Below are 110,942 nucleotides of genomic sequence, written 5' to 3' on the forward strand. Positions count from 1 at the left end.
CTTACACATGCACATATAACTGACCTATTTGGAAACAATGATTTTAAAGCATTTTCAGACCTCAAGTAATGCATTTCAAATAATGTATAGCTGAATTAGGTGGGATCCATACTCTACAGTTGTTATTGCTGCATGAAGCAAATCAATAGACTGTAATAGAATTGTTTTTGTTGTGTGTTTAGATGATACTGTAGCTGCTGGAGGTTCATTAAAAAGTGTGTGTGTGTGTGTGTGTGTGTGTGTGTGTGTGTGTGTGTGTGTGTGTGTGTGTGTGTACAGTATGTACAGTGGATGGGACAGTCTCCAAGGCAATTTTATTAGCTTTTGCGGTAGCCAGAGGACAAATTCATGAACAAAAATGCAAGGTTGTGGTTTTTAAATTAAGCCTATTCGTCCAATTGTGTGATGTCCAGAACTTATTTAAAACATAAAACAAGCATGTATATGAAACATTCCAACTTTCAAAGTACATTGTTTTTTTTCAGTATCTAACATTGTCTTGTATGTAAATACATTATGTTAAGAAGAAAATCCATAAAACATCACGCAACAAGCAGCAGATTTCATCTTCATCACAATTTGACAACATATAAAACATACATATTCCATATGCCTGTTAAGACTTCGCACCTGGCATATTAATATGGCGTTTTTAATGATGTAAATTAGAAATTCTAAAGGAAATAATGTAAAAAAAATTCTAAAATGATAGTTTTGAAATAGAAAGACTACGACATGCATTTGAGAGATATATTCACATAATTCGTCAGCAAAATATTGCGAATGAGAGAACAATAAAACCAAGCATCAAACACACCACGTCTTGACAATTCATGTTCAAAGACAAACGTATACAGATACAACAATGTTCATGCACAGTAGGGTAAGTCAATATAACCATATTGTTTTATTTCTACCCTCTGGAGTCACCAATCATGCCACCGTGATGAAATTACATGACTTCTTCATGATGTCACAATTTAAAAATTAAGCACCGTCGAGCTCTGCTGTTAACGTCACAGAACTAAAGTACTGGTTTGAAACGCCATGCCAAAATGTTGATCCAGGAAGTCAAAGTGAATAAACAACTATCAGGTCATATAGGTGAGATTGTGTTGAAAAAAATATAGCAACATGGCATACATTTGTTTTAAGTGGCATACACAGGCAGTAAGAAAAGTATTCAAAAACAGCCAAAATTGCCCAAGACTGAACTTTAATTTATGACTCCATATAGCATCAGACACTTTCAGCTGTACGTTGTTGGAAACAGTTGGGGTTAAGACAGCTAGCATGGAAGTCAGTCACGCTGGCGAGCACAAATAAACAGTGGCGCTGCGAGACCTGCCTGCAGGTTCCTGGTAGGGGTGGGCGACATGGCCCTAAAAGAATATCACGATATTTCAGGCTATTTTTGCGATAATGATATTCTTGACGATATTACGAAATACTTAAAAAGATATAGAAAATATGATTTTTTTTTAGTCTGTATTAATAAATAAAAATCTAAAATGTAGTGTGAAGTGCAAATCTCAACAACAGTTGCCAAATACAAAAAAATGTACTCTTGGCTCTTGAGTATGAGCAAATAATAAAAATAACCATTTAGGGGTTTTGGGGAAATATTTTAATGACATTTTGTAAAGGAGAATAAAGGTTGTTGTATGTTTTATTTAAGGCATCTTATTTTGACAGTCTTCTTGTAAGTTCTGTGGTGGATTCTGTTAACACACTGTGCTCTTATTTTGAAAGCTGCATGTTTTTAGCGACAGAGAGTAAGTAGCTTTTTGTGATTAAAACAACTTTAATTGTTAGCCTTACGCCACTACATCAAGAATTAGGAATGTTGCCAATATCATGATATGCATTTTTTTTAAGCATAAAAAAAATATACTGATATTATCGGGAACGATATAATATGGCACACCCCTAGTTCCTGGTCAGCTACAACAGCAACAGAGAGAGAGAGTTGTTTATAAGAGGACAGTGTGTCAGCGTTGCTCCACTGTTATAGAATAACATTATGTAAAAAATTAAAGCAAACCGGAGCCCTTAGAGCTGCAGCCTCTAGACTTCTGTCGGACTTTACAGTTCCTTATCCAAGCCGTTTCAGCGTGTGAATTCTATGGGCTTAAATTTGTCTCATTAATATCTGTAAACGAATTAGAAATTTGTATTTGTGGATAACAAAACACATGTGCAAATCAAGGCCCTCTGTGCATTTACAGGTATTAATGAGACAAATTTAAGCCCATAGAATTCAGGGTTAACATTACCACCTAAATACTAGCTGAATGAAGAAGACTGAAAACCCTGAAAGCTTCACAGGCCTACTGTGTCTCGTTACAGTTGCTAAATTAGCAGCATAAAGTGGCTGTTTTAAGTACAGGTTTAGAAGGGTCAATTCTTTCTTAACAATGCCTCAGCTGTTTGTTCACTGCTCTGATGGGACTTCATGCGTCAGGTCGGGGTGAATCATCTTTCAGAGTTCAAAAAGACGCTAAGCTGAACATGTAAAGCTTGGACCTTGAAAAGAAGGGACAACTCTCATTGTGCCTTGTGCACCCTGGAGGATCTCACTTTTGAAATAACTTAGATGAGACATGAAGCATTAACCTTATTGCCAAGGAGGATAGGGAAAATTAAGAAAATGGAGAGTAGAAAAGGCATTATAATCCATTCAATAGTTCTGGTGGAAGGGGAGGAGGGGGTCTCATTTATCTTTCCCGAAGATACACGACCAACAATATTTCTGTGGATAAAAACTGGCCCAAAGCCTGGCCTGTTGTGCCTGTGTAAACAAAAAAAGCAAGCCTTAGCATCTTCCCCCCTGCCGTTCACAGGGTGATCAGCAAAAGTGTATCTCTAGAAACTCGCTGTCAGGCAGAATGGATTGTACTTAATTTCCAATAAGGTGCTTAAGAACGATCCCTAATCATGCCTTTAATTAGAATCCCTTGGTCATTAAAGGGAGATAATTCAGTGAAAAATAACTCTGCTCTCTGTGGGAGCAGCAAAGCGGCAGACGGACGAACGGTCTGCTCTGTACACAGGCCAATTCCTCTCCTGAGTGCAGAGTGTCACAGAAAGCCTAACTACGCAGGTTAAAAAATAGCTTTCATGCATCTGACCCTCCTTCTGCTGGGGTAGCCAGCAAAATCTGTAAACCCTTTGCCCAAAAAGAGGCACAATATTTGCTATTTTCTCAATCTGCTTCTCAATATGAGCATGACCTTTTTATTAACATGAAATTCACCAAATTTGAAAGAGTTATTTCATGACATTTTTTTGTATTGTTTGTTTAATCTGCTTACTGGTATGAGCTTGGCAGGAATCAGTATGAACTAGAATTACCACATCACAGTTGTATGCCTCCACTAGTCAGGATCGTTAACATCCATGGTGTCACCAATTCAGTATCTGACCAAATGTCTCTCCTTATGTTCCTGAGCTCTGGGGTTCCAAAATGGAAAGAAAAGTGTTTTGTTTTGTTTTGTTTTTTTGCCGAAGAAAAGAATGTCACAGTGAAGTTGACCTTTGACCTTTTGGATATAAAACATAATTTCTTCATCATGTTATCCTATTATAGGCATTTGTGTAAAATGTCATCATACTTAATGTATGAATTCTTCAGTTACAGCAAGAAACACATCTTGTGAGGTGACAGTGACCTTGACCTTTGACCTATCAAATGCAATCAGTTCATTCTTGAGTCCAACTGGACTTTTTTATGCCAAATTTGAAGAAATTCCCTCCAAGTGTTCCTGAGATATCACGTTTACAAGAATTAGACCGAGGGACAGAAGGCCAACATAATGCCTTTGGTCATGGCTGGCTCAGAGGCATAAAAGGGCACAGATAGATACATTAACAAGACCTAAAACTGCATTGGTATTATTACTTTTAAAGAGGATACTTTTTCCAAACAACAGAGGAAAAGTTTTCTTTTGCAGTTTACTTTTGCATTGCAGTTGTTTTTTAGGTCCACACTACCTGACTTGAGAGCAAAAGTCACAAAAACTTAATTTAGTGCATTATATTTTAGTAGCCTGTTGTATCACCAGCTCAGGGAATGTTGGTAGCACCTGGCTGCAAACTAATTCACAATGGTATTTTTTTTCTGTGCTTTGAATGTAATTAATGTGCCAGAGTGTATAGCAACACATCAAAAAATAGCTTGTTTATTAAAAGAACTAAAACTAAAATGCAGTTGCAGCTATTAAATACAGTAAGACAGATTAATCTGTCATAAATGCCTTGTGTCTATGGTGTGCCAAGTTAATTTAGTTAATAAGTTAGTAAACTACAAAATAAAGACTTCCAAATGAAAATGAGTTATTGGGCTTTTAAATTTCTATTCATTTTATGTGATAATTATTATTAATGTTTGTCTTGTAAAAATGTCACTGGGGCAAAGCAAGTTGAGCATCTCTGTTTGAAACAATTCAGTGATTCTCCTCTGTGTTATATTTTGTGTTACGTATGATCTCTATCACTCGTGTGTCACTATTTTCTCTATTAAATTGTACGTGTTTGTCTTGTTTGTGTGTGCCTGAGATTCAATCTGTCGTGTGTGTGTGTGTGTGTGTGTGTACAGTATGTGGATATATAGTGGTGTGTGATTAATAATCTCCTGACCATTTCATTACAGTAATCAGGCCTGGGATCGGCAGCGGTGGCAGGATGACTTAGAACTCGGGGCCTCGCCTCATTAACTCTCTGTGACCAGCGAACGACACCCTCACGACAAATTGGAATTGCCTCGGCACCCTGACTCAGACTCTTCAGGCTCTTCCGCAGCGACTCTAGTGAAAGTAAAGATAATATCCCTTCTTCCCCTCTAATCCTGTCTCACAATCATACCCGGGATCATGGACCCAAATAACCTGACTCCTATTTCCCAGGAAGCTTTTTGTTCATTTTTAACATCAAAACCACTAATGTGTCATTATAAATATTCATATATTTATCAAGACTGTACTGGTGAACACTGCACCGATTTGTCGTCCTTTCCTACTACTTTACTCTTTATTATGTATGTGTTAAGTAGCATTGTGAACTGACCGCTTTTCTTTCATCTTTTATGCTATTCCACACTGTTAACCCAGAGTTCACTTTTACTTTGTCTCTGCTCCTTTCATTATTGATTTCAATCCATCTTCTCATATGCCAGCCGTTAAATATATTCTCATCTTTACCTCTTTATTTATGTATGCTGGTATTTACCATAAAGGGTCTCCTGCCTGTAATAACCCAGTGACACCTACTTTGAACAGAAGAGATGAAAACAAATACTGTGTTGAAAGCAAAAAAACATCCCTGGTAATATGCTGCATACTGTAGCTGTTAGGAGTTAACAACTGCCTGGAAATGTGGTTTTAAACTCATTAGGCATCACTAACTCCCACTTGTACATTTGAAGTGAGATGTTTTTTTCTGAGCTTGACCCACGTTTGGTGCAAATTTACAGAGCTGTGAAAGAGAAGGAAGCAGTGAGAGTGTCAGTAACGGATATTTGTGCTACTGCATTTGTTAGTGTGGTGTGTGTGTGTGCCCATGTGGTTTGAAATTCACACATTTTAAGACATCTAGATAGAGTGCCCAAGGCTTAAATAATGACCTGCTGTCATCTCCATGCCCTCTGAATCCCCCCTCTTAATCAGCCCCCTCCATGTGCAGCCGAACAATTTAATTAGCTGCCCACCAATGTTGTTATTAAAACTAATAGCAAACATCCTAACCAGGCTCTGATCACATCTTTAGTGTCAATAAATGTTTTAAAATAAATATTACAAAGCTAGCTCACTCAGTGCTGATATGAAGAGATCATGGGAGATCATACCTTGATTGTTTGTTTTTATTCTTCCTGTAAGTCACTTTGGATAAAAGTGTCTGCTAAATGACTAAATGTAAATGAAAAAAACCCTCTGACGTTATGTAAACTGGCCCCTTTTCGTGAAACTATAACAATTGAGAACAAAAAAAAGCTTTTTATGTAACCTCAGAGTCAAGTCATTATCACGGCTACAATCCTGGAAGCATCCAGAGTCGACAGAGCAGGGGGCCTCTAAACCACGACAGCTCAATGTTAAGATCCTGGCTCTGCGTTCCTCTGTTGAAGCTAAATGACCTCCATATTTCCCGTTGTGGATGACACTAATGGGAACCACGCTGTGTCGCACAACTCACCGCCCTGCCTGCCTGCGCTCACTGATCCTCAGCCTGCTGGATTGGTGACTGAGGTCATCTTTTTCTGCGCTGACCACAAGTTGTGAAGCAAAACTTCAATAACCCGCCGGGCTAATGCAATTAGTAGTCAACAACCATATCACTTACACAAGCAATGAGTGCTGCCCAGAGGGAACGAGCGCTGTTCTGGTCTGTGCGTGATAAACAATGAGGTCTCCACAAAAGGGGAATGGCGAGGGAGGGGTGGGGAGAGTAATGCTATGATGTAGCCTTGGTGTTATCAAGTCATCAGTGTGAGGTTATGGTAAGAGAGATAGAAAGAAAGGAAGAAAGGTGAACAGCGTGCGATCATGGGATAGGATGTTATCTCAGGAATTTTGTCAGTTTTGCCCTCACCATCAGCGCTCTGTATCTGATAAACACTCCATAGTTGTGAAGTGTTCACACTGCCGGAGATATGGCACCTTTAAAAGTGTTTTTTCCTGCAATAAAAACATAAAGGGCTGATAAAGAACTGGGAAATCCTGTGGTTTTGCTGTTTCAGGAAGACCTTTTAGAATTATGACCTTTTTTGGTTGCATAAACTGTTCATCAATGGCTGGACTACAAATGTGTTTTTCAACAAGTCCTCCTACTCTTACAATCACATATGTTGTTTGTTCCTACACACTCATAGTACCAATAATCACACATCTACACATCGTCATACCTAAAGTTATTGGTTTTAAACGTGTTTAAGGTTGTAAAATGTATAGTTTATTTTGTGTAAGCTTAGGTACATACATTGAGTTCAAATAACTCAATTTTGACAGAGGATCTCTTTGGTGAAAAGTCAGTTAATGGTTTGACTTGTCCCCCCCCCCCCCCAACCTCCTTCCTACGTGGACTTTGTCGGCATCATATTAACAACAGCCACTAGATGTCACTCTAACAATAAGCTGCTTGTACAGAAAACCTACGGGTCATTTTTTGGGAAGGACAGTCTTGGAAATTTATTCAGGTATGAGGCTGTGAAATGTGTCCAGATTTTGTTTTTTAAGTCAGATACTATATTTTAGATTTGCAAGAATGCACAGCAATTTGTGTTGCTCGGACCAGGAATCATACAATCACTATACATATAGTGAGCAGTTTATAAAACACATAATGGTGCATGTTTATGCAATGCTACATATAATATTTTCCAATATTTCGTTGCATCTTAAAATGTTATATTTTGGTTGTGTTACTGTAACCATTACATAAAAGTACTGTGTTATTTGTGTTTTGGTGAATGCAGGCTGAGTATCCTGAAGTACTAACCGTGGTGGTGGCGGTGGTGAATACATTACACTCTCTTTAGCTATTATATGGGAAAAAACATAAATATCTACGGAAAAGGAAGGAAACCATGACCAAAAAAGGCAACCTCTGCTTTAAGAGCAACATCCAGGGTGTACATCGTCTCGCCTCTCGTTGCGGTTTCACCTTCAACCTGATCACAATCAGCACCTGATGTAATTAATGAGGTGATTAATTACTGGATTGATCCATTGATCAATCAAAAGGCTCCCGGTTAGAAATTGAAATCCTAAGCCCAATGTAATTACTTGGAATATAAGGAGTTTAATTGGATCCTACGCTCAATTTTCGTGAACATTTGTTGTTAATTTGTAGTATGTGTGAACTTTACTCATTGAAATAAGTGTAATAGTACTAATAATTGAAATAACTGCAGTGTGACAACACCAATACCATATAAATAATGAAAAAAAACCCTTACAATCTAAGATTATATTTTATGTCAAAGCTAGATAGATTTACTTTGTTGCCTTTTTGTTTTAGTACAACAAAACTCAACAGCACACTTGGTTCGGGAACTAAAGTCAAACATATGAATCCGCAAGTAGCTTAAGTAGTGGACGGAGCTTGGTCAAAGCTGTCTTGTAACCAGGTGAGAGATTTTGTTAGCACAAGAGCCAAACACAGTCTCCTAGTGAAGCATTGTTGAGTAGTCTGCACTTGTTGCCATAATCTGTTTTTTGTGGAGTTCATACTCTCTGGATAAACTTGAAATTGAAGTTTCCAAAACAAAAGCCTGTTATAGCCTGGGTTCGTTTTGCTTTGCTGGGTTTTCTAGGGACGGTTATTGCTGGTTTTGTTGTCGAACAATCAGTGCTTTGGTGGTCTGATAACAGTGAATGTACCGTAAAGTCTTAGCATGGTAAAGTCGAAGGACAAGTATGAGGGATAAAGTGTGTGACAGTGAAGCCATGATTACAAACACAGGTAGTAAAAACACAAAGGAAAACACAGACACTGAGAGAGAGAGAGAGAGAGAGAGAGAGAGGTGAAATGAGGTAGTGGTGGTGAAGGCTTGGAGCCTGGGAAGGTGACCCTGAGACACAGGCAGCGCTGTTCATTTAGGCAGGCAGGGAGCAGAGCAGTGACAGCCAGCACCAGAGTAGTGGTGGACCCCTGGAGAGAGGCACTGTAGCAGATGGAATAAGAGAATTTAGATTAAACAATCCCACACCGCACAATGTCACCATGTTGATGCTGTTCTCGTCTTAGAGGTGATGTTGGACTCTAGTACCTGAAGGATTTGGGGGGAAATAATTGAATTCTTCTGATATACAGCCTTTTGTGAGGATGCATACACAATTCAAGCTGCAGGGTTTTTTAGGGTAACTGATGGCTAAGCACTGTTAAAGATTAAATAAAACTAAACTACTTTAATTATTGACTGATCACTAAATAATTTTACTAATTTCAATTGTTGAGTCCAAATATTTTTTTTTAATAGAAAAAAACCCCCACCCGTAACAATTTCCCATAGCCTGAGGTGTATTCCTCAATTTGCAATGTTCTTTCTAAATACAAGATATTTAATTTACAATGACACATAAATCAGGAAAAAGCTGGAAAATGTCATTTTTCCGTCTGTTCACAGTGCATTCAAACAAACTGTGGCCTCAGTGGATTCATGGTGTCACACTGTTGTAAGAAGACAGTCAACTAAGCTTTCCAACACATCTCTATCAACATCTGTGGGCAAAATGTCCATATTTTGGCATCAGAAGCATTCTGGTGTCCATTTGTAGTCTGAGTAGTATTGAACTATCACATTTGAGCGTGCTTTGGTTGACTGCAGGTCAACAGTCCATGTGTTGAGAAAACAAGAGTGGGACAGCAGATATCTGTCATCCAGATATACCCAGAAATATCAGCCATTGCCCCCAGAGGGTAAATCTTCGTCAGACCGGTAGCCGATTGGTTCAGTGATGGTCCAACACTTTACTGAACTCATGTTGTCTTCTGCTGTAATCCATGCAATCCCTGGCTTTTCTTATCTGCCTCACAAAGAGTATGTGCATCATTTATTGTGAATCCTCTCAGTGTGGCTAAGTAATTTAAAAGGTGTGCAGGAAAGGTCGACACCACCGGTATCAATTAAAAACTACTTTGTTAGAGAGAGAGGCAATTTCATAATGTAAATTTATTGAAAGCCTATGGCCCGGGGAAAATGTCCGTAAAAAAATAGCAAAAATGGGGTTTCAATATTTCAGAAATTTTAAGGATTGGATCTTAGAGGTAGAATAGATTTCAGATATTTCAGATGTTTGGCAGGGAACAATGGCCCCATGTGGAATCCAATCTGACCATGAAACAAAGGCAGAGTAAGAAAAAGCGTGAGATCAGATTGAGTGTGGACAGGGTTGGCCAAACTCATCATTACTGGGTGCTGGACTTCTAATTTTTCCACCTCAGTCTCATTCTCCATTTCAGGGACTGGCTGCTCAGAGTGTGGCTGCACCAGCGATGTTCCCTCCATTGTGGTTGGACGGCCAGCTGCCTGATGTATTATATCTGCTGATTACCACCCACCACACACACTGATAAGATCCCAGCTGGAACACGACCAGGGCCAGAGTGCCAGCACTCGGCCTGTATGTCTTTTGTGAGCCAGTATCAGCATGCCTGTGCATATGAGCATGTTTGTCTACTCAAACATCAGCACGCCTGAATGTGTTAGTGATGACCACCTGACATCTGCACTTCTCATTTAGGTGGTGTGGGGAAAAAAGGAAATACAAAGGCATATACATAAAACTTCCCCATTGTCAGATGTACCAAAATAAAGATATTTCTAGTAAATTTTGTAAATTTAGATGCATATTTCCGTATAGCTTAACATGAATGTATGTAAGTGAATAAAAATTTTATACATGTAAGTGGAGACTTGAGGAAATAACTTGCTTTTGTCATGTCCATTTTTTCCATGTAACTTTGAACTACTTTGGATATTTTTTTTATTCAAATGTAGGTATTTTTGACATACTTAACTTTTCACTGTGTATTTTTTTTTTAATGTTTATTGTTTAGAGATGGATTTAACCACATTTTTCACCATAGCCCGACAGCCTATTGGTTTTAGAGCAAAACCATTAAATTAATTATTTATTATAATTATAGCAATAATTATTGCTATTGGTGTAAATGTGGGCTGATTAGAAACAAGACATTTTATTATGGAAATTGGTATTGATGTTGTTTTAGTAATACAAAATGAATGATCTGGTATATTAACATCTGATTTAAAACCTTCACATATCAATTTCAGTATCAACCTCAAAAATCCAGTATCTGTCGAGCAATTATTTCTATATACAGTATATGGCTACAGAAATGATTTTTGATTAATTTGAGCCTAAGAAGAACTGACTGGGACTGTAATGTTGCAACATTTGAATAACTTTACTGTTTGGAGTCAGTATGCAAACTCTTTACTGTTGCTGAATTTAAATGGTGTTTAGGTATGTTTAATTATTAAATAATTGTTAAAATAGAACATAATTTCAAAGAGGTCTAACAGAAATAATCTTTACAACAAACTACTATATCTTATGATATTATGGATTGGCCCTTTTAGGGTTCTTATAAGAAATAATCTCAACCCTTCAGGGTTGCAACAGTTTAGCTCAATACTGTCTTCATCTCTCATGTCAATATGTGAAATGGTAACAGTTATTAACTTAACAACTGACACAAAACGAAGACTGACAGCTTCACTATCAAGTTATATGAAGTAAGCAGATGGTCTCATTGTATCCATTCTGTTTGCTGTTGTTGCGTTCGTTGCGACTACCCAGGCTGCTGAGATCATTTTGCTTTATTATCGCCATCGTTGTGCCTTCTCTTCCTGACAGAGCCATTTTTCAACAAGACACTCTTTTCTAACTAATTCATTTTCCTGAAACAGAATTTATCTCCCATTACACATACAGAAACACAATCATACTTTCTCTTCAATGAAAGAGTGGGGGACTTTGTTGTCAGAGAATGTCTCATCTTTTTTTTTCTTTTTTTCCAATGGCGGGTTCTTGATGATCACCTCTGTATGTAAACTGTCTGAATTTATAATGCGGCACTGACGGATGCATTAATTTTCTTGGCCACTTGTCTGATTCAATATTATGTGTTTATCTGAGAGCGCTGCCTCTTCTTCTCGGTTACAAAACTCCTCTGGGGGAAAAAAAATACTGTGTAAAACTCACCTCAAATGATGCCTGAAAATAGACGTACAGATGTGTATCTCTCCCTTCAGTCTGATGGTGATATGACACTTGTCTGTCACTGAAAGGTATTTTGCCTTTTTCTCCCAATGGGACCATGTGCATATAACTTCTCTGCCACTGATGATGTACACAGAGCTCACTTGAAGAGCATGAACACACACTTACACACACAAACATACATACATTCAAGCACATTAAAGAAAAAAGCATCTACACGCAACACAAATGGCAAAAACAGGTATAGATGGATTTTTTTTGCATCAACAGCCTGAAGCCGTTTTTTCCTCATCTCTCCCCTCATCTCACCTCACCCTCTTCTTCCCCCTCATCTCACTCCATCTTTCCCTCATCCTTCTTTCTGTCTTTCCCCTCATCTCCTGATCCTCCAGAGGGTTCCTCCTGATTCATTATTTCCTGTCAACATGTGTCTCCTGAGGCCCCCCATGCAGCGGAGCCCCTTCTCTAACTTCACTTGAGCTGTTAAACGGGTACACATCCCCTCTTCCTAAACGGCTCAACCCACATGCCCACGCTTTAACTTTTAAACACTTAACAGGTACTTGTTATAGAATAATGTTGAAAGGTTTGTGCTCTTAACACCATGTTATGGTGAAGTGGTGCATATGGCCTTAAAACCCAAGATCTACTGATGACCTATCGACGATTTTTGAGGGCAATTCTCTGTAACAGATGGGTTTTGAAAAGAAAAAAAATCGTTTTCCTGCAGCAAAATTGTAACACATCATATTGCCGTTCTAAAGGCAATTCTCACAGTAGCAGCTACTTGGAAGTGTATAACCGGGTTGCTACATAAGAGGTAGCTTGTGGAATTTGGGCTCATTTAAAAATGGCTTTATCGTCCAAAAAAAGGTTTTCTTGGGAGTACAAAAAGCCACATACAATTAAATAAATGGCAAGCCGACAAAAGAGCCGACCGTGCTTAAAAGGCTACGCATTAGTCTAGAACCTCTCAGTTAATGGGCGTTTTCAACGGGTGCGGACAAAAGGCCTCTGAATAGACAACCAATCAGAGCAACGGAGCCTTTTTTACAATACTGAAATGGCAAAAATGTATCTAAAAAACGCAGGCTGCCATTTTTCCAATAAATTCATTTAATATTTGTGCAGCACTTGAAAGGAAACACAGACACAAAATATACCACCAATTTTAACTTTAATGGAATAGTTACTCAGACTTTTTATTTAACTACATAATCCCTGTACTTGAGTCTTGTTACTTCTTAACCCTGTCTTTGATATACATTTAATGTACATTCAGTGCGTGTATGCACAGAAACTCACAGAAACGAGAACAAACGCCTTACTCTGCAACTTGTTTTTTCGCCCCTGCTACTAGCAGGATCCATCGATTCTGTCACAGCAGCATCAGTCCGTCGTGTCCCAGCCTTTAGCTGGTCTTCACGTCTTCTCTGGAGAGCAGGATTTGAGGACACTAGGAAAGAGAAAGAGAGAGAGAGAGAGAGAGAGAGAGAGAGAAAGAGAGAGAGAGAGCAGATCAAATGTGATTTATCCGGTGTCGGACAGACAGCCAGTAAACTACACATGCTGAAGAGGATCAGGAGGTCACAGAGGGGAAGGTCACAACTGTATAAATACTGACATGGCAGTCCTAGACATGATTGGTGTGTGCAGAATGGACGATGTGGCTGTGAATGCAGTACTTATCTTTTAAAAACTGTGTGATCCACCTACTCGCCTCCTTTTCAGCATTTTTGTATATTCCCAAACCTCTTAATTCACTTAATTTAAGAACACCACGGTAACTTTTCTGTTCATGGTAACATAATCACATCATCATCACATGGAGTTACTTGTCATTTACTAACATGTTGTTGATATGGTTTCTGTGAGTTATGGGCAGTTGCAAAGCAATCTGATGCCAGGTTGTTGGGGTCACACACCTTAATGATCTGACCTGAGACCTTGGACTGTCATGTTGGCAATGAAGGGGTAAAAAAACAGCAGTGGTGCCAGTTTGAAGTGGGTCAGTGCAGTTTGACAGGTCATCATCACATTACACAGAACAGATAAATGTATTGTATTGTCTGCTTATCTTGGGTGTGATACGCTACTATGACTGCATATAGGGGATTAATGCAATTACTTTGAATGTGACATTTCTGTCAGTCAATTCTATAATTATATTATTAGATTTAATCTGAGTATATTCATTCATTTATTCATTAAATCAGTGTTCAGTATGATAATTTTCCTCAGGGGTGACTGAAATGTAAGAAGTCTGGACAGAGAGCATGGGAATAATATATTCAGGCTCTGATTGGGGTTTTGGTTATCAGACACTTCCACTGGGGGAGAAAAAACCTAACTTGTAAAAATGTCACAAAGGTAACAGCGATGCATATTTGGGAAGGGAATATAACAAATTTAGCAGTGTATGAGCAGCCAGATAGTGATTTTACTCACAGCATGTCTTTTGCCAACAGCAAACTAGTAACCCATGTCAACTTGGTCTGTTTCTCAGTTTATTGAGAATTAACTGTTTTAATTTGTTTCTGGTGTGGATAATTGCTATGACTTCCAACTTACCCTCACAAGTACTGTTCAACATTTAACATCTTTATATCCTTTCACATCTGGCATCCAAACTCTTTTCCTCCCTCCCTGCTTCCCACTGTGTCCTAGCAGTCCTGTGGCTGTGAAGGTCAGCCTGTCTCTGCTAACATATGACCCTGACTGACTGCGCTGCCTTTGGGGCGAAAAACCAAAAGAACTGCAGGTGGGTGTGTGAGCGTGTGTGTGCATACTGAACACTTACATGCATGTATTTGTGGGTTCTAATGCATGTGTGTTACATGTTACATACAATTAGGGAGTGAATTAATGGGCAAAAAAAAAAAAAAAAAGAACATCCTTAGCCTTACAATTTTAAAGGGCGATACCAGTGTTGATATTAATATACAATATCAGATAAGAGATCGCTATTGTCAATGTACAAGTACAATGACATTCCTTAGGAGCTCAGTTATAGATTCAATAGAAATATTTACAATCAACATTTTTTATGTGCTGTATGGACTGCCTAGGGTTGCTTTTGTTTGTTTGTTTTGTTTTGTTTCATCATGTCAGCCTGTGCCAAGCGTGTTTTTGCTGGACTGTAGACTTAATTTTCTCTCTAGTATTGTTACTATTATTACTATTATTATGATTATCTTTATTTATGTATCTATTTTTTTTATCGTCTTGTCTGTGTATCCAATTTTATTTTTAAAAAAGAAGTTAAAACTAAGGGAAATGTATTAGCAGGATGGGATGTAAAGTTTTTTTGTTGTGAATACTAATCTAGAACATGTTCAACTGCTGTGTATTGTAAAATATTAATAAAAACTTTACATTTAAAAAAAAATACAATAAAGTGTAGGTAAAACAGTACAAACAGTGCAAGATAAATATACTATACAACAATACTATAAACTACTTACTATAAATACTATAGTACACACAAGAATAGAATATGATATTAATAAGACAGAAAGTGATGGTGCTGCAATGTACTCCTGAGTGTTGACAGTATGTAATGTAAGTTCCAGAGAATTGTCTGACAGTGATATGAGAGAGCATGAAAAAACATTGTTGCACATGAAATAGTGTGGAAAAATATTTCACATTAGGATGAAGGATATCATATATAAGCCAATACTTGTTTTTTTTAACATAAAAAGGAACACTTGACCCCCAAAATGAATATAAATTACTCACCCGGTTACGTCTTGTTCTTGAAGAAAATTTAATTTATCTTGCAGGTCTCCACAGTGAACAAAGAATCTAAAAGCTGAGAAAAATCTTGATGAGTTTTGGTCAATGTAAGCTGCGTTTGACCACAACAAAACTACATGAAAACATCCATTTACAAACTTTATGCGGGTCTGGATGAGTAGTGCACCTGCGCAAGTGTGAGACAGTTTATACAGACATGTTTTAAAAAGTACGATTTTTTGCAAAAGTGCATATGTATGGGAAGTCCTGAGCAGGGGACTGGATAAATAAGACTTGATTATACTGCATGAGTTGTGTGAGAATTTGTAGACGCATGTTTGGACGTTCGCACCACAGCAGTTATGGGGCCTGGAGATATCTGGGCCTCCATTGACAGTTATTACTAGTGTAAGTTTTGTTTATTTTTTATTGTACTGTATATCAGTGTGTGCATTGGCTGAGGGCAGGTGTGAATGTCTGTGTGTTCTCTTTTTTCTTGTTTTAAAGGTTCAAAATAGAAAAAAAATGTGAGCAAGACACTATGTACTGAGTGGGACATATTACAGTTGAAATATAAACTTGTGGGCTCTCTGGTACACCAACTATGTACAGACAGTTTTAAAATTACTTCAGCTAATCTTTGGCATTTCTGTCCTGTATCTCTTGGCATTCACTGGCTGACATTTTTGCCAATTCCAATATATTTCAGTAAAGCTAATATCGGCTGATAATATAATACTGACCTACCAATTCATAGCTCAGGCTCTTATTAAAACCATGGACCAAAGCAGGGGGGAAAAAATCACATCATGGATGAACAATAGCATTGGTTTTATTTTTTACCTGATATGAAAATATAGCTATTATTATAGTATAAAAACTGTAAATGTTATTTTATACATAAATATAGCATTTCATTTTCATAAGGCATACATATTAAATTATTCAAAAACATTTGCTTTACTTTAAAAAGGCCTACTTTGTGACATAACTCTTTACTTTTGGTTTCAAAACTTTAACGCCATTACAAAAAAAAAAAAAAAAGAGTATCTTGTTCACTAATGTTCAACAAATACACTTGTAATAGAACTGTACAAGGCATCGGACAACCTGTTAAAGTCACTGTGTGGGACTCAGAGATGGTATTAATACTCTAATCAGACAACATAGCCTCTCTTTAGAGGAAATTGTGTCCTTGTGCAGGAGGTGTGCAATTGCCACCAGCGAATAAATGGCGTCTTAAATTAAATTAGCCTCCGAGAAGATGACACATTTGGTGCCATGCTGCTCTGGTCCCAGGAGACCCAACGCACAAAGAAACAAATAGTTCAGTGATATCAAGTGAGGACACAAACAGAGCCAACAGCAATCTGCAGGGACAGTCTGAGTATAGAGGACCTACCATACCCATCTTTATCTAAAGAGGTTATACAAACAGCTTCATGTTGTGAGTTTCATGACAATCTTTCAATCTAGAGCCACATGTCAGTATAATTAGGTTTGAACGTTAGGTTTGGATTGTGGGCATTTCTTTTTAAAGCTATACACATACATCACAGATATAATAACTTCTCCATGAGCAGGCAGGTTGTGTAAGCACAGATCTGAGTGATAAAAATTGCATTGCTCTGCTGGACCATGACTGACACACACCCTTCTGTGCCTTTCCTTCCACTTCACTGCCAGACACATTCATGGAAAGACACCAAAATATCAATCAGGTGAGGGAGAAAGAGGACTGTAGAGCTCCGCAGTGCAATATGAGAAAGAATGCTCAGTCCACAGAGCACCTGGCGATAATAAATGCAAACACCTTGTTAGCAGCTTTTGGGGTGATGAATGTATTTTGACTGAAATGTTAATTCCATGCAGAAATAAAGCACCAATCAGATATGAAATTAGGTGGTAAATTCTTGTTAGAAAAGCTTGAGTCTTGCAAACTGTGTAGACATGAAGGTGCAACAAATAGCAATAGACATGTCCTCAGGTATCAGTGATAAATGTAGTTGTTAATAAAAAAATGTTAATTTTTTTTTCCATTTTGAGACACATTGCTTTTTTAATGATCTGCAGTGACAATTTTTTTTTTCCCGGTTTATCTTCAGTAGCCTGATCTGTGTCTCTAGCACTCCCCTGTTAATATGTGGCCCAAAGCTTTAGTGTAAGATGCTTGTGAATGATACAAAGCTGGTTTAAAATCTGCAAAAATTATCTTTAAGCCTCTGAACTGTAAAACCTGATGACTGGTTTGAATAAAAAAAAAAATCCCAAATTGCCCCATTTATCATAGACAGAAACTGTTAAAACAAGCATTATTGTCAGATTTTCAACTTTTCAACTGATTATGTGTGACAAACACTTTTGTCAGTAAAAAATTAAAATACAGATTTTTTATCAACATCTCTTTGTTCAACATGTTTCATTTAAAATGTGGCCAAAATAAACCTTTTTTCACTAACCAAATCCTGTAAAATTAATCAAATCCTGCGCTCTTCAGTACAACTGGGCAGCTTTGATGGATTCTGCTGAGACCAATAATCACATGAAAAATATTCAGTGAATATTAAGGTGAACTGCAGGGTGTTAACACGAAACACAAAGGAGAGATAGATAATGTTAAGATATCATATTTAAAACATGTGTAGCCTCTACATGTATTTTTAAAATATTGGTAAGACTTCCATTTTTTGTAAAATAAATGATTAAATTCAATTCAACCTGCCTAATTTCTTCTTTTTATGATATATGGCATTTTAATAACACAGCACAAAATGCTAACTCTTTCTGCTTCTAGCCATGATTGTACTGTGACCATAGACGTGCAGGACTTGTGTATTACGCCACAATGAGAAGGAAGCTTGGTCCTTAGTTTTAGAGATATCCGTTGCTAGAGAAGTCACAAGTCAGAGGATCACCAAACTCGCCAGGAGTTATCCTCTGGGGATCATAAATGTCTGTACTAAATTTGGTTGGCTGGTATTCCACCTAACCATTGTCAAGATAATTAACTTACCTGTTTGGTCCGCTCGAGCATGAGACAAACAGACCAAAAGGCTGCACGGGATTGCCATCTCCAAAGCCCCTAATGTGACTAAAACTGAACTACACAAATCTAATTAAACATAGAGACATGTCTCCTCCGTAATATTCATTTGTAGAATTTAAACTACAAGTAACCACAAAACTGCTTGCCTCAGGTTTGATTTGACAGTCCATCTCTCAGGATGTGTCTGTAGAGGCCTGGTATATTCTCTAGAGGGTATTTGTTGATCACTGGCACCATTCTGTCATTCAGCAATACAAGTGATTTACCTGAAGACAAAGACTTGAAACAATACAGTCAATGCCCATCAATCTTTCCCTCTGTCACTTTTCTGTTGCTTTAAAGAACTGTATCTACTCCCTACCACCACTTAAAACATTAAAAATGGATATGCAAAGTTTAAAAAAGCAGACAAACAGATAGGGTTCACGAATGCAATTATTTAAATAGAATAGAAAAAGAGAGTAGGAAAGCGACGTAAGTCTAAAAACAGAAAGGGAAATTGAATAAATCTTTTTACAGTAAATACAAAACTGCTTTAAATTTTAAAAAAACCCTGAAATAATGGCCAATGCCTCTCCAACGCCATTGCTAACTGCCATTGCAAAAAAATATGTGGGGTATTTTGCAACATGGACTGGTAATGTTTACCGATTTCCACTGGTTTGAATGACTGTGTTTTGCAGAAAAGCATCATCGTAGTTTCGCTGAACTTTACTCAAGAGGGCGAAAACTGCTTATGCTCTATTGATTTCTCTCTTATTTTTAATTCCCCTCTTCCATTCTGCAGACTCTTCACTTTTTTTCTGCCCATCTGTAAGTCCTGCATTTCCTGCCAATAGATAACAGTTATCTGTGCAATTATTAACAGTGAAGTGATGATCAATAGAGTTAATATAGAATGGTTAAAGAACAAGCAGCCTGATACCCCAAAACACATTAGCATAAGTGGTTTTGAATGCAGGAGCCACCCGGATGACTATTAAATGAGATTGGGGGGTGGGAGATATGGAAATGAATTCTGAGTGTGTGGCTGGTGGCATTACCACCTCCGCTGCCACCTGTCAACACACACACACACACACACACACACACACACACACACACACACACACACACACACACAGACATAAACCGATCACATGACAACACACACAGAAATCAAGGGGAAGAAAATGCATGTAGCCAACACACACATACACACACCAGTCAAACCGCTCTGCCTTACTACCAGTTACTTTGCAGACAGAGCCACCAGTGTGTGTCTGGCCCATCTGCTGAGAGGACAGCAAAATGAGACCATGCAAAAGAGGCAGGAGAGGAGTGGAGAGGGGGATGAGATGAAAGAGTGACAGTAATGTGTTATGCCAGTAACTGTCACTGTTGAGAGAGCATAAAGCATTCTAATTGAATATAACAGAAAACTGATAAACATGCACAGAAAGAGCCTTTTGTGTTCGTGTCTCACAGGTACATATTACTGTAGTACAGAACCATATGAAGTACATGAGCACCTTCTACATGTATACACAGTTTGAACATCTGTAGAGGATCAAGGAACAGAGAAAACTGATGTGTGCATGAAAACAACCAGGCAGCCGGTCTGCATGGCAGAGGTATCAATTGTATGTGTATGAAACTCATATTTACGTTAAGAATAATTCAAACATCATGAAACAAATGCAAAGTATGGAGGAATTGCTTACAAGTAGAAAAAGGCATAAGAGCTGAAATGATGACAACTGCTTTGGTAATCTAATAATTATTTTGTTGGCTGTTCTACAAGAAGCAATAGTGGGGGGAGGGGGGGCAACAATTATCTCATTCAAGCTTCTTCTGTGTTAGGATCTGCAGGTTATCTGTGTTTAATGTCATTGTGGAGTGAATATTGTGAGATACTGAGGACGCCACCTTGGATTCAGGGAAACTGGGATGAAAAGAAAAATCTAATAACAATTTCAAATGTATTAATAATTAAAATAATCAGAATCTAGACCCATACAAGACTTATTTTTATATATTTATATACATTTACATATTTCATTCTTTGAAATACAGTGAAACATGCTACAATACTTCACCAGCGATAAAGTAATGCTTCCGAGAAAACTAGATTATGAGAATATGATGAACTGGAAAGGAATGGGCATTTTGCTGTATTGGCTGTTATTTTTACAGAGCATGCTCTACTTTTTTCCCCCCAGTGTTTGAGCTTGTTTCCACTTTGGAGCATATGTGCAGTCCCTAAAAAAAGTCAAAATGGAGTGCCAGATACATGGGAAATGTTCGTACTGAGAGTGTGAGAGGGAGAGAGGATGTGCTGACAAGGTGAAGGGGGGAAAAAAGACCGAAATAGAGTTGTTTGTGAGTTTATTTTGAGCTCCATTACACCTATTACAGATGAGTATCTGCCCTCCACCCCTCTTCTGAATGCTGAGGATGCAGGTGGCCCACTGAGGAAAGCACCTATTAATCTCTCTCTGGCCATCTACCTATCTGTCTGCCCATTTATTCATCAGCTCATCTGATGACAATCCACCCTGTCCATTCCACTATTCTTCTGCCTCTCCTCCATCTTTCAGATAATCAGTCCATCAACACATCCATCTGTGCACCCATCCAGCAATTCATCTACCCATCCATTTATCTCCCCATCATTCATCCATTTGTCTATCATCTATCCATCCATCCATCCATCCTAACACACATGCTTGCTTCCACCGGTTTCCAGCAGCTCCATGGAGACTGCACTTCAGTTGTTAAAAGTGCCTCGCAGGAATACCAGCTGTATGTTATCCTTACAAATAGACAAACAGAGAAAAGAAGAGCTTTTCCATCAATAAACGACACAAGTTGTAATCACTCCTTGTGACTCAATGGTTCTGGGAAAATGTAAAATACAGCAACAGGGAGAAACAATTAAAAACACTGATAGAAAACAATGTACAGACGCTGTTCTAAGGTGTTAATTACCGGGGGAATCTCGTCTTTGAAATCAATTACCAGCTCAGCGATATGTCCTGTAATTGAAATGGATTGGTTCTCCTGTGTCATGTACAGTAAGACAGTGATTGTGTAAAACTGTTTAGATGAACAGAACACAGCCGAAAATGAAATTCATTGAATGTCCATTTGAGGCTGGTCACTCCACATACAGCAGACCACCATGTAAACATGCCCAGCTTTTCAAAAAATTTACACAATTGTAAGGTTGAGCAAAAAAAACAAACTGAAAAAGGAATAGCATAAATGAATAAAATAATCTCGATATGGACAATTCAATATCATAATTAATCAACTTACCACGGAATCATATCAGGACTATATGACCATATTTCATTGCATATTTTGCACATTTTGGAGATAATTGATAACATCCAGCCAATTGAGGCTAAAAACCAATAAAATTTGTTGGTAAACTTGACAGCCATGATGGTGTAAAAGTCAGTATGAATTGCTAACTCTCTACAGTGGATCAACGTTTAAGGCCTTAAACACATATATGTGTGTATATGTGTGTGTATATATGTGTCTGTGTTTTACTATTTATTGCTTTTATCATTATGCTATTAATAAACTTTTTTTTAACTTTCTTTTAGTTCTTATTTCTTTAATCCAATTTCTTAGGTCCCCTGTTAGATGTCGGGGTAAGCTCTGTGCATATAGGTCACCTAGGAAGTGACTGACACTTTTTTTGTATGCTTCACAGAGCTTAATTTGACAGCATATGTTTCGAATGCCAATTAAAAGTATTAGCATTTGTAAGCTTAAAAATACTTTCTTTTTATGTCAAAGGAACAAGTCTATGACAAAATATGCCAATGGAATTCTGTCAACAGGAGGTCCCTAACAGCAAGTAACCAACAGAGATTTGACAGGAAACGGCTAATCAAGTGTTGTCATACTGATAATTGTCATAAAAACTCATACAGCACACATTTATTGCAGTTTCAGGTGATTAAGTGATCCAAGAGTTAAAATATATGCAGTGTATCATGTTGAACAAGCCTAATAGGCTAGAATAGATTAGATTTAGATTGTTTTTTAAATTGCATCTCTTTTACATCTGTTTTAATAAATACATTTAAATTGAAGGAGCGATTTTAATCTTTCCTTTGTTTATTAAGTTTAAGTTGCCCCCCAAGTTGATATACAGTGTGGCTATTTGTGTGCATCTATCAATGCTAGAGGGATGTTATTTGTTTTTATAATTTTGCCAATATTTTTTCCAAAGAAGCTCAGATTCAGTTTGCAAGACTTTGATGGGTTATCATTTTCTCAGACTTCTCAGGAATTCAGACTTGGTGCCCAAACTCCTGCATTCTGATCTCATCATGAGAAACATTCTTTCTTCACATACCTGAAGCTTTTGACTGCTCGTGTGAATGGTGCTACTGAACATACCATTAAAGCTTGGCGTATCGCTGCTGATTCCAGCCTCTTGTAATAATGTCCCCTGTATAATGATGTACCTCTCCTCATCTTTGGTTTGTTACAAAGCAGGCTCCTCCTTTTGTTCTCCTCCTCCCTCCTTGGTTTTAATGTTTCATAATGTCCAATAACAAGAAGAAAAACAGCAGCTTTGGTTCTTAAGAAAATTATAAAGAATGCCTCCAGAAAGGGGGGTACAGCGAATTTAAATGGAAAATACTTGTACTTGTTCTGTAAAGCAGCAGTGAGCAGTGGCTCTTCATGGCATTACCCTCGGGGGAATAAGAATATCTGTTATTTGCAAGGCTTGCTATTTCAGACAATCAACAAATTATTGAATTCTTATTGATCCGTCCTCTGTCCTCTCAATGGAACATCTGCAACTGTCTGCAGAGGTGGACCACACTGGTATGAAGAGAAACAAATGCAGAGGGAAGAGCTTAGCTGCACGTCATTCTCTGACACCCCTCCAGGCCAACCATTAGCAAGCAAGAGGCAATCACCATTTCATCAATGTTCACGGCACGGCCTCTCCCTCTCCCTCTTTTATTCATGTCTTTTTCCTTTTTAGTTTTGTTTTTCCTCCTCCATTTCTCATTTTCATTCTAATTTCATCACTTCTCTCGCTCTCTGAGCTCTTCTCTCCTTCCCCTTGGTTGACGGTGGTGGTGGACACATCCATCCAAACGCCTCTGTGTGTGTTGATGAATGTTGATTTGAGAGAAGAATACAACCCCGTTGTGTATATGAGTGACTGCCACAGGTGTGTGTGTGTCTCCGAGTTTGTTTGTTTGTTTGCATGTATGTGCAGCCACCTCAGGGTGGCCTGATGCACCCTGATGGCAGTGGAGGAGACTATGGCGTCCAGCAGCGCCGCTGTTATGGCATAATGGAGTATGTATTACTCATTTCTCTCATTACAGGTCTCTATTGCTGTCTTCTCTCACAGACCTCTTAGCGGTGTCTTTCCTAACACACACGCCTATTCACACACAAATACACACCTGTATCCTATCCCCTCCCTTCGTCTCTGAGAGGCTTCACTCACCACCTTATCGGCTTAAACCAGCTCTGACAGTGCTGGCCCCACTCACACACACCTTGTCTCGGGGGCACACCACATTATGAAACAATTACTCCCTTAATTGACAGTTAATTAATCTAAAGTCAATTTGACCTTGCCAGGCTAACCTTGAGATTGAGAGCTGTGGTCGTCGTGACATAGAGGCGAAGAACTGGGTTGATGGTGGGATGGAGGGAGCAGAAGAAGAAGGATGGAGGGAAGTGATAGACTAATGTCGACTTATCTCTACACCAGCGGAGAAATCACTCGCAGTATCTTGTCTGAGTCAAGATAGCAGGGGATATGTTTCTGTGTGTGTGTGTGTGTGTGTGTGTGTGTGTGAGAAACATTACACCTTATCAGACAATTGCCAGCTTATTCTGCTGAGTTGATCATTTAAGTGTTAATTACCCCTCTCATTTGAAAACTCTGCAAAGCTTCGGTGTTCATTCTCTCAGGCAACCATCTTGGCTACTGTGTATGTGTATGTGTGTGTGTGTGTGTGTGTGTGTGTGTGTGTGTGTGTTTGTTTCCAGATGTCTTTACTGGTGAAGTTGCAATTAACAGAAAACTGTCTTGTTTCAGATGTTTGTTTTCTCAGAGTTTGGCTTTATCCTCTCTTGGGTCTATGGTTGTAAAGTGGATTAACAAAACAGTCTCTTCTGCATTAAGTCCTAACTTAAAACACAGAGGCAGGTGACGTTCAGCGATGAAGTCATCATTGTCATGACAATCGCATCCACAATCCACACTCCACAAAATATGATCAGTTTCCAATATGAGTTTGGATTTTCGATGATATGACACCTGCTGCATGCCACTTTATTTGACCCTTTCATGTAGTTACTTTCCATCTATTTCCAATTCACGGAGTACATGGATTCATCACTACCTGCCCTCCATCTGAATTTCGCGCTTCACAGTCAAGATTATTTCTACAAAAGTATTTAATTCAATGGACTAATGAGAAACACAAATAATTCTCATCTTCTTAATGATATCCTACAGAAAGTTTAATTTTCAGGTTACTACATAAAAATATGTGTTGCTTGCTATCATGACATAAATTATAAATTACTTATGCCCTTAGTTAATCCATATAACCCACCCCAGACATCACTGGTGAGAATAAAGGATAAAATGCTGATAAATGTGGGCGTCTGTGGCTCAGATGATAGAGCGCTCATCCACTGATTAAAAGGTTTGTACATGTCGAAGTATTCTTGGGCAAGATACTGAACCCTAAATTGCTCCTGATGCTGCGTTCATCTGTGTGTGAAAGAATTCCTGATGGAGGCAGGTGGCAGCATGTAGGATAACTGGTCACCAGTGTGATTGTGTGTGAGAATGGGTAAATGAGCGCCGTCTGTAGTGTTCAAGAAATTTGAGTAGTCGCAAGACTAGAAAAGCACTACACAAATGCAGTCCATTTACCATTTACAAAACAAATATAAAAAAATATACAAATATAAAACAACACATATACTTGGGCCAGTTTATGTGTTCTCACCAAATATATTTGCATAATACTGCATTCACATTAAAAATGCACTAAGCATAAAATGTCAAGCAATTCCAGAACCACACTGACAAGAGCAATTGTTTATCCAGCTTCAACTTTACATCATCATGGCTGTCAAATTAAAAGTTCAACTTCTTGCCATGCAACCAAACCACAGTAGACAATCAAAACAATATCAGGGCCAACCTCAACACGCAGACCCCATTTACGTTTAGACTCTTCTCTTCACAAATGCCTACACGTTTTCTGTATCAAAATCTATGGCGTGGTGGATAAATTTGTCTCCACTTTGTGTTTCTTTGACAAGACAGAGCTCCAGCTTCATGGCCGACTGAATTTGTGTGATTAAAGACGACAAGCAAAACCATCTGCTTGTCACATCCATCTGTCATCGCCCAGCATTCGCCATCAGCCGCACATCACTCAAAAACAACAGCAAGTCGTGGAAAGACAGAGAGTAAAAGAGAGAAGGGGAGGAGAGGGGGGGGGGGGACATACGCCGCAATGCCTCAGAAAGAGAGAGGGAGCGAGAGGGAGGGAGGGAGGTGAGGAGAAAGGAGGGAGGCTGAAGAGACCGGGAGGTGCAAGAAGAGTGTGACTGAAAGTAAATGAGGGAGTAAGGGTGAAGAGACAGAGCTCAGAGGTGATGGAGAGAGGGCTGAACACAGCAAGAAAAAGGAAGAGACAGATGGAGATTTTCTGCTGTTTTCTGCCGCCCCGCTCTGAGCCAACCTGTTGATGTTTTCCTGTTGTGTTTGATAGTTAGAGCGTCCTGCCAGCTCCCACCAGCCAACGATCGAATCTCACCAGAGCTTTATTCCCTCTGCTTCCCCCACCTGCCATCCTCTCAGCTTCGCCACTGTTTTTTTTACAAAAAATACCATGAAGCATGTAGACAGCTTACGTTCCTTTGACAACAACAGCAAAAAAAAAAAAAATTAACAAAAAAAAAAAGAGACTGAGCTGTTTGCAGACCCACACGTCAACAACATCAAGGGGAAAAGTCTGAAAATATGCATATACATAGCCTTAGAGACCTGCATTTTGTCCCTGTGCATTAAAATCATGCTGTTTTAGTTAAGCTACAGCCATTTTTTTCCTAAAGCTGCCATTGTTATTATTAAACTTTTCTATCAGAATTTCATATTTCTTGCAATTATAAATTTCTTGAATATATGCAGTCCATTTCCCTAAGACTAACCATGATTTTCCCTCTTTAAGTTGAGTCATTGAGACGTTTAAATATTTTGGGATAAGAGATAAAGGCTTCATGATATGTCAAAACATACATAAACTTTTAGTCTATGGAATAAAACATTCGCTTCTGATGGAACAGCAAATTCACATCTTCACATAGTCTGAAGTTCAACTTTGGTTCATTCTGACCTAGGGTTGACCCTACTACTAGTTTTCTCAGTGAGCCAAGATGGAGGACACATTGCTCTTCAGTATACGTTTTTCAGTCGCAAAATCAACATCCAAAACAAATTAAACATACAGAAAACCAGCAAACGTCCGTGTCCGTGTGCATCATATCCTGCACCGCCCAAATTCTGCAAGAATATTAACTCGAGCAGGTAATGGTCACTCATCTGCATTGGTGCATGTATGACTGTGCTTTTATACTGGCAGTTATACAGTATGATGTCACCAATCTCTTCTTAAATATATATAAACACAAAAGTGTGTCCATCAAGCACAGAAACTCACACAGTCCTGAGTGTGAGTGAACCATAGGTGGATAGAGACTTTCTATTTTTCTTATTGTCAGAAAATATCATACCAACAAATACCAAAACCAACAATTTATTCTGGCAGTGTAGTCTATTTTGAGTCAATCCCACCAATATGATTATAGTTAGTCCACAACATATTCACTGTTTGAGTGACATTTGCTGAAAGCAATAATGCTAAGGTACCTTTCCGTTTTTAAATAAATTAAAATTATATAATTTTAAACCCTTTTTTAAAATGGTTTATATTTTTGATAGCAATGAAACAGTTTGGGACTGAAACTCTCCCTGGGAATAAAGAAAGCATGAACAGACATTGCTGGTTTTGATGTTTTCAAGGCATTGGTTGTAAAAAGAAGAAAAATAGAGCCATAATGGACATAACTGGAAAAATCTGTTATATTTGAAAAATGTTTTTACTTACAATAACATCATCCTTTCTTTTAAATCTGAACTAACAAACCCAAACGACCAAAATGACTCTGCATTTCTTAGCAAGCTGAGTCAAGACTATGAATAAGATTAAACTAATCTCTTAAGGAGGTGTTTTTTTATGCAGAGGTGCTTGTTGTTTTAGTGTATTTCTACTTTCTCTCCATGTCTTTCCTCATGATTTCTGTGTCATTCATTCTCCTCTTCCTCTTCTTCCTTTTTAACTCCTCTCACCTCAACAATGTCCTCTCATCCTCAAATAAAAACACAGTCAGCAAAGGGGCCTTTGGGAGTTTGTGGGAAAACCAGCCCTCATCTTTCATCTTCCCATCCTGGCCCTGTTCTTCCCCTCTCCCGTTTCTCTTCCCCTCCTCCTCAGGACTTTTTTGTCTCCTTTTCTCCTCCTCCACCCTTCCTCTCTCTCTCTCCCCCAGCTACTTTCTCTCCATCTTTCTCCCTCTCCCTCCCACCAACTATCTTCGGGATTATCGATTTAGCGTAGGCTGTGATTGAGTCTCACTGGGTGTAATGCAGGCCCTAAGGTGTCTTCTGAATGGAGAGCATCATGAGTTATGGACTAACTATAGTCACTCTTCCACAACACCTGAATCACAGGCAGACACGGTATCACACACACACACACACACACACACACACACACACACACAAACACACACACAGAAACTGATTCCCCAATGCAAACCAACCATTGTGTGCAAAGACAAGGACACACACATTGATCATACTTATCGCTGACACACACATAGAGATGATCCAACACTCATTGTCACCATAACTTCAATTCAAACTGACTTAAAGGTGTCATTTTATAACTTCTTGTGCTTTTGCTCATTTGTATTCACGTAAAATTGCATCTAGCAGTGACCTCTGACTTTTTTCTTTCGTTTTTATTGCAATAAAGGTATGTTTTGCATCCTGTGTAATATTACATCTGTGATTCAACACCATGAACGGCCACAGATGCGCACGGTGTGCAAATGAATCTACAAGAAGACACAAACACAATAATGCCAGAGGTAGAAAAAAAATAACGCTACACTCACCATTTAAATAGAAGAAGGCAAGACAGTTCTGAACAATCTTTGGATAATATCCTTTCAGTCATTAGTGCACTTTGTTGCAGGAAAGGCTCATCCAAGCTCAGTGAAAAGAATCTACAACATTTGCACACTGCAGCTCCATACTATGGTGGTAATACAACTGTAGCTACATTTACTCAGGGTAAAACAAAGAAATATCACCTATATTGTTATATATTGGTCGTTTTAAGGAAACTACCTACAACCCAAATTCCAAAAATGTTAGGATGAGTTGAAAAGTTTGAAAATATTTAATTGTAAATGTACAAAGACAGTATATTTTAACATTCAAACTGATAAATATGTATTTGTGTAAAATACACTCTGAATTTGATCAGGGGAAACTGGTTTGAAATTAAGGATCTCAATCATAGAATTACAGATTTTTTTTTCAATTTGTTTTGGAATAGCCTAATGACCACAGCTAACCGTGCAGTGTCCTATTATTATTTGGGCCTAATGATCTCAATACTTTTAACTTCGCCAAGAAAACATGTTTTCACCTATAGAGTCTATGGGTTTTCACATGAGGCCCTGAAGGCACCATAAGTCAGTGAAGGCAACTAAAGTCGGTAAATGCGGTAATGGCTAGCTAAAGATAAAAAAGTTTGGTAAAGATAAAGTCAGGAAAAGTATTTTCAGCAACTCAGTGACACTTGGCCATACATTCTCTAATAGTTTTCATCCGTGTTACATGAAGGAACAGATTATGGCCGCTTACCTGGTCCCGGGTAACGCTGTGGCTCGGTTTATAAATCCCAACGCCCCCCGGGCAACAGAGGCAGTCGTTAGCCGTCGACATTAGCCGTTGGTTAGCCGTTGACGTTATAGCCGTGGAGGCTATTATTCACTTTCGGAAATTGATTTTTATCAACGAACTCGGCTGTTTTTATTGTTTGTTGCACCTACCTCAACCCAAAATGTTTCCTCAGGGCTGCATTATCTGACTTTTCTGCTAGTTAAAATCACGTCAGTTTTTGTGTTTTTTGAGCATAAACTTCCTGTTACGTTACGTTGACGGTTACGTTCACACCTATGTTGAGGGAATCATAATCTAAGGTTCCGTTTTCCAGATGTGTTAAATAAATGCAATTATTTTGTGTTATTTGTCTATTCAAATAAAGCTTAATTGAACTTAATTCACTTTAGATTACTGTTGCTGGTTTCCTGTTGTCGTTTTTCTTGTCCTGCTTGTTTCCACTATGCTGTTTCTGCCCTGTTTTTGTTATTGTAACTAAGCATAAAGTGTATGCTATCTACATTAAATATTGACCATGCATATGAAGACCTCAAGCACTTCTGGGAACACTCAGCATGGGAAATTATCAGGAGTGGGAGCCCACTTAAGTAAAAATAATAATAAAAAATGAAAAAAGGTTTCCTGTGATTCCTTCCCTAAAGAACAGATGTTCTCTGCAAATTGGTGGACAGGTTTTCTTTCTCTAGGCCTAAATGCTTTCTCACATATTGCATTATGACTGAGGCGCTTCATCAAATACTTAGTAGAGTAAAAACGGGATGTGTAAAAACTAGGCCTACTCAAGTGGTCAGGGGTCAGATTTGACCTGACTTTTTCACACAACATGCTGAACTACCAGGGACACTACATCTATTAATGATGCTAGTTTGGGAGCCTATAATAGGTGTGCATAATTGATTAAAAGGCATTTATTTCAGCATATCGCATTTGCCGCCGATGCCTCCAAATGTACGCTTGCTTTTATCCGTGCATTAACCCTCCCCTCCTCCTCAAGCATTCACCCTGCCCCCAAAAACAAGACGCTCATTGTAATTCGCAAATCCTATTAGGATTGGCCCCAGAGTCGGCCTCTGCTTAGCAAATAAATAATGGTAATGATGATGATCCCTCATCTTGTCACTGGGGCTCTCCCCCGGGGGCCTCACAGTGCAGGTGGAGGGATCCTCTCCTGGCCTAATTGGTTCCAACCCTGCAGTCTTCTCTCCAGCCTTTTCTCCCTCCCTCCCTCACTTTCTCTCTCTCTCTTTCTGGGCCTCAGGACTCTCTCGGTAAACTTGTCTTTCTCTTTATATGTGTGTGTGTCATCACCATCTTTAATTTATTCCTGCACAAGCATGAAATCACACAAATACACCAGCACTTTCGGTCTCTCTGTGCACAAATAACATGGATGGACAGACAGGGCAGAAAATATACACACAGACATCTATGTACTGTACTATGGTAACCGCCTGCCAACATTTTGCCACTGTCTTTCCCTGCAGTGTCATTTTGGCAGCCACTGCATATAAACACTTTGAAATATTTAACTGTGCCAGACAGGAAACTGTTTCCATCTCTTTATCTGTTTATCTAGTCCTTTACTCTGACCCCTGCCCTGCACCGAGCCTATCTCCAACCATCACCGTACCTCATTACAATTCCACTTTAAAAAAAGACACCGTTTTTTAACACACAAGATTGCAAAGTCATTTTGAATGTATGAGTAATGGAGATTAATGATCGTGCAAATCAGATTAGATAATTGAATTTTGGCGCCTCAGTGAAAAATGGATGGAAATAAAAGAGGTGTTATTCTGCAACAGTTATTAAAAGAATCATGTCAAGGATTTAATCTAATGCTTCAGAGGTTCTGTCAGGAAATATGGGATTTGATACAGGTTCACACTATTCCACGCACACTTACACACATCCATGTGTCACAAAAACAGACAGACAGAGAGCAAGACGGTATAAAAAAAAGTTCTAAAAATAAATCTAAGCTTTGTGAAGGGCCTAAAATGTTGTTTTGTTGCTTCGAGGACTGGGAGACGAAGCAGCTTTAGCTCTGGCCCTTTCTGAAACATTTCTCTAAAAATCAATACCTTCTCTGCTAGGCAAAGAGGATCTCTAATATAGTTTTATGTTATTATTTTTCCTCACACATTGCTACATTTCTCAGCGGCTGGCGGAGGAGAAGATGGATTTTCTCTTCGACTGGATGCTAAATGTGATTCTGAATGCGGTGGGTCAATGAGATGATGCAGAGCCTGCACTCTTAAAAAGGGATGCGTCACTTTCTGCACATCCATAAGTGCAGTTTGACACCTCACAAAGTTGTATTACTTTTCAACACTGTATAATGCTGAGCGAACATGTGCTGAAAATTACATGTGATGCATTCAGGAGAGATGTGTGTAAAGTAACAAGCTGCCTCCAACTGGACCCATGGGTATGATACTTAACAACTCAGGATCACAGATTAAGCAGAGGAATACGACGCATTTTCATCACTGAATTTAAAGCAAACCATTGGTGCTAATGACTACATGTCCACATTTAATTGTATGCCCAGAGAATCCCTTAAACACTATGGAAATATGGAATATATTATGATTTCCAGAGACCAAATGAATAATTCCAGCAGCTCACACGGTTATTAAAAGCCATGATCATTAAAATGAAACATAACTAATTTCTCCTCTCGTGCAAGCTTGTGATCCTTTGGCCTGGACAGACTTCACGTTAGCTTCCCATCCGTTATTCACAATAAACACACACTTGGTCTTTGTGCTGTGTGAAGAATTAAAGCTCCATATCCGGTGCAACAGGGACCTCTGTTGGGTAAAATCATCATTACATGTTAAACTCAAAACGTTGTAATTCAGTGTGACATATATTTGTTGCAGAACATGTTGGCTTTACATTAAAAAAAATCAACTTTTTTGATCTACAATTTAAATTCAGATAACATTTTTACCCTCTTTTTTTGACACTTTTTATTGGTGTTGTTAAAAACACCAGAAATACACAATGCACACCTGTTGCACATGTTGCAATGCATATTAAAGCATTTTCTGATGTCTACAGTGTCCGTAAATATTACTGATTGTTGTGAAAATCTGTCACTTTAACATTTCTTTGAAGCATTTGATTGTGAAAGTTACATTTTTGCCCGCTTTAAAATCTAAAAACAGAGGTCCCATGACTCCCTCCTTGCTTTTCTTGTTGTGTAATTGACATGCATCTTTGGCACTGTGAAGAATCTTGACAGGTTATTTCTGACCTCAGAAACAGTGGCAGATTTTTTTTTTTAAATCTCAACGTCAAGCTCCAACTGTGCCCGCTGCCATGGAAACGTGCATGTATAAAATTTGCAGGCTGTCTCTTGAGGATGAAGCAGAGAAGCTCAGTTTTTAAAGTCAAAATGGATGAGAAGTTGTAATGGTGTAAGGTTTCATACATCTGCGGTGTGTTTCGAGGGTTCAAACTTTTGACTTTATTGTGCACCATCAGACATCAACAGCACATAATGATGGACAGAAGTACACACTGAGGCCAATTCAGCGAGGCCTCTTCTTTAAGGTGGCTATGGCTGCAGGGATTGCCACCTGCAGCCAGAGGGCAGTAGGGTAAGGTGGTGATTGAGTGGGTGTGTGATGTCCTGTGCTACTTCTAACAAGTCCTCCAAACAATGCCACCATATAGGTTATTTGAAACCTGGTCTCACAGGAATCCGTGAAATAGCCACGGATTCGCTTAACTCAAAATCTGTGGAATAGCCACGGAATCACTCAAATTTCTGTGAAACTGACATGGATTTCGCTACAATGCAAGTTAATATTTTTTCCTATTGGCTTGTTCCAAGTCATGTGACTTTTAAGGTCCCGGCGGTCAGAACAAAAAACATGGCGGACAGTTCTCTAATTTTTAGTGAAAAAATCAATATTTTGACTTAGTTTCTGCATAAAAATGGATTTTGATCACATTTCTAGCGAGAAATATATGTTTTATTTTCTAAATATTCACTCAGTGAATGTACACGGGATATGACTGTCATTAACTTGCATTGTAGCCAAATCCGTGTCCGTTTAACAGAAATTTGAGTGATTCCGTGGCTATTCCACGGATTTTGAGTTAAGCAAATCCGTGGCTATTTCACGGATTCCTGTGAGACCAGGTTGGTTATTTGTTCCTAAACTCAAATACAACCAGTGGCAGGAAATCCACACGCCCTACATTTATGTGCCTGTCCTCATTATAAAATTGCTGTGAAAACGTGAAACAGTTGCAGTTTGATGACGTTTGGGCGCCACCATGACACGGTCATGGTTTGGCTTATAATATGTAGATTTGTTATGTGACCTCAGCGAACCGACATTAAATAGATTATTTGAGCCTCAGTAGAGATGGAGCGACCACACCCAACCATGGGGGAAACAAACCATCGCTCTCCATTGACTTAGTAGTGAATGAAGGCGTCTCTTTGACAATTTGACAAAAAAAAATGAAAAATTGTCAGAAGCTGCACTATCAACAAGTTAAAGAAACCCAGAAAGGTTTTAAAATCAGATGAACCGAAAATATGAAGTCTTAAGAGGACAAAAGTTGATTTTAGCTAGAGACAGACATTTTGTTCGTACAGCCCATGATTGTCTCAAAGTTAACGAGTTTCTGGATCTCACAGTTTTTCTCATTGTAACTGCTGATGCCGATGCTCATGTCTGTATACGTTTGTATCCACTTTTGTCCTCTTAAAAGTGTTTCTTGCTGTTCAGCAGTTCTTCAGTTCAGCAGTTCAGGTAAAAGAAGAAAACTTCTTTTACCTGTTGGTAATACATTCTACCCCCCAGCAGCTTTTTTACCATTTTTCTGTTTTTTTGCTAGCAGATAAAATTGTAAAGAATGCTCCATCGGTCAATACAAAGTCAATGGAGAGTGAAGGTTTGTTATAAAATCACATATTCCTTTTTTTTTTTTTACTTTTCAATGTTAATTTCATGTCCTTTGTATGAATTTAACCTAAGACACTAAATAAAACTCAAAGTTTACCTGTAGTTTGACTCTAAGTTCGGTTCTCGGTGTGATGTCTCCAGTAAAAATGAAATTCTTGAATTGAACAGATTCATTGCCACAGCATCATGCCATCGACCCCCTCCATGCCCTCGCCCTCTCACCAGTGCACTCGCTACACACACACACACACACACACACACACGCATATATATATATATATATATATATATATATATATAATCCAGCCACTCAAATCCACAAAGATTTTGGCAACCCTCCTCCATCCTGCCTGTCTGGAGTGGCAGGGTCAGGGGGTCGGGGATGACAACATGGCAGCTGTGATATCTTCCAACGCGGTCCCCCGGTCCAAAGCGGCACGAAGCAGAGGCTGTTTCCCAGGAGGAAGTGACCCGTGTCTGAAGGGGTGCTCTGTTGTCCAATCAGAGGACTGCTGAAGCCTGGCAGTGCTACCTGCTCGGGCCGCGCTGCTCCTTCTCCCTCTGACAGACAACAGGGGAGGAAGGAGGCGTGACCAGGCAGCTCATCATCTGCATCCAAACCAAACGCAGATAGTGTGAGGGAGAGGAAACCAGGGAGAGAAAGACACAAATATAAAACAAAGACGTAACGTAACCTAGAATAAGAACAAAAGTATGAGGATTAAATCAATTATTGTGTAAATAACAATTTAGTAGGCAAGATCTAAAGGTAAGACATTTAGATGTATGGAAAAAGAAACCAAGTGAATATGTCTGTCTGTCTGTCTGTCTGTCTGTCTGTCTGTAGCGGTGGAAAGTAACTAAGTACATACATTTTACTCAAGTATTGTCCTTAAGTACAATTTTGAGGAATATGTACTTCACATGAATATTCAAATTTTATGTAACTTCATACTTCTACTTCACTACATTTAGCTGACAGCTTTAGTTACTCTTTTGCTTGAGATTTAACATAAAACATTATCAATTTAAAGTGATTCAACTTTTTTATTTATTATTTTTTTATTAAGCTTCATAACAGTATATTAAGTCGTTAAAATGAGGCCTGTGTTAACTACATTTAAGCACTTCTTACATAAATGCATCAATATAAAATAATTGAAAAATATAGTTAGAATATATAAAACAATGAGTGGTTCCATTCTGCATCACGAGTACTTTTACTTTTGACACTTTAAGTAATTTTTGATGCTGATAATTTTGTACTTTTTCTTGAGTCATTTTTGAATGGAGGACTTGTAGTGTTGGTAGTTTTGTAGAGTGGTATTAGTACTTTTACTTAAGTAATGGAGCTGAATGCCTTTTACACCACTGTTGTGTTATTCAGGCCTGTAGGCACCAGTGGAATGTCTCTTCGGACCTACAGATGCCATTCCCTGCATACCTGATCCCTGAGCTGTCTCTTTACATAGCGAACCTTCACCACAGCTACAGAAAATAGCTCTGCATCCATTTGAAGTCCTGGAAATGCTTCTATCTCATTTGAATGTATCGTTTTGTTCCCCGACATGTGAGGAAACAAAAGAATTCTTCCTTTCTCTATGAACGAGTCCAATAACTAACTGCAAGCAAATTCAGCACAGTCGCCTCTCTCACCTCAGTTTCTTTGAGACACACACACACACACACACACACACACACACACACACACACACACACCTCATTGTAATAGTGAATTCCCTTGAAAAGTTATAATAGTTTTGGATTTTTCATTAAATTTTAGTTTTATTTTCATTGTGATTTTTTGTTTTCAAATTCAATTAGTTTTAATTAGTTTTTAGTCAGTTTGCCAGTTTTAGTTTAGTATTTATGTTTTTGAAATGCTTTAGTTTTAGTTTAGTTTTTATTAGTTTTAGTTTTTTGTAATGGGAGATTAAAAGAGGTCACAGTAAATTTTGCCTTCATTTCCTTTGTCTTATCCATGTTCATTATGTATGAAAAAAGTTGACAATGACGAAAACGAAGGACATTTTCTCTATAATTTTAGTTATTTTGGAACCACACAATACAGTTTCAGTTAATTTTTTAAACTCTCATTTTTGAGAGGACCGGCCAAAATGTCCTCACTTTGCAAAAATGTCCCCACTCTGTTGTTTAAAAATGTGTTCTGGTCCTCACTGTGTAGGAAGTACAAGAACACACACACACACACACACACACAGTATAATGAACACAAAAAATAAATAACTGAGAAAGTTTTGCTTCCGCTGCTGTTGACAAATTGATGGTATTTGACAACCTATGAATGTGAGCGGTCAGCACACCCTGCACATTGTTATCAGCAGGGGCTTACCCACCCATGAGGGGCTCAAAGGCTCTTTAGTGACGACCAAAAATGTCCCGCACGCAGCGAAATTAGAAGAAAAGAGAAAATAAAGGCAGAGGGCAGGGTCACTGCAGACACAGACACCACCACACACTTCGAGTGGGTCATCAGTGATGATTTAGAGGGATTATTCTTGCATCTTCAACCTCTAAGGACATGCAAAATGTGATACCAAATTACTGGTAAAGCAGGCAATAAGAGACATAGAAATCAAGCTGAAAAGATAAATGTGCGTCTTTATGGCAAAATTAATTTCAATCAATTCAAAGTTTGAAAGCAGTAATACATTTTACATTTATATTAATATGATACTAATACTAAAGATACTAATCTTGTAATCTGTAGTTTGACACAATAAATGGCACTAAAAATATGTGAATTTAAAAGCAAGAGATAGTAAATATAAAGCACGTCCTGCAATATTTAAAGTAACTTCGTAGAATACACTAGTGCACCAGTGTGTGTTCAGATCCAAGAAAATTCAAATGTCCTTTTGTCTGGGACCAATAACAAGTGTGGCAGCCACACCAGGTAGTGAAACTGAGATGAAAGCTGGCCGAGGGTTCGATGGAGCTTCTCCTCCTCAAATCTCCTGCAGCAGGTTGGCAGGAAAGAAGCCGAGCTTTCGTCCGGTACTGACCTTCAGGTATCCGTTTACCTCCTCACCCTTCTTCACTACAATCTGTGGACATACACGACAAACACACTCAGATCGGGGAATTTCTTACATGTTTTTTCCAAGTTAAGGCTTATTTTTGTGTTCTGGATTTAGCACTTTAAAATTGTGGATTTGAATTTTACTAATTTTTGATTTGCAGATATTTTAAAGAAGTGGAAAATGCCAAGTTTGGATTCTTTGGTGCTAGAAGAAGAGTAGAAGAAGTAGAAGTAGAAGAAAGCATTGCATGCTGCGAAATAGTTTCCATGTCTTCACAAGAGGAAAAGGAATTTAAGGTTGATGTTCAGGTTAATTTCCAGTGAGGGTGAAATTTTAACAGCCGTGAGGTTCAACAAGGTTACATGTTGGTGACTGAACATAAATCAGTGACACTGCAACATCTGTCTCCTCATGTCAACATGACGTGTGTGTGTGTGTGTGTGTGTATGTGTGTGTGTGTGTGTGTGTGTGTGTGTGTCTATTCATGTCTTTTACAGCTGTCAACACACATGATGGCTGTATTTACGTGAATAACTACACCATGTTGAATTCACTGAACTGGAAAGCTCTGTGTGTTTTCTAATAAAACTCGAATAATCCACTCTGTGAAACCCCTGGAGTAAAGAACTGCACAATTACTGTGTTTGTTTTTTTATTTTGCTTCATCCTTTGGATCAGTGTTTAATAACTATAAGGGTGAATGACACTTCAACAGTCTCCAGTGTCTGTGAGACAGTGGATTAAAGTAGGCTTTAATTAAGCAAATAATCTATAGAGAATTGATTTGAGAACCGGCCAGACAGACAGTGCTTTAGGCTGCATGCTGGCGAGGGCTTTACTGCTGTGTATTTGTGTGTAAAGTAAAGTAAAATGTTTGTGTGTGTGTGTGTGTGTGTGTGTGTGTGTGTGTGTGTGTGTGTGTGTGATGTGCATAAGGATCAACAACCGTCGTCACTGCCATAGGAACGAGTGTTGAGTTTAGAGATAAAACTGAGATTATGAGATTAAGTTTATTCATTGTGGACATTTAATGTTTGGTTCCCTAATCATGCCTGAGCATACTGTATGTGTTTGTGTGTGTGTGTGTGTGTGTGTGTGTGTGTGTGTGTAAACCTGGTCTTTCTTCAGAGTAATCTGGCCCATCTCTCTGTTGCCAACGAAGGAGCGTGTCACCTTGTAGACTCTCTCTCCTGCTCGTACTCTGATGATGTAGTTGGCAGGTATGAAGCCCGTCCTCTCTCCGGTCTTCCCCTGGTGCAGAGAAGATTTTAACAGGGACTGTCACTGACTGTGAACCAGAAGCTCATCACTTAAAAAAAACAGCATTCCAACTTACAAAGCTGCAGATTTTTTTCTGTCCTTTGATTGTCAATAAACTTTACAACTAAAGTACATGAACATTAGAGATGGGTAAAAAAAATCGATACAGCATAGTATTGCAATATTTTGTGTGTTTGCATATCTGTATATGTATAGGAGTTCACGTGTGTAAGCCTGAGACTCGCCTCGCCCCACAACCCAATCAGTTGTGGAATGTCAAAGCAAAAACATAGCAGTTGCCATGGAGACAGCCTTGGTCAGGCTTTCTTGATTGAATTGAATTTTGGGGACACAAAATGCAGTTAAACAGTTAAATCGCAATATAGTGTATCCCAAAACGCTTAAAATCGCAATAATATTGTATCGTGACTCAAGTTTCGGAATAAAATCATATCGTATCCTCAAGACACCCTTATGTTTGTCCATATACATTTCATATCTTTTAAAGAAGCAAACAGGATAAAACAGCACTTTGACGTCCCCTGAGAGTAAAATGAGAAAACAAATGTAGGACTCACCCTCCACCACTCCTCATTCGAGTCATCTATCACTGTGATGCGGTCACCAGGACTAGGGAACAAACAGGATATTAAATATTGAAATATTTATTTCTCTCTCCTCCTTGCAAATACCTGCACATTCCTCTGGTCACAGTTACACAACACACTTTTATGCATGCACAGAAACACTTCTAATACATCTAAAATCTGTACCATATTTACATCATAACATCTTGTCTTAATATCTGGAACTTTTGTTATACTTTTGTCTAATTTGTCACCTGTTTGCACGATGAGACAATCAGGAAAAGAGAGTAAAAGAGATTTAGAGACACACTGAGAGATGTTAGTTGAGGTGCAGCTTACTGAACATCCAGATCGTCTTTCTCGATGGCTTTGAAGCGATACAGAGCCAGATAGTAGTGAGACTGACTGAACACGCCGATCTTCCCCGGCTGCAGCTTTTTACTCTGATGAACACAAACAAACTGCTGACTTCAACGTCACCATTCATTCAGAAAGTTTCTACATCATAGTTGACATCATCATCATCACATCTTCTGACCTTGTCATCAGTAGGAGCCTTGTCTCCTCTTTTGTCTCCTTCTGTGTTTGCTTTAATAGTACCAGTGAATAAAACAAACAAATTATTTTCTTTACATTGTATTTCCATTACTGTAAATAATATGTCAAGTCAAATCAAGTCAAAGTTTATTTATAGAGCACATTTAAAAAAACAACCTCAATTGACCAAAGTGCTGTACAGTTATTAAAATAGAATACATCATACACAAATAGGTATAAATAAAAACAATGAAAAACAATAACATACTAAAAACAGTAAAACAATCAAATAAAATAGAATAAAATAGCAATAAAAGCTCAATCCAAAACAGAGTTAGAGATAAAAAAGACAAATAAAAGGGTAAAAAAGTAAAAAAGAAAGCCAAGGATTCTTGCCTAGCTGGGACTGTATGTGATGCTGTTGCTGATGAAACAACATCAAAATGACATTAAAAGTAAACTTCTACAGGTGCTGCATAAAATAAAATAAAAAAAGCATAAGTAGGACAAAAAAATCGTCTTGTTTTTGTAAAGGACGTTGCTCAGAACAGGCCCTGACCCTGTCCAGAGCTGCTCAGTACACACTCACCTCCTTCACCTCCTCCATCCTCCTGTTTGGGCTGGGACTCATCGTCCTCCATCATCATCATCATCATCTAAACAATTTAAGACAAACAATACAATAATGCATTAAAATACAGCTTATTGTAACACATTTAATAACTGAAAGGCTCCCCCCGCCCCTGTGGCATGTCATAAGTCTGTTCATGTTGTGAAGTGTATTGGGTATGTGCTTATGTTGCTGAGGTTTTCTTCATTGTTTTTTCCTCCTTTCCTCTCCTCACGTAATGCTGTATTTCTTTTCTTTCCTCTCTGTCTCCCTGTCCTGTCCACCTCTGTCATATTGTATGTGTGTTTAGTATACGTTTGGACGGGTTGATGGCTAATTTCATTGTCCTTGTACTTGTTACTCTGTGCAATGACAGTAAAGGAAAATCTGAATCTGAACTCAGCATTAAGAATCAAATTAAAAGAAAAAAAAACGGAAACAGAAGATGTAAGTAAAAACAATGAACAGTTACAGTAAATATAGTTTAAAAACTCAAAAGAAGATTCTACGAATCAAACTGCTGAAGTTAAGTCAAGTTACTGAAAGTTACTTTCAGTGAAATAGTTCAAATGCTACACAATAGTGGAGGAAGTACTCAGATCTTCTTTAAGTAAAAGTAGAACTCACATACCCAGAGGTGGGCAACCTTTACTAACTAAAGAGCCACTGTTGGCCAAAAAGAAGAGAAAATCACGGAATGGAGCCGCAAACCTTATATTGAGCCTAAAATGAAAATTAAACAGCCTAATAAGTCTAAATTAGCCTACCAACATTATTAATAGTCATATTGAGCATTTATTAATATGATTTTGAAAACTAGTCTATCTCGGGGAACTCAAAACTAAACTCAAAGTTGGCAAAATTTAAGGGTTAAGGCGCTGGACCGGAGACTTTCGTAAGCTATGAAGCACATTTTAGTTGACTTAAATGTCAAAACTTTTTTAATATGCTGTAAAAAGGCTATACAATTTTACAATTGAGGAATACAAATAGCTTTTGGTCTACACCATTGATAAATGAACATTTTAATGTAAAAATATGTATATCATTTTTTTGTCTAAGCCACAGGGAGCCCCTGCAGGCGGCCTAAAGAGCCACATGAGGCTCTGGAGCCACAGTTTGGCCACCCCTGCACATACCCCTTTATCAATTCTTAATGTATGTGCCAAATATATGTCACTATTCATTATATAAAGTAGATTTTGTCACAGTTGAACTGTCAAAATTTAGGTTGGTTTGGTCAGCAATCATACGACTACCACTTTGATTGAAGAATTACTTTAACTTATTATTCGAACTGTTCAGTCATCAGTAGATATTTACGTATACTATTCAGTACTGTCAGCTACATGTTTACACTTCTGCCATTGCTTGTCAACTAGTTTTCACACACTCTCACATGACTGTAACATGAAGTGTTCAGGGGTTGCAGGTGACTCATTATGTATCTTTTCAAAAATTATTTTCAAGCACCCCAGGGGTAAAGGTACAGTTGATCTGGAAATCATTGCTTTAAGGCTTCCAGTGGAAACAAAGGCAGTAAAGCTCCACATAAGCTGCTCTACTTATTTCCTTACTTATTAATTTTCTGCAACATCTGTATATTACTAGATTGTTATTATTATTATTGATGCATTTAAGTATCCATCAATTCAGTGTTGCAGCTTTACTTATTGATTAATCTATAATAATACATCAATATTTATAAGTTGACTTAAAATGTGTATTTAAAACCCTGATCTGCAGAATAACTAGTAACTAAAGCTATCACATAAAAGTAATGGAATAAAAAGTGACACATTTGCCTCTGAGATGAAATGAAGTAGAAGTTTAAAGAAGCACAAAATGGAAAAGTACATCTACTAGTAAAATTGTACTTTAAATGTACATTCCACAGCTGATGGTATAAAATATACAGCAGGCAGAAACTTATTATACTAAATATAACCCCATGAAAAATTAACAAATGTAAATTTTGGAAAACTTGACATCCTCCGAGTTGTATTATTAATATTTAAATCTATTTTATTTGTAAACCTTATTTTTGTTTTGATATTTGATTTGACTCCACCTAGGTTTTTTTTTTGTTGTTGTTGTTTTTTGGTGGTTTTTTTTTTATTGCTTTTATTTTTCTACTATCATTCTGTTCTTTCGTGTTGATTTCGAGCATAAATGAACATGTACATTCTTAAAGATTATTTTTTTGGTATTTTTCATGCTTTATTGAAAGTGACAGATAGAAAGGAGGTGACAGAGGGGAGGACATGCGGCAAAGGGAGCACAGGCCGGATTCGAACCCGGCTCCGCCGCAGCAAGGACTCGGCCTTAATGGTAACGTTCTACCAGTGTGAGCCACCGGGACGCCCTCATTCTTCATTTTTGTATGTGAACGAAAGAAAAAAAAACCAATACAGAGAAGTTTGAAAAAGAAAGAGATAAAAGCTTTAAAAGATGAAACGATGGCACCATGTGCACAAATAGCTGTGTGCAGTATGAAGTGTTATCAGTGCCTTCACACTCACATTCTTCTTGTCCTCTGAACCTTTTTTACGCTCCTTGTTGGCCATGATGACACCGATACGCAGCGTCTCAAACACAGGGTCGGTGCGGTTTGACTGTGCTGCCAATCAAACGGCATCAATCAATAAACAAACAGAGAAAACATTAAAGCAGGAGAGTGAGCCGTTCTGACAGGAAGTATTTGACTTTTTTTGATTAAAGTTTGTTCTCATCACTGCACTGCTGATCTAGGTGCCTCTTTCATGTCAAGAATCCAAACCGAAACACAACATCTGGCAGAGAATAAGGTACTTAAATAAATAATTATATAGAAATATAGTTATGTAGAAATGCACACAAGTTGGACTCACAAAAAGGCAGCAGCTGTGAGACTGTGGCATTCTGCTGACTGCTGTAGAGAGGAGAACTGTAGGCTCGTCTGAATCCTGGAGGCTGAGAGAGGAGAGGAAACATTTGAGAGAATCCTCTGCAGAGTCCTCTGCAATTTTGAGAGAAAATTCTCAGCAGTAAATTTTTTGAAAGAATTCTGAAGTAATCTGTTACACCAAGCTCACAATTTTGCCGAAACACTTCTGGAACTCCACGTAGGACTGGCACTGGTGGTGGATGCTGGTTTTGCAGTTCTTACATCGCAACGCAAACTTATTGTTAACTGAAAATAAAATAAAATAAAAATGACACCAGGAAAACACATTCGTTTTAGCATCAGCCCGCATACAGACTCCATTCATTGTGACATGCAGGAAAGACAAAGAGAAGAGACATACATACACACTATCATGCGTGCGCAGACGTCACAAAACTTTGGTTTCTTGCAGTAGTGGTCCTTGAACTTGTGAGGTCTGTCGTTGACTGGTCTGACTGGTTCTGCAGGAGGTGGTTCATCTTTGTCTTCCTCCTCCACCTCCTCGTCGTAGATGAAATATAACTGAAGAGAGGTGAGAAAGGACGTGCAAAATCACAACAGAGAAGAATAAAAGATGGTGGATCATACATGTTAAATACTGAACAGCCATTTAATAACTGAAAGGCTCCCCCCGCCCCTGTGGCATGTCATAAGTCTGTTCATGTTGTTAAGTGTATTGGGTATGTGCTTATGTTGCTGAGTTTTTTTTCATTGTTTTTTCCTCCTTTCCTCTCCTCACGTAATGCTGTATTTCTTTTCTTTCCTCTCTGTCTCCCTGTCCTGTCCACCTCTGTCATATTGTATGTGTGTTTAGTATACGTTTGGACGGGTTGATGGCTAATTTCATTGTCCTTGTACTTGTTACTCTGTGCAATGACAATAAAGGAAAATCTGAATCTGAACTCAGCATTAAGAATCAAATTAAAAGGAAAAAAATCAGAAACAGAAGATGTAAGTAAAAACAATGTACAGTTACAGTAAATATAGTTAAAAAACTCAAAAGAAGATTCTACTAATCAAACTGCTGAAGTTGCTGAACAGCCAACAGACACCTACTTGGGGGTCACTGCACGAAGGTTTCGGGATTTTAAGGAGTGAGAGTCAACTTTTTCCAATATACAGTTGGCCTATATTTCAGAATTTTATTCAACTCTGTGAAAAAAACTAAATTATAGTGTTATTTTTAAACTTTGGATTATAACTTTATATATACATTATGAAATAATTTGAAAGGAAGTAAAGACCTGAATACAAACTATATTTACAGAGCATTTCCTTCTCTGCATAAGAAAAGTGGGTAACGCTTTATATTAAGGTCCTTGTAATAACCATTAATTAACAAGTAATAAGGCCCTTGTAAGTCCTTACAAGATGCTTATTAACATTATTGTGTGTTTATAAGCTTATATAAGTGTTAATAATGGCATTACAAACACCCATGACCCACCCATTATGTCTTTGCCATGCCTTTATTAATCTTATTTTGTTTGCTTATTAATATTAAAATATACTTTATTGCTCATCTATTATAAGTTAACTATAAGCTAACTATGCTTTTTGCAACTACCAGATCTAAAGCGAGAACAATGCCTTATTACTTGTTAATTAATGGTTATTAAGGACCTTATTATAAAGCGTTACCGAAAAGTGTGCAGTTAAAATACCCAAGAAGCTAACAGAATAATGTCCAACCAAGAATTTCCCAAAATAGAAGCCTACAAAGTATTTATGATTGTTGAAAATGTTAGAACATTTTAAAATAACGCCACCACTCCGGTTCACAAATGAAACATCCACAGTTTCCAAAGATTAATGGCATTAATTATAGCTCCTGAAAACAAAAATATAGTTTACTCAAAACACAAAATAAAGCTCAAATTTACAAACTTCATTGCATTCATGGCATCAAAAAACCGCGTGCCCCTCCCGGGCATCTCACCAACAATGGGTTTAACAGCAGATAAGGGCCAACAGTGGTGTTAATCAGAAAGCTGCCAGTATGTTTTGAATCAAGCAAAGTGGAGAACAAACTGACTAAATCTTCTGAAATCTGAAAATATCCAGTTTTGGGGTTTTATTGACTTGTCTTCTTGTGTTTGCCTCTTTATTTAACCCAAACAGTCCCAGTATCCCACCGCCCACAGCCTGGCACATTTATACCACAATGATGCTATTAATACTGAACCCCTGCTGACTGACTCATATGGAGTCTGTCTGTTCACACACAATGCTTCATATCAGCCAGAGACAGATCAATAACGGCTTCACATACACATAAGTCAAAACTAATGTACGTCTTTTCTATTGTACTCAAATGCATTCATTGATTGACACACACACACAAAAACACAGACACACACACACACACACACACACACACACACACACACAGACACACACACACACACATGCACGCGCACACACACACACACACACACACACACAGGCACACGCACACAGACACAGACACAGACACACACAGACACACACACACACACGCACACACACACACACACACACAGGCACACACACACAGACACACACACAGACACAGACACAGACACACAGACACACAGACACACACAGGTGGGATAGACTGATTAGATGGCTTAGATCTCAAAATAGCCTTCAACGGAGACCGACAGAATTCCCACCTGAATGCAACAAAGCTTGACACTGCTACTCCTAAATATACTACAGTCTAGTCAAACAGAGCCATGAAGATGTCTCACACACACACACACACACACACACACACACACACACACACACACACACACACACACACACACACACACACACACACACACACACACACACACAAAGATCTGTACACACACATGCACTCAGAGGGACGCCTGACAGGCTGGACTGGCTCGGCTCTGTCAGTGGCGGGATTAGAGGCTCCCCGTGGACGCCGGTCTGTGGATTTACACTACAATCACTGATAATACCAGGGACAGTTCACACATTACAGCACCGTCACTCTGCAGCTCTATTTAGCTGTCAGGGTTCCTAAACAAACCTCCGACACCGTCTCAGGACTTTCGGCAGCTTAGAGTCGACTCATTCTAACCCACTTTTACAATCTTTCACATATCAAGAGAAAATAAATACAGGACGTGATATCTGTCCAAATGTACTGTATCAAAAAAGTATGAAAATAGACTGAATGAATACAAAATATAAAAAAAGAAAAATACATATATTTCTCCAGTGGTGTTTGACTTTTTTGACAGTTTTTGTCGTCCAGGGCTTACATTCATAAAACTGCTTAAGCCTCCTGTTATGTTTGTTTCTCAGGAACAGCAGTAATGTCCGAGGGTCAATCTGACCCCGGGGCATGTTAAATTATCCAAAAGTGTCAGACAAACATTGTTTATATTTCATCATTAACTCCATTACTAACCATTTCAATTAATATTTAGTGCAGTGTTCTTTAGCTCTCACAGATCATGGTTCAATGAGGATAATTCACTCATTTTCATAAAAATGGATGAAATTAATTTTATGTATATTGGAAAGACCTACATATAAAATAAAGTTTTAAATGATAATTGATTCTTTTAAATTGTATTTTACATTTTAAAATGTAAAATAAATTGTTTTTGCATTTTTGTAGCTTTATTGACAGGAGATATTGAGAGAAAGGGGGAGACAGAAGGGAAGACAGGCATTCAACAACATAAATAAATCTGCCGTTAATTTCTCTCAGTCACTAAATTCCTTTAATAATATGATTTTTCTGATGAGTGTTGCTTTTTTGTGTTGTTTTTTTTCCCATAAATCATTATTTAAAAAAAAAAAAACAACTTAGTGAACTAACTTAACTTACACAGCAATAAAAAAAAATCTTGACAACTTTCAAAAAACATTTGAAAAGCATAACCAAAAATGTTATCAAGTAATTCTTGATATTATAACTATAATTGTACTTCTATGTTATCTGGTGTCACTATAGTTCCTTATTTTTTATTATGTTATCCCAATTACATGTAATCTATTACTGCCCAGTATACATTTCAAGGGACAGATTTCTTGAATGTCGGGGAAATGCATCCAAAACTATCAGCAGGACCAGATACCACTGGAGAGAAAATATGTTTTTTGAAATTTGATGTTTGTGTGCCACATGAGTGTGGTGGATATCGGATGTCTCACCGTGTTGTCCTCCTCTTTCACCACATTATCAGGCAGAGGGGGGTGGTCATGAATATCCACAGAGTCCTTGTCATCCATCCTGTCATCGTCGGGTAGCAAATGTCACACGGAGAAGCAAATGTTGAAATGCAAAAGACAAATATGTGGCTAAGATTTCTCACGGTGGCCTTACTGTATCAATAAAGCCTCAGAGTTCACATTCCAGGGTTTATCTAAAGTATCACTTGTGTAGTTTTCTGACTTCTGATCTGAGACGACATTGCATTGTGAGATTTCACATGTTGTAATTTGATTATTTCCAACAGTGCATTTTCCTCCATCTTTTGTTAACCCTTTATCAGGCAAATTACTATATAATGGTAATGGTAACTTCAGGTAATATTTAGAGAAAAAAGTTGCAAATTTACTAGATTAAAGTGGCAAATCTACAAGAAAAAAAGTCGCAGATTTAAGAGATTTTAAGTGTCAAATCTGCGCGAAAAAAAGTCACAGATTTGCGAGAAAAAAGTGGGAAAAAAGCAACTTTTTTTCTCCCAGATTCACCACTTTGACCCTTAATAGGGCACTCATTGAAATACTTGCAAATTCCAAATTTCAACCCTAGAGAATATTGGAGGGTATTACATACCGCCAGAATGTGTAAAAAAAAAAAAACATACGAAAATAATATTTTGAGAAAAAAGTTTACGAGATTAAAGTGGCAAATCTACTAGAAAAAATGCCCAGATTTATAAGATTTAAAGTGGTGAATGTGGGGGAAACAGTTGCTTTTCCCCCACTTTTTTCTCGTAAATCTGTGACTTTTTTTCTTGTAGGTTTGCCACTTTAATCTAGTAAATTTGCAACTTTTTTCTCGAAATATTACCTGACTCTAACTACCAAATACAGTTTTTTGCCTGATAAAAGGTTAAAGAAGTGATGGAAGAAGCAGTCAGATCTCTAACTTTGGTGAAAGTAGAAATACAAGAGAAAGTAGAAGCACAACATTATTAGTATCAAAATCAACTTTGAGTAGCTCATTATGCAGAATGTTCAATTTCGAGATTTGTTGATTTGAGAATTTATATTATATAACTGTATTATAATTTTTAAAGATTTTTTATCATTTAAATGTAGCAGCTTGTAAAGGTGGAGCTCATTTTTTTAAAGTTATTTTATATACAGCTGGGTTGTGTTATAAATTACATATATTATAACCAATTTGTAAATGTAGCTTCTGTTTTCATCTTTTTTATATATATTTTTAATATATTTTTTCTCTTTGATTTTAAGGTGTTGTTTAATTATCTGAAAATGTTTTTCTGCCCTTTGTCAATAGTCACTGAAGCTTTAAAATAAATGCAGTGAAATAGAAAGTGCAATATTTGCCTCTGAAATACTGTGCAGTAAAAGTATAAAATGACATAAAATAAAAAAATATTGAAGTACCAAAACATTTTACTTAAGTACAGTACCGCTGTCTTTAGGATTATTAAGATTATACAAAGGTAACCTGGCGTTGAAAGTACAAAAGACACAATTATGTGAAATTTTTGCATCAATTATCTACATTAAATTTCAAATTAAAGGTTGCACTTACAGGTCATAATGAGCCATGTTGTCCTCTGGTCAGTTGTAGTTTAGTTCCTCCAGATATCTGGACCACTAGATGGCGCTGGAAACAGAAAACACATCAGCATCACTTCTGTTTCCGTGAAGAGATTCCCAAAAAGTCTTCTGAATTTCCTGAAAATGTGCTAATGATAACAAGAAACTCCTTCTGCTTGGCTTACATTTAATAATCAACCATAAAACTTCATATTAATTCACAGGTCTTCTCATCGGTCAGTTATCAGTGAACAAAGTGCAGCTTTGAACGCTGATGTCTGCTCTGGAGAGGCAACCTGATCTTTGTAAAGTTAAAACAGGACTCACTCGTAACCTGCTACAAGATATATGGCGAACACATCCACGCTGGGGTTAAGAGGCTTTCCCTTCTCAGGTTGCTCTTCATGTTAACATGCAAGAAGAAGAAAACATTCAGTGATCCGAGACCTGGACAGTGCCCTCGTGACATTAGTGAAGGGTTAGAAATGACTCAGGGAGGTTAGATGCAACTGACCGTGAAACTTGAATTCCACTTCTTCTAAAAAAAAAAGTGAGGGGATTCCTTCAGGAGGACTTCCTGCAGCTTCAAACTTCTTCAGACTTTTTCTAGCTTTTTCTACTATTCAGACTTCAACATGCCCAACTCTCCAAATGAGGCTCCAACAGGTGGGAGATTGGGATGAGTAATGCCAGCAGGCCACCCCAGCCCAGCCCTGAGTCTGAATGTGTGTGTGTGTGTGTGTGTGTGTGTGTGACTGGTTGGGACAGCTGAGCACTTTAAAAACAGAGAAGCTCTCCCAGCTGAGTTAGGGAGAGAGAGAAAAAAAAAAAAACTCTGCTTGTTTTCACTCAGCATACTAAAACATCAGATACATATGTTAAATAACTATTTTTTTAGTTATTTATTTACAATTAAACACTTTTATTGATGGAGGCACTCTTGCAAATAACATGTAAACAATGCTTTGTTTCATTTTAACCCTCTAATAAATTAGGATTTTCCTTAACTTATTAAAGCAGGCAACAAGGAAGATCTTAAACCAGCTTTGAATTGAAATCACTAAGCTTGTTTGTCGGGTCTGTCTCCATGGAGATCTTGGTTTTTCCAGATTAGCGTCTATGGATGTCGAGTCACTGCTGGTTGACCTGTTCTGCTCCTGGAAGCACCAGAGGGAAGAGCAAAACTACAGAAGAAGTTATTACATCAACTTAAATCAAAACTTTGGTTTCCTCTCTACTAGTAGGATTTGGATAGTATTCAAAGATCTGCAAAGTCTCATAGAAGAAGTTTTCAGGGCATTCTGCCATAAAGGGGCTGTTTAACCCAAAGCATTAACTTTTCCTAAACTTCATCAAGTAGTTTTGTTGTCTAATTCCAACAGCATTTCTGGCAGAAACCTTGAAAACTGACTTCTCCCATGTGCTTCGCGAGTCCACAACCGTCCAAGGAAATAACTGAAATTAAAATTGGCTCAATCTAGTAGTCAGGAGGGGAATAACACCTCTCCAAAACCCATAGACAGACTCTAATGCATATCAAAGGGACTCTTTTCCAGACTTGGGGGCATGGAGGTGCTCATTATGAACAGACAAGTGATAAATTAGTGGAATAAATGAGTGGAAAACAAAAATTGCGGATGCTTTCATACAGAAAAAACTGCTTGAGGAGCATGAAAAAGGTTTGAATCAGATGCTCTTCACGATATTAACAAAACTAAACACACATTTTGGACTTAAACACCAGACATCTTCCACAGTCATCATCAAAACCCCAAAATGAAGGATTATATCTAAAGTTTAAAGTTAAAAACTTCCAAGGACATGGTATAGTATTCATACACTGTAAAAAATGTTTGTAGAAATTACAGTAAAAAAACTGTCAAATTGCATCAGAAATAGGTCATAAAATTAAACATTGTACATCACCGTAGTATACTTTTAATTACTGTAAATCAAAAAATAGTATAAAACTTTAAATTCTACTGTTATAAACTGTAGAAAACACACAGTTTTGCTGTGTTAAAAGATTATTCAGTATAAATGACAGTTTTTGCTGATATTTACATTTAAATACTTTCACTGTATTTTTTACGGTGAAGTTCTGGCAACCACAGCTGCCGGTATTTTAGCGTAAGTTAAACGGATTTTTTTTTTTACGGTGTATGCACACACGCACATACACACGCAGTGGGTTGTGGCTCAGTGCATCTCAGACTTCAGTCGGCTCCAATAAAGTCAAACAATGAACCACATGACACAGAGGATGTTTTGATAGATTTTTTCTCGACTTTTATATTTTTAAAAACAAACAAAAAATAACAGATTAAATAAAATTTACAGTAGACATATGCAATCATTGTGCACTTTAACTACTTCTTCTGATACTTTCTGCACAGCTGTCAACGAAAAACGCAAACACAATGGGGCGTCGGGGGAGGGGGAGGGGGGGTGGAGCGAGCGGGAGGGATGTGGGACAGTTGTGGGAGAGAGAGGAGAGGACCGAAGAAGTGAGGTAGAGGGCAGTAAGGAGGAAACGAATGTAGGAAAGAGGAGAGGGGGATGAAGAGGAACGGACTAAAGGATAAAGGAAGACCTAAACTTTTTCACTCAGGGGAAAGAAAGAAAAATCACTGAATATATAGATTTCTTTTATTCCTTACATCACTTATATAAATATATTGAATCCCAAAAAACGAAAAAAAGAAAAAAACTTTGAGAAAAAAAAAAAGAAACAGCGCAATACGGAAACCCACAACAGCAGTAAGGCAAACAGAAAGCAAGAGAGGAGAGAGCAGTGAGAGAGTTCATGAGAGGGACAGAGGAGCAGAGAAAGATGGAGGCAGTATGAGACATGAAAGGCGAGAAAAGAGAGAGCGGTGGAGGGAGGGGGAAGCAGAGAGAGTGCGCAACTGTGCGTATGAAAATTTATAAATATGTGAGATTAAGAGACGACTGGGTGACGGAGAGTTGAGGAAGGAGAGAAAGCGTTTTGGCGGGAAAAGGAGGAAAAGGAGGGAGGGTTGGAGCACGGAGGGAGGAGGGAAAGGTTTGACTGAGGTCGACTGTCCAGTGTGTTCTTGTTATGTGCTACGTGACCCTGTTGCCTGCGTTTGTTTGTGTGTGTCTCCTGGTATGTCTGTGTGTGTGTGTGTGTGTGTGTTTGTATGTGTTTTTGTGTAATGGCAGCGCACATTCCACGGCAACAGTGAAACACATGCTCACGTGTCTTGTGTGCTCTTCTGCTATATAAATACAAAACAAAAACAATGAATAAAAACAAACGACAAAATCATATTTGCAACCAAACACCAGCCACCTCATGATTCACACCTTCTTCCCTTTTATACATTTGACACATTATTTAACTCAAGTATTTTTTTTGTTTTGTTTTTAAATTGTACACTAAGAGCAGTCCCCCTCAGTCCTCCTTTCTTTTCCACCACTCCACCGAGAGTCTCTCTTTCTTTCTGTCTCTTTTTCACTTTCTTTCTTTCTTCCCTCCCCCTTCTCTTTTCCTTTCACTGAGAACTGGCTCTCTCCAGCACGCGCAGGTCATAGTTCTTTTTGGCGGCCCTCAGTTTGAAGAGGCTGGCCCCGCTGTTGTTAAGTTTGAAGGAAGCACTCTGGGCAGCCATGGTGCTGGGGAACACTGCCACTACTGTGTAGAGGTGAGCCGGGTCGTTGCTGTCGCCCTTCGCTCCCCCAGCTCCCACGCTGGCCCCGAGCCCAGCGGTGGCTCCCGGCCCAGCAGGCCCCGCACCGGGACAGGGGCCGCAGCCTCCTCGGCCTCCCTGGGGCTCCTTCAGCCACTGGATCTTGGCACCGCACATCGACAGCTGGTTGAAGAGCTTTTCAGCCTCTGGACGTGAAATCCCCTCTGGCAGGTCCGTTACCTCGAGTACTCGACTCACCACTGGGCAAAGAGGAGACACATAAGAGTATTGTGATAGAGTTTAAATGCTTTTGCAAGGATGTGATTTTGATTTTATTTATATTATTTTTTTATTTGTATTTTTTAAAACCATTTCTTTGTTTTTATGTTTTGATGAAAAGAATTGACATGTTTACAAGATGTAGAGCAACATGTATGTGCTGTTTTGTTTTTCTTCAAATAAAAAGTTTAATAACAAAAAAGAGGAGACACAAGATGTTAGCAGGCTGCATCCTTACAGAAGCTGCTGCTGGGGAACCAAATTTCATTTTCAACTACACCGATTACGAAAACAAGATAAATATTGTGCCCCATTCTGTTTCACAATGATGTTCTCGTTTTCTCTTTCGTTATAAATCCAGAGCACCTCTTTTCCGTAAGTTACAGTTACACTTTTGCACGTTCCTCTCAGTTACTGACTAGGATTTACTGAAAATAGGTTCCTAAAATTTCAAATATATGCTAAGAAGTTTTCAACAGGTTGTGGCAGTGCTCTGCAACATATCAAATGTAGTTTATTTTGGGTAATTCCTGATACAAAAAAGTGCACAAATGTTTTAACACAGTTCATCATTTGTTTTGTTGTTTAGATCAAATGTATTCAATATTTTTACATTATAATATATATATATATATATATATTGTATATACATATATAGAAAATATTTGTTTTTATTTGTTTCTTTCAATCTAATTGAATTTTTTATTGATTATTTTTTCGTTATACACGTGTGTGTGTGTGTGTGTGTGTGTGTCAGCTTGACATTTAATGTCCAAGAAAAACTGTTATAAAGACAAGTATTTTTTGTTTTTCTGTTCAGTGAATGCATGGATGTTACCAAAGTCAATCGAATAATTGTGATCAATAATCATGATCTCAATAATGACTAAAATAATACTGTTATGATTTCTCCTACCTGAAGCACCTGTTAGAGACATGATATGTGCGTTTGCTCGTCTGTTACTGCTGAAGATTTTTTGCAACATACAGTGTTTTGGGGATTATGATTGCAGGGCCCGGGGGCCTGCAGGATACTCCAAAGGAAATCCAATTTGGCGTTTTTTCAATGGCTGTAGAACTGCAGTGCTGCGAGCATGTCAGTAAACTCTCAGCAACTCATGCTCTATTTAAATGCATCAGCACCAGATAGAGGAGTTTGTGAGAGAAATAATACCAGAAAATCAGCAACAAAGACCAACTGATGTAATGTATAAATGCTCTGCTGCCCTCTAGTATCTACTTTCACACGTGCGTCTGGAAAAACAGCCAAGGTGTTCAGATGAGAACAGAGAGAACCTCTTAATTTAAAATTCTCAGGTTAAGGTCTTTGAAAATACAAGATCACGGTTCTTCAACATGTTAGTATTATTACTGTCAGTATAAATACACTGTGTATACCATGATATAATATATACATTTTAATATATATTTATCTGTATACAGCTGTCAAATATTTATAGTTGTCAAATATCTATGTTTGCCTTTGTTCAGCTTTGTGGTCCTTGTTTTTAGGATAAATATGTTGACATACTTAATTGGCCAATAAATCAGATTCTGAATATAACACTTGCAGAAAATGTGACGTTAACACTGGTAGATGTTGCTCTGTTCGGTGATGATGCATCTCTAACTTACCAACATCAGTGGTGCCGAGATCTGTTGATGCAGATTTGAGTGTCTGTTTTTTCCCTCGTGCCCCGTGTTTCATTACTTGGCCCTGAACACATCGTGACACAGATATTATGAGACATTCAACAATGCAGTTCCACGACAAGACACTAGATGACAGTAGAAGCACTCAGTTAGTCTTTGGTAACTGGAAACACAAACAGTTGCAACATACAGTTCAGTATCTTATGATTTCCATTTAAAATGAATGTAACTTTATTACCGCTTGGTTATACAACATAGTGCAAAGAAAGATTAAAAAATATATATCTACATTCACAGGAACAAGACATTCTGTGCTATTCCAACTATTTTAACACCTTTATTACACTATAAAACAAATTACATCAAATACACAATACATTGTATTCTTCATGACAAACCAGCAGGGATACAATATGAAACAATCATCTAAAAGTGAGAACTAGCGGCATTGAGTTTCAGGGCCTGTGGAGTTTTCACTGTTTGGTGGTAAATTTCATTAAATTATATTTACAGTGTGGATATCATGATGGCTCAATTTAAGCCAGAAATAAACTGAATTACACAAGCAATACATACTTGAAATGTCTTGCTAGTAAGAGCATGATTAATTATCAGAGAATCCTAATTTCTTGATGAATATTGACTAACTGGAATATCAAGACCAGACAATATGACAGTTTTAAAGGCACAATGAGCAGGATTTTCATAAGAATCACTATATAATTGCTCTCTATCATCACTTATGACCCACTAGAAGTGTGTGGGAGACCTGTATCTGCCGGGACCCTGCTCTCCACCTGGATTTTCTCTCATTTTCGATTCCCAGGTGTTTCTTGCATGTTAATGGTGTCATCTGAGTCGGACGCTCAGACTCGCTGGCTAATTAGATGTTGTTGAGCCCGGAAAAAGGGGCCAACTTTGAATGTTTATAAACAACAACAGACAAAATCTTCTCGTTGTGCCTTTAAAATATAGACAGTTGAGTCATGTTTGTGCTGACCTGATGGGAGCTGTAGGAGGACTGGCCATGCATGAGGGGAGGAGGACACAGACTGTACTGGAGAGGTTGCCCCAACAGAGAGTAGCGTCCGTCACCTAAACAACAGAAACCACAAGTTAAAATCAAAATCCATCCTGGTTTAGAGATTGATTACAGCAATGTAGAGGTAAAGTGAACCTGACCACCACACTAGCCAAGACAGCAACGTAAAAACAGGGTTACAGAAAAAAATTATCTTCCACACAGCAATCAAAAAAGAGATGGATGCTGGATTTAACACATTTAGACTAGATGCAATGTTTGCATTTTCATGATTATCTTGACGTTTTTTAAGACATGTAACTGATAAAATGCAATGGGATTCACAGAAATACACGTGTGGACGGTGAAAGAGGAATAAACAAACAAAACAAAAAATTCTTAACTGTGTACAGTGTAAAAAATTGCTATACTTATTGTAATACTACTGACAGTTTGTTCTATTGAAAATATGGTTGTCACTTTTTTCTTGCTGTGCCACACAGTGTAATACTAATAAAAAATGTTAATGCACTTCAGAGCAACAGCAACGATTTACAGTTGAGGCCAAGAGTTGAAGTTTGGTTTTTCCATGTCCTGCAGAGCCTGAGAAATCTGATAATTCTTCATATTTTTTATGGTATGATTTTTTTTTAATCTTAATGAATGTTAGGGCAAAGGCAATGCTCTACAGTTAAAGCCAATGGTAAAAACATTTAAATGTTTTTTTTATTTTATGTCTATCTGCTACAGAGGCTGAGAAATGAATTATTTAGGAGACAACATTCTGTTCAGGTGGTTTTGAAACAATCCTTAGGTTTTAGAGGTTGCTTTCTACTTAATGGGATAATTAAGGTTAATAAAATTGGTGAAGACTTCACAATCAAGATTTCCTTTTAACACAACTTGGACAGAAAAAGAAAACCTGCAAAGCATCCAAAGCCATTAGAAAGTGTGTTAAAGGGCCTGATGTAGCTCACTTCAAAAGTATTTTATCGACAATCAAATAAAAGAACTGGTGATGTTACCAGGAACGTTACTGATGCAAGAATGTGCAATCATGCATTCCAAACATCAGGACAGTGTATCAGTAAAGGCACTGTGGCTCTGTCTGTAAATATGGGTCAAAGGACAGGGCCGAGGTAAAGCCATGTGTGTGTGTGTACAGGACGTTTGACCAGCAGGCACAGTGCCAGTCATGTGGACCTGCTGAGGTTACTGGCTGAGGGCCGAAAGCCACGTCACAAAGATTTAGAAGGCCGCTGAGGCAAAAGTCTAAGCAGCACACAGCTGTAACAGTAGTCCATGTTTATTTGCGCCTGTACAACCTAGTTATGAATCTATAGTTTCTGGCATCATTTCATACAGTCATCATACTTGTATTTGTACATTTGTTTCTACTTCTGCTGTGTAAGATATCTGTGTACGTCTCTGAACCTTCACCCTTCATGTTCATCCGTACCTTGTGCTGGTCCTCCTGGCCGGGGAAACTGGGAAATGAGGGGTAATGGTCCCAGACCTGGACAGACGCTGCTGACGCTGCCGGAGGGAGACGGGGTGGGAGACTGAGTGGGGGAGGCCAGGGGACTTGTCAGCTGGGTACTGGCCTGGACACAAAAAGGGTAAAAATAGAAGAGGAAAAATTAAGAGAAGCGAAATAAATGAATACTGTGACACATAACTGGTGTTATTCTGATTCCTCCTGTTGACCACCAGAGGGCTGCTAATCAATAAATAAATGTATATAAATGACTATTTGAGTGACAGACTGTATCCGTGTGTACCTGTGGAGTGTTGTCTGGTTTGTAGAGCTCTCCCGGCTTGCTGGGCCTCTGCTCTATGCTGTAGTACTTGCATGGGTTCCACTGGACCAGAGGAGGGTTCTGGGAAGGCTGTGGTCCATTGGGGACACTGAGCTGCATGACCATCACCCCAGGACCAGGAGGCGGTACTCCTGGAAGAGCATACAGAGAGACGTGTAGATGCACAGGTGAGATATGGCATTTATTAGTGACACTAACAGGTCTCTACAGCAGGGAGAGAGCATTGGCATTGCTTTTTACAATCAGGATTTGCATTTAATAAGTTATGAACAGGCAAGTCCCCACGCACACAACATAGCTTTTTCTTTGGTTTATGGCAGGGGTGTCAGACTCAAATACACAATGGGCCAAAATTTAAAACTTAAAGTAAAATAAAATCGCAGGCCAACATTGAACAAATAAACCTTTTAATATATACCAAACATGTTTTGCTTTAACATTAAATATGGAACCAGCAACGCTTATAAACATACAATATATAACTAAATAGTGCAGACATGCAAAATCAAATTTCAAATAAAAAACACATCAATGTCATTAATTTATTAAATAAAAATTAAATAAAAATCGTATGCCTCTTTTCTATTTGCATCCTTCTGATTTAAATATCAAAATAAAGTTTTTCAACAGGTTAATACATTTAAAAACAAAATAACAATAATAAATCTAGTATTAGCGGTAAATGCGCCGTATAATACCGGCGGGTCAGCTTTTATAGTACAATAATAATATAATAATTTGGTATTGCCTCGCGGGCCAAATAAAATTACACTGCGGGCCAAATTTGGCCCGCGGGCCAGAGTTTGACACCCCTGGTTTATGGCCTTTTATCCACGCAAACTGCCTTTTAGGTTATTGAGTTTCTGACAGCCTTCACCCTGGAAGGAATTTTAAAAGTCAATGTTCAGTTTTCTGTGTGGATGTATAGTTTTTGGCTCATAATGTTAGTGTGTACTATTATCTCCTCAGATTACATCACATATGAGGTGACAATTCATGCGAGAGCGGATTTGCCAAAATAGTGCTAGTTTCTAACCTCATTATCAGGACTTTTGTATTTTTACACAAATATGTAGAATTACTCTTCTAATATATTCAGGAATCATCAAACGCGACACAAACCCTGCCGCCCATATATCTGGCATTCTCTCATTAGCTCTTCGGTTGTGTGTGTTTGTTTTAAATAATGCTTGTGTGGATGGGATTTTGAGACGAAAAATACCCGTGTACCTGTTGATTACACCTACTTCAAACAAAAAAAGAACCTGATGATGATTTTATGGCTCCATATTTGAGAAATGTATCCCATTTAATGACCTGCAGGCGAACTGTAATACACACTACTACAACGCCTTCCTTGTTCCCTGATTCAAGATTACAACCTGGCTTGTCTGTCTGTATAAACAACTTCAGCTATCAGATGGCAGAAGATGAGCCAAACATGTAAAACAAACTGCTGATAAAATCTGGAAAATTTAAGAAGGCGTAGAGCCGAGGGCTTTTGTTGATTTGTGTCTCAGGGCAGGGGGAAAGTTTGAAAAACAGAACCTGAAATATAATTTTTAGGGCACATGGCGAACATACATGGGTCTGAAAAAGTGACCAAACGAATTAGTTTCTTAACAGCGAAGTGTACAGCTGAGTCAATGTCACAAACAAGAGCAGAGGGTAAAAGGCTACAGTGACCATTATTACGATCAACATTTACTTAAGGCCGAATGGGAGCACAAGGCCTTTCTGACGTGCAGGTTTTCCACAATTTCTTCAACCATGTTCTTTTTAAAGAAATCGATTTACAAGTTCAACGTGTGAACCCTGTATACCTCTGTACGAACTTTATCCTAAATACCTTTCACCTGATTTGTTAAAAGGAGAGATGCAGGTTAGATATCACTGAATTGCAAAAAAAAAATCCAGACATGAACTTTATAGAATACCCACAAATTAGATCAAATGAATTAAAACAAAATTAAATATAAGAAAGCAAAAATATTTTTTATCTAGTGACCTCTTTTTTTATCTATTTTTATTTATTATTGTTGTTTGCACTTAAAAAAACATACAATCGTTAGGAAATAACAGTACAAGAAACAGTAAAAGAAAATGCAGGAAAGATCAAAAAGCCCAAAGGGCTTATACGCGACCTTCCCTCTTAAACCTATAAGTAACTATACTTTACTTAAATTACATAGCTAGATGAAAATAAAAAATAAAATCAAAATTAAACAAAACAAATACAAAGGTGTAGAACATCTATAGGGATTTTTTGAGCCTGGTCTTAAAATTATTTAAAGAGGAACATGATTCTGTTAGATGTTTTATGTCATTCCACAGCACTGCACCTTGATAAACAAATGAGAATTTGACAACAGCCTCTTGACACCAAGTCTCACCTGAATATTGCTGCTGCAACTGTTGAGGGTTGCAAGGGGACGGCGACTGTGTGATTTGATACTGCTCAGAGGTGGGGGGCTGCAGGTAACCTACTGACGGGCTGCACCATTAAAAACACACAAAAGAGGAGAAAATAAATGCATGGGGAAAAAGGTAATTCAAACAAATATATGGGGTGAGAAACCCACATAACCTTCCCAGAAGATTTAGAAAATAACTGTCACATACACTGTTTACCAAGGTGTCATCTTTAAGTATATCTATGGAAGAAACTTTCTCGTAATAATGACTTAGTGTCTCCCCAAATAATGAGAAAAGTTGTCGACATTATTTATTGTATCACAACACAATGACTATCTCAAAATAATACACTTTCTAAAAGTATTGACAGTAGCACAGAAATAATGAGTCAGTATCTTTTGAGAAAGTTTCTCACTATTTATAAGGTACAATGTCATTACTAAAAGACACTTAAGTCATTATTTTGAAAATGTTTCTGCTTATTTCAAGATACTTATGTCATTATTTCTAAAAAAAGGTTTCTTATTATTTTATGATTCCAAGTCATTATTTCGCAATAAGTCTCTATTTTTTTCTACTAAGTCATTTTATTTTAGAAAGTTTCATTGTAATGACTAACAGGGTTTTTTTTGGGGTTTTTTTTATCCCAGAGGTAAAATTTCAACAGGTTTTATACATAAACATGTCAACACAACAATGCTGCGGCTTAATAAATATGTTTTCTTTAGCGGACGTGTTGGTGAGAAATATGTAGATCCACTCAGAGAAATCACAGATAGATTAACACATTAAGCTTCTCTACTTAATTTAGAAAATCCAAGCCAAATTTTACAATTTGCTGATGACAACTTCACTCATATGAGGAAACGCTCTCACAAAGCTTTGCTGTGCCTAAAGTTTACATTTAATGCACAACATATTTTGAAATCTTTGTCTACTATTGCCAACTACTTTGTATGAATATGATGTATTCAGACATACCTTGTGCTATTCTGCTGTGTGGGTGTGATAACACTGTAGTAGACAGGCATGGGCCCCTGGACAGACTGGCTGACTGGCACCATCACCTGCTGCTGGTACTGCTGCTGCACCACCTGCTGATTTTCATTTCCCACTGGTACCTGGCAAAATGTAAAGGGTCAAGAGAAGAGACATCCAATTACATGGTCATTCTTCTGACTGCTGTCAAGTTAAAAAAAAAAAATTGGAGAAAAGAAGAGAAGACGAACAGAGAGGGATCGACCCGAAGACCTGTCATGATGTTATTTTTACTTTTAATTTGGGTGTTTGAGTGAAGTACTGTGTTTGAAGGCATTGGAACAGTATCTGGTAAAGTTATTAAGTGTTTTGTTCCCCAGATATGACAACTTTTCAAATACATTCTTGTCCTGTAAAACGGTTTCAAATGTTTGATGACTCATCATACAAAAACTTCTGTTTCACAGGGACTTTAACAATATAATGATGTTCATATGGATTGTGAATGCAGTCCTCTTTGTCAGTTAACATACAGAGATGTAAAGTGTAGCCGACAGACTCACTGCAAATAAAACTACACAGACAGAGGGACGGCAGCTTTCTTTAACTCTGAACACATAAATTAATGAGAGCTTCTCTCTGGATCGGACCCGCAAGTCGATTCAAAACTATCTGCTGATCAGACCTACTACTGTGGTTTATGTTGAGCTTGCATTAAATGATGTACATGACTATTGATCATTTAATTTAGTTTGACTCTTTAACATAAACCTTTGTTTTAAGTGTACACCAGATGGAGCTGTTTAACCTGGTAGGATTAGCCACATGTATAAAGACACTGTCCATACCTGATATGATGGCATCTGTGGGTACTGAACCATTATGCTCTGCATTTGTCCTCCCATGCCTGCCCTCTGGGAATTTAGCAGACCAGGGTTTTGGGGCTGCTGCACACCCATCATGCCCTGGTAGCTTGGCTGCTGGCTGGGCATCATGGTCTGAAGACCTGATGACAACAGACAACAATTGGGAGAGAGAAAATAGAGTCGTGATATAAACTGAGAGTACAAGAGAGGAGGAAAAAACTGAGAGTACGGGTAGTTGGGGCTTCGCCTTCGAGAGGGAAATCACAGTACAACAGGACAGAAGTGGAGTTGACTTCAACAACAGAACAAAACAGATTCTGGTGCTGTGAGTTAATCTTTGCTCAAAACTGAGGCAACTTGAATGGTGGCACACAAAAACACTTTTAGTTTTATATACTGTATACTCTGTAAGGTTCACAATACTATAATTTTGAACCTTGATATGATGATAAAATAAGAAAACAATACTTGAAACCTTGTTGGAAAGCACAGAAAAAGGGAAAAATGTCAAAATATGATGTTTTTCCCACCTTTTTTAAAATAAGTTTGTCTGTGCAGCCTGGGGTTGCAAATCTGATTGTGGATCTATTTTTCATTTGACCGTTTTGAAAAGTATTCGTACGTTTGAGAAAATGAATACCTTGATTTCGTTAAAGAAAAAAGAAAAAGAAGAAGATGCTAGCAGCACTTTATTTGTACCAAGTTAAGTCTTAAAACCCAGAACTATTCATAGAAGTACTCAGAGAAAAGGCTGCATTCCAATTACATTTTCAACAATCCCAACAGCAGAAAAACATTTTTTTCTCTGAATAAATCTTGATCACAAAACGTCAATTTCAAATCGGGCAGCAGCGATGGATTGATGTAAGGTCACACTGTCTGCAGTGTTCACATGATGGATCTGGCAGAACTCCACCACCATCCAGAGTCCATTCCAGTTGTCAACAATGTCTATCAGTCTCTTACTGTATAAACACACAGTCAACCTTGACAGGCCCAAATGAAAGATTGGGGGATAAAGCTGTCAGGGTTTTTTCCGTGAAAAAAGAAAGGAGATCTATTTTGGTCCGAGCATATTTGATTTGGCAGAACAATGCAGGTGAAAGGTTGTTTAAAATCAACCTTTCACCTGATCGACTTGTTTTAGGTACATTAAGATCAGGGATGGGCAAATAATTTGCTACTGGTAAGAATATATATTAAAAGTGGGGTAAGTCAAATATAGCTGTAAAAAATTGTAAAAACTCCAATCATTATCTCACTTTTCCATTAATTTTAAACATAAAATACATTCAAACCACAAAAACAATATAGAGCATGTATGTTAAGCAGTAAACCGGCAATTTATTAGCTTTATGTAAAAGTAATAAGTGTTTTTCACAAGGTAACTCAGCGTTTTTTTGTGGAACGCATTTCTGTGCAACTGCGTATGCATGCATGCACATTAGTAAATGGCCTTCAAAATACATGCATTGCGGTTGTTTTGATTTATAACGTGGGCAGGATGTGCCACCTAATGCCCAGGTCTGATTTAGATGGTGCTCCAAATAAGTTAAAAGTTATTTTCCATTTTAACAGCTCTATTCTGATTTCCAGTGACAACACTCTCACTATAAATACTTTATAACACAATAAACACAGTGTGTCTTTGTTAATGAATGATTTAAGATTAATAATATAATGGAAACACTGATATTATATGTATTTATATAGTTTATGTATTTATGTTATTTCTATATCCATCCACTCATTTATATAGAATTGAGGTAGATTTTATGACAGCACAGCACAACAAATTGTACTGACCTGACTGCTGTGTGGGCTGAGGCATGGGTTGTGTGCGCTGGGCAGGATAAGACACCTGGTGGGAGATGGGCTGGGGCACACGGTACTGCTGGCCTGAGCTGGGATACTGACCAGGAGGGTAGTATGACACCTGTATCTGAGGAGAAACAACAACAACAACACAAATATTTAGAGAAAGGATGAGAGATGAATGGTTTGATCAGCTGTTTCCAACTGTTTAATATGAGGTGTAAATACAAGAGAACCTCCTCCTACATTTTCATTAAGAATGCATCATTACTTTTATTCATCCTCATCAGTTGTCAAATACTATCATAGCTCAGTTTAAGCTTATTAAAACCTGCAATGACATGCTTTTTGGCCACTTGGAGGCAGTGGAAACAAGCTCTGAGAACAACATCACCTGATGATTTTAAGTCCAATATTCACCCATCTTTTACCTTCTCAAAGACTACTTTCGCTGCTAAATGGTGCGCCAGTACAGCATCACTAACTTTGTCTGTCTGCTGTGACCAAAAAACGACGACACAGTCGACATATGCCGCATTCCCAGGTCCTTTTCTCCATTTTGTTTTTCAGATAGACCCTGTGGCATTCTCAGCTGATCTCCATAGCGGCACCGCATGAAACTGCCCTCAAATCATCAGTGCAACACTCGATGAATCCTTTCTTTAGCAACCAAACAGAGGAACATCTTTTCTTTGTCAACTGTACGGCATACGGCAATAGACCTATGAGACTGATGACAGTCAATCAAAAAAGGTAGCATAAACCAAAACAATGTCTTGTGGTGTCAAATGATCTGTGGCTTCATTATGACAAGAAACATTTGCAGGAAAGAAGTAATAAAGTTTATAAAATATTGATTGCGGCAGATTTAAGAAAGTGCTTACAAACTCAATCATGTGCTTTTTGGTGAGTGTTCAACAGAAAGCAGTTTCAGAGGTGAAGCGAACAGTGAAGCGTGAACAACTTGCGTCTTATACAACCAGGCTAAATGTAGCATACAGAATCTCAAAACGAGACATCAAATGGACAAACAAGAGGAAGTTGAATGTTAGGAGGATCGATATTTCCTGCCTCCACCTTCATCTGCATACATGACAACATTCGGCCCATCTAGAGGCTGCAGCGGTGTCAATATTTGCACTCCTGTTACACTGTCGACCACCCACACATTGAACAACACAGAGCATCTTCCTTTTCCCAGCCAATGCTGTTTATACAAGTATGGAAATCTAGGAGTGAGGATAAAATAGGAAGGTGTGTTGGGTGATAAAAGGCATGAAAAGACAGCAACTATATAGGTCAGAGCTTGGAACTAAAAACTAAAAGCACAGAAAATTAAAGCTATGAAAGAAAAAACAAAATAGGGGACATAATGGATAAGTTAAAAACGGGTATAACAGCGCAGTTACATGCAAAGTGTGGGTATGCATTAAGATTTATTCAGTAATATAAGTCCCATAAACACACACATCAACGCACTAACATCTACCGCTATGCACTGCTGTCCGAGTACTTTAAAATGAGCATCTGATTCCAGTAAATCGCCTATTCTCCATCACATCTGCTGCCAAAAGAGTCACTCTGCCTCAGTGATGGTATACTTCTTTAGTGTTTGTACGCTCTAATTGAGCTGCTTTAAGGAGATACGCAACACTTTGGCCAATTTAAAAAAGAAATTTAGTCACTTCAGCTATTAAGAACTCTACTAAACAGACCATCTTCCTTTACAACTTGGCCCCAGAGCAACATTACAAGGCCTAATGTCTCCCACAGGGTGTTTAATGGCCAGGTCAATTTAGTTCTCTGTGCTCAAATGAATTATAATAACTACTTTATGGATTCAAGCAGAAGCCTGAGGGAGGGAAGGAAGACTGTGAGTGACAGAGAGTGAGAGAACTCATTATTGTCACCGCCTCTGCAATCGGAAGAATGTGACAGGCGAGCTGACTGACTGAGATCGAGCTTGTTGAGGTGACACACGGCGCTTTGAGTGCGAGGACCAGACTCCCCCACTGGGTGAATCCTGCAACTTCACAGGAATCACATCCCTGATATGTCACGCTAACTCTTTGTGTTTATAAATGAAAGATCTTTGTGGTATTTATGCCATTTATGCAGCACTTGGTAGTCTGTACGGTAACACTTTGTTTTACAAGTTCATAATTTCATCTGAGGTTTTCTGGAAAGGAATACAGGTGCATCTCAATAAATGAGAATATCGCAGAAAAGTTTATTTATGTCAGTAATTCAATTCAAAAAGTGGAAACAACACATTATATGGATCCATTACGCACAGAATGAAACATTTAATGTCTGAATTTATTTAATGTCTTTTCGTTACAATGATTATGGCTTACATTGAATGAAGATCCAAAATTCAGTGTGTCAAAAGTGTGTTTAATATGGAAAGTTGGCCTCTGAAAAGTATGTCCATCTATATGACTCAATACTTGGTTGGGGCTATTTGACTTGAACTACTGGAAATGGACTTTTTCCATTATATTTTAATGTCTTGAGATGCACCTGTATGTTATTTAAAAAATAGTTACTTTAGCAACTTTATAGTAAAGGAAAAAACAGTGTTACACTAGCTCAGCTAGTGTAACTTTGTCTTTCAGTCAGGGCATGGCAGCTCAGACTAACATGCAAAAGCTTAAACTCTTTCTCTGGGCACGCATTGCAATTCATCTCCTTTGGAAGAATTAAAGCTTGGGGTAGATTGGGTCTTTTGGTGTTATTGGAGAAAGAAAAATTGGATTTTCTTGTAGTTGTAGCCTTAAAACCGAGTCCACTACAGCCCACAATAGAAAAAAGTCGGCAGGCCATTCATTTAATTGAATGACTAGTACTTGTTCTGGTTACTGTATGAAGCACATGCATATGCCTTTGCTTGTCTGGTGAGAGGAGTTTGAACAGAGAGCTGAGAACTATAGGAGGGCGGCTTTCTTTTAAAAATTTGGCTTGACCGATGTTTAAAATAAAGCATTACCATTTTTGCAGGGTAGAGAAAGACTGGGGGGACAAAGGGGTGTGAAGCGTCTCCTATGTCATGAACCCTGCATGAGCTTCCATTTTCGTCATTGATTGATACTTGGAAATACAGCATACGCGAGTTGTGATTGTACATTTCCTGTTAATTTTGTAGTCACAAGTGAGAGGCGTACCTGTGCCACAAATGGAAAAATAATAAAAACGACAATGCATTTGATGTGGTGGGTAGAGGCAGTGTGGCTTGCCAATTAAGTTATTATTTCCTTGTACCAGGAAACTATTACTCAATGTAACATTTAACTGTTATTGCGGTTACCTAATTTATCTTGTTTTAGAATGCCAGAAAACCGAGCATCCCCTTATTCAATCAGCAGTTACTTTCATATACACTTTGGCGACTGAAATAGGCTGTTGTGTAACTCTTTGACAAACGTTGGAGTTATCTGATTAAGTGCTGCTAAGAGATGAATCAAGAATCACTCTTATTATTGTTGTTAAGTAACTGTAATGGAAAACCACCGATAACACTGTCATATCACTCATACTACATAAAAGGAAACAATCAAGTTTCATCTCTCTCGGTCTGTATGTTAACACGCTGCGTACCCATCTCCTTCATCAACAAATCTTTACATTAACACTCATTAATATGAGGTGTAAGGAACATGATCCTCCACAGCGGCACAAATCTCAAGTGAGCAAGAACAGTCTGATGAGTGGTGATAGTGTTAGCGTGTTTGAAAAGGATTAAAATCCAAAAAGGAGTAATTAACTCTGTCACAGATGCACATTATAGGTGGAATAAACCACTTGAATTCTTCAAGTACAGGAAGCAGTTCACTCCGTAAGATCAACAACACTCAAGGGCTCTGTTGCCAGAAATTATATGCATAATGTCATCAGTTTTTCTTGGAACAGTGTTTGTCCTCAGCAGTAATGCAGCTCTTCTATTCACAATATATACAGTCGTGACATGAATGCTCGAAAGCAGCAGCTCAACACTTTTTAATGTGGGAACCAGAGAGATAGCAAAGATTGGTCTCACACTTACATCATTCTGCACAGTGACGCGAACAACACCATAGACATTCAACTTAAGTTAACACTTCAAAACAGATTTTAATTGTCCAGTATGGTGGCCCTAGCACAATGAGACATTAGACTCAAGTTTGGTTTATTTCTCGGTCTCCATGTAACTATACTTCCCTGTGAGTTGTGCAAGCCTGCCTTGCAATACAAAAGAGGGGTATGGTATTACAGATTTTTTTGCTGACATGGGGCCAATTACAATTATAGTGATAACACTAAAAAAATGTTTATTATGTGTTAAAGCCAACAAAAAATGCTAAATCGGGCTGTTTTGCTCCCAGAGGCAGGTGAGGTCCCAAAATAATAATGAAAAGTTTCACTGTTATATTACTACTTCTTTATGAGAAATACTGCTTCCATCTGGCAATTTACTGAGAATGCCCATTGAAAAAGAGATAAGGGATGTGCCATTCCGATAATCAGTAATATCGGGCCAAAAACAATGGATCACTGGATATCAGAAGAAAAGAAAAGTATAAACCGATCCGATCCATAAGCTTGAACTATTACGCGGATGCTTCACTAAACTTTGGGCGACCTGCTGTAGAGAGAGATGAGCAGCATGTGTCACGTGATCAGATAAGTGTTATATTGAGGTATTGTTTTGGGTGTATTTTTGATGATTTTTGATGTATTTTTTCTTTAGGGGAGTCGTTGCAAAGTTTGAGCATGATGTTTTTAGATGGCCAAATTTATCAAAGTGGATTCAGAAAAGTGGTTTGAGGGAAGCAAACAACTGAATTGGTATCGGAATCGGCAGATACTTAAGGTTGCCATGTTGTTATCGGTGTGGATGCTCCAGTCCCTAAAAGAGACATAAGCGAGACATTGAGTGAGACTTAAGTGGCGCGTAAGCCTTCTGACATCCAATCCACACTGCCTGTGTTTCATCCCAGCTGCCTGACCACAGCCGTTCCCGGCGAGTGACTGCACCGCTGCTGGCTAACCTGCATTCAACAGGCTGATTGAAAGCAGATGTACTGAACCAAGATAGTTTTCATGTAGGTTCCATGGGAAGAAATAAACAGTGTTTGTAAGTATTGATTAATTAAATGACTGTCAGGACTAAAAGAAATCAATCAAATGAGTTCAAAACGCATAAAGTGGGATATTTGTGTGATCTAGACACACTTGGTAAATGGACCTGCACTTATGTAGCGCTTTTCTAGTCGCTTTGCGACCACTCAAAGCGCTTTACACAACAGACTGCACTCATTCACCCGTTCACACACACATTCATACTGGTGGCTGAGGCTACCCTAAACGGTGCCACCAGCCACCATTGGGAATTCATTCACACACCGATGTATCTTGCTCAAGGAAACTTCTACACGTAGGCTGCCATGGTCAGGGATCGAACCATCAACCCTCCGATCGGGGGGCAACCCACTCTACCAACTGAGCCACAGCCGCCCCAACTTGGCCATAAAGACTCAAAAACTATGCCGATACTTTTAACTTGTGGAGAATGGCGTACCTGTTGAGGTGGAGGGGCCTGCATGTAGCCTTGTGGGGGTGGCGGGGCCTGCATGACGGGTTGGGATGGAGGAGGCGGTGGAGGTGGAGGATGGGGGTGTCCAGTAGCAGGCTGATAGCCAGACGGAGGCTGCATAGGCTGACCAGTGGTAGCCATGATGTAGCTGGTCTGAGGAGGAGGGTGCTGGGACAGCACCGTGGGAGGAGCCTGATACATGGGGGGAGGCTCAGGGTTCTCACTGGAGCCCTGCCGACTCAGCGTCATCTGGCTGAACTGGGGCGCCATCTCTTCTCCCTGAGAGGAATGAGAATGATGAATGATGGTGGATTTGCTAAATACAAGTACAAAATCATTAGTATGAATACAAAGTGCACAGTATTACAAAATATATGATGCAATTAAGCTTTGAAAACCCCACCTGCCCACCAGCAGGGTAGTTGTAGAACAAAAAACATTTTTGAGCCAATGCTTATTAAATAAAAATACAATGTAAGGCCAAAATGCATGTACATGTATGAGGCTTTAGCTGAAAGGCAACATCTTCTACTATCTAAAAATGTGCTTGTTTACAAGTGGCTTAAACTTAACCTATGTCAGTTCAAACAAACTTCAACTGGTCCAACTAAGCAAGTCACTGAATGAACTATGTGCAGATATATAGAGCTATAAGTCATTATCTAAAGTTTTGTATATCAGTAATTAATTCATAGGTCATGAGCTCAAATTGGCTGCAGACCTGTTCCGTATCTCTGTAGGTGCCTCTTGTGAATTTTAAAGCTGTGTTGTCCAACAGAGATCTCATTTTTTGAGTTGTCATTTAAGTTATAATCCTACGAGGTGTGAGGAATGAACTGACATGACTATTAAGGGAACACTGCCACAGAAAATACCAGATGAGAGGATTGATGCTTGATTGCGAGCTTAACCTAAGGACCCAGTTCTGCAGTTGTTGGGTCTTCAAATCTATCTGTGGTTTTCACAGAAAACAAGTGTATATGGCCAACATATCCAAGAGAGCTCCTTTAAAGTTTAAGCCTATACTAAGACTCATCCAGTCATGGGGTAAAACATGTTTAATTTGCTGAACTGGATTAGAGTACCGCAATTTCAATAATTTTATGGATGTATTGAGAAAGCGAAAACACCAAAGTGGAAACACATTAGTTTCATTTTGTCAGAAAGGACGACGTAAAAGATTTTAATAGAATTTTGAAGAAATGTTTTTCAACCCAGTTATATTTTTTCTGGGCTGAGTTTTATTTCAAGTTTTATTCAATAATGGCTCAAATGTATGGAGTGTTTTTTTATTTATTAAGACAAACAGGTTTATTTTCAAAGAAAGTAAAGTTGTGATAAATCACATAAATTAACTATTAACACACATAAAGCAAAAATAATTATCTTGTTCTGAGTTCAGCCTCTCAGGCAGGGACTGATGTACGCAGAGATAAAATACTACCTTAATGGTCCAAAGCAGCATCGACTTAATTCTTCTAAGATTGTGGATGAATACTGAACTAATGTGAATAAGAACAGGGGATGAAAGCGCAAGAGTTTCTAGCAGAATAAAGCGATAGCTAAATGCAGAGTGTGAGGGTGTCAGTAATGCATTCTTTAACTAAGTTAATATTAAGAGATGAAGCTACAATAGGTATCAGTACCATTGTGTACTGCTGGGGAGGAGAAACTGGCAGGAGAACCTGGGGGCAGGAAGGGCTGGAGTAGGAGACAGGCTGAGAGGGCTGCAGAGACGCCACCGGCTATACACACCACCAGAAAAAGGAAGGAAATAAAGAGGCAGAGCACAGAGAGAGAAGAGAGAGTGGAGCAAGCCAGTGAGAGGGAGGGTGTCAGAAGCAGGCGGATAGAAGGGAATAAAGAGAAATGAAGACATAGGAAAGATGTAGGTTAGAACAAAGAGGAAAAGATCTGTTAAAAATCTGTTAATGAACAGATGGATAGAAATGGAAATCACATTTAGTTTCTAAATATTATAGACAAGCAATGAAAATTGTGTCTACAAAGTGAAACAATTACTGATACTCAGAGTGAGGAAATGGCTGTCATTAAATATGGTGTCATTCACTGTCAATAACTTTGATTTAATTACGAAGCCATTCAAAGCGGTAAGCTGGACAGATGATCACAAAAGATGTTTTATTTATTCTATATTGAAAGGGTGTCTTCATTTGTACCGACATGGCTGATATAAATGCCGGATTATGGAGGTACATACCTGAGCAATCATGTGGTTTCCCATAGGGTGTTGCTGTGGGGTGGGCAGCAGGGCGGTCTGAGGTGGGACCTGGGGCTGTGGCTGTTGTGACGGGCAGGGAAGTAGGCTACGGCTAGACTGGGAGGCTGCAGGTGGGGGACACACATCAGGACTGACTAGGGGCAGGCCTAGTGATGCAGAAGAAGACATGAAACCCACAAAGAAATCCATATCAAAATAATTTGGTCATACAGAAAAAATATTAGGGTTTTTATTTCTTGCATTAGCCTCTTCTTTGCAATACGAGTTTATAGACCACTAGAGGGCAAACTCAAGTTACCATTCCAGCAAGAGGTGATGTTGGATCTATAAATCACTTTGATTATTATTTTGTTGAACATGCTTTTACATGTAGTTGGATGTGTTTCCTGTATGATTTAACCTGCAAGGAATTGTTAAACCTCCTACAGAGAGTGTTGCATGTTTGTAGCGTTAATGTTGCTACGCTAGCAGGTTTCTGTTAGTGTTTATAGTTAGTCCAGTTTTACCTACAGGAGTCTCTGACTGCTTGTGTAACAGAGGAAAATCAATTCATGAGTCAATGAGTCAAAAGCGTCTCTTGACGTCTTTACTGCAGAAAGAGCAAGGACTGAATCATCTGTCAGACGGCCAAGAGTAACAGTGTCATGGAATTTCATAAGAAAGCTCAAAAATAAAATGCCAGCTAGAAAAATCATTCTGACTGCTTCCAAGAGCCGGACAGGAGAGGGTTCGTGCTATGCTTGTTTCATTTAAGTATCAAAAATGATAATGAATAGTAAAAGCTTGAGTTTCACTAACAATGCACTAGAAAGACCTAATGTCTCTCCTTTATCCTCATCTTTCTTTCACAGTCCTTACCAGAGCGAGAGCCTTTGCAGCTTCCCTGTGAGCCTTTGTTGCTGCCAAGGCTATCCCCTCTGGTGAGGATGGAGATGCCAGAGAAGCTGCTAGCCTTAGTGACGGGCGGCCGGAGGGTGCGGTTGGAGCTGTCTGAGTCAGTGCTGCTCCAGGGCCGTGGCTCCAGGCACTTCATGTCACTGTCTGTGCTGCTTTGACGACTGCTAGACGCCCGGCTGGAGCTCTCACGGTTCCCTCTGTGAGATGACAGAACAGGGAGGAAGAGGAGAGAGACAAAGAGATGAAATGATGGAGACAAAATGCGGATGGATGCAGGAAAGGGGGGGTGGGGGGGGGGGGGGTGGGGGGTGAAGTAACAGTAGAGTTAAAGCAAGGATAGTTAGGAGGTAGCAAGTGAGATATATGTGGAGAAAGTTAGAAGAGGAGAGAGACAAAAATGTAGATGGGCAGGGTGAGGAATATATAGAAAGGGGAAGGTGTGCACATAGAAGCAGAGAAGAATGTAGGTGGAAACAGAAACAGGACAGTCAAAGACAAAAAAGGATAGAGGGGAGAGCAGAAGAGCACAGTAAGGTCATAAACAGGTAGAGAGGACACACAGTGTGACAGACTTTATTTAGGATGGGGCATTCAACACAGATGCATATTGGCTGGTTCAGTGAAACCACGATACAAAATCAGGCAACAAACCACCAAACAATATTATTTCCAATTTAAAACTTACAACCACACACACATTCACACACCGAACATACACACAAACCCATCTACATAGGAAAACATACATGCAGGGAGGAAAGATGCTCCAGACAATCAACACTGGGGGTTAACAGGATAGGGACACCAGATGAGACAAACTTCCATGAATTCAACACACAAACCATCAAGGACTGGAGACAACATTCACATAACAGACTTTACAGAATGAACACTTGCATACATACATGTTAAACATTTGAATACAGATAAACAGTAACACGTGCACTTAAAATACATTATATTAAAGACAAGAAATGACATAGAAACAAGACAAACATACATCTGTAAAGTAATACCAGATCTACATCAACACTCAGACTCTCACACACTCACACACACTATCGACAAAATAACCACTTGCTACCACTGGTTCACCACTATGGTTCTTTGAACTATATTGGCGTATACACACTCATTGTGTTGTTGTCATGCTGTCACCCTGGATAAGGGCAGCTGCCGAGAAAACCAATGATCACACTGTAAGCGTAACCACCACTCTGGGAAAACCCCTCCATCACAAATGAAAGGTTGGGTCTGCCATTGACATGTCAGCATTAAGAATGGTATTGCTCCATTTGAACATGTTCTAATTTGCTTTTGCATCAAAAACAAAAGCTATTACTAATACGAGTGTTTTTCTGAAGAAGGGATGTCACAATACCAGAAATTTGCAACTGATACAAGTTAAATCCCACAGTTCTTTTTAATTCAAATGTTATTCTTGCTAACCGTGTAACCGAGTACCACATTATCAGTGATTAAGGGGAAACTCAGCCCAGGCTATGTTAATTCTGCAACACATGGAGCTTGTTCATCGAATGGAGTTCAAGTGGCCGGTGAGCAGGGGAAGCTCCATGTGCTCCAGAATGGAGGGACATTGGGCAATCCCAAAATTTCCTACAGTACTGCAGAAAGACCAGTACAGTCACATTTTCCAAAATGTAGGTAGGCATCGACTTGGTGCCGGTGGCATCGGATCTCATGACATCCCTAGTCTTTCTGTCCGTCCTTCAATTTTCTCAACAACCGTTCATCTGATCTACTTCACACTGAGCAGGTAAATAACTGAGTATCCAAAGAAATTGTAGTGTTGAGTGCAGCTCTTGAGCTGTACCGGACATATTTATGAGTTGTGTGATATGTACACACTGTGTCGTGTTGTGAGATAGGACCCCTTTTAACGGTTTCATCACTGAAAGGCATGCTGGGTATAGCTCGCTCTCCTTCACACTACAGTACATTAAAGAACAGATGCAGAAAGAGAGACCTGAGATTTTACATCTTTGCAAACTCAAACAATTATAGCATCTAGTTTATGATTTTCGAAATGAACATATTTGTTTACCAGAAAAAGCCTGGTTCCAAATAGCTAGATGTGATCAAATAAGGCATCTACCCCAGCAACTATGTCATGGCAGGTGTATTGCTCAGGATCCAAGGAAGCAAAGTGTGAAGTTGTTTGAATGAGCGGTTGTCGAGAAAGCTGCAAGCAACAATACTGGAGGCCAAGCAATTGGCCCATTCTGAACATGTCTTATAAGGCCACTGCACTAGTTTGAATTAAAAAAAAACTGTTTTATGTGCCTTACATACTGGTGTTGTAGCATTATGTATAAATGTAGAAAGAAAGCCCTGCAGGTGAACAGAGACATACAGCTCTGCACTGAGGGAGCAGGGTAAAAACACAGCTAAGTCAGCTGCTGTAAACACCTGGTTTTTGCCTCCTCTTATAACTGGAAGAGGGATATGTCAGTGTGGAAAAAAAACAAGGGTAAAATGAATTCAAAACATGTAAGGCTGATTGTGGGAATCTCCATGACGAGAACAGGGGATGTGGTGTATGGGTTGTAAAAACCCTAGTGATAGTGAGTGGTGTTTGAAGGTGGCTGTGGCTGATAAATATTTCAGAGAGACTGTAATTAATGGAGGATCTATTTTGAGTCCTCTCTCTGCACAGCCTATTTTAAGGAAGGGTGGGTGCTCTGCCGTTCTCTCTCTTCTCCTCACTCTGCAGACAAAGATGAGAGCAGGAGGAGCGGGAGGAGGAAGAGGAGGAGGGATTCTGCTGTTGATCACATGATATTTCATCTCCACTCTCTCCTCACGACAGCACTCCCCATCACACGCACCAACAGAGGAAGCTAGGCTGCTGTTGTTATGTGCTTCCATCACTCTCAGTCTTTATTAGACGGCTAAATTAACACGTCTCACCAAAGAGCTTCTTGTTTTGGTTGGTTTAAGTGAAGTTTGCAGCTGTATGGCTTTCTTAGTTTAACAGCATGTATATTCTGTAAGGGTTAACAACTAATATACTTTATGTGAATGCTGCTGGGCTTATATTAAATTAAAGGCCTTTAGGTGAAATGTAAAGAGGCCATAATAGGAAGCATACATCATTAATGCCATATGTATATGTTAATATATATAAATATATATTACATGTCAACCACAAATAAAATTTCTGCAAGCAGCACAAATAAAAGTGATAAAGGAATGAACAAATAGTCACCAAATAATTGGATGGTTCAAAGGTTGAAGACAAAAAAAAAAAAGTCTAAGAACTACACATGAAAATTATTTATATAAATAGCCAAAGTAAGAGGGAAAATGGAGGGCTATATTTAAAAGCTCTAAACATGATGCACACAAGACACAATGTTTACAAAAAGCAGAATGTATAGTGCATACTTTGACGTAATATGAAAAGGAAAAAGCTGCATATACTTTTGACTAGGGCTGAAACGATTTGTCGATTTATTGATTGGCGAAAAATTATTTGACAAGTGTTTTTATTATTATTATTATTGTTACTATAGGTGTGATTCTTTTGCCTTTTTGTTAGTACTCTATATCAGCAAACTTAATATCTTTGTGATTTGATCCTGGTCAGATAAGAAAGGCTACATAAATGTGTCAACTTCGGTTCTGGGAAATTATGATGAACATTTTTTAATATTGTCTGATATTCTATAGATAGAAAGAGGATAATCAGAGGATAATCATCAGTGAAAATAATCTGTTCGCTGCATGTGTTTTGAACTCTAAAGAAAAGACAGTGTTATCATGTTTTACTTACAGTCATGTTTCCTATACATTTTTTTGTCAGTTCAACAGCACTGCTGCTTACATATTCTCAGTGCTACTATGCAACAGGTGACATGTTAACAAAAGCTACAAGACTAAGTCAACCACAAAACAAACAGGTTACTGTGGAAGCGATGCAGTTACTTTATATAAAAATGTAGTTGACGGTGGATGGGTGGAGGGGTAAGTAGGTCAATCAGTCCCCAGTGAAACCACAAAGCAGCCATGCATGGGCCATGGGAAGCCCCACGGTGCAGTGCTGGAATAGCCATCATCAATCAGCCGACTACGCCAAGCAAAGATATAAAAACCACCACAAGTCACCACTATCATCACCAAACCACTTTCAAAGAATGGGCATGGCAACACACAAGCCAAAGTCAGCAGCACCCGAATACCTAAAGATTTGCCTCCTCTTTTGAGAGCTAGAGCAGTAGCCCTCAGTGGAAAGTCTGTTGGGGTTAACATTAGGAGAAAATGCTGGGGTTACAGGACTGGATTGGAGAACAGTAGAGGGTTTAGGGGAGGGTGACATAAGGAGGGGTGGGAGGTAGGAACAGTGAAGAACTTTTACCCCTGCGAAGAAGAAAAAAAAAAAAACGCACACAAGGCAAAATCCTCGACTGTAGGAAAGCCCACGCTTCCTCCTTCCTTCTCTCTCTCTCTCAGCATATTACGTCCTAATCTTTCAACCTCAATGGTCGGGGTGCCTAGGGATGGAAGCTGACTGTAACTACTGTGTGAGCTAACTTATTTCTAGAAAACATTTGTTCCACTACCTACAAATCTTTCTGAAATACTGTGTCCCTTACCGAAAATATGGCACAGGAGAGAAACATCAGCAAATGCATATTCATCATTTGCCTGGTAAAGAATAAAAACTTTTGTAGGGGCTACATTAATATCAGTGGTCAGATTTGTACAAATAATTGATACATACTCTGTAAAAAAATTCTGTGTTTATGGGTCTACAACCCTCTGCTTTTCATAACTGAAACCTAACAAGCAAACTGTAGCTTTAAGGGGAAAGAAGGGGTCTTATAAATTGCACATATTAGAGTCTCCAATAGGATGAATCATCTTACCTGTTGTCGTTGATGTATCCATTTTGAGAGGACTGTAAAAAAAAGGACACCTACACATTATGAAATGCTTCATTCATCTAGGAGTACTTAAGACCAACAATTTCTTGCATGTTCAACCTTTCAGAAGTTTGACATTTAGGATGTGACAGCAGTGGTTCCCACAAGATGATTACTGAGAGTGGAAACAAAATTCAGTTTGCTCTTTTCCTGCCAAATACTGTATAAAGCTCCGGATGTCATGTGACTTGTTGCGTTTACACCACACTGGCAAGAAAAGTATGAGCAAAAATGAATGGTGCCAGCGTCAATTTCAGGTTTACAGTGCAGTTTAATTCCGAGCACATTGAAACACCATTGAACACTACATTGCCAAACTTTATAGCTTAGACATGACCGATAAGGCACCCGGGCTGATTTTCACAAGTACTGAACAACCAGAGCGGACAACGCTGCAGAACGGATATATCCTGACATCTACAATTACCTGATCAACTTTCCCTCTTCCTACTCTGGAGAGTCATACAAAAGCCTGGAGGTGTATAAATGGACAAAGTCTGGATCTGTGATGGTGTAGAGACCACTGGTTAAAAATGGACTGTTGTCATTGAGTGTCACTTCAGTGAACATTAGCTTAAGCAACAGCCAGTGTAATGTAACTTGTAAGTTATGTATCTTTAGCTAGTTTTTATCTTTGATATACCAAAAACGTACCAAAAAAATATTATCAGTGTCTGAATAACTTCCAAAAGGCACTACTTCATACATGAAATAAACCTTTATGATATATGGCAGTTATCATGACCGTCGCATGAAATTTCTTATTACATGTGAATCTTTCCCTGAAAATGAATGACCCTCAGTTCTTTATGAATCCAATAAAATGCTCTCCCTTCAACTTTCCCCCCAGTTGTTTTGGCATCCTGGCAAAAAAACAGCTAGCTACCATGTTTGCTCTGTATACATACAGTGGGCAAAGCAGATGCAAGCAGTCATTTACTCCACAACCTCACACTTTCCTTTTGTTGTTCTACCTCTTTATGCCTCTACAAACTATTAAAATTTAAAACAGTCAGAGAAAATCAAACTCTCCGAAGAGTAACTGCTCATAACACACACAAATGGGCCCTCTGATAAGGTGTGGATTGCTTCGTATTAACAGGTCACAAGTAAAACTTGCTAGAAACCACCGACTTAAAATAGAAATATTACCACGCTTCAGTGCACAGCCAATAAATAAACCATCCCTATTCTTTTGTAATTAAAAACAACAAATTTGTCAAAAGGGGCTTCCTGTTTGAGAAATGTGATGTAATGTCCCAGTGTTTATTACCCTATCCAGGTCCAATACTTACTTCTCGGGCAAAGATCCGGTCTCGTACCCGCTGATACTCTTCCTCTCGCTCTTCAATGGACTTGCTACGTCGCCCGTCCTGCAGCGGCACACGGATCTAACATTTTGGAAGACAATCGGACAAATGGCAGTCAAAATCTAATCTGCAATATTCACAAAAATATGCTGGTTTAATGTAAATATGTATAGTCACACTTAATGCAACCTGCTCTAGAAATAAGTAGCAACAAGTCACATGATAACAGTAGCATGCGAAGGAGAGCAGCTGCTTGCCGTCAAAACAAAACAACAGAATGGAAACTGTGTTTTGAGGGGTGGAATCAGCGTGGGAAGATTTAACACCACAAACGTGATAGAACAAAGAAAAATGACAAATATGCACAAGCATTAGGCGCCAAAGAAATGTGTCAATGCTTCAAACAAACATTGTTGGAAGGAATGAAGTGTGAGAAACTTGGTTCAGACACCAACAAAGCAAGTAAATTATTCTTTATTATAATGATCAAACTGTTGTGGTTGAAGCTTAACTGAAAACCTCCTAAACTACTGTTACACGTATGTACAAGTTCTTTTTGAAGCATCTAAGAAATAAGATTTATAGTCATCATTGCTAAGGCCTAGTCCACTTGTACATGTTTGGGTTTTTTTAAACGTCACTTTTTTTATGCATTTAAGCCTTTTTTCCACATGCATACTGGGCTGTTATCATCTTTGTTAGGCGTCACAAATGAGGCGACATTTCATGCAATGGCTGACATAGCTAAAATTGGCTAGAAGGATTTTTGTGCTACAGAGGTCACTGGTTTTACATCACAAAGCCCAGTTTCAGGCCATAAGTTGCCATCAGGCCAACACGCAGTACATCAACAGCAAAGGAGGTGACATTAAATGCATTGCATATTTAAACTTGTGTTATTATTAGAGATAGTACCAGGAACATGCAAGTTACTGCATAAGAATAGCCTGTCAATAGTTAGAGTACCAACTCATTGTTGGTGGTACTGGTATTGAAAATAAAAAAGTGGTATCAAGCCATCTCGTCCAACCATTTTGGACAGAGAGCCTAATGGTTAACAATAAAACACAGCCTATAATTGGAGGCTGCGCTTCATTCAGTATTCGTTATTTTTAGGACCACCTGAAGTCTGACAGATCATTAAATATTGTTTCATAGCAAATTTTTATCTCCGTTGGAATGGATGCTGTTTTATACCCACCTGCCAACTGTGAAAATACAACAGTGCACAGTAAACGCTGTTCAAACTCTATGTGATCTTACATCCAGTAGCTACCATTGATAAATTAGTTAAGACTGCTCCGTTCAGTTATTTTTCTTTTCTGAACCTATGAAAGGGTTCATTTATTTATTATGAACACATGGCTGGTTCATGATGATGCTGCAGCACCACTACTCCTACTTCCAGATGCCCAAATAGGGCCCAAATAGGGGCTCACCACCGGAAATCTGTGAATGTTTGATTCACAGCTCAATTGGCATCAAAAGTACACATCGCTTTTTTTCCTCTGATCTGGAAAAAGTATTTAACTGTCCTATGTCATCACATCCTGTCTACTGTATGTCCCTCCTCCTATGGTTAACAAATGTCATGGTTTACAACGCAGCCTACCTGATTATCATCCTTGTCCATGCTGGCATCATCTCTCTTTAGGATGAATTTCTTCTGGAAGTCCATGTTACGTTCATCCTTGATGTGTTCAGAGAACCTTTGTTCCGGGCTGTATAAAACAGAGAGGAAAGAAGGGTTACAATGGAAAAAACATTCCAATATTTTAGAAGAAACATTAAAGCAAGGTAACAGCAAAAAAACATGTTTAAAAGCAGTTTTACAATGACAGTTTGTGTTCATCCACCTCTGAGTTTCATGATTTGCTGCCTTTTGTATGCAAGTCATTACACATTCATTTCGAAAATTGTTAAGGTGCATCTGGCTGCTGTCAACAGTATCAACATCTCATGCATGTACGCTTTGTTGTCTTTTGGCCAACTCATTGGCATTTTAACTTGTTTGTCAGCCAAGAAAAGTTGATCTGCCTCAAAAAAAAAAGACATAAAAAGTTAAATACAATTATTGAGGTTTTCCCCATTTACCAAAAGAGTTTGCAGGAATAAAATAATATAACAATTGTGCACTTTTTCTAACTCCTGTACTACCTTCTGTGTTGTGTTCCAGAAGAAATATACACTTTTTTTATGTTAATTCTGTGGTGTTTGAAATGCAGGACACACTTTGGGGACAATGAATTTAAGTATCTTTAGCACAAGAGATTTTTCTTTGATTAGACGAGTTTCATGAAGATCTGTGGGCTCTACCGTTAGTACAAATGGCAAGTTGTGGAATGTTTTTATTTAAAGATTTGGCAAATCAGTATTTTTTTTTACTAGATAGTTTAGGCCACAGTTTATGACACATTAAATCATGAGCCAACTGTGTAACTAAATATTTTGCCAGTGTTCCCATTGATCATAGCATTTGTTCCTGGTTCAAACGATGGTTCTGAGAAGTTGCTTATTCTTTAAATAGCTGTGGGGAATAACCTAACTTTTAACAGCTCGCTGGTTGCTAAATTAACAAGTTCTCTTTTGTCTCAAGTGCAAACACAATGTGAAAAGCACACTGTGTTTGTGCCCTTCACTGGGTCGTTGTTAGAATCGACTGGGTGCATATGGGGCTTATCTGCTTTAATTACTCAGGTGAATTGATACTGTGATAGCTTTTAACAGAAACAAACTTCTTATTTGGTTACATGTCCCTCTTCTTTCAAATTTCAGGTTGTTCTTTATCTCGCTCAAACATCAGTCATCATCAAGCTTCCTTGAGGCAGTTCACGTTACTTCTATTGACACCTTTAAAAGCCTGGCATTGGAAGAGTCTGAATAAAGTTTCTAGAACAGTTTTTTTTAATGGTTAAATAATTTTATTCTATTCTATTTATAATTAGTAGGTCCAGATTTCTGCTATTGCAGCCTTGGGTTTTCCTACAAAGTTAGAAATGACACTCACATGCGTGTGTTGCCTGTCTTGTTGATGATGACAGCCTTGCCTGTCTGATCCACATTGTGGTCCATGCCGAAGTAGGCAGCCACGCGGTGCAGCAGCATACGGTGATAAGACGTCATCTGAGGAAACTTCTTATACTGGTTACTGCACGGGGACACAGGAGACAAAGAGGTATGTTATTTCTACATTGCATTGTGATTCCTAATTAATTAACTAATTGTCTTGAATGCTATAATTTGAAAAGAAAAATCAGCTTTTAAAGATATTAAATAACGTTGTTCATGAACAAATTAATTTGCATTCTAAAGGGATTGTAAAAAAACACGACTGTCTGAAACATCCATTTTCATACCGAATTATATAGTTCTAGATCTTTTCCAAAGAACAGTGATAAAAACTGTTGTTACCCACAAGCATGATCCTCTTTTAAAAAAGTTGTTTTTCCTCATTCTGAGGTGTTTGTTGTGTGACAAGCACAGCAATATTAATCTCGCTCTATTGAGCACAAAATGATCTACTGCTTTAAGACAGATATAAAAATGTTCTTACTAACATAACACTATTCTGGTCACAGGGTTACACAGAGCCCTAAGCCAGAAAATTTGTCAGCACAAATTTACCCCATACACATCAACTACAACCTGCCATATTTATTTAATTACTTCAGGAATCTATAAATAAAGGGGATGGACGCAGAAGGGCTAAATTTAAATACAAGAGAGTGGTTATGAAGGACATGGCTTACTTGTCGTCATTAATGAACTCCAGGATATCTTGTTCTAGTTTGAGCAGCATCATTCGATCCCTGCTGGGCCAAAGGGGGAGAGAGGGAGAGGGAGAGATCAGAGGGGGGAGGGGGTCAGTGACTAGAGAGCGGCGAGCATACTGACCAAAGATCAAAGGTATGATGCATGTCAATAAACACTTTCAATTTCAAGTTGTATCTCTTGTATTTAACATGGTGTTCTTTCCAAAATCTTTTTCCAAACTGCATTTGTAATCACACCTTCTTTAAACATTTCGATGCAACCATGTTGCCATTTTTGGAGGAATATAAGCCATTTTACATCAAGAGACAGAAAAATTGGCAGGTATTTTGCTCACAAGGACATGATACAATTCATATGGCACCTTGCCATCAGTGCAACTACAATGTTATAAGCTGCAGTATTTCGCTTAACAAAAACAGAAATTAAGTGGTTTTTGTGCATGCTTGAGTTTATTTATTTAAAAAATAAAATGTATCTTAAAGAATTTACCTAATGAGTTACGTAATAAAAAACAGAATTAAGATGCAGACTAAAAGATTATCAGAAATGAACCATTAAAACATCTAACTTTGTTATAAATAATTATATCATATATTATAAATTGACCTTATAAATAATGATAAATATATTTCAGTAGTTTGTTGTATAAACAAATTTGTAAAGGATCGAATACGTTAATATAAATGACCAGCTCTGCGCCATCTACTTATTTTTCTTGTTTGTTTTTTCATTTTCTTTTGTTCTCCTGTTGTTGCATATCAGTCAGCAATTGGTGGCAATCTCATACCTGGGATTGTTTTTCAGTGTGTTGACCAGAAACTCGTGAACATCGATGCCCGTGGAGTCAGTGTATTCCTGACTGGAGTCTAACAGAGAGGAAGACAAAGTAAACAGGCAGGCAAGAGGAACAAAAATGTTGAGAGCACGGTTAGACACAGGAGAGCGAGTGACACTTCTGTAAGGTGCAAAGTCAGAACGCTGCCAAGCATAGCTCCTAAAATGGCATCCCAACACACCAGCAACTACATTCCAGGTTGTTCAGGGAGGATAAACATCAGAAGCAGATAGCATGAGACACCAGCTCGCTGTTCTTCTATGCTTTCACATACACACACACAAACACACACTCTTCAGGGGATCATTTTCCACTATTTTCCACTACACTAGACAGTTGGGCTAGCCATTTCATCTCTCCAGCTCTCAGAGTCCAATGACGCCTGAGGGCCTCTGCAGCGAGAGGGAGTGAGGTAGGTAATTAGAAAAAGTAGAGGGAGGGATCCCATTATCGTCCAGAGAAATTAGCTTGACAATCATATTAGTTGGGGTATTAATAATACAGTGGACATTAGATTTACATTTAACAAACGTGACACTACAAAACCCTAAAAAATTACTAATGTGGGGCATTTTAACTGGCTGTTATTTAATACTTGTTGTTCTTATTTAAGACGTTTTTTTTTTTTTTTTAATGTATCTTTTTATTATCAAATTGTTTTCAATTTTTACTGGGATAAATCTTTTGACCAAATCTAGGTATGCACCGAATAGCAAATTTTTGGCCGAAGCCAAAGCCGAATAAAAATCAAACACTTGACCGAATACTGAATGTGGTTGTTAAGTTTTTCATTATTTTAAAAAATATATTGTATAAATAAAATACATTTTTAGACATGATTTTCAAACAAAATAAATGTTTATTTAATATTCTGACATTTGAATATTTGAATAGAAGTACATTCCCAAAAGAGCAGAGTAATGCATAAAAGTGGATGAACCCACAACAAAGGAATTATTGTCCTTTTGGCACAAGTCTACTTCACAGTAGGCTAATAATGTAAACAGAAGGCTCAAGTAAATTGCAATAAGTGTGCTTGTAACCTCATACACTTATACAGCTGTAGTTAGCAGAGGACCCCCCTCTAGATATTTCGGCTGAGCACTCGCTGCAGACCGAACCTCTTTTTTCCTTCTCCGTAACTTTGAAATACTTCCACAATGCCGACATCTTTGTTTATGTTTACCGCGTCACTGCATGCATATGATTGCGTGAGTAAAACGTGCCAAGTCACTGCACGTTGTTTGTTTGGGTCATTAAAACGTGCCGCCAATATTTAATATATATATTCGGCCTTGTTTTTCACTCATTCCACCGAATACTGGATGTGGCTTTCTGCAATATTCTGCCAAATATATTTGGTTACCGAATATTCCTAACCAAATCTTCATTCATTTTCAGAATGTTAACCCTTTTATTGTCAATTTGCTTACACAATGCTACTGCTGTTATGAAAAAACAAACACAGACATTTAATTATTGTCTGTAAACTAAATGCTAGGGGATTTTTTTCTCCAGTCTGGGATATGTCAGTGAGAAGCAACAACATTGATTCTGATTTGATTTTGATTTCCCCCCCCCCCTCCAGATAAAAAAAAAAAAACAACAACCCCTACTTGGTACCTTGGGATAAAAATCTCCCCTTCCTAAAACTGCTATAAAATTACTGTATTTAAATATTATTTTCCACTTTCATGGAGTTTAACCAACTTCAGTCCTGATCATAACTATTTAAATATTTATTGATTTTCAGATGCCATTGCTGTTGTTTTTTTATGAAAAAATACACAAAACTATTGTATACTAAATGCTAGGGGGTGTCAATGATTAATCAATGACAAGCAACAGCATTGATTTTGATGCTGAACCAGGAAAATAAAATTTGCCCCATAGGAAAAACATGAGAAAACAGTTCAATCCCATGGAAAATAATAAAAACTAAATTTTTGAAGCAAGCGCTCAATATTGAACGTCTGATACAATAGAACTCTTTCTTTCATGCTGTCATGGCTGTGGAAAAACTTGTGGTTTTAATGGGTGTCAATGGGGATGGTTTTGTGCTTAAGGGTCTGAGTCTCTGTATTGTGGCTACACAGCTTATTACAGACTTATTATAGGCGCTAACCAAATCCTCACCAACGATCAAAATATTAAAAAAAGCAAAAAATGTCCCTTGAACAAGGGAATAAAAGCATGGTACCAAAACAGGCTACAAAATGCATTTAACCCTCCGAAGTCATCTTACCACGTGATAACATCTTTCGCGGAGCTTTGTCCTTCTTCTCCTTCTCTTCATTTTCATACTCGTCCTTTGAGGACTTCTCCTCTTCCTTGTCTGATGGACAGCTGATGTGAAGCTGGATGATATCCTGGAAAACCACATTCCATTGCTATGAGAAAAGATGATGAAATTTTGAATTCTAATTTTGTTTAGTCTACTGAGCATTATTAATCCTACACAAACAACTGTCGTTGCAAACAAGGAATTGCAGGCTAGGCTGACTGCAGGGTATGGGCAAAGGTTAGGGTGAGGGGTTAGGGGTTAGAGACAGGAACAGTACCGATTCTGGAGGTCCATCATTGGAGAACGGACCAGAGGACTCCTCACACACTGCCAGACTCCGTACCAGCTTCAGTTTGGCATTAGACTGAAACAGAACCACACATATTACTTGTGAGGCTAATTAAGTTCGTTTTTAGGGATTTAAATTGTAGCAGATCTGTTTCCTCAAATCAAAGTTCCCTGACAATTATTGTAGTTCACAGCAAGCACAGGGCCTTCTAACAACAAGCACAGCTCAAAAACAGGTAATATGAAGTTAAGAAACAAAAAATGGGGAGAAATTGCATGTAACCTGCTGATTAAACACCAGAGTTTCTCCAAGTTTAAAATATTAAATGGTGAACTAAACTAAATTACAGGGGGCTTGCATTACAAAGTGTTATAATTTCACTCTCAATTTTCATATTATTGATTTTTTAATTTCCATAATAATGTTTTTATTTAATTTTATATTACTGATTTTTGAAAACTACATTTTGTTTTTTAATGGAGGACTGCCTGTCCCATGATGTACATATTCTACAGAGGCAGATTCATGGTTTTGGTCTATATAAATAAAATGGATTTCAATGCATTCCTCCAATGCATGCATTTTGTAAAAAAAAATTCTGCATAACCTTTTTTGTAAAATGCATATTTCTATTATAACACGTTATTAAAATGATAGATAACACTAATTCACAAAAATAACAATGTCTTCGTTGGCCACAAAACAAATTATTTAAAATAAATTATTGCTGCTTTTCAGCTGCATACACAATGTGAAGTGTTATTTAGAGGTGGTGGGAATGTCTACCATGTCAAAGGCAAAACTTTAAAGCATTCCTGTGAATGTTTACATTGACCAGTGTAACTGGGGTTCAGAGTCGATGTCTATACTATCATGGCTTCTTCCACTAGCAGTTTGTGGCCAAAGACACAGACTAAGCAAACCAACTACTGCTTATCATATTCTATTCTTTATCAGCCTGTGTGGGAATGTGAGGTCACTCTAACAGACCTGATTTTAACCCTCATATGGAGTTTAAGAAGTTTAGCGAATGATAAGAAAAGTGGTCCACTGTAGTTGAGAGGATTAGAACGTTAATAATGAATGGTCTTATACAACAAACCAGCAGGAGGTTATAGGTTACAAAGTTATATGGGTGACTTTAGAAAGTATCTGGCTTTATAGTTAAAAAAAAAAAAAAACACAAATTACTTACCTTGGCCCTTTTCCTGCCATGGCTGTGATTAGGAGCCCGTTTCTGCAAGGGAATTTTTTTTGCTTTACTAATCTTAGTAATAAGGTGAACATTAAATACACCCAAGAATCCATTAGCCATGGATTTAACGATGTAATGCATGTAAGATAAAAAACAGACATTTGCGAATGAGACTGAGACTACCAAGCAGACCAAAGAACATCGCTACAAACCATGTGAACAGCCAGGTAAAAAACATTAATTCACTCATTCAACACTGCTTAATAGTCAGATGTGTCTGGGGCGGGAACAAGAAAGCAAAAACAGGGAAAAGGTCCTGTGTTCTGGACTGTGCGTGCCTTTGCAAGGGAAACATTGCAGGCAGAATGCCGAATGCACTTTGAGGATTCATCGCTAAAATACTGCTACACATTTTGCAAGAAGATGTGTTTGGTTCATTCTCAGGTTATCTCTATGCAAGCAGCTACAGTGTGAGTAGCTAGAGCGAAAAGTACAACTGGCTACAGGCAGTTAGCTCAAAACTGCAGAGTACGGCAGGTTGTTGGGTCGGATCGAGGTCGGATCACATTCCCACTACAAACAAACTGCTCCACAGTTTGTGTGGGATCAAGACCACCTTCTTAAAGGGTCTTGCTGTTATTTTGAGCCACACCCGAGTGTGATTACTGTGTTCACATCTGCCCAAACGAATAGCACCAAGTGGTAGAACAAACCAGAGTCCAATTCAACCTGACTAAATAGCATAGGTGTGAAAATACCCTTCTTTGCAACTTCCTCCTACCTGTGCATCCTGTGGGGAGCTATCCTCAGGCTCCAGGCCATCACCTGTCCCTTCCTTGGTGCCCTGGGGTTGAGGGGAGGTCTTGCCTCTACTGCAGGGCTCAATGAGTGGCCCACTCTCTCCCTCCTGCTGGATGTCTGTTGTCAGGCTCACTGACATCTTCTTAGGGGAGGGGGAGAGGGTGGGAGTTGGGGAGGGGGTTGGGTGGAGAACCCAGGAGTGACTGACAGAAAAGAGGCAAGAGAAAAAAAGAGGGGAATTCAAAGCGCTGACATCTTTAAACACCAGAGGGCTTTAAAAAATTCAGAAAAAGAGAATGCAGAGAGAAAGACATACAGTATTTATGTGAGAGTGTACTGCTATGTAATCTACCTGTAGGTGGTACCAGATCTGTGCTGGACTTTGTACAGTGAGTGTGGATGGGAACCACACACAGGAAATTGAGGGGAACCCACTAAGGTAGTGTACTGGGCTGGGCTGCAGCAGGGGGCGAAGCGCAGTCCATAGCAAGCCTTAGCCTTCGGGGTGGGGCTGAGAGGAAATGACAGGTGAAAAAAACAAGTTAAAACAGTCCTAAAAATGATAAATTCTCCGAGTTAAATGACTGGTCTTTGCAGCTGATTATAATCCTTTTCAACTAGTTTGTTATATTATGTGTTCAGAATAAGTCTTTTTCAGCAACAAAACTTCACTTCAAAACTTCAACAGTTCTACAGTTAATCTGAACAGATACAGAAACGACATTGTTGGTTAGGAATTAAGAATATTAACATCTTAATTGGTAATTAGTTATTAATGTTATTTTATTTATAATGTCACCAACGTGACATTTATACTGCTTACACTATGCCACTCTGATGGATGAAACAAACCATGTTTCATCCAGTTTCAGACACTAACAGCAGGTATGAGCCAGAAAGGAAATGTGAACTATATAAACTCAAACCCAATCATGTTTTTTATCGCTTCCAAACTCTTCTTTTATGTGCCCAGGCATTATTAGCATAAGCCAACTTTTTCGCTAACATTCATGGGAATCAGTTACAAAATAGGATAATTTTTGTACTGAAGTTTAATTTTTCCAGTATGATGGCAAGCTCATTTCAAATAACACCGCTTTGGTCCAACAATATTACAAGAACATTAACATGCATAACGACAAGAAAGGCAGCAATATTTACAGCGATCAGGTGAACAGAAGAGGCAGCAGCTAGCCAGCCAGACAAGGGGGAGGGGCACACCAACAGGCTGGCCACCACCTCAGCGGTCCTCAGGGGCCTCTCTCTTTTCCTTCCCTCCGGCTCAGTGCAGCAGCATGGCCTGTCCTCCAGTCAGGAGCCCTGGACACCAAGAACAGAAGAGGAAGACACGAATGACGTCATGTTTCACACACTGAGTGACTCATCGCTGCCACTGCTGCTGATTCTGGCAGGGAGGGGGACAAAGCAGCTGAAAGCGCAGAGCCTACTGGCACACAGGGCTGCAGATTTCTAGAGTGTGGGCTACACTCTTTATGAATGGGAAATGAGTTTTCTGAGAAAGAGCAAGATACATATTTTCCCTCTATATTCAAACTAGCAGCAAAACATCAGAGAAAAAGGGTTCATTTGGCAAAGCTGTCAACATACTGCAGTGAAAATGATTGCCTTTCAACGAGTTGGGTATTTGCCAGTTTTATTTGCCAACACAAACAATCACTGTAACCAGCTAATGAAGTTTATTGTATGGTGAACTGCCAATATGACAGTTCACCATACAACCAAGAATGTGATGCAGGACTACAACAGGATGGTAGTCATTTGTGAGGCAGCTTTGGTTGAACATACAAAAAAAAAAACATGCTTCAAATTCTCACATTTAAACCTTTTAGACATTATCCAGCTGCAGATTAATCTTAATTAAACTCCCAACAATCAAAAAACATTTAGATGTCAGCTTGTGTATCTTCATAAACATTATTAAAACAATATTAGCAATAACCCACTTATTATAATGAAGTATGCTCTCTTGCTCTTACTTACTTCCTCTAATTCACATCGTTAAAACCATTTTCCCAGCATGGAAAAACATGACACAGAACCGCAAACAGCTTCGGGGTGAATTCTGCCTCTAAAGCGGCAACTCTGATGTCTCTGGCATTACAGCCATACACAAACACAGACACAGACGAACAGCAATCCATCTGTCCTACAAGCCTATATCCACTGGTATCACAGGGTCAACAGCACATAAACTGTGCCTGTTGAAAGAAAAAGATGAAGAGTATGCATGAAATCCCATATGTATGCATGCATGCAATAGTGAGATGAAGCGCAAGTGAGCACATATTCAGGGATCAGAAGCGTGAACGCCAGATTGCATGCATGAGGCGTGGATGACTGCCATTCATGCATGTCCCTGCCTTTACTGCTGTGCTGTGCTGTGATGTGCTCTGCTGCAGGATAGATGAGATGAGTGAACAAACTAGGCAGGGATTCCCAGTGTAGGGAGACCCAGGCAATGCAACAGCAAAGGCGTCATCAGCAGCAGCATCAGCAGCATTACACCACATCACTGACCAGGACACCCACATGCCCCAACCCCACTCTGCTTATATAAGCTTGCAATACAGCAGCAACAAATACAGCCACGCTATCTGCTGTAGGCAGATACAAATGCCTGACACCGTCTCTTCAAAATAATCTCCTCCTTTTGCTCACTCACTCACTCACCCACAAACACATTTATATAAACAGTCTATTCATGCACAAAACAATGAATGGTTTTGGATTAGAAAGAAAAGATAATCATTCATCTCAAGTGTGAATCTCATGGCTGAGCAGACAAATGGAATAGCAATAGCAGGGAGGGGCTGCAGGAGAAATTGTGAATCAGAGCCAGAAATGGGGTGCTTATGAATAAACCAGCTTTACCCATTCTCTCCTCCCTAACCCATTCCTCTCTTATGTTTCTTGAGCTCTCTCTCCTCATCACTCCCCTACCCTCAACACACACACACACAAACCGGCCCACAGTGTTGCCAAGGAGATGGTAACGTCATTCTCAACTGCTGCCATTTGTGTTGAGCGAGTACCAGTGAGAAGAGCAGGGAAAAGAATGATATTAAAAATGTGAATTGCAGTGTGCACAGACTGAGAGGGATGCAGATAGAACGAGGTCGGATGGAAATTGAGAGATCAGGACATGCTATCAGTGCTGTTCCAATTTGCTCTAAGATCAGAAAATCTTAAGACTGTATTACAAAGAACAATGTGCGCTTCCAGTCATCCAGGTCATAGTATATCAGGTAGTAGAGAGAAAAATTTGCACCTTTGAAGTGATAAAGCCACTGAGATGAGTAGTATGCAATTAATCATCATTATTAGACAAACAGCCATGGCACTTGAAAACACAAGACACGTGTCCATTAGCACATTACATCAAAACGACAGATTATCTAAATACATATGGGATGCCACTCTTCATACTGTCCTATTGTTGATGGGAAATAGTGTTAATCCTGATTATCTTAATACATCACATATCCTTATGTTGTGGTAATGCAAAGGGCTATCAAGACATAAGACTTTAACTACAATGTCTCATAATATAGGCTGCACACTGCAGACTTAGCATCTACAAAACCAGCAACAGCACTGCCTATTGTGTCCCAGTTCAGTCAGTGTGTCGGTCGGTCGGTTGTCGCTCTGCCAACTGTCAGCGCCATCACATGAGGCTGCCGACATGCAGTAGGACTCTGGCCAGTTACATCATTATAGCATAAGAGGTTTCCCACATCATGTTGGCCTCATGCAAGCACATTAACAGGCTGATGTAATATAGCAGAACAGGGATGTTTTAATTAACAAACATTGACAACCCATTTAATGTTGTAAGAACTGGCAGGAACTTGATAACTTCCCGTTTTTGGCCTTCCGACCCCTTTTTTGAGGGAAGTCAAGTCAAGTCAAGTCAGATTTATTTATATAGCGCATTTACAGATGGCTGAGCCGCACCAAAGTGCTTCACATAAAAGTGCAAGAAAGTGCAATAAGATACAGAATTGGGATAAGCACAGACTAGGGCCACCTGGCAGACATAAACCATAGACCAAAAAGAAAAAATCACCATCATCTTTATCAGCTGTCATTATGCAGTGCAGGGCACTCTGGCCCGCTTCACACACATTACTGGCCTTGCAGCCTCTTACATTGGCCCTCCTGATGACAGTCAACCAGCTGAGATGCACCGGTCACACACTGCTCTGCCCACTGCGTCAGGTTACCCCACCAAAGACTGCCAATGGAGTGAGACAATGTGAGTGAAAGAGACAGAAAGAGCCATCTGTCTGGTCAACTCCAGGAGTATGGGCGTGTTTGTGTTATGGCGCACAGAATGTATATCACCACTTCAGACAGAAGGATAGCCAGACTAAATATTTTGTGCAGGTATGAGCTCACTGTCAAATTTAGCTGCTCCAGGTCAAGCTAGGTCAGGGTCTCAGCAATAGTTAGCAGCGGGGCAAGTGAGAGAAATGAGAAGAATTCTACTGCATAGTAGTCCTAAGAGTGGAGAGGAGGTCACTACCAAGTTTTTTTATTTATTTATAGGCATTAAGTCCCGCAACAGCAAGGACTCAAGCTCGGCACATGGATGAACCTATAATCAAGTCTTCTAAGTGATTAACTTAAATATGTTTAACAATCTTTTAAAAATATATATATTTTTTTATTTCTTCTAAAAATGCCAAACATATGTAAGTTATAGAATCTTTTTGAGCATTTGCAGCTAGACTCTTACTTATTTTTGTATGTCTTTTTGTTTACCTTTAATGAGAAAACAGCTTTAAGAAGATGATACCTTGGAACTTATAATGGGCTTCTGTTCTTATTTTCTTGCATTTTCTAGATTAATGTAAGGAAAACAATCCAGTGGAAAAAAATCCCCTTCAAAAGAATTAAACAAAATTCGATTACTTTTCCAGCAAAACAACAGTGCCATACAGTGCAGAGACAGTTTAATTCATTTCATTGTTCCAAATTTCATAATGGAGAAGCATGCATAGCAGACATGCTTCTTCATCTTCTCTGCAGAGGCTGAATGAAAGACGAAGGTGAATGGAAGCGCAGAACGCTGCAAACCGGAGTGAGCAAGCACGTACCAACCCACAGACGGCAGTGGGAGAGACACACACAGGCAGTTCGACCCAATTCAGCTCCTCTGTATTCAGCTGCGCACCTCGCCCATTTGACGTCAGAGAGAACCCATTTCACAAAAGGCAGCAAGGTTATGCCTTTACTGAGTGGAGGTTGATGTGTGTGTACGAATGGCAGAGTTTGTGCAAGCTCAGTCCCTGCACATATTATATATCAGCAGCGCTTGAAGAGTGTGCGTACCAGTGTTTGTCTGTGTCAGAGAGGATTCCCCTTTGCGTCGCTTACACAATCCCACATAGGGAGGGGACGAGGGGGCTGGCAGAGCACGAAGGACTATAGAGGAACGGTCCCGGCACATTCACATTAAAACAGTCTGTGCTTCACACAGTAATTGTATGGATACATGCATCATTGGCCAACACACGCATAGAAATTACAGATACCGTTGATATTTTCTGCTGTGAGTTATGTAAAAGTGATTAAGGCAACTATATGCTTCAGAAAATTAGAGCCGGGAAACTGGAAGCTGACAATAGGATCAAAGATATGGAGAAAAAAAACATCCTCAAGGCGGACTAACAAGGCACAGAACACAGATGTGGGGGACATGAATGGTCAAATGCAGCGGAAGACAGGATTTCTCTTTTTCCATCTACGTCTCTCTCTGTCCTTCTCCCTGCCACCCCCTCTCATTTCTCTCTCAATGCTATGAGGATACCCCTTCCTGCCTTCCACCCCCTCCACGTCAACCCCTCCCATCAATATCTCTCTCTCTCTCTCTCTCCATCCACCCACTTCTAAGTGTTAGCTCTCTGTCTCTCTCTCCTTCTCTCCTTTTTCTTCCTCTTTTAATGCGTCTTCTTAAATTGTCAGGCCTACTGCTGACGCCATCCTCCTCCACTCAGCCAACCCACTCAGTCCTGTGGGACGTGCTATGACTCATTCTCTCCCTCCTTCCCTCCCCTCCCTCCCTAGTTACCTACCTACCTACCTTTCTGTAGCTCTCTCCAAGTCCCCCTCTTCTGTTGCTCTCACTAGTTATAACCTATGTATAGTTATCCACTGCATGTGGGGGAACATAGAGAAGGTGTATGAAGAGAAAAAAAAGAATGGTGGATACAAGGAGAAAGTGGGTGATGGAGTGAAAGAGGTGTTTGGTAAGTGAACAACAGTCTCCCTTCTGCATAATGAATGAATGCCAGAGGAGAAAGAGGGGATCCTGATCTTGCATGCATTAATGATGAAGGAAAAAGTGTTGGAATGTGGGTGAAGCCGAGAAATATGGAATTCCTTGTGAGCCAAAATTAAAACAGTAAATAAGAATTATGAAAGAATCACATTGAATAATGTAGAAACAGACTTTATGTAATATGGATGTAGTGTCTCTGACGTCACCCATAGGGTCCTGCAGAGCTGAAATGAAGCTCAAAGTGTGTGGCTTATGCAGTTGCCATCTTGGCAGTGTCTGACTCCTCCTAACTCCCAGGAACTCCAAAAAAGGGGCACAGAGGTGGAGCGTAGGTGAGCCGAGTTGGAGTGAATACAGTTGCAAGCAACCTGTGAGGTGGTTTGACCTGTCGCTCAAAACAGCCATTCCCTTAGTTATACATAACTTTAAGCCTAAATATAAGTGAAATGGGCGAGTTATAAAACAATTCATCCCCCTCACAGTTGTCATGAACAAGGAAATTAGCTATAGAGACCAAAACAATTTATTTATACATTTTAATATGGGTGTCTATGAGGATTAACTTCATTTTGGAAACAGCCTCAAGTGGCCAGATGAGGAACTGCAGCTTTTGACACATAAGCTTCTTGTCAATGGCTCAAGCTGATTTAAATTCATAACAGATTTTTATATATGTTCACATGCTTCAGGCATGATGCTGCAGTGTTTACATAAAAAACACTTCTACATTTTGCTACATGCTAGCTTGGTTGCCAATTTTGTTCATTTCTCTACAGTTTTGGATCACATCCCTGCTGGAACAAGTTAGAGAGGGCGAGAGCAAAGATGTGGGAGATCCTGAACAATGACCAATCAGAGCAGCCTGGTCTTTTTGGTGCAAACAGTATGTGAGCTAATAGGAACAGACCCAACTTAATGTCCTGTCATTCAATGCTTGTGTACTGTTGGGTACTATAAAACAGACAGCAGAATTTTCTTTCAAATAACAGCGAATAATAAAATGAATGTGACAAACAGAGCATATTTCATCATTGTCCTGTCATGTCTGACTGAAGCTGTAGAGAACATAAACGTAAAAGTCTTCTATGTCTGAATGACAAAATGCTGTCATTTCACCAAATGGCAGTAGCTAACAATGTTACATATTCCTTGCCTGATAAGGGCTGAAGTTACATCAATAAATGACGAGACTGCATCGCACCATGAGAGAAACTTTGCAGACAAGTGGAGGCAGAAACAATTCTAATTTGTGAACAACCACAGCAAAAGAAAACATTCTGTTGTGGGAAAGTTTTCTTCTGACTGAAAAAACATTATTATTATTATAAAGAGGCGTTATGCTGTGGTTGTAGAACTGTATTACACTGTGAAATTCATACAAACACTTAAAACATCACCAGCAAAATAAAGAGGCCAAAAAATACACACCTTTGGCAACTCTCAACCTATGAATTTAAATGACCAGGAAATCCCTACTCCCTAATGGAGTTCTATTTTGGTCTCATCAATGGCCAATGTAATGTCCAATACTAAGAGCAAGCTGGGCCTAGAAGGCATCTTGTTATCAGTGTGTCAATCAAGAAGGAGCACCACAAGAGCACATTCCGCAATTTCAACTTGCAAAGTGGATACTGCAATGACCCTTAATTTACACATATTGAATTTAAGCGAAGGTTCATAATAATACTCTTTTACATGCTCAAAGAAAAAGCACCAAATACAACTCAATCACCACATAATCATTAATTATAATATAATATTGATTTGGCCGTGTTCCAAGATTTCTGGTAAAGTATGCAACATACATATGCATTTCATATCCATACTTAATAATAAAGACTTAAAATCAGTCATTTATTTTATTATTCTTTATAAAAACTAAACATGTTTCTTGGGTTTTGTGATGCAATAGTAGTTAATTCATGTAAAACTTGGAAGATTGGACTTGAACTGCTGAGATAGGGAAAAATGTTCACATTCAATCTGTTATAAGTGCATTTCATGGTTCTTGAGTACAACCAAATTTTGGCTTCAAAGCAGAGATAGTTCACAAGTTTTACACCGAATTATTAATTTCTTGCTGTCAATTAAAAACAAACCATTTAAGGTGAAATGTGAAGATTTGGCCAGGTTTTTTTTTTTTCTAAAAATGACATTACCAACAGAATTGTTGACATGTCAAAGATGTCCATGCATGTCGTATATCTTAAATATATCTTAAGTATATCTAAAAATTAGCATGCTAACCTGCAGCTCCGGGCTGTTTTGTCTTGTTATACTACTTATGCCTCTAAAGGCAGTAATTAGTCACTGTAGCGTACAATCAGCCCTCAGAGAGAACAAAGAGGCTACATCACATACTCAGCTTAGCTGTGGAGGTAACGGGCCGCATCATCTACCGTGCAGACCCCATCCCTAACTGTGCATCCGCCTGTGACTACTCTCTACCAGGCTGTTGCTCTCTTGTTGTGCATTGTGCTCAGCGAGTAATCTCTGCTAAGATGGAACTAGACTGCCCAGGGACCCATCATTACAACAATCTCTTCAATGAAGGATATCAGTTTGGGTGTAGGTCTTAATTTTAGTTTGGAACGTTCACTACACATTTTTGAGGACAACCTTGAATAGTATCATCAGCGCGTTTAGTAAACAATGCATTATTTGCACCAGGTGCAATACTGCCCCCCCTGTTTTTGAGCAAAATTACAAATTGCACCTTTGAATATGGGATTGTGAGGCTAATCTTATCCTCTCAATTACAGTGAGGAGATTTGTGAAAGATTCTACCTGCTCAACTTGAGTTGCTGATGTAAAATGAATAACTATGTCAAAATTAAATTAGGTAGCAGCTCTTGCACTCTTTATAAACCTTCCTTTACTATGAGAAGAAGGGGGGGGGGGGGGGGGGGGCAGTGAAAGAGAGAGAAGAGAGAAAGATGGAGGAGCAAGGGGTGGCTAGTGAGACAGGAAGAGATGAAAAACTTCTCAATGATGAAACAATCTGTGCTGTTAAGCGATTGGACCAGACTTCCACCAATGGGAGGACCAGCTCCATGGCAACAGGCTCTGTCACCAAGAGAAAAGCAGCCATATCCCTCAACACCCCCATATTTTTCTCACCCTCTCTCTCACGACCCCTCTCCTTTCCCCAATTACAAGGCCCAGTGTATTTATCACTGAGTAAACACAAATAAAACAGCACACACATGCACACAAAAAACACAGCAGCCTCATGAGTTACTTATAGCCTGAAAAACACAGCTCGATCTCACAGACACAACAAACATACACACATGCAACCAAACAAGGCTTGCAGATGTACACACAGGCACACAGACTTAATGGGGCTTACATAGTGATCAGAATGTGAGTCATTCGCACACAGTTATTTAAAATGTGCAGATTGGCGATGACTCCCCTCACACACTGACTGCAGACAGTTCTGTTCCACTCCATCCTGATGAGAGCAGTGACTAACTATTAGGTCTGGTGGAGCTGAACCTTGAACTAAACAGATTGAGCTCACAGACACAAGAACAGACCTCCAGAATAAGGAAGTAGGCCTTAGCAGACACTCCCCTTCCTTCACATACATATACATTTACATATGCACAAGATGAAGTCTGCATTCATCAGAGAGTATCATTCCTAAGTACTCGGCCCAGCTACCTTTTCAGGTTAGCTGAAAAGCAAGCTGATACGGGGCGGTAACGTACAGGACACCAGCTTTAACATTTGAGATTAACCCTAAAACTGAACGGACTGCACTAAAGAGGCTATGCCAGGAGCATATGCTAAGAGGGGAAGTCCTACAGAAGCATTGGTGTATGCCCAAGAATGCCACAATATTATTCTGTTGGCCATTGCATGGTCTGTGTTTGGTGAGAGGAACATGATTTCAACTTTTCAACATGTGACTATAAATATTTGTGATAATAATAATAATAGTCATAATTAATTAGAGATAAAGATGTAATACATTTTCATTTGATCCACATTAGTTTGCCCTTTGTGGTATTTAATTTGAGCGTTGTTGATTGCCATGACAAAAAACCTAAGTAAACTAAGGGTTGTTGTTTTTTTTTTTTTAGATCAATTGATTAAAACAATATAATTTTGTTTCAATTAGTCATATTTATCGACTAAGATGGTGCAGCCCTATTGTAGTCTGTATGCCTTTATATTTGACACGTATCAAATTAATTTCATATTGTATATTTGCATATTGTATGTTTGCTTTTTTCAGCTAGTTTACTTAATTATCCAAGCTTCAGAAGTAAAATTGGCCCACTCAGTCCAACATCTCATTTTCATCGAACCAGAATTTGTTCTGTAGTCGTACAAAAGGTGCATGCAGGTTATTTTATAAGGTAGCCCTGAACGTGGACTCAGAGCATAGGCTGAGATGGTCAATACGGAAAGCCTTGGTCTGGCAGGGCACTGAGAGAGGGAGCACCAACGTATGCTTAAGCATAAATAAAACTCAAGCCGATGGAAAACTTTATTTGCAGCATCCCTCCTATGCACTTTGGATGACCAAAGCAGTCTCTTTCTCTCTCAGTTTAGCTGGTGGTCTTTAGCCAACTGGTGCATCCATTTGCTTATGATAGATATTTAGATAGAGTTTCTGCTCCCACTAAAAGGATTTTGTTACCACTCTGATCACAGGGAGAGAAATCCTACTCCTTACACTCCATTGGAAATATGGTGAGTTGTGTCTACCTGTTGCACAATACAGCATAAAGCAAAATGTAAAAGGCATTGTGAAGTACTAAAAAGGCAGCAAAAATGTTTCCAACTTTAACAGAAAATTTGCCAGTCTTCTTAGTTCTATGATTTCATGAATAAACAGTTAAAGAAGCAAAAAGAGACTGGAGGAAGATAAGAGAAGCAACTGGAGTTCCTGGCAAGTTTGAAATTCGTTAAACACTGCACACAAGTTGTTTCAGAAAACTTCAATGCCACATTTCCCACATATAAAAGCTTGACAAAATGTCACTTTGCTGCCTATCTGAATGCGGATGCTTGTGGGATGGATCAGTATCTTGGAGCAAGAAAGAGATCCAATGCTTAAAGCTGCTTCACGTTCCAGACAAAACTCATGCCACTATGTTCCCACAGCCTGTTCTCATCTATAGTTGCTTGGATCTTAATCCCCAATCCACTGTCTTGAGGCCCTCATTCTTTCTGAGTGGTCAAAATGATCATTGAGAAAGGCACTTAGAAATCATTCCTTGGATAGTTTCAACTAATATTTATTTCGTATTGCCGAAGGTTATATTTATCATTAGGCTTTGTTGTTGTTATTAGGCTTTGTTAAATTAAGTGGGATTCTTTATTTTAATGTTTGACTACATTTACACGATGCTGCACAAGCTTAACAATGCAATATAATTAATTGCGATTTTGAGTGCCATTTATTACTTCAGCCTTCCACCAAGGAAATTATGTTTGCAATTCAGTTTTTTTGTTGTTGTTTGTCAGCAAGATGATAAAAATAAAAAAAACACCAGCAGGATTTTCATGAAACTGGTTGGAAAGGTGAGGCATGGGCCAAGGAAGAACCTATTAAATGTTGTAGAAAATAGGGCATGGCCATGGTAGAGGTCAGTGCTCTTGTGTTTCTTAATGTCCTTCAACGTCATATCTGTATAGGTATTTTCCTCTACAGAAATTACCTTGAGTTTGCTATACTCTGATTTATTAAAAACCTGACAGGCTGTGGTTATAGGTTCTGCCTTTTGTTTCAACTGCATGTTAAAAAAACATATGTGAACATGCTCAGTGAACATGGCAAATACTGCCAGCATCTGCAAAAACAACAACAAAAATTATAATTATTACATTATTACAATTATACAAAAACTAAACTATAGGATACAAACAATACTATGTTATTCCTGGCCAGATCAATTCATAAATTTCTGAAACTCATACGCATGCTGTTGTAGCAGAGATGTAAATTTCAAAGCCTTGTTAACAAAATGATGAGCCACCCTTGGACACTGTTGCGCACTCTTCAATACTGTAGACTGTAGATCAATACAGGCACATCAATTCCCATGATTGACACACATGCTGTGGCATAGTCAAGTGTGATGGATGACCTACTAGGGGTAAAAAAAAAAAATGACATGACGACAGCACTTGAGGAACAGACTGAAACAGTATCTGAATCTTTAAAAGGGATGGATCAGTGCACTCAGATGCTATTACGCACAAGCAAGGGTATCCCTGCACACACTATTCAACTTTTTACTACTTAGATTTCAACCATTATTATTTCTAAAAGGCATGAACCAAGGGGAACAATATAATCTATGGCATTGGCCATTTCTGCAGACATGACTAGATTTAAGTGTCATCAAAACTAGCAGCTTCAACACTTAATCTCTCTCCAATCCCCTACAGCACACTTGCTTACATTACACACGCAACCTAAGCAAAGAGTTATTCACTAACACACATCTTAGGCTAAAAAAACACCTTCCCAATACATTTCTTTAAAAAAACCCTGATGCTAAAGCTGGGCATTCTTAGCTTTAACCTGAGTAAATGTTAAATAATGCACTGGCCAACAGCTGGATGTGCCCAGATGGTGACCAATGTCCTCTATGATCTGCACAACCACCTCCATTTGCCACAGCCACACTTAATGACAGCTGGCTGGCAGGGCTACCATGCCAAAACAGTGATGGAGAATCGAGAGCTGCCAGCCAGTCAGCCTAACCCGGAAGTTAGGCATCAAGCCAGTCAAACAGCTAGGCTGTCTCTGTTGGGCCAGCAGAAAGTGTGGTCTCTTACAATGTGGCTTGTGCACTTCAGAATGGCCAGCAGGAAGGCAACGTGCCAGCCATTTAGGTGCCATCCAGCCAACCAACCCTCAGACCCAGCATCCCCCTTCAACTGCTCTTCAGTGTTTCTCCTACCTCCTTAGTTTCCCCCGGCACCTAGCCAGCTAAATATAGTCTCCTCAAATCCCATAGGCCAAAGACCCACAGGTCAGGGACTGCAAACCAAGCACACACCCCAAACACGATGTCTCTATTACACACACATCACAAAGGAGATTAAAAGCACAAACAGCAGTGACCATAACAGTAAGCCAGCACAGACGGATAAAAACATGGCCTCTGTCCTTTTTTTGCATTACCATTACACCAGGCATCGGGCAACTGTGATGTTTCAACATTGACGACACTGTGCTAAAATAGAAAAATAGGGGGATGATGACAGGCCTGCTGCTGGCAGAAAGAGCTGTGGACACAAAATGACATGCATACTGTACGGACCGTTTGATAGATATGTGAGCTCAACTAAGTAGGGCTATGACTATATTTGAATACAGCTGTGTAGATCCTCATCTAGTCGCCAAACTCTTACTTGTCTGGAACAAACACTCTTATGAGAGAGGTTTGACTGAATAAGTCATCAAATTACAAAGACTCTTTCCTTTACTGTGATTATTCAGCTTCAGCAAATGACAATGTTACTCATGGTAAATTAAGGATGCATTGACTCTTTGCAATGAAATATATTGGCATTGTTAAAATTCATTAGATGCATTGCTCTCTACTCACCCATTTCATGTGTGAGAAAGTGATTGTGTATGGCACTGGCATCTCAGCACAGATTAGGAGGTAGTGTTAATTAGAGAAACTGCACATGGCAGCAAGTTGCTAGATCACGTAGCTGACCTGACAGTGGTGGCAGGTCAGCGCCTCAATGTGCTATGCCATCTGTTTACCTGTAAAAGCCAACCACTCCCAATACCTCCGCCTGCCCAAGGATAGCAATTTATCTGTCCCCACCTTCTTCTCGTTTTTCCTGCTCTCTCTTTCTCTCTCTGTCCATAAAACTTTCCATCTATCGTCACAACCTTCTAATTACATCAGAAACAACCGCTCCTAAACTTGTTCTGGTAAAGTAAAACGTGTTCTCCATCATCCTTCCACTCTCAACTCTTCTATCATTTGCTTATTGATCGCTGTTTGGAAAGGCCCTCTGTTGGCTCAAGTTGCCTTTTGCCTCTCTCTTGCAATACAACAAGTGGGTGTATCTCTTTGACAGTCTCATCTGAACACAAGATTGGGTTTTGCACCACTCCTTTTGCCCTTTATCACTTGGACCCTAAAGCCAACACTGAGGTATAAGCTCTCTCTACATTTTATTGTTGGGTAAGAGAAAAAAAACCCTTACCCCTTACTATTAACTAGCCACCTAACTGCTTTGTGTCCACTACATATTTGCATTGCTGTAAGTTTCCAATCATAAAGAGATTAAACTGAATGAATTTAACAAAATAAAAAAGACAATGGGATATAAAGAAAAATGCAACACACAAACATACATTAAAATGACAACTTGAAAAAGGAAGTTGAGGTAGCAAAACGTTTTCTAAAACGGAGGAAAGATGTTATGAGACGGGCCAAGAGGATGGGAATGCTCTGAGAGTATGGGTGTTTTTAAGAATTCTTTCTACATTTTCGTGTTAGTTTATTTAAACAAAAGTTGTGAGGACTTAAAAAAAATAGATGAGAAAGAAGAAACCTTCTGACTTAAAGGCAATTACAGCAGCAGTTACTCCAGGGGTTGCTATTGACTTTTTTCCTCCCTTGCTCTCTTTCATACCAAATCTTTTTCCCACGCATTGGCAATTAGTATGCAGGAGTGAGGCTGCAGGAGCACCAGCTACCTGGGGAGCAGAACTCCAAAGTCACACACCGACAAACAACACAGGTAATTGTCACATGCAAGACAAGAATGCACACACACCCTTTCTTTATAGGAGTTCACTACATTATGTCAGTAAAGACTAACTTGTTAGCTTTAGCCACTTCAGCCATCCATACATTTTCCTGCTCCAGAAAGGGACCAACATGTAGACTAGCGGACATCAGGAAGAACAGCATTAGCTCTGGCAACCTGACACCAAACGGGCAGCTTCTATTTAATTTGGGGGTTGCTGTGGTTGTTGTCTGTCTTTTGCATTTCTAATTGAAAAGAGGGTAGAATCACAGGATCATTGGTGTTTTATGCGCCAATATCAAGCTAGCTGAATTAGGGTTCAACGCTTAGGAAACTGATGCATCTTGATTTAATAGAACACTGAAAGACAAGCACACACATGCATAAATAGGCAGTCATTATATAAACAGCCCATATCCAGCAAAAGACATATCTGGGCCGTGCTAACAAAAAAAGAATAAAATGAAGAAGCAATGAGGAGGATTTTGCTAAACTATAACCATCAGAACAGAAAATGAGAGGGAAAAGCCAGGTCTTCTAAACCTGAAGCGGTGCTGAGGCCATGAGGACAGCTTGCTATTAATAGCGGCAGATTTTTTATTCAAGAGGGCTCTGCTGTTGTGCTTTCTCTCACGCTTGTGCTGCCTTTCTCTCACCTCCTCTCTATTCTTTCCCCATTCCTGCATATTGTTCTCCACATATAAATGGGGACATTACTGAGTGTTATTGAGTGTTTAAATATACATCGTCTTTAGAGATCAAAAGGAGATTTCTCATTTCTGATACATTCATAAACGGCAATTAGCATAACCCATTACTGCACCTTCAAGCCAAGAGGATCATTGAGGATAAACTTCAGGGTCTCATAACACAGGACTTCCCACATGCAGCCTTATGTAAGCCCATAGGTTGTCCTTTTTAACTGCACCCCTCCCTCCCTCCTCAGTATGACAGTGTTGCAGAGTGACGCCTACTTCTCAGTGACTCTCCACCCCCACCAGGCCACCTCCACCCTCCTCCTCCCTCACTCCTCCCACACAGGGACACAGTGGAAGGGAATTCCTTATTACCTCAGCGTTTGCCTCACAAAACATGTTTTGTGTGCATCCGTACAAACATATATGAACATAAACTAACCGCTAGCGTCTTTCACCCTGTAATGTGTAAAATCAATCTACATAAACCCAATCAGGGTTCTCCTTCCAGCTTACACACAGATAAAATATGGTGTAGAAATGGTGAGCATGGCATATTAAAAAAAATCTATATTCCAGCTAGCCCCATTATATGATTTTTGTATCGTTACTAAGGTATAATGAAATACAATTACTGCAAGAACTTTACAAATAGCAAGAAAGATAAGAGACAATTATCAATAGCAATGGCTGCATGTTAAACCAGTTCTCAGAGTTGTGAAAGACACATGAACAAGATGAACACCCACGAACAGACACAGAAACAGCACATGCTTACTGTATTTAGTGTTCAGCTCTGTGGATCTCCAGTCATGTCGAATCAGGTGTCTCAAGGATAAAAGCATATTATTGCAGAAGAAGAAGCAGAAGCAGAAGCAGCTCTGGACCAAGACAGCATTGACATTAGTTTTTATCTTGCTAAGTAGTACAGATGAATGAAATCCATTTCCTGCAGCATGTAAATAGCTGAGTTTCAGGACTGTTCAGCTCATTCTACTTTCGTCTTCACGCTCGCTCTCTTCCTCCCTGTCTGTAGGTACCAACAGCTCTCGTTTGTTAATGGGTTTCATGAAAATGGACCGGCAACTCTTTTTGACTGCCCCCTTTCTTTTTCTGAATGAAGCACATGCACTACAGGGAAAGAGAAAGCCTTGCTTGCTGGCTGGCTCCCTCTCTCCTTTACTGCTCTTATGCTATCATGCGCACAGTTTGCACCGCTCCCTTCTCCTCCAACCCTCCCTTTCGTGTGGATTCTCTCTCTCTCTCTCTTACATATCTTGTTTGCTCTCTGCCTCTATGTAACAATATAATTGCAATGACAGCCAAACTGGGGCTCGCAAGAAGCCCAGCTGTTTAAAGGGCTGCTTGGATCAGCCAGTATGTCACTTGATACAATGGCAGGATGCTTATATGAGAAGCTACAGTAAATACATTTCTTCTTTCACTACTACAGTTTAAGGTTGGGTAAAACATTTTTTTCAAAAAGGCACATGAGCCTACATCAGCAGGCAGGCGGGAGACACAGTCCATGCACCATTCATCAATCTCCATTTCACTGGAATATAAAAAGCCGTTATCTGCGGCCTGTGTCTGGACAAACTGAATGAGCTCAACATACTGACAGCTGCTGGTGAAATAGAGCACTGCTGCAAAGTTCAAAAATAAAAAATGAAAACATGGGGTTTTGAAGGAAAGATTGTGGGGGAAAATAATGAAACCACCTCATTAGCTTGGAAAAACCTTAATCCCACAAGACGACATATTTGCATCAACTCCCTGCAGCCCTCTCACTGCAAACGGCAGCTGAAAGACGCAGTGGAAAAAAGGCAGTCAAAAGTTCAGCATCAAAGAAAACGTCAGCAGGGAACTCTAGGTAAGGTAGCATAGGTCCATGGATGTCTGTCTCAAAGAAAGTTGACTTTTTGAGTTGAGAGCACATAACCAGGCTTTATTGGACTTGTGGCAAAGTCAGACAGTGTTAGTTAAATCAGCAGTTTTTACTATTTTTTTTACCTTTTTTAGTACAACAGTAATCAGGATAATGAATAAATCAAGTCAACTTTTGACAGCATAACAAAAAAAATCTTCAGTGTGCAAGGTAACCAGACCAATGGTCATACTAGAGGTGAACTTCATACATGGGTGAAGTCCAAAACCCACTCAAAGAATAAAAACTACATGAAACAGCGTTATTTTCTACATAGTCCTTACTGTCCCATTTCTCAGCATTGGAGCATTTGTCAATGCTATAGAAATGCATATCTTTCTCATTTATACATAAACTTGCTCTCTTCTTGGGTTTCCTGTGTCCCATTCATTCCACATTTATTATATTCATAATTTAAATCCATTACATGTGAGAGCACATCTCTGTTAAATGCATAAGCCTGTTTCTTAAGTAAAAAATGTGCACATCATGCTTATTCTTTCAGCTCTGGCATTGAAGTTTCATTATAATCCTGTTTTCTGAAAACATTGTTTTAAGGTACTGGGACCTAATACTGATATCAGATAGTCAACACATCATTCTTCTTGTCTTTACTTTCAAGGGCACTACACTGCTCTAAAGCACAACAATTTAAGGCAGAAAAAGAGGCTGATGTCCTGGACCTGGGGTGTTGTGAGTAAGCCCACAATGTTTGCCTGCCACTTAAATTTTAAGGTGCAAATCTTTATTTCCCTCCTGATAATAAGCAAGGAGTTCTTCATCTTTATACATTCATCAAGGCTGATATCAATGGTCTATATTTATTTTGTTTTTGAGTTTACAGTATATCCCACTTTAAATTGTATACACATGCATAGGTGCAGCATTGTGACTCAGTTAGCATTCTCACCTTACACGCTCACCTTTTGGATCCTGCGCAATGTAAGAACTGTACAGAAAATGGATAGCTAGATGTTAAGCACACAACTAACCTTCATCTTACCTAGCCAACTTAAGATGAGAAACCAACCAATGACTCTGAAAACCTAGCATGGCTCAGGAAAAAGGTTTGTCTCACGTTGACCACATGACTGGGATAAAGGGGATGGCATGCACTAATGCCACTTAATGCTGCATTTGGATAGCCAGGTAGCCTCTTCAATAGGACAGTAAAAAAAGACAGCGAAGGGCTTAGAAAGCAGGAGGAAGAAAGGGGAGGAGCAGAGCAAGGATCAGTTGCCAAAGATACCACAGATAAACCGTTCGTGAACACAATCACAAGATGTTGCAGGCTCTAAAGACAGCACACTACTGAGATAAAGTTATAAGGAAACAAAGAAAATTGCTATTATTTACACAGCAAACGCACAAACAGGGCCTCACTAAATACAATAATGTTTGGATATAACCAGTTTCTTATTGACTTGAGTTAAATGAGGTTTATTTGGCCCAAATCTTTAAGCAAATAAAACTACTCCTGCATTAAGCCAATACATACCCATTCTAAAAGTATTAGCTTAATCAAGCAGATTTTTTAACAAAAGAGACGCTTTTTCAACCCCTGCTTGGATTCTACAATCCAATGGTGAAATTCAACATGTGATACATTTTCTGTTTTCTTTCCCTTTGAACTATCATGCGAAAACCCTCCAGCTTTGCAGAAAATACACTGAAGTCAGTCAGGCAGCTATACCCAGTCTGAGGCCAGGCTTACGGCCATGCAACCAGTCGCCTCCCTTCTGCTCTGATCAATAATTTACATCAAAGCAAGCAACGAAGGAAAGATATGGAAACAGAGGATTGAGAAATAGTGACAGAGGAAGACATCCAAGAAAAAGGGAGCTCAGAAAACAAACAGAACAGGAAAAGAAGGGGAAACAAATAAAGATGGAGAGAGACAGCGAAACAGAAGCAGGAGTGGTTAAGAGAAGAGAGAGATAGGAGCAGCAGCAACAGCACCACGCTTGGTGCTCTGGCAGAGATCTAAAAATAGCTCTTCAAATCTCTCTAGAAAAAGCCACTCTTCTGCTTATGCTGCTGCAAACAGAGATTCAGAGACAGAAGATATGGATACTCGCTGACAAATAACAACAGAGACCATGTCTTATCCGATAATGGCTGGCCATTTCAATTACATCTCCCTGTAAGATACACAATTAAAATCACTTTTACATCGACCGTCTTTGCTTGCATAAATATTTGATTGTGCGAAGTGAATACAATACAAGCAAGTAGGTTGCAGCCAAAAACATACATTCACATGATTCACTGCTGTATGAATAAAAAGAAAATGTTTGTAATCATGCATCCTGCAACCAAGAAAAATATGAATGAGCACACTCATTTAATCTTTTTATCAAATCTCACACTAGTCCGGCCAAAAAATCAGTATCTACAATTTACTGAAGCTTCACAATTTGATAAGTAATGCAACACAAAAATTTGCAAGTTGCAGGGTAGAAGGGGGAAATGTGTTGACAGGGAGGCAGGATACGCCATCTTTCTCATTGCTGGCCTTAGCAACAGCAGACTGTTGATTCAATGACTCACTCACATTAGTTCTTACGATGGATAAGCCTTTTCTCAATGATACTACTCTTACACCAGCAATTTGACTTTGTATTATTTAGGAAAGACCGGTGGCTAAAGTACAAATGCGATCAAACAATGTGTAATGTGGTTACATCTTGTGGCAAAATAATTACTGTATACCAATGATTTATGAAATATTTAAAATTGCTCAGGAGGGGTACATCCTTTACATTATTGTCACTTAAAATCAGTCTACCAGGCAATGGACAAATTGTAACATTGTCAAGACAATCACAACATAAAATGTGCCTCTATTAGCAGTTAGTGTCTGTCACTTTCCAATTGTCTGCATCACATGACTGGCCAATGCCAATTGTAATGAATATTTGTTTTCAGACACACATGCTGTTTTCCCAGAGCAGATGTTTGAATCACAGCTCCGACAGTCTGTGCAGTGATCCCACCTAGTTTGACACAACAATCTTGCCATCTATTTTCAGCTTGAGTATCAAAATGTTGAGCTAAAGCCAGGATACAAAGACCAGTGGCCATTTGTCATATTTATCTTCAGCAAACCATATCTCTAAGTTGAATCCTCCTCAACAATGTGTTTAGTTAACTATGGATTGGAAAATTAGATGAGTGACTGTTTCATCTCTATAATTCACTCATAAGAAATATGCCCCACTGAGGTAAGGTCTTGGACAACTGATAGTCCCCTTAGTTTGGAGGATGGCAAAGAAAGTTTAGGAACACATCACACAAGATATAACTGCAAGGCAATAGTGCAGACTGCACAGCCCAGTAGTGTCGTTTTTATGTTTCCTAAATCAGCTCATTTCAATTCAACCTCATAAACCACTGAAAGTGAATTATTTATACCAACTCTGGGTTGGTAACTTCCGCTTAATTTGTTACTCCATCTACACCTTCTTTGGTGTCGTTTCTGACCATCAGTGGACACAAACATAGACACGCTAGGGTTTAATGGCATAAATAACACCTTGTTGTCACCAGCTACGGTGGTGTTTGCAACGAAGTGCTACAAACAATTTCCAACCACTTCATTCATATTAAACCAGATAATTAGCATTCACTCACAGAGTTTCAATAAGGTCTCCCAGCTAAGATTAGAAGGATAAGATGTTAACATGGCCATCTCGTGTAAGGCATGGAGAACGCGGACTTTAAAGATGGTGCTTAACGTCACGTTATATATATATCTGACTTAGGACTCATGGATCATCGATCGCAAGTTATCTCAAGTCATCTTGAAGGGTTCAGCTCACCGTTTTGCTGGTCGTTATGTCGTGGGTCCGTGTGGAGAATCCTTCAAGTTGTGCCTGTTAAGAACAGATGGCAGTATGGTCAGAGCCGTGGCTGTGCAGTTGACTGAAAATATTAGCTTGCCCACACGCTAACAATAGCTAGCTCACGGCATTAGCTTGCTTCCTCCGGCGAGTATAATTAGCCACCTACAGCACCTAGCCACCTAGCTAATGTTAGCCCGCTAGCTAGCCTTTTCTTTTCAGTGTGCGCTAGTAACCATACGCTAACAAAACTTGCTGTTTATATAACAACCGGTTAGCCAGCAGAGTAGCACATGTTAACAGTAAGGCGAACCTTGTTATAAACCTGTACTAGCACTGTCAGTTGTTAAAATAGGAGGTGCTAGCTGGTACGGTTAGCTAGCCTTCCGAATGACTTACCAATGCTAATATAATGGTGCTGCTAGCTCCGGTTGGTTCAATGCGACCCCGACTGTCAAAATAGCGCCGCGTGAGGGGAAAGCGGCATGAACGGTAGCGGTAGATAGCAAAGCGCTGCGGAGCGAGCCAGTCTAATCCTCCACAAGAGTACAGCCAAATAACAACAAAATGCCAAAGAATAAAAGGACACAAATTAAAGAAAAAAAGAAACAAAACGCTATTCCCCCTTCTCGGCTCCGGCTTGTATGTGTGTGTGTCAGCGTCACTTTTTTTTCTTTCCCCCCACACCGACAGTTTACGTCAGCGGCGTACTTCACATTCAGAGGGAGACGTTCAGGATACAGGAAAGTTGTGTAGGTATTATCTGACGTTACTGCACACGAGATATACTAACTCACATTGTTTTTGTTTGTTTGTGTCTTAACGCCATTAGTTCCCTCTCTCTTGGCGGTACTTATCTTTGTTGGAAGTTTAATTGGCCTTATTATGTCAGAATCAGATTCGACTTTATTGGCCAAGTATGTGTGCATTAAACTTGGCCCTGTTATATGCAGGTGCATCTCAATAATTAGAATATCATAGAAAAGTTTATATGTCAGTAATTAAATTCAAAAAGTGGAAATAACACATTATAAAGGTCCATTACACACAGAATGAAACATTTATTAATAATAATAATAATAATAATAATAATAATACCTTTATTTATATAGCACCTTTAAAAACAGCGTTCACAAAGTTCTTTGACAGAACAAGCATGGATAAAACTCCTGCAAAAATAAGAAACCAATAATAAAGAAATTAAAAATAATAATTGTATAAACACACACACACACACACACCACAAGTTGGAAGGACCAACATCGCAATGCAAGTCTGTAAAAATGTGTTTTGAGAAGTGACTTAAAAGAATTCACTGAAATTCATTCATGTCTTAATTTATTTAATTTCTTCTAATTATAACGATTATGGCTTACATTTAATGAAGGCCTAAAATTCAGTGTCTCAAAAAATGTTAATATTACAAATGTTTAATATGGAAATGTTGATGTCCATCTATATGACTTAATACTTGGTTGGGGCTTTTTGACTTGAACTACTGGAAACGGACTTTTCCATCATATTCTAATTTATTGAGATGCACCTGTAATGCTCAGATGTACTTAAATA

The 110,942-nt window shown here is 38.9% G+C and overlaps 2 protein-coding genes across 4 annotated transcripts; both read right to left on the reverse strand.

The window, feature by feature from the left end:
* Positions 1-37,469: 37,469 nt before the first annotated feature.
* Positions 37,470-49,816, reverse strand: LOC131968862 (SH3 and cysteine-rich domain-containing protein 3-like). The gene is made up of 14 exons (XM_059329907.1): positions 49,727-49,816; positions 49,540-49,612; positions 49,205-49,279; positions 47,626-47,704; positions 43,830-43,986; positions 43,613-43,710; positions 43,409-43,490; positions 43,061-43,158; positions 40,518-40,584; positions 39,930-39,979; positions 39,731-39,834; positions 39,383-39,434; positions 38,658-38,795; positions 37,470-37,568 (listed from the first exon to the last, which is right to left on the reverse strand). Exons 3-14 carry the CDS (start codon positions 49,219-49,221, stop codon positions 37,470-37,472), a joined length of 1,041 nt encoding a protein of 346 aa, XP_059185890.1. The 5' UTR covers positions 49,222-49,279; positions 49,540-49,612; positions 49,727-49,816.
* Positions 49,817-51,476: 1,660 nt separating this feature from the next.
* Positions 51,477-110,041, reverse strand: LOC131968221 (R3H domain-containing protein 2). Of its 3 annotated transcripts, XM_059329003.1 has the most exons (28): positions 109,773-110,041; positions 109,353-109,406; positions 89,019-89,177; positions 88,210-88,368; positions 87,838-88,060; positions 87,057-87,098; positions 85,850-85,936; positions 85,534-85,678; positions 83,241-83,319; positions 82,429-82,488; positions 81,687-81,827; positions 80,292-80,400; positions 78,665-78,760; positions 77,313-77,344; positions 76,626-76,679; positions 72,385-72,620; positions 71,506-71,672; positions 70,931-71,029; positions 69,270-69,563; positions 63,704-63,839; positions 61,880-62,037; positions 61,035-61,174; positions 60,032-60,132; positions 57,600-57,769; positions 57,278-57,422; positions 55,798-55,892; positions 54,780-54,861; positions 51,477-53,125 (listed from the first exon to the last, which is right to left on the reverse strand). In XM_059329003.1, exons 5-28 carry the CDS (start codon positions 87,994-87,996, stop codon positions 52,731-52,733), a joined length of 3,222 nt encoding a protein of 1,073 aa, XP_059184986.1. In that variant the 5' UTR covers positions 87,997-88,060; positions 88,210-88,368; positions 89,019-89,177; positions 109,353-109,406; positions 109,773-110,041; the 3' UTR covers positions 51,477-52,730. The 3 variants fall into 3 exon arrangements, with proteins under 3 accessions (XP_059184986.1, XP_059184985.1, XP_059184984.1); XM_059329002.1 differs by lacking the exons at positions 70,931-71,029; positions 76,626-76,679; XM_059329001.1 differs by lacking the exons at positions 70,931-71,029; positions 76,626-76,679 and having other exon boundaries at positions 77,313-77,362.
* Positions 110,042-110,942: the final 901 nt, after the last annotated feature.

Source organism: Centropristis striata, chromosome 3 (genome assembly GCF_030273125.1).
Source record: "Centropristis striata isolate RG_2023a ecotype Rhode Island chromosome 3, C.striata_1.0, whole genome shotgun sequence".
Lineage (NCBI taxonomy): Eukaryota > Metazoa > Chordata > Actinopteri > Perciformes > Serranidae > Centropristis > Centropristis striata.

What these genes read in the sequence shown, in the direction of transcription:
- LOC131968862 (XM_059329907.1), bottom strand. An exon ending in CTCACAGCTGCTGCCTTTTT is followed by an intron (nt 43,159 to 43,408) that starts GTGAGTCCAACT and finishes TTTGATTGGCAG; the next exon opens with CACAGTCAAACCGCACCGAC. An exon ending in AAAGACGATCTGGATGTTCA is followed by an intron (nt 39,435 to 39,730) that starts GTAAGCTGCACC and finishes TTTGTTCCCTAG; the next exon opens with TCCTGGTGACCGCATCACAG.
- LOC131968221 (XM_059329003.1), bottom strand. Translation starts at nt 87,996, where the DNA reads ATGTCAGTGAGCCTGACAACAGACATCCAGCAGGAGGGAGAGAGTGGG. An exon ending in TGGACAAGGATGATAATCAG is followed by an intron (nt 78,761 to 80,291) that starts GTAGGCTGCGTT and finishes CCAAAATGTTAG; the next exon opens with ATCCGTGTGCCGCTGCAGGA. An exon ending in TCAGCCCACACAGCAGTCAG is followed by an intron (nt 62,038 to 63,703) that starts GTCAGTACAATT and finishes TGTTGTCATCAG; the next exon opens with GTCTTCAGACCATGATGCCC.